At 32.3% G+C, this 144,179-nt stretch overlaps 10 protein-coding genes and 2 long non-coding RNA genes across 20 annotated transcripts in view; 5 read left to right on the top strand and 7 right to left on the bottom strand.

Moving 5' to 3' along the window:
* Nucleotides 1–7,251, top strand: part of LOC127248109 (subtilisin-like protease SBT5.3) — a 7,411-nt gene extending 160 nt beyond the window's left edge. The window contains exons 1-11 of the mRNA XM_051270292.1: nucleotides 1–40; nucleotides 230–342; nucleotides 429–526; nucleotides 598–762; nucleotides 3,550–3,658; nucleotides 3,835–4,372; nucleotides 5,073–5,170; nucleotides 5,256–5,501; nucleotides 5,567–5,681; nucleotides 5,766–5,979; nucleotides 6,571–7,251. The exon at nucleotides 1–40 is cut by the window's left edge and continues 160 nt beyond it. Of these exons, the coding sequence (XP_051126249.1) occupies nucleotides 1–40; nucleotides 230–342; nucleotides 429–526; nucleotides 598–762; nucleotides 3,550–3,658; nucleotides 3,835–4,372; nucleotides 5,073–5,170; nucleotides 5,256–5,501; nucleotides 5,567–5,681; nucleotides 5,766–5,979; nucleotides 6,571–7,118 (2,284 nt within the window). The 3' untranslated portion in view covers nucleotides 7,119–7,251. The remainder of the gene's footprint in view (nucleotides 41–229; nucleotides 343–428; nucleotides 527–597; nucleotides 763–3,549; nucleotides 3,659–3,834; nucleotides 4,373–5,072; nucleotides 5,171–5,255; nucleotides 5,502–5,566; nucleotides 5,682–5,765; nucleotides 5,980–6,570) is intronic.
* A 9,918-nt stretch (nucleotides 7,252–17,169) lies between these two features.
* LOC127248052 (glucose-1-phosphate adenylyltransferase small subunit, chloroplastic/amyloplastic-like) lies at nucleotides 17,170–21,207 on the top strand. The gene is made up of 9 exons (XM_051270196.1): nucleotides 17,170–17,584; nucleotides 18,309–18,605; nucleotides 18,786–19,055; nucleotides 19,148–19,327; nucleotides 19,430–19,533; nucleotides 19,655–19,766; nucleotides 19,978–20,076; nucleotides 20,557–20,676; nucleotides 20,783–21,207. The coding sequence occupies exons 1-9, from the start codon at nucleotides 17,318–17,320 to the stop codon at nucleotides 20,897–20,899; spliced, it is 1,566 nt and encodes a 521-aa protein (XP_051126153.1). The 5' UTR covers nucleotides 17,170–17,317; the 3' UTR covers nucleotides 20,900–21,207.
* Nucleotides 21,208–24,240: 3,033 nt separating this feature from the next.
* Nucleotides 24,241–29,761, bottom strand: LOC127248016 (vacuolar cation/proton exchanger 3-like). Of its 3 annotated transcripts, XM_051270142.1 has the most exons (13): nucleotides 29,397–29,761; nucleotides 29,058–29,171; nucleotides 28,374–28,631; nucleotides 28,224–28,291; nucleotides 28,039–28,067; nucleotides 27,089–27,285; nucleotides 26,735–26,947; nucleotides 26,213–26,350; nucleotides 25,856–25,972; nucleotides 25,726–25,779; nucleotides 25,293–25,409; nucleotides 24,604–24,700; nucleotides 24,241–24,476 (listed from the first exon to the last, which is right to left on the bottom strand). In XM_051270142.1, exons 3-13 carry the CDS (start codon nucleotides 28,629–28,631, stop codon nucleotides 24,451–24,453), a joined length of 1,314 nt encoding a protein of 437 aa, XP_051126099.1. In that variant the 5' UTR covers nucleotides 29,058–29,171; nucleotides 29,397–29,761; the 3' UTR covers nucleotides 24,241–24,450. The 3 variants fall into 3 exon arrangements, with proteins under 3 accessions (XP_051126099.1, XP_051126098.1, XP_051126097.1); XM_051270141.1 differs by lacking the exon at nucleotides 29,058–29,171 and having other exon boundaries at nucleotides 29,333–29,761; XM_051270140.1 differs by lacking the exon at nucleotides 29,058–29,171.
* A 5,379-nt stretch (nucleotides 29,762–35,140) lies between these two features.
* On the top strand, nucleotides 35,141–40,072 carry LOC127247119 (protein NRT1/ PTR FAMILY 2.3-like). Its single transcript, XM_051268835.1, has 4 exons — nucleotides 35,141–35,298; nucleotides 35,376–35,593; nucleotides 36,516–37,042; nucleotides 38,924–40,072. Exons 1-4 carry the CDS (start codon nucleotides 35,199–35,201, stop codon nucleotides 39,705–39,707), a joined length of 1,629 nt encoding a protein of 542 aa, XP_051124792.1. The 5' UTR covers nucleotides 35,141–35,198; the 3' UTR covers nucleotides 39,708–40,072.
* Nucleotides 40,073–68,520: 28,448 nt separating this feature from the next.
* LOC127247880 (uncharacterized) lies at nucleotides 68,521–70,105 on the bottom strand. Of its 2 annotated transcripts, XR_007837941.1 has the most exons (4): nucleotides 70,056–70,105; nucleotides 69,822–69,957; nucleotides 69,526–69,721; nucleotides 68,521–69,034 (listed from the first exon to the last, which is right to left on the bottom strand). It is a non-coding gene; the product is annotated as an uncharacterized LOC127247880 (long non-coding RNA). The 2 variants fall into 2 exon arrangements; XR_007837940.1 differs by having other exon boundaries at nucleotides 69,822–70,098.
* Nucleotides 70,106–74,705: 4,600 nt separating this feature from the next.
* LOC127248010 (uncharacterized) lies at nucleotides 74,706–77,768 on the bottom strand. The gene is made up of 4 exons (XM_051270134.1): nucleotides 77,640–77,768; nucleotides 77,374–77,455; nucleotides 77,108–77,217; nucleotides 74,706–75,639 (listed from the first exon to the last, which is right to left on the bottom strand). The coding sequence occupies exons 2-4, from the start codon at nucleotides 77,383–77,385 to the stop codon at nucleotides 74,886–74,888; spliced, it is 876 nt and encodes a 291-aa protein (XP_051126091.1). The 5' UTR covers nucleotides 77,386–77,455; nucleotides 77,640–77,768; the 3' UTR covers nucleotides 74,706–74,885.
* A 4,257-nt stretch (nucleotides 77,769–82,025) lies between these two features.
* On the bottom strand, nucleotides 82,026–89,185 carry LOC127247649 (probable disease resistance protein At4g27220). 3 transcript variants are annotated; one of them, XM_051269600.1, is made up of 5 exons: nucleotides 88,941–89,185; nucleotides 84,836–87,825; nucleotides 84,178–84,579; nucleotides 83,268–83,786; nucleotides 82,026–82,207 (listed from the first exon to the last, which is right to left on the bottom strand). In XM_051269600.1, exons 2-5 carry the CDS (start codon nucleotides 87,815–87,817, stop codon nucleotides 82,181–82,183), a joined length of 3,930 nt encoding a protein of 1,309 aa, XP_051125557.1. In that variant the 5' UTR covers nucleotides 87,818–87,825; nucleotides 88,941–89,185; the 3' UTR covers nucleotides 82,026–82,180. The 3 variants fall into 3 exon arrangements, with proteins under 3 accessions (XP_051125557.1, XP_051125559.1, XP_051125556.1); XM_051269602.1 differs by lacking the exon at nucleotides 83,268–83,786; XM_051269599.1 differs by lacking the exon at nucleotides 82,026–82,207 and having other exon boundaries at nucleotides 82,214–83,786.
* A 9,211-nt stretch (nucleotides 89,186–98,396) lies between these two features.
* Nucleotides 98,397–99,592, bottom strand: LOC127247946 (chlorophyll a-b binding protein 8, chloroplastic). The gene is made up of 3 exons (XM_051270040.1): nucleotides 99,388–99,592; nucleotides 99,234–99,295; nucleotides 98,397–99,154 (listed from the first exon to the last, which is right to left on the bottom strand). The coding sequence occupies exons 1-3, from the start codon at nucleotides 99,526–99,528 to the stop codon at nucleotides 98,536–98,538; spliced, it is 822 nt and encodes a 273-aa protein (XP_051125997.1). The 5' UTR covers nucleotides 99,529–99,592; the 3' UTR covers nucleotides 98,397–98,535.
* Nucleotides 99,593–105,698: 6,106 nt separating this feature from the next.
* Nucleotides 105,699–112,521, top strand: LOC127248096 (C2 domain-containing protein At1g53590-like). 3 transcript variants are annotated; one of them, XM_051270278.1, is made up of 12 exons: nucleotides 105,699–106,113; nucleotides 106,210–106,284; nucleotides 106,772–106,915; nucleotides 107,159–107,254; nucleotides 107,351–107,482; nucleotides 107,844–107,996; nucleotides 108,281–108,322; nucleotides 108,484–108,532; nucleotides 108,803–108,895; nucleotides 108,966–109,149; nucleotides 109,579–109,702; nucleotides 111,226–112,521. In XM_051270278.1, the coding sequence occupies exons 1-12, from the start codon at nucleotides 105,985–105,987 to the stop codon at nucleotides 112,240–112,242; spliced, it is 2,238 nt and encodes a 745-aa protein (XP_051126235.1). In that variant the 5' UTR covers nucleotides 105,699–105,984; the 3' UTR covers nucleotides 112,243–112,521. The 3 variants fall into 3 exon arrangements, with proteins under 3 accessions (XP_051126235.1, XP_051126237.1, XP_051126236.1); XM_051270280.1 differs by lacking the exons at nucleotides 105,699–106,113; nucleotides 106,210–106,284 and having other exon boundaries at nucleotides 106,780–106,984; XM_051270279.1 differs by lacking the exons at nucleotides 105,699–106,113; nucleotides 106,210–106,284 and having other exon boundaries at nucleotides 106,780–106,989.
* Nucleotides 112,497–127,244, bottom strand: LOC127248095 (putative callose synthase 8). Of its 2 annotated transcripts, XM_051270276.1 has the most exons (41): nucleotides 126,881–127,244; nucleotides 126,387–126,487; nucleotides 125,620–125,741; nucleotides 125,464–125,545; nucleotides 125,212–125,316; nucleotides 124,868–124,987; nucleotides 124,588–124,674; nucleotides 124,402–124,496; nucleotides 123,753–123,879; nucleotides 123,243–123,380; nucleotides 123,090–123,166; nucleotides 122,842–122,995; nucleotides 122,423–122,548; nucleotides 122,228–122,345; nucleotides 121,395–121,723; nucleotides 120,516–120,568; nucleotides 120,366–120,426; nucleotides 120,042–120,123; nucleotides 119,894–119,943; nucleotides 119,690–119,776; nucleotides 119,474–119,608; nucleotides 119,304–119,398; nucleotides 119,127–119,211; nucleotides 118,896–119,056; nucleotides 118,630–118,753; nucleotides 118,450–118,544; nucleotides 118,207–118,345; nucleotides 117,680–117,831; nucleotides 117,249–117,355; nucleotides 117,061–117,159; nucleotides 116,901–116,969; nucleotides 116,622–116,790; nucleotides 116,448–116,556; nucleotides 116,127–116,246; nucleotides 115,923–116,035; nucleotides 115,588–115,671; nucleotides 115,334–115,446; nucleotides 115,025–115,254; nucleotides 114,092–114,940; nucleotides 113,792–113,977; nucleotides 112,497–113,010 (listed from the first exon to the last, which is right to left on the bottom strand). In XM_051270276.1, the coding sequence occupies exons 1-41, from the start codon at nucleotides 127,134–127,136 to the stop codon at nucleotides 112,774–112,776; spliced, it is 5,841 nt and encodes a 1,946-aa protein (XP_051126233.1). In that variant the 5' UTR covers nucleotides 127,137–127,244; the 3' UTR covers nucleotides 112,497–112,773. The 2 variants fall into 2 exon arrangements, with proteins under 2 accessions (XP_051126233.1, XP_051126234.1); XM_051270277.1 differs by lacking the exons at nucleotides 124,868–124,987; nucleotides 125,212–125,316; nucleotides 125,464–125,545; ... (1 more) ...; nucleotides 126,387–126,487; nucleotides 126,881–127,244 and having other exon boundaries at nucleotides 124,402–124,489; nucleotides 124,588–124,671.
* Nucleotides 114,830–117,197, top strand: LOC127248098 (uncharacterized). Its single transcript, XR_007838017.1, has 5 exons — nucleotides 114,830–114,952; nucleotides 115,028–115,203; nucleotides 116,468–116,701; nucleotides 116,841–116,949; nucleotides 117,074–117,197. It is a non-coding gene; the product is annotated as an uncharacterized LOC127248098 (long non-coding RNA).
* Nucleotides 127,245–131,636: 4,392 nt separating the features above from the next.
* On the bottom strand, nucleotides 131,637–134,209 carry LOC127248008 (pentatricopeptide repeat-containing protein At1g53600, mitochondrial). The gene is made up of 2 exons (XM_051270132.1): nucleotides 134,082–134,209; nucleotides 131,637–134,001 (listed from the first exon to the last, which is right to left on the bottom strand). The coding sequence occupies exons 1-2, from the start codon at nucleotides 134,133–134,135 to the stop codon at nucleotides 131,800–131,802; spliced, it is 2,256 nt and encodes a 751-aa protein (XP_051126089.1). The 5' UTR covers nucleotides 134,136–134,209; the 3' UTR covers nucleotides 131,637–131,799.
* Between the last annotated feature and the right edge of the window lie 9,970 nt (nucleotides 134,210–144,179).

Below are 144,179 nucleotides of genomic sequence, written 5' to 3'. Positions count from 1 at the left end.
ATTATTGCTTAGTCCCACTCCCTCATTTGCTGCCAAAAAGGTAACCATTCAATTTAATTTAATTTAATTTAATTTAATTCTATAGTCTCCAATGATCAATCACTACACTACACTACATTACACACTGTACACTAACTTGCAATACATTCTTCTGATCCCTAATAACAATATATATATATAAGTATATTCTTGTTGCCTTTTCTAAATCTCTTCTTTCTTTCTTCAACAGTCTTTTGTGGTGTACTTAGGATCTCATTCCCATGGAGATCAAGCTCTGACCTCCATTGATTATGACAAAGTTGCAGACTCCCATTATCAGTTTCTTGGATCCTTCTTGGGAAGGTTATTTATATATATCTTTTTATTGTTCATTTTATTTTAAATGTATCACCAATTTGTGTTCTTGAGTAATTTAAATTTCTACACAGCTCTGAGAGAGCCAAAGATGCAATCTTCTATTCCTACACCAGACATATTAATGGGTTTGCTGCAATTCTTGAAGATGATGAAGCTGTTCAAATATCCAGTAAGTCATTCTTATTTATTTATTTAAATTTATTTATTTTCTTTTCTTTAATTATATATATATATTTTTAGGGCATCCCAAGGTTGTGTCTGTGTTCGAGAACCAGGGAAGAAAATTGCACACGACGAGGTCTTGGGATTTTCTGGGGCTGGAGAGGAATGGAGTAATCCATGGCAGCTCTCTGTGGAAGAAGTCCAGATTTGGGGAAGACACCATTATTGGGAATCTTGATACTGGTAAGCTTCTGGTTTCATCTTCTCAAATTAAATTAATGAAAACTCATCTTTAATTAATTAATTATAAATAAATAAGTAAATAAAATTGATGTTTGTGTCTGAATTGTTTGTGATGATCATCATTTGTGTGTGAAAGTTGCACCTCCATTATTGACATGTTGATGTGGGGATGCTTGTCTCTAGTGCTCTATCACATTAGGTCGTGACAAACAATTGAGCTAAAAATGGATACTTTTATATTACTATTATTATTATTATTATTATTATTATTATTCTTTCCCATGAAGCTAATTTGTCGGTTACAGAGTTTTAGGTATTATATAATTAACAAATAATTATAAATTAAAATTAAAATAACTAAATAATTTAATTAAAATAAAAATAATTATAAACTATGAATTTCAAAATATTGTATAATTATATTTTATTTTTTTTAAAAAAAAACACACGGATCTGAAAAAAATGGAGAAATTAAGTAGAACCAAAATGGATTATTATTATTATTATTATTATTATTATTATTATTATTATTATTATTATTATGCATTCCAATGAGGCATTGGGTGTGCAATAATAAAAATTAAAATTGAATTTAAAATTACGAATTAAATGGGAGCAGTATTTAATGTTTATAATAACAACAAATCTGAGGGTTGACCTTGTCATATTAAGGCTTGTTTTTAGTCTTGATTTGAATCTTCCTTTGTTTTATTGCTACACTTTTGAATATATTCCTTTCTGCTAATTTGTTTGCTTGTCTTTATTTTTGTTGATATGGTATTTTAGAAACTACTCCATCCGTCCCGGATATTTTGTCCTATGTTACTTTAGAGACGGAAATGAATCTATAAATTATAAATTTATTATTGTTATTATTTTGAAATAAATCTATAGATTATAGTATTAGAATTGTAAAAGAAAATTGATGTTAAGAAAAAATTGTAAGTGTTTCGGATATTGTGTAAGTTTTCAAATTAAAAATAATAACAAATATTGTATACAGAGCACACCTGTAGTATTTGATTACTCCAATATTAAAATATTTAGTATTTTAGTTTGAAATATTTAATTATATAAGATATGAGAATCGTATAAAATATACTCCATTTGTTCCGATGAAGTTGCCCACGTTAATGTAGATATAAGAATTTAAGTAAAATGTAATTAGTATGTAATTAAAAGTATATTACTAAAAATAATTATAGTATAATGTAAATAATTATAAATTAAGATTAAGATGACTATATAGTTTAATTAAAATTAAAAAATATTAATTATAAAATTTAAAATTTGATTAAAGTGTATTATCGTATTTCTAAAAAAAAAATAGATAAATTATATGAGATAAAAAAAAAAAAAGTGAAAAGAGTACACACTATAGTTTAATTTATTTGACTTTGGAAATAATAAAATAAATAAGATTTGTATTAATATTATTATTATTATTTATAACGTGGGAATTTAGACCCATTCCAAAGCATATACTTACGTTATAAAATAAAATTTTAGTTTATATAAATATGTATTTAATTTAATATTTTAATTCTAAAAGTACTAAAATATAATTTTTTAAAGAAAAAATATACCTTTATGTAATAGTGTTTTTTAGGTTTGTTCTTTCTAAAAAACAATTCATTACTATTATAATTTTTTTTAGGTTTATACTTTCTAAAATATGGCTTTGTTCTTTTTAGGTTCTTTTTTTCCATGATTTAAAAAAATAAATTAATACAATATATATTCATTATTTTTATATTTTCTACACAATTTTATATACTTTATATAATAAAAAATTATTTTCAACAATCTCACAAAATAAATACACTTCTTTTTTCAACTCACGCAAAAATCTTGATACATTTTGTTTTCATTATATATATATATATATATATATCTAAGAATATTTTATATATTATTTTCAATTAAAAAATAACCATGCCATGTGTGGTATTTATTTAAAGAAAAAGTAATAGAATTTTTTATTTTTTATTTTTTGAAGTTAGTAATTTTGGTTACTTAAGTTCTGTTTATAAGGTTTTAAATTTTTTTTAAAATAAGTAAAAAATTAAATGCTTAAGTAATATATTATTTTATAAGAGAATAAATATTTAGCATTGTTAAAAAAATTATTATTATTATTTCAACTTCGGACTTCAAATAAGTTCCAATCAAATTTAATGGTCTATAAATTAGGCCATAAAAGCAAGACCTCGTAGTCATGAGTTTACTTCACACAATTAATTCTATTTTTTACGGAACTAAGAAAAAAAAAACAATTATTATTTATCAATACACTAAGGGTTAGTTTCTTTATTCCAAAATTCCAAATTTTTTATTATATGATCTCTCTGCGTCCCTCGAAAAAAATATACTCCCTCCGTCTCATTGGAAAGGTAGTATTTGCTTTTTACAAGTAAATTTTTGAATATTGGATTGTAGTAAAAAGACAAAAATATATGATGTAATATAAAAGTAATGACATTTGTGTAATATAATGTAAGTTGAAAGGGTATTTATTATGTTAGATAGGTAGTACAATTATTAAATTAGAAAATGATAACTTGTTTTGAGACGGACGAAAATAGAAAATAGTAACCTTTCAATGAGACAAAAGAAGTATATTTTTTTATCTCACAAATATTTTATTAAATATTATTTTAATATCAAATTCAAACATTTTTTTTTTTTTTTTTTTCGATCCAAAAGAAACGCACCCTAAAATTTATCGTGTCCTTAATTTCCTTTTAATTAATTTGTGTATATATATTACATAATTAAATGAATCAGGCGTATGGCCGGAGTCAAAAAGCTTCAGTGACGAAGAAATGGGACCCGTCCCGACAAAATGGAAAGGCATTTGCCAAAACGACTTGGATCCTACCTTTCATTGCAACAAGTCAGTCTTACTTATTATTATTATTATTTATTTATTTTTAATTTATATATTGTATTAGTATTATATTAACATGCTATTCTATATAATAAGTTTATATTTCATTTACTTACTACTGAATTTTTATTAGTATTCTAACCGTCGTCGTATATCATGTATCTTAAAATGATTATGTTTAGGAAGCTTATCGGAGCTCGATACTTAAACAAGGGATACCGAGCCGTCGTCGGGGATCTAAATTCGACATCTTTCCACACGCCACGGGACACCGAAGGCCACGGGTCGCACACATTGTCGACGGCGGGTGGGAATTTTGTGCCCGGGGCAAATGTCTTTGGGTTTGGGAATGGAACGGCTAAAGGCGGATCCCCGAGATCCCGGGTGGCGGCCTACAAGGTGTGCTGGCCTCCCGTGAATGGTAACGAGTGTTTCGATGCCGACATATTGGCTGCCTTCGACTTAGCTATCCATGACGGCGTCGATGTCCTCTCGGTTTCTCTTGGAGGAGATTCCGCGCCGTTTTATAATGATAGCGTTGCCATCGGGTCGTTCCATGCCGTGAAGCATGGGATCGTAGTTGTTTGTTCCGCCGGGAACTCGGGACCGGGAGATGGTACCGTGTCGAATGTCGCGCCTTGGCAAATCACGGTCGGGGCGAGCACCATTGACCGGCAATTTCCGAGCATCGTTGTGTTGAGAAACAATGTTAACTTCAAGGTTAGTCGAATTCTATTCCCTTTTAACTAGCGGAAAAAAATTTGTAAATTTAGTTTTGTAGTTACGGCCAATTATATCGTTTTTCTCTTGTGTGTCTCTTTGGCTGTATTTTGAGAAAATACAGTCGTTTGAAACATATATGACAAAAATGATAATTGACTATAGATACATGACTAAATTTACAATTTTTTCGATATATTCGAGTTTTTCTAAGTGAAAACACTGAAAATACAACCGTTTGAAACATATATGATTAAAATAATAATTGACTATAGATACATAACTAAATTTACAATTTTTCTGATATATTCGAGTTTTCTTTAGTGAAAACACAAAAAATATAGTTGTTTGAAACATATATGACAAAAATGATAATTAACTATAGGTATATGACTAAATTTACAATTTTTTCGATATATTCAAGATTTTCTTAATGAAAACACCGAAAATACAACCATTTGAAACATATATGACAAAAATGATAATTAAGTAAAAATATATGACTAAATTTACAATTTTTCCGATTTATTTGAGTTTTCCTTAGTGGAAATGCTAAAAATACAGCCGTTTGAAACATATATGATTAAAATGTACATTACTAAATTTACAATTTTTCCAATATATTTGAGTTTTTCTTAGTGAAAACATCGAAAGTGTCGTGTTTGAATAGTTTTGAAAATGTGACGCCCTTTTTAAACAGGGTGAAAGCCTTAGCGTGAAAGTGTTGTCGAAAGGGAAGTTCTTCGGCTTGGTATCGGCTAGAGACGCCAAAGCCGCTAATGCATCAGCCGACGAAGCGTATGTTATATAATATATAAGCATCGCCGTACATTCTCTTCGTTCGGACAAGCTGTTGTCTTGATCTAACATTGTACGAATGCAGGGTACTTTGTAAGCCCGGAACTTTGGATCCTAAGAAAGTGAAGGGGAAGATCTTGGTGTGTCTTCGCGGGGACAATGCAAGAGTCGACAAAGGCGAGCAGGCTGTGCTAGCCGGAGCCGTAGGAATGGTCTTAGCCAACAACGAGGCATCCGGGAACGAAATCATCGCAGATCCTCACCTCCTCCCAGCGTCGCATATCAATTACACCGATGGAATCGCTATGTTTTCTTACATCAACTCGACGAGGTAATAACATAGTACATACAATCCTTGTTTGCGTATCGATTGATTGTCTTCTCATACACCGGCAGGAATCCAATGGGCTACATTACTCGACCGGAAACTCTCTTGGGCACAAAGCCGGCTCCATTCATGGCAGCATTCTCGTCGAAAGGGCCTAACAAAGTTACTCCAGAAATTCTCAAGGTCTTAAAATTATTCGACATTTATTACATTGCCTTGATCGATTTTCGGGTGTTTTCTCATCGAGATTATCTATTACAATTTCAGCCCGATATCACAGCGCCGGGAGTGAGCATTATTGCAGCGTACACAGAAGCGCAAGGCCCGACAAATCAAGACTTCGACCTACGCCGTGTCCACTTCAACTCGGTATCCGGCACGTCGATGTCTTGTCCACACGTCGCCGGTGTCGCCGCCCTCTTGAAAACCCTCCACCCGCATTGGAGCCCCGCGGCTATCAAGTCCGCGATCGTCACAACGGGTAAATAAATAGATTAAAAACAGTACTTTTAGCGTAATTTCTCATGTTATTATAACATCAACAATGTTCAGATACCTGATTCAAAATAACTAACATTGTAAATTTAGTTTATCCCATAGGTGGGCAAAAAACCGAACTGAACCGCTGAACCGAACTAAATCGAACCGAATTTTTGGTTAACCGAGCAAATTCGGTTCGAATGCAAATACTGCATATTTGATATTTATTCGGTTAACCGAACCGAATATATTTATATATTTAAATTATTATATTTTAAAATTTATATTAGTAATCATATTCAATTCAGTTTCGGTTCGCATATTTGAAATATGTGCAAATATTTTTATTTAATTAAAATTTTAATTATTTTTAATATATATTTTTTTAAATTTTAGTTCGGTTCGAATTATTTGCAAATATTTTCGGTTAACTGAAATTTTCGGTTCGGATACGGTTCGGGGTTTCGGGTATTTGTTCGGTTCAATTCGGATATCAAATACCTGCATATTGCAAATACCCGAACCATGCCCGCCCCTAGTTTTTCCCAAGTTATTACCACGAAAAAAATGTAATATTGTCAATATTTTGCAGCGAGGAAGCGCGACAACACGATGAAGCCGTTGACAAACGCATCCTACGCCAAAGCCACGCCGTTTAGCTACGGGGGAGGGCACGTGCAACCCAACCGTGCGATGGACCCAGGCCTCGTCTACGACTTAACGTTGATCGATTATTTGAGCTTCCTATGCAACCTCGGCTACAACGACACGCAAATCAAGCTTTTCACAAACGGGCCGTACTCGTGCCCGCACGAGCCCTTTAGTCTCGTCGACTTGAACTACCCGTCAATCACGGTCCCGGACCTCAATGGAACCGCAATCGTGACGAGACGGGTTAAAGACGTGGGATCGGCGCCGAGCACTTACAAGGCGCGTATCCGTAGCCCGCCCGGGATATCGGTTTCGATCGAGCCAAGCGAGCTCGAGTTTAAGGGTGTGGGAGAGGAGAAAGAGTTTAGGGTAAGTTTGAAGGCTAGACATGGCGGGAGAAAGGAAGAGTATGTGTTCGGAGAGTTGAGATGGTCTGATGGTAGACACTTCGTAAGAAGTCCAATTGTTGTGAAACAAATAGGGGGTTAAACACAGACTCAATGTTTTTGTTTTGGAATATTCTTACGAACTTTTGTGTTATTTGGACAACAGATTTGGTTCACTTCAAATTTGTGATGGAAATTGAATTAGTGACATCCAAATTTGAGTAACTGTCTTTTTTTTTATTTATTTAACTTTTTACCTTTTTTTTTTTTTTTTTTTTTTTTGTCATACATAAAAATGTCTAGTATTTTTATTTCAGTATATTCAATATAATTGATCTTTTTTTGAAAAATAATTATTAATTTTATCCTCTTTTATAGGATTTTGCCTCAATTTTACTATTTATCATAATTTTTCACCTAAAATTATCAAAGCCTATAAATGTGAAATCGTGGTCCAATTCTTTTTGTCCATCCCAACTAACCGTCTAAGATCAAATCTGAGCCGTTGGATAGAGAGTTTTGTTCTTAGCCAATTGATACTTACACCGCTGCTCCAGATTATTATCATCAAGTCATCCATATGGCGATTTTTCTCTGCTCTTCGTCTTCTTCCTCTCAATTCTTTGTGCGATCGATTGAGGATCTTGTGGTGGGATTTTCTACTCTATATTGTGGGCGAATTTTTACTATTGTAAGATTGAGATATTTGTGCGAAAATCTTCTTGTATTAGTGAGGATTGACTGTGCCAGTGATTGTGGTTAGAGTTTGGTGTGCAAGCTAAATCAATTAGTTGTGGTTGTTCTAGGCAGAGATCGAGTCTATGTTTCCTTTCCACGCACCGATATTTATTCTAGGGTTTGTGCCAAGGGGTTGATCCGAACTTCTCTTTGCGATTCTTGTGCTTATTTTTTGTTCAATTCAATACAATAGTTTTTAAATTTAATTGTATTGTTTCTTGTTAAAATCAGATTTTACTATACAAATACATAACATTACTATTCAAATCTCAAACTCAAGATCCAAACTCCAAACAAACACACACTAATTATATTTTAAATTTTATAATCTATAAGTTTTTAATATTAATTAAATTATTATGTTGTAAAGAATAGAATCATATTAGTACAAATATATAAATTTATTTCTATGTAATTAACATAAATTAATTATTATGTTGGGAAGAATTTTGTATCAGCTTCAAGAGGGTTTTGAAGCAATATTCCTCAAGTTCGAATGTGTATTAGTGAACTATTAACCAATAATTGGACCATCTATCTAAAATATGTGAATTTCGATCAAAAAGAAAATGGAACGAATTACACGAAAATCGTTACAAGAGTCTTAACACACAAAAAGTAAATGGATACCTTGTTATGGGACGAAGGGAGTATAATATTTTATATTATAAACCTATCTTACTTTAACAGTTGAAATTTACTATATAAAAATTATTGTATAAATATACATTTTGGGTAAACTCCCAATCGAATTTAATAGCATGCAAACTAAGTTCGACAAAGTAAGTTATATTAAGTGAATCATGTGTGGCATATAAGACCGGTAGACATCGAGATTTATTTATATACAATTTGTTCATTTTATGTTTTTGAACAAATAAATATATTTTTTATATTAAATAAGAAGAATCGCATAAAAAATATATAAAAAAATATTTTGTATTGAATTATTGATTTTTTTAAAGATGAATAGCATGTATATATATTCTATTAATATGAATATTTTTATAATATTTATAATATATCATACCACTAAAAATTAAATTGAGTGAACAAATTCATACTCATCGCCTAATTACCAATTTATTTTTACTTTTACCTCTATTTAATCTAATATTATTCCACTGTTTATTCTTTGATCCTACTAAATTCAAGAAGATTTTAAACTTTTACATCTCACTAATGTAGTACACTTAACTTTTTTTTAGTTAGATCTTACTTTTCTTTTAAAATATTTCCTCCGTCCCAAACATCGTCCAATATTTTCTTTTTGTTATGTTCCAAACACCTGCAATATTTTAAAATAGAAAATAATTAATTATACTTAATCTTTACCCCACACTTTATCTCATCCCATCACACAAATAATAATAATATATATATTTCTCTCTTCATCACGTCACCTAATTTCTAAATTATCCTACTTAATACTACCACCTAAAAACTCGTGTCCAAAACAAATGTTGCACCTTATTTAGTACGGAGGGAGTAGCTTATTCAATTTATTAAGGCATTATTTATTTATTTTTTAACACGTATAAAATTCTCACTTTAAATTTATTCGGCATAATTTGAAGCATTTAATTTGAGACATGAATTATCTATTTTTATAGTTTTGTTTTCAAAAAATAGTTTAGATGTGATATTGTATAAAATGAAATAATGTACCCCCTCCATCATGCAAATATGTGCTCATTTGACCGAGCACGAGTTTTAATAAAAGTGAGTAATAATGATTATTTTTTCCTTTTATAGTAAAAAAAAATACAAAAATGTAATAATTTTCTACTTAGAAAAGGAAACGAGAATATTTTTCAACGACAATCTAAAAAAAATGAACATAAATTTGAATGACGGAGGGAGTACACTTTTAGGCCACAATTGTTTTTAGCCCAAACATTCTTTAATGGCCATTTTCAGCCCAAAAGTTTTTTGGCCCAACTCATCACTTCTTTTGTAGACACCCTTTTTGCCATTATATAATTTTTAGGGCCAACATAGGTCCACATCACCCTTCTCTTTCTTATTGTAGTCACTCCTCATTCTTTATATCTTTTCTAATTTGATCAAATATAATCAATCAATTGGCCTCATTTATGCAATCAACTCAATTAATTCATGTTGGTATATTTAGAATGTAAAGGGGGCCAAAATGATCGGATTAATTACGATCATAATTACAATTTTAATTATCCATGTAATTTATTTTAATTTTAAATTTTATATTTAAAACGATTGTAATTTATTCTAATTTCAAATTTTTTGTTTGAAAATATAATAAATTTATCAATCAGATAAGATTTTATTCAAATAATTATGTCACTTAGGTCATATACCTGAGTTTGACTACACATTTGGTTTGCCTTGAGACAAGCAAAATAACCAAAATATTAATCAAACTCCATATATAATATTTATTTATTTCATCCAAATTAATTTAATTAGTTTGGTTCACCGATCCGTCGCATTTTCACTCGCCGATTAATCGATTGCGTAAATTTTGAATTTAATTTTAAACATTAAATTTCACCAATTAGATAAGCACTTATTCAACATTTCAGACATTACATTTTTATTTTTTTTAATGGTAATATAATTATAAAAATATAAAAATATTATTTTAGTAGAATAAAAATTACTTACATATGGATCCTTCTTTAATTTACCTAAAACGTGCTTAAAAAATAATAGTTGTGAATTCTCATGTCATATATATATATATAAAGGTATATTTTACTGATTATTAACTTTGATCGAAAGTTTAATTAAATAATACTCGAACAATAACGAATATAAATATTTACATTATAAAAAAAAAAATAAAATGAAATGAAACTTATAGGAATATCTTTACCATAAAGGGTGGTTGAATTAGTGTGACGGGTAAACTTATAATCACTAACACGAATTTTCTTGAACATTTGTATTTCATATATATACACATTAATATTGTTTTTAAGATTCTGTAGTTATTTTTTTATCTAATTTTTTTTTTTTGTATATTTACTTTTTATCTAATATTGATTGTTCTGCAACTTGGCCGTGTGCTCCAATCTTCCTACACGTGGATTATTGGCACATGGCATCGCTGCAAGAATGTACTACTATTCAAAGATATATATATATTGTTAAGCAATTGATTAGAACTTTTTTTTTTTTTTTTTTTTTGGAATTGATTTGAAAATATTTAATTAAATTTTATATTTCAATAATATTCAATAATTTAAAAAATATATATTTTTTCCGTCCTAATACTATAATCTTGTTTATCATTTTTGTCCGTTCGTCTTAAAACAATAGTCTCATTTTCATAAATAACTATATCGCCATAAAATTATCACTATATTTTAATTATTATTACACAATTGCTACTACTTTTTACACTAATATACTCACAAGGGCAAAAAAATTATTTATTCTTATTTTTTACCAACTACTAATATAATATCAATATTCCTTAAATATCATGCCCAACACAACAAGACTATACTTTTGAGATGGAAGAATTATTTCTTTTGAAAAACATAATTTAAAATTTTAAATAAAAATTTGAAAAAATGGATTGTTTGTCTAAGATTTTTTCTTCACGATTTCTAATATATATATATATTATCATTTTACAAAAATCAACGTTTAATATACTTATTTGTTTTAAAAGAATAGTCTCATTTTACTATTTTCATTTGTTCTAAAGTAATAGTTACATTTCTATTTTTTAACTAACTTTTTATCTTTTTTTTTACAAAATTATCCCCATATTTTTCACAATAATTATATAAAGTAGAGACATTTTAGTCTTTTAAAAATACTTTTACATTTACTATCAATATAATACTACTTCCTCCGTCCCATTGAAAGATTGTTATTTTTCATTTTCGTCTCTCTCAAAACAAGATTACCATTTCCTAATTTAGTAACTGTACTATCTATTTAACACAATAAATATATTTACAACTTGCACTGTATTACACAAATAAGGCCCTGTTTGGATTGACTTCTAGCAGAAGCTTTTGGCTTTTGCTTCTAAAAAAAGTGGTTTGCACCTGTTTGCATTGGCTTCTGTCCAAAAGCAGAAGCAGCTTTTGAAGCTGAAAAATGCTTTTTTCAGAAGCACATTGGGGTAGCTTTTGAAATAAGTTTAAGCATTTTTCAGTTAAAATTACTGTTTTATCCTTAATAAAAAAAATATAATAATAGAAAAATAAATAACATATATATTATATTTTAATATAAATTAAAAAATATAATTAATTTATTATTTTTAATTTATGTACTATATTTGAATTAAAATTTAAAATTTAAATATCGAATGTAAATAGGAGTATGTAAATTTTTAATTATACTTAAATTACTAAATATAATTTATAAAATTTTAAAATAAATTTATAAAATACAAATTATATAATATTTTACTGTAATTTTATATTTAATTGGTATATTATTCTTAAATTAAAATTTTAAAATATAAATAATCAAAATTTAAAAGTACATATTTATACTTTAATTTAAAATCTTTAAATATAATTTATAAAATTTAAATTAAATTATAAAAATATCATAGAAAAATACTAGTATTATATTAACTGCATGTCCTTTTAAGTAATTTTAACGTTTTAAAAGCACTTTCAATTATATAACGTTTTACGAAAAGCTGCTTTTATAATAATTTATCTAAATACAAAATCAAACTGCTTCTGCTTCTGCTTTTGGCTTCTGTTTATTTTTTAAGACAATCCAAACGGGCTCTAACATTACTTTTATATTACACAATATTAATAGGAATATTTTTGTCTTTTTCAATACAACCCATTATAATACTAATATTCAAAAATCTATGTAAAAAAACGTAAACGGCAACGTTGCATCGGGACAGAGAGAGTATTATTTCTTAATTCTCGTGTCCATCCCAAATGTCTCTACTGTTTCAAAAAAATATATATATACTCCCTCCGTCCACACACAAAGTATATATTTACTTTTGACGCGGTGTTTAAGGAATAATAGTATTTTAATTATAGAGGGTAGTTGAAAGTAGTGTAATGTCATTTTTGTCCTTATTTTTTGGTGTAAAAATAATGATGTGATGTAAAGTAAGGATATTTGTGAAAAAGTGAGGTATTTAATGAAATATTTACTTTGTAATTAGACGTCCCAAAAAAAAAATATGTATACTTTCTAGCTGGACGGGAGAGTATATTTTTTTATATTAATAACACAATTAATTATCTGAACTTCACATAAAATAAAAATAAAATAATTTTCAAATTAAAACATTAAACAAACAAGTGTTAAATAAGTACACCCGGAGTGTTTTGAGGGAAAAGTACAAGCATATGTGCACTGCGTAGGCCTACCAAATTTTGAGGAGTAACTTTTGTCGTTTTCTGCCAAATACACGCAATTATTATGCATGGCATGGGATGACGTGTCTTTATTTACATTACATATATAGATATAGATACACACACGTCCTTTTCTTTCATTTCCTGTTCTGTCCCTAAATTCATTTCTAGTTAAAAAACTAAAACCAAATCAACGGTCAGCATTCACTCCCCCCCGCAGATATATATATATATATTTTCACTTAAATTCTGCTGATGATCCATCACATGATATCAGCTTTTAGTCCGTTTTCGTTATTTTTTCTGATTGATGCGTGGAACCCGCAGTCGTTATTCGAAAATACGCATTGGGTAAATCCTCAATCGAACCTAATACCCTGCAAATCAGGCTCGACGGAAAAGTCACACTAGACGAACTATGTGTGGCAGGTAACCTGAGGCGTCGGGGTTTGAATATATGATCTCACTCACGGTCACAAATCCAACCCCTACAACACTAGGTCATTCCTTATGGGACTAGTCAAATTTCATTAGTGTGAGAGAGACAAGGGAAAAGTGGTCGTAGTTAGTTATATGTTTTTTTTTTTTTTTTTTCAAAATTAATTTAAATTTTTTCTTTATAATTAATAAAGGTAAAAAAAATCAATTTTGGTCAAAATATAATCAAAATTTATTAATTTTGGTCTCAATATAAAGAATTCATTAATTTTAATTGTATTATAAATAACTTCAATCAATATTGGTGCCACCGTTAAAAAACTAACAAAAATTGCTAACGTAGACGTAACGGACAATTGACTTGGAAAGTACATGGTCATGTACAATTATACACGACCATGTATATTTCAATATACAATTATAGACGACCATGTTATACACGGTCATATTTAATTCTACACGGCTATGTACTTTTCTGTTTTGGTCTAAAATTTTATATTTTTTGTTATATATTTTTTTAAAAAAAATATTTTGAATTTAGAATAATTGATATAATTAAAATGCGAAAAATCAACCATAATTATAATATAATTAAAATATATCAATTTAAATTCAAATATTATAAAAACTTATAAGATATGTTCTTTTTTGAAAAATTTTGTCTAATATTCTGCTATTCATCAAAATTTTTACTTTTATAAACATACAATTACACAATTTATTTAATTTTTTTATATATATTATAGTATTTAAATTTTATGATTTTTTATATATATTATAGTATTTAAATTTTATGTTACATTTCAATATAATTTCAACGTAGACATATATTATTGTATTGAAATATAAAAATAATTTATAATACTATAATATACAAAAATAAAAAAAAAATAATAGTGTAATTGAATATTTATAAGAGAATTTTTTTTTGGTAAATAATAGAATTTCAAAAACGAACATAGTCGATAAGTTTCTATTTGAACTAAAATTGTACATTTTAATTATATTAGAATTACTATTGTTTTTTTTTTAATTATTATTTTAACTATATTAATTATTCTATATTCAAAATATTTTTTAAAAATAAATATATAAAAATAAAATTTTAGACCAAAACAGAAAGGTACACGGCCGTGTAAAATTATACATGACCGTGTACTCTCCAGGTCAGCTGCCACGTCAATCCCGTTATGTTTACGTCAGTCATTTCCGTTAATTTTTTAACAATATGACTAAAATTGGTTGAAATTATTTATAATTAGACTAAATTGATGAGTTTTTTTTTTTTTTTTTTAATTGGGACCAAAATTGATTTTATCACTTAATAAAGTTACTATTAATTAATTTTTATTTTATTATTTAATTTTATTACATGAGAATCTGCAGCCGCTTTTCAGTGCGCTTTAGGTAAAGTTCCTTGAAATTAATAGCCTACAAACTAGACTCGACAAGACAAATCACGTTAGGCTAACCATGTGTAATAGACAAAATTTGAAGGCGTTGAGATTTGAAGTTATAAGTAATATTTTTCTTGTCTTAATTACAGTGTTTACATTATCATTATCATTGTCTTATATTTTATATTATTTTTTATTTTTGACAAAAATTTGCATACTTTAAACATAATTTAAAAATTTTAATCTAAATCTAATTATATTTATCTTCACATACACATTATCTACCCCACCCATCTCATTCTCTCTCATCCCTTTATCCCACCAATCCGTTTTCTTTTTCAAATCTACTCTCGTCCTTTCTTTTCATTCTAAACACCTCAATCCGTAGATAGTTTGGTCCGCCCAGTGCCCACTACAAAAAAATAGTATATTTGTAACGAAATTCTATCCTTAAATTTTACGTAGCTAATATAATTTAATCCATAAATATCATTAATAACGGAAAAAGTGGATTTAAGGACGAAAAAATCTCGTTACAAAATTAATATTTTCTTGTAGTGGCCGTCGACTTCTCTTTCGAGTCCATGGGTTCCAAACCTTAATCCGACCGTGAGACCTCGTTGCCTTACTTGGGACTATTACCCTTTCGTGGTCTCTAAATCGATTGAACACCACTTGTATTTTGAAATAATTTCAGCGACATTTTGATTTGTTCTTATTTTCGGGGAAGCATCTGGATGTGGCAAAGAAGACGACGGATGGGTGCCGAACACAGAGGAGCCCTTCAATTTGGGTTTGGATTTCGACATTGGTGCCCGGTTTCATGAAGTAGTGCCTGAAACTACTCAACATCCTCAATCTTAGCTGTAAAAGGACGATAGGCTTGAAGGCGGCATTGAATCAAATATCGGAAGTGCTGATGTTTGGTTTGTGCTTAGGTTTGTTCCTGACTCGTAGGTCGAGCACGATATTAATATGGAGGAAATTGCTTATCTATTTTGGCTGCCCCTATGAACACATCCCTTATGAGGAAGTTTGTGAGACGTTCATTGCGTTCTCTGTTAAATCATCAAATTCGGCTTTCTTTAATCCAAAAAGAGACACACCATCAACAAATCTTACGAATGAACAAGCCCGCACCACCAAAGATCAAAGCCTCAAATTTATCAAGAAAACATCGAAGTCAAAACCGATTATTAAATTTGCCCGTACTAAGATCAAAATCTTCCAAAGTCCAGCAAAGTTAATTTAAAAGACTAAATCCTTTTGAATCGTCCAATGAAGCCATCCAAATCCGATTTAGAAAACAAATCAACGCGAAAAGAAAATCAAAGAATTTAAATAAAGTATATGACCAGCTTTAAATTAAATATAAAAGTTATAAAATTAACATACTTTTTTCTTGTCTACAATCGTTCGGTTCACTCAGCATTTTTTAATAAAATAATTTCCATAAATATTATTAAAAAAAAATACATATATACACACAATAATATAATATTCCCTCTATTCGGCTCTAAGGGTTATATTTACCTTTTGCATCATTGTACTACGTTTTGATATAATAATTAATATTTAAAGATCAATACACAAAAAGTAAATGAGTCCCTTTGAATCGGACGAAGATAGTATACATAATCAACTTTTTAACATAAAATATTATTTTTTATATTTCCAACACAATTCCATATATTTAATACTCCCTTCGTCTCTTAATTATTTTAAAAAATTTCATGTAAAAAGTAAATGGATAAATTGATATAAATGGAGGGAGTATAAAAAGTAAACTTATTAAAAGAATACTAATGGAACAAACTGATACTCACTCCGTCCACAAACTAACGTCCAACTTTTCTATTTGGGACGTCCAATAACTATTGTCCTATTTTTTTTTTAAACACAAATTTTATATTTTTACTCTTTATTTATTTATTACTTTTAAACTCCGTACAATTAAGGATAAATTTGTCCATTTATAATTAAAAGACAATTACCTAAAAAAACTGTAAAAATATAATTTAGCATAATAGAAATGGGAGGGAGGGAGTATATTTTTATAAATAAAATAAAGTTTAAAGCATGTTAGTCACGTCACGTGTTTAAGGTCAAATTAGAGATATTGAATGAAGATTTATTTCCATTTTGCCCTCGTCAGTCACGTCACGTGTTGTAAGGTTAAATTAGGGATTTCACAAACCCTCTCTCATAGTATAATTTTTATTACTCTTATTATGCAAGGCTAAGCACCGTCTTCCATGGCGTTCGTTCTCTGTCCCTCTCTTTGCGGTTACTCTATAAATACGATCACACTGTCACTGTGATCCGCCATAGGTTTAGGCTCGTTCAAACCCTCCGACACTTCTTTCGCTGTTGTCCGTCTCTTCGTGATGGAAGCTGCCGGATTGTTCTTGAGCGTCGTCCCCAAACCAACTGCTGCCGACGACAATAAATCACACTGTGCGGCCGGTCTCGGTTCAACGTATAGGCGCCTGTCTTTCGCAGCATCTAATATAGGTAGGAATGGCGTCAGTTTCCCATTGTTGAGGCGTCGTTCTGGATTTGAATCTCAGAGGCAAAGGTCATTGATCGTGTCTCCGAAGGCCGTGTCCGATTCCCAGAATTCGCAGACTTGCCTCGATCCAGCAGCGGACAAGGTAGTTAATCCATTCTGTGATTATTCGCTTTTTAATTGTGAGTGTGCATAAAACTTACTGTCTTCGTTGATGTTCTCTTTTTTTTTTTGGCATGGACGGTTTTACATGGAAATTGTGAGAATGTAAAAATGAAAGTGAATCTTAGGGATCTGCGCATATTGTTTCATGTGTCATTTGAACATTTGTTTTAATTCAAAGTTATATCAGTGTTTTTCCATGGATCCGTAGTTTTCTCTCTCGATATGCAACAAATATTCAGAATACATCATGTTCAAACAAAGTTATACGATTAACTGTAACGCTCTACAATTGGCAGAACCAAAGCTTGCAGTGTTAATATTACCATTCATATCTGCAATATTAATATGTAATTGTTTGGTCACAGATTTAACAAAATTGGTGGGAAATGAATTAATGTTTATAACTTCGTTTTGAGGATCATTGATTAATTTTACAGAAAGAACGAGTCGTTTTGAGGATCATTGATTAATTTTACATAAAGAACGAGTCGTTTTGAGGATCATTGATTAATTTTACATAAAGAACGAGTGGGCTGCAATGGAAGATAATACTCATTTAGTTTGTTCATAGTAACAAACATTCTGTAAATTTCATCTTATATTCCCTTACTTATCAGAATCTGTGAAAGTCTGATACATTTGAGGACTATTCAGGTCTTATATATAATCTGGATCAATAATTCTCTTTCCTTGTTCTTGATCAGAGTGTCTTGGGAATTATTCTAGGAGGTGGAGCTGGTACTAGACTTTATCCTCTCACAAAGAAGAGGGCGAAGCCGGCAGTTCCTCTTGGAGCAAATTATCGGCTAATTGACATTCCTGTGAGCAATTGCTTGAACAGTAACATATCCAAAATCTATGTTCTCACCCAATTCAATTCTGCTTCCCTTAATCGCCACCTTTCAAGGGCATATGCAAGTAACATGGGCGGTTACAAGAATGAAGGCTTTGTTGAGGTTCTTGCAGCTCAACAGAGTCCAGAAAATCCAGATTGGTTCCAGGTACCTTTCATTAATCCAGTATTCTTGAAGTTTCCTCACCCATAAATGACAAAGTAGGTGTACAACAGTCCCCATGGCTAAAGCTCTTGTTCTGTTTTTGTTTAGCTTAAATATTTCTTTAGATTTTTTTTGCGTTTTGTTGATTATCTACCAATTGTTTATGTTTAATTTCATTTCCAGGGTACAGCAGATGCTGTAAGGCAATATATATGGCTGTTTGAAGAGCACAATGTTCTTGAGTTCCTCATTCTTGCTGGAGATCATTTGTACAGAATGGACTATGAGAAATTCATTCAGGCCCACAGAGAAACAGACGCTGACATAACCGTTGCTGCATTGCCTATGGATGAAAAACGTGCCTCAGCATTTGGACTAATGAAAATCGATGAAGAGGGACGGATTATTGAATTTGCAGAGAAACCAAACGGAGAACAGTTAAAAGCTATGCAGGTTGCTACGCTGTCTAGTAAATAATAGATTGAGAGCTCAAAGTTTGCTACAAAATTATCCATCTTTATTCGCCTAATGGCTTGGTTTCGCAGGTCGATACTACCATCTTGGGACTTGATGATACTAGAGCAAAGGAGATGCCATACATTGCAAGTATGGGAATATATGTTATCAGCAAAGATGTGATGATAAATCTTCTCCGAGACAAGTTTCCTGCGTCTAATGATTTCGGAAGTGAAGTTATTCCTGGAGCTACAGCCAGCGGACTAAGAGTATGTAACTCAAATATGTGTTTTCATCCTTCTTTACATCAAACACTACCACTTTTGATCATATTTAGACTAGTTGGGAGCTAATTTTTGTCTTCTATTTAGGTGCAAGCTTACTTGTTTGATGGCTACTGGGAAGACATTGGTACCATTGAAGCTTTCTACAATGCCAATCTAGGGATCACGAAAAAGCCTGTGCCAGATTTTACGTAAGAATTTCCTTTGCTTAATCTGCTTTTTTCTTTTCCATTATGATAGGTTGTGCGCCACTAATAATGTCTCTATTCATAGAACATTGAAATACCTTATGTTGCCACTTGCTTCTTGTAGCTTCTATGATCGATCTGCTCCAATCTACACCCAGCCGAGGTACCTACCTCCTTCTAAAATGCTGGATGCAGATGTCACAGATAGTGTCATTGGTGAGGGCTGTGTGATCAAGGCAAGTATATTTAATACCATTCAATGATATAATCAGCTAAGCCCAAAATGGCATTGCCAAAATATGATTTCTCGACTCAAGAATTCTTATGCTTGTGATTGGTTTGCAGTCTTGTGATATAGCTAGATAAAGTTGCCAATGTTGTTCGTTAATCCATACGTTATTTCTCATTATTCACATGATCCGTAGTAAGTCTTTCTTCCCGGCGCAGAACTGTAAAATCCATCACTGTGTAGTTGGACTTAGATCGTGTATATCAGAGGGTGCAATCATAGAGGATTCCTTATTGATGGGCGCAGATTATTACGAGGTCAGCACATATAAAACAGTCTCAAGCACTACATACTTTTATTAAACATAGCACTAATTTTTATCTAAGAGACCGTGTTTGATAAAAACATAGAGATCCGCTGTATTGATATACTTCTTCCATGTGCCGATAATTCATGAGCTGCTTTTGAATTATGTTAATATGATTCTTATCAGTCTCTCCATCGTGTGATTATGTAGGACTATGTCATATGTTGTTAACATAAACGATGTATTGTATTTATATTATATTAACATAAACGATGTGTTGTCTGTCGTTATTATCTTTCTATGGTGTGTTCTCTATTCTAGTGTTTATATTATATTAATATAAATTTATGTGCTGGCTGTCTGTATTTATACCGTGTGCTGTCAGCACACTGCTAAATTTTATATTTCAACACAACAACCGTGTCGTTACCTATCATCTAATCTTCTACATTCTCAAATAGTATTGCAATTACCATTTCTTGTGCTTCAGACCCATGCGGACAGGAGAAATATGATTGCTAAGGGAGGAATTCCCATCGGCATCGGTAAGAATGCTCATATCAAGAGAGCCATCATCGACAAAAATGCTCGAATAGGAGAGAATGTGAAGGTATGAACTGAGGAATCTGTTTGGCTCATAGCAAAACAACCAGTTTTTTTTTTTTTTCTTTCCTTTCTATCTCAATGCTAATATAAGTTTGTGAATTTTACGGCAGATCATTAACAGCGACAACATACAAGAAGCAGCAAGAGAGGCGGACGGATACTTCATCAAGGGCGGCATTGTCACCGTGATCAAGGACGCCGAGATCCCCAGTGGTACTGTGATCTAGACATTATTTATAGGATCATCAACAGGTATCTTTGAATATGGCTTCTATACTTTTGATTCGAAACTGAGTCGATAAATTATTTGCGAGGATAATTTTGATGTACGTGTTGATGGCCATAGCAATAGCAATAGCAATAGCAATAGCCCGGATAATAGAGATATATACAATGCCGAAATGTCGATGTTTTGAGAGGGCTGCTTATAAATTATGGAAGGAAGATCACTTTGATCAAACTAATCTTAGATTTACTGAAAGTAATTTGATTGAACTGCAAATTTTATTCATAATTTCACGAGGTTTTGTTCCAACTGTATATATATATATATTTTAAAATATTCAATAGTAATTGATGAAAGCATCACAATATATGAGCATGGTTGTTCTTCATTTTTGTATTATATGTAATATTTTTTAAATTTAATAAGTAAAGAATGTTCGAGTCCATTTCATGGATATTATTGTAAATTTCGAAAAATCCAAAGCTATATTATATATAATATTTTTAAACATATAGAAGGTACGAACATTCCGAGTCTATTCGAAAACTTTTCCTAAGAATCTCGACAAATTTGAAGCTATATTATATATAATATTTTTAAAATATATAAGACAAGAACATTATGAGCCTATTATGTGCCTTTGTTCTTATTTTATTTAACAAGTTCGGAAAATATCGCGACCAGATAAGTGGGTTGTGAAAAGGGCCTCGAAAATTTTGAACTTTATTATATATATTTTATGTTATTTAGTAAAAGATGATCGAAAGATTTAAACTCTAGTCAACTAATATGTAGATATTAAAATGAGCTTCAGAATATTCCGTGCCAATGTAAATTCCGAAGTTTTGTTATTTATAATATTTTCTTTAGTTGTAAAAGCTCGGAAGATTCCGAATCAATTTCTAGTGATTCTCGAAATATCCGAACCTTTCTTACATATTTTAATTTAATTAATTAAAAAAACTCAAAAGATTTCCTGGTCTCGAATATTTTGTACTTCCCAAATTTTAAATTCGAATGAGAATGGATGATGAGTCATTCCTACCATGGTGAAGCATGAATATATAGGATTATGTAGTGACGAGTTTGCTCCATTTGGCAGTTACTGTGGCAATTACCCCTGCTTCTTGTTATATATATATATATATTAGTTGTTATCCCTGGTCCAAAGAAGATAACGGTTACTTATTTTGAAATTATCCGCTTAACTCTAAAGTTTCTTCAAGTGGATTCCTGAAAATGAATATTGCATACGAGTAGTCTAATTAATCTGCTTAAATTTTATTCAAGTTTGGGAGTATCGTTTCATTTAGACACAAAAGTATGAAATAGAGTATCTTTTGGGATTTTTTCATATTGAAAAGACCTACTTCTGCAATACAATTTAAATATCAAGAAATATGTGATCAAAAATATCATACATACTGTTATGGACATATTAGGAAAAGTGGAGGACAATATCAATACAAGGAAGGACAAGTAACACCACTGTTACAGGTCCGAGCTTTCGATTTCAGCTAATGAAGATGATCCAAAAGAAAAAAAAAAAAAAAAAAAAAAAAAAGGGATAGCCTATGCATTTTCTATTCACATTCACGTTTGTTATGTCAATGGGTGAGCTCATTAAAGTTCCCAGATGATTATATTTCAAATCTAAGGCACCGGAATACAAGTACAACGGACAAAGATGAAAAACCATTATGCATATGTATTCATGCGGTGACTTATTTCCATTGCAAACACCTCGGTCTTGACTACACCGTCGTCGACCTCCAAACGGAACAGGTAAGTAGCGGCTTGACCTACATCCTGAGTTTCTATGAAGCTTCGTCTTTGAATGTTGTTGCCATTTGATCATATAATGGTTGCAGTTCTATATATATATTTTTTGTATTTAAATCCATAATAATGTTGTTTGTCATTCTTTTGCCGACATGCTGTTATAGGGAAGAAGCCAAATATTCATTTTTCTTCTTTCTAGGCCCACATGAATAATAAACATAATTATATCACTTTCAGATCCACGAAACTGCATAAAAAAATTTGGTTTAGCTGCTTCTCCCAGATTTCCTATTGTGTTGAAGAATTTTATTTTATTTTGTCCCATTTATGCTGAATTCAAGTAAAATACTATTGCAATATTAATTTTGTATATTTACTTTAATGGAAACCAGTGGAAATTTTTAAAGAACATTGTCATAGGAATGAAGTTATGGCCTTGTATATGCTATTAAAAAGTTAGACAAAGTAATAGTGTTTGCTAAAAAGTTACTGTATTAAAAGTCTACTCATTTATGTTCAATAATTTCAATGCCAATTTCCAACATGAAAGAATAATCAATATCCTTTACACCCACCTAAGAAAGAAAATTAGGAAGACAAGGAGCAGCCTCAACTAGGCCGTCAAGAACACCGATTCCGAAAAAATGTATATTTATCACGCCATGGACATTTCCATTTAAGTTTGCATCCATTTGAGATTGTATTTGTGTTTGAGAGTCACGTCTCTGACTTTGATTTAGTGGATGATTCCAACTACATCAGTTGGTTCAATTCTTATTTGAGAGGTGTGTCTCTGACTTTGATTTAGTGGATGATTCCAACTACATCAGTTGGTTCAATTCTCATTTGAGAGGTGTATATCTATATTTCATTTATGATACTTGTCTTGATTAAGAAATTTGTAGAATTCTCAACCAATTTAGATGATTTGTAATCTATTATAAATATGTACATGATTGAAATAAAAAATTCTAATTTTATATTCCAACAATAAAATAAACATATATATGAAGTTGCACCATTGGTCTCTCCTCCCAAATCCGAAAGACCATCACATTTAACTTTAATAAGTTTGCATATTTCTATTTTGGTCAAAGGTTTATATTTCCCTTTTTAGTAAATATAGATCCTATCACTAACTATTAATACATTTTCTTTTATACTTATTTACCATCTTACTCTCACTTTATAATACACTTATATCTAAAACTAAAGACAATTTAATTTTTATACCATTATATTTATCCACTACTATTGAAATACTAATATTTTTAATTTGCGTGTAAAGAATAAATGTAAACTTTAGAGTTAGACAAATGGAATATTATATTCTATATTGGCCTATAGAACTTGTATCGTTGGGATTCTAAGGACGAGGGCGGGGTATTCGAACAATATTTTGAGTGAAAAGGATTCCAACTTCTATCCCGGGTGTCGAGGAAAACCCGGAAGAAATTGAAGCCAAGATGGATCAAACCAGTGCTGTTTCGGGCATAATTGACAATAGGGATAGCATGGGGACTCAGATGAAACCAATGATATGAAATAAATGCAAATTCATATCATGAAAAAAGCAGCTATAGATTTTCCTCAAGTTTGTAAGATGGCATATATTCTGTTTCACTATGTATGTATGTATGTATGTATGTATATATATACACAAAATTCTTGATAATACAGTAAAAAATTTCTGCATCCAGTAAACCATACAGCATCAAACCTGAAACACATGAAGGTTCTCTCCATTGGCCTCCTGCATTCATATGATTTTTACGGCATGCCGGTTGGTTTGTCCTCTGCACAATAGTGTCGGCATTTTCAGCATCATAAGCAATTGTATACAATGACAAAATGAGTATGTGCGTGTATATATATATATATATTTCATAGTCTAAAAGGAACAACGTCAGGGAAGAGACTCACGGACAGATTCAGGGTCTACATGTACAAAGAAGCTGGCGGCGACTATAAGGTAGCATAGAAGAAGCATCAGTCCTTTGAAATAATTTGAGGTTCCCTCCTGCGTTCAAATACAAGCAGAGTTTAAGATAAGGCTGGCTGCATTTGGCCAAGTTTAATGTTGTTTTCCTGCAATAAATCGTAATTGATGAAAGAGATGCTATAGACAACCTTCTTTCATCATTGTTTCTCCGTAAAGGAAATAGATAGATGTTGACAATGACAGAGGCAAGGCTACATCGGAACATTAATATGGGAATGTATTCAAATTTTTATCATTTCACCTATTTACCACCAAACATTTAATTTATATACAAACATGTATTCACAATAATACATAGTTCTCTCTTGATAATGGATTATTACTCCATCTACGGTAATATACAGTCACTATAAAATAGAGAAAAGGAAATTCAGCATAAGCTAAAACCTTAAAAACTGCAGTATTGCACACAAGAGTCTTGAAAAAAAAAAATAATATATAGCAATGGTCAAAACAAAATCTCTGCTATTTGCAGAAAGACAATGCCCACCATGTCATCAAAAGAAAAGTGCATCAAGATGAAGCTCAGGCGCACAGGAAAAATATTAGTGCAAGGTTTAGAGCAATTCCACTGAAATGACCGAGAAACAGGACAAAGCTGTAAGCTTACCTGCAGCAAGAATGCCACTACAAGAACAGTCATAATGAGAGTTGCAGTCTCAAATAGTTGAAAGTTTAAGTCCATCGGACATCCCATGATCCATCCCATAACCACACACAGAGGAATCTACAGTTGTCAACAGCAGAGCATTTCAGTTTAATACTTACTTGGACAAGTGGAAGCATTAAAACAACACAAAAAAGTAGGTCTGGGTATGCTAAAGAAGTAGAAATGTGCACATTCAAAGACACGGGCATAGTCTGTGACTGAGTTGAAATGTACGACAAGCAACTATGACACAAGCTTAGTAGTAGTACTCAGATTAACCAAGCCTACAGTCAATAAATATAAGAATTATGCTCATTTGTGTATTATTTTGATTACTGTATTTATATCTTAATTTGGATATCAGTGGGTATTTTCTTAATACTTGAATACATACCACAAACATTGCTATTTGGGTCGATGAGCCTATTGCCACTCCAAGAGAAATGTCCTGCTCAACTAAGGAGAATGTGAGGATTGTAATCTTCACAAAAAACACAGCGAGGAAAAAATCTCAGAACACTTACAAGCTTGTCTTTCACCGCAAACATAACAGCACCTGCATGCTCTGCTGCATTCCCAACTATTGGGAGCAGAATGACACTTATAAATGCAACCGGAATATTCATTGCAACAGATGCTCCCTGAAAATAAAATAATAAATTATCATTCGCTAAAAGGAGGTGACACAAAATATTAGAAGTTTCAGAAAATAAAGCAGCATAAAAGTCATCTTCTAGCATGACATGCGCATACAAACACAACCTCCTCCCCCCACAAACAGACAGAAGAAAAGGTGTTACAACCGAAACAATAATACCAAAAGTGGCAATAATGAGACTACAGCCAAAGGTCATAAGATCACACTAATTGAGAGTAACTACCTCTATAGCATTAACCAAATATTCGGACAAAACTGATATCAAAGAGGTCAATATAAGTAACCAAATAACTGATTCCCATTTCGATGTCTCAGGTGTTTCATCATCATCATCTGAGCTCCCATTAGTTGAACTCTCCTCCTATAAATGCAAAGAGGGTTAGAAGAAATTAGCACCAGCAAATGAAGATAAAAGGAACAATTAACTGATTTGACTAGTAGCCGATCTTCTAATGCAAGCCAATTGTTAAAAATTATCGAATAATCCAATTGTACAAGACAGTAAAATTACCTACTTCTCAGGTTGAATTCATAAAAATTGTTCTGGCTTATTTAATGGGAACATGAAAGGTACAGAATATTCAGAAATTTAGTTTTAGCCTGATGAGTATACACGATTTACAACACCATAAATTAAGAAATTAAACGAAAAGCAACACCCTTTCGGAGAAGTCAGAGATGAAATATATACAAACTATATCTCAAAAATGAAAATTAGGATATTATCAATGACACAATGATTTACCTCATTTACAGGTGTGTAGAGATTATTTTGGGAAGTCAGCTGGAAAAAAATGTATGCTCCATATGCTACAAGCATAATGCAACTGCTAAACCTAGAAAGTGCCAATTCAGACTTGCCAAAATGCAGCTCAGTTCTCGTGAAGTGGAGAACAGTCGGAAACAAGAGACCCATTACCGCCATCAAGAGCAATCCTGAGTTCATTGCTGCGGTTGGCTGCCAAATAATAAGCAAAATGAATGAACCTTTAGTTGGTAATATCATATATCTATAGTATGACTATATCATAAGATCCCACCAATTATTTTCCTTTTCAATTGGAAGCAGCACATCGAGATAGCATAGTAATTGACTAACCTTATCAAACACTTGGTCCCTTCTACAATTAACAATTCCTCCTCCAAATAAAGCACATCCAAGAACCAACAACATATTTGAAAGAATGGATCCCAATAATGATTGCTGAACAACACGTATCATGCCACTTTTAAGTGCATGAACAGATATAATCAGCTCCGTTGCATTGCCAAATGTCGCATTTAGAAGACCCCCAACTGAAAATTTGAAAGTTCATCATAAAATGCTTTCATATTACGTTACTGAAACAAAAAGGAAAAACAATTGATTTTATTTAGTCCATCTAGCTTAAAGATATCCGAGAATGATATATATTTGACATAAACAAAAATAGTGTTAACAAAATAGATAGATTCAGTGGTGGATATATACATAAGTGATAAAGCATAAGTCAATGACAGACAATACCAAAACATTACTTCTACGTCTTAGAATTAGAGTAGAATTAGCCTAAAAATGCATAGGGTATGTACCCATATTAGGATAGAGACTTAGAATCAATGGATTAGGATACTAAATTCCAATATCAGATAGTTCAGAAAGTTAGCTTGACACACCACACAAACCCAACCCAAAGTGCATCAATTAGATCAATAGAGTGATATTTTTCCAACCAACTAGAAGAGAAAAGGGAGACAGTCGGAAGTAGCATTGAAACTACAAACAGAAGTAGCTAAAGTTTATTTATAATTATTTTTTAATCCTAAAGGAAATCAGTCAAGTGATCACAGTAAACCTTTTGAATGCATCATCAATTCTATGATTCACAATGAAAATATTAAGGCGTTATCACGGTCAGCAATAACATCTATGCTTATAAAAACAAATAGATTTAATAACAAGACATGAGACAAAAAAAAGAACATTTAATAAAGTTAAAGAATGCTTGCAATGTATGAATAAAGCATCTGGTAATCTGCAGGGTAAGTTTGGAGGAAATGGAGATAAACCTGTAGGTCCAGTATAGAAAGCAAGCTGCCTGCATCGAAAAGTAAGACATAGCAATATTAAACTGTAATCCATATAACAATAAAAGAACATATCCTCTTCATATTGATAAATATAAACAATAACAGGAAGCTAAAGTACAACTTTTGTATGCTAAAAGTATTAAGATGACAAGTAAAGAGCATACTCTGTAGCCCAGCCCAGACGTTCGGCCAAGGGAATGATGCCAAACAAACTTAGGAAAAAAACCCACCCCTGAATTTTTTAAAGAATTACATTAGTATATACATAATTATAATCTTAATTAGTAAACAGCCAAAATAAATTCATAACTCACATGTTGGTTTGTAAGCTTATCAAATAATATTGCCAAAGGACCACAAGGAACAAGCAAGTTCAACTTGTTGGAGATCAGAACAATTTTTACACTGCGTATTACGGTATCTAGTATGCATTTACAGCCATATTTATCAGGACCAATGAAAGATCTGGGAAGAGTTATCTCCAGAGAGGTGGTCTTGCTAGCAATTGCTTGAGAGCTGACTAGGTGCTGGTCTTCAAGCTCCAGTTCTGATTTTCCTGCCAACGAGCCCATCTGTTGAACAAATCGTTAATTTTTGTTTCCGAAACAGAAAAAGAAAAGAACCTGCGCTTAAAAGAAAAAGGCTTGAAGAATGAATCTGAATTGACAATCAGTAACCTAACACCGATTCAGCTGTAATATATTCCACATTTTCATGTCAGGATTTTGTTATGTACGACAACCAAGTAATATGACTAATCTCTGCTTCGCCGGTAAAATAACGAGCCATAGATCAGGAAATGCCTCTTCAACCTCAATAACATTTAAGATGAGAATTCAAATTTATCCGTATAAGTTTCGGAAAATTGCATATATAGGATTACAGATACTCAATTTAAACTCACTTCCACACAGTTTCAATTTAGGGATGGAATCTCTTTCAAAAGACCTTTTTAAAATTAGCCAATATATTCTACAAATCCATGATCATTTACTTACAAGAATTGAAAACAACAACCTCAAGCGGTGAATCTATAGTGCGCTAATCACTTCCAAGAATCCACTCCAACAACTGGTGTAGCAAACCCAAATATATGAACAGGTATAGATTTCCTAACACAGGAAAAGTTGCAGAATCGTAACCACCGAAAATGGGGATAATTCAAATCCGGAAACCAAGTTATGACAGAATCAAAACGCCTATTCCACAATAAATCTCGCAATACAAAATTAGAAACACCACTAAATTATACGAACAGTAAAAATCCACATACCCAACTAACATCCAAATACCATAATCGGGAACACAAGTGCCGAGAAACGGACGCAAGAACCTACCCGCTCTTGCTTGTCCGGCAAACTCCACAAGCTAAAAAGGGCTGATAGCAATGCCGGGCCAGAAAGAAAAGGATCGTTGGGAAGTCAGCATCTGCTGCCGAATTGACCACGGAGCAATCCGCATTTTCTTAACACTCTATATATTCAACGAAGTAAATTCTACAATTGGGGCGTCGATGGAACGATCGATTTCCGCGCGGCGGCGGCGTCGGTTATGTAATCTCTCGATCGAAGGGCGATTCGATTATGAGAAGGTCTGGCGAATGGATTCGACGATGATTCGGGACGCCGGGCGGCCACGACGACGTATGTAAATTTTTAGGATGATCCGAAACCCCTTACGGCAACCGCTCAAAAGTGAGAGAGAAGGTTTAATTTAAAGTCGTGTGTGCCTGCCTAAAATCGTATCTCCAAAGTCGGGTTTTCTAATTTCACAAGTAGTAGCAAACCTCGTGGAATATAAATTTAAATGTATGAATATACATATATATATATATATATATACTAGAACACGCTCTTGCGCGGTATACCGCGCGACTATTCTATAATGTAATGTAGTGAAACATTATTTATTTGAAATATAAACTGTAAAACAAAAATACAATCGAATTATTTTCGCTCAGGTCGGTTGGTCAAGTCGGTTGGTCTTCGGTCGGTTGGTCTGGTCGGTTGGTCAGGTGGGTTGGTTAGTTGTCGGATAGGCAGGTCGGAAGGTCCTCGGTCGGTTGGTTAGCGGTGGGATAGACAGGGCAGAAGGTCCTCGGTCGGTTGGTCTGGTCGGATGGTTAGCGGTCGGACAGATAGGTCTGATGGTCAGCAGGTCGGACAGACAGGTCTGATTGTCTGCGGTCGGATAAAGTAGGTCGGCTGGTCTGCGGTCGGATAAGCAAGTCAGCTGGTCCGCAGGCGGATAGATTGAGATAAGAAGGGTGACCCTGTATCTCTTTATGAGTTTTGAAATGTAAAAAATAGTAAAGATATTTCAACTTTGATAATTGTTACGCAAAAAAAAAAAATAATAATAATAATAAAAATAAGGATAGCAAGATCTTAAAGGAAGTTAGACACAAAGTCGAGTGGAAATGGAGAAAAATTTGCGCTCAGGTCGGTTGGTAAGGTCGGTTGGTCGGATGGTCAGGTGGGTTGGTTAGCAGTCGGATAGGCAGGTCGGAAGATCCTCGGTCGGTTGGTCTGGTCGGTTGGTTAGCGGAGGGATAGGCAGGTCGGAAGGTCCTCGGTCGGTTAGTCCTCGGTCGGATGGTTAGCGGTCGGACAGACAGGTCTGATGGTCTGCGGTCGGATAAAGTAGGTCGGCTGGTCTGCGGTCAGATAGGCAAGTCAGCTGGTCCGCAGGCGTATAGATTGAGATAAGAAGGATGACCCAGCATCTCTTTATGAGATTTGAAATGTCAAAAATAGCAAGGATATTTTAACTCTGATAATTGTTACGCACAAAAAATAATAATAATAAAAAAAATAAGGATAGCAGGATCTTAAAAGAAGTTAAACATGAAGTCGGGTGAAAAAGGAGAAAAATTTGTGCTTAAGTCGGTTGGTCGGATGGTCATGTGGGTTGGTTAGCGGTCGGATAGGCAGGTCGGAAGGTCCTCGGTCGGATGATCAAGTCTGTTGGTTAGCGGTGGGATAGGCAGGTCGGAAGGTCCTTGGTCGTTTGGTCCTCGGTCGAATGGTTAGCGGTCGGACAGACAGGTCTCATGGTCTGCGGTCGGATAAAGTAGGTCGGCTGGTCTGCGATAGGATAGGCAAGTCAGCTGGTCCGCAGGCGGATAGACTGAGATAAGAAGGGTGACCCTGCATCTCTTTATGAGTTTTGAAATGTCAAAAATAGCAAGGATATTTCAACTTTGATAATTGTTACGCACAAAAAATAATAATAATAAAAATAAAAATAAGGATAGCAGGATCTTAAAGGAAGTTAAACACGAAGTCGGGTGGAAAAGGAGAAAAATTTGCGCTCAGGTCGGAAGGTCCTCGGTCGGTTGGTATGGTCGGCTGGTCCTCGGTCAGATGGTTAGCGGTCGGACAGACAGGTCTGATGGTCAGCAGATCGGACAGACAGGTATGATGGTCTGCGGGCGGATAAAGTAGGTCGGCTGGTCTGCAGTCGAATAGACAAGTCAGCTGGTCCGCAGACGGATAGACTGAGATAAGAAGGGTGACCCTGCATGTCTTTATGAGTTTTGAAATGTCAAAAATAGCAAGAATATTTCAACTTTGATAATTGTTATACACAAAAAAATAGTAATAATAATAAAAATAAGGATAGTAGGATCTTAAAGGAAGTTAGACACGAAGTCGGGTGGAAAAGGAGAAAAATTTGCGCTCAGGTCGGTTGGTCAGGTCGGTTGGTCGGATGGTCAGGTAGGTTGGTTAGCGGTCGGATAAGCAGGTTGGAAGGTCCTCGGTCGGTTGGTCCTCAGTCGGATTATCAGGTCGGTTGGTTAGCGGTCGGATAGGCAAGTCGGAAGGTCCTCGGTCGGTTGATCTGGTCGGTTGGTCCTCGGTCGGATGGTTAGCGTTCGGACAAACGGTCTGATGGTCAGAAGGTCGGACAGACATTTTTGATGGTCTGCGGTCTGATAAAGTAGGTCGGCTGGTCTGCGGTCGCATAGGCAACTCAGCTGGTCCGCAGGCGGATAGACAAGTCGCTGGGTGGGTGCGGCCAAGGAGTCTTTTGGCCTACCGATTGGTCTCTGGATTGGTCGGTTGGGCTATTTGAGTTCTGGAACTGGTGGAGGCGTTTGGCGAGGCGGTTGATGTAACCGACCAGACGACGTTCCAAAACGTTGGGCGGTTGATGGCGGTTGCTGACGACGGTTCCAAAACGTCTTTTCAAGCCAGTACAAAGGTAGGTTAAGGGCTAAATTGTCATTTTCGAAATGAGGGGCAAGATAGACTTTTCAAGTGGCAGATCCGAACTCGTATTTATAAGATATAATATATACAGTTTTGATGTTATGTACTATGAAAATTTTTATTTTTAATATAAAAATAATATTATATTAAATACTATTAATTTTTATAAATAAATCAATAAAATCTATTATATATTATATAAATATTTATATATTACTCTCCCGTGTTGGTAAAATTAATTAATTTTAGTTGAATAGAAATTTAAAAAATAATACTATTTTAATATTAAAAAAAAGTAAGTAAAAAATAATGTGAAGTATTATAAAAAAATTTATAAATAAATTGATAAAAAAAATAATAAATAAATAAATAAATAATGATAAATTGTTTATTATTTGCTAAAATAAAAGTAATAAAATTACGAGAGGATACAATTATTTTTCTGTATAATAAAGCCAAAAGTTTTCTTTTAATACATCACACAATCACACTCTAGCAGGAATTTCACTCAACACATGAGTACCCACCTAGAATCGAACCTGACACCCAACTCATAAGCGAGAAATGTCCGAGAGATGTCGCTTTGGAGTTTTGAAATGAATTAATAAATAATAGTATTTCATTTACTTAACAAGTAAAAGGGGTTTATTATTTTTGCATTTTGACTTTGTGTATAAAATAAGAACCAGTACTAGGCCATCTGAGATTGATAGAGAATAGTTAGGTCCAATTCGAGTCTGGATCCAACAATGTGTATTCGAGTCGAGTCTCGAGTTTGGCTGGATCTGACCTATACTTAATCTATTGTCTTCTCTACTATGTATGCCATAACCACGTTTTATTGTTTGCGCCATTAGATACATTGGCCTTGCAATATTTAAAATTAACATATATACATACATATATATATATATATATATATGATTTTTGGCGTGCATTACCTTGGCTAGAAGGTGTTGATCTTGGTCGTGGATCCTCAACACTTATTTTGGCATCTAAGCAATAAGAAAGATGCCGACGTCCATGGGAGCTAATGATCTAAATTGTGAGGAACAAGTCCGTGGCCGAGGGCACAGGACTCTCTCGCCGTGATCGTATTATTAGTTGTAATGTGGTGTACGGGAAGTTAGAGGGACAACTTACCAAATGCTCAAACGCGACAACTATAACGATTGATCACTCGTTGCGAAAGCGATGTTCCAAGCGAGTGATACTAAATTTGACGATAAAATAAAAAATTAAAAAATTAAATCAACAAGCAACGTTTAAAGTGATACTCAATAAATATATATAGAGTGTGTTTGTTTGAAGGATTACGTAGGATTTTCACTATTTATATATACAAATTTTTTGCTCCAAATATATCAAATTAAAGTTACGATATTTGTGCAATATAGTGTAAGTTGAAATGATATTTATTATGTTAGGTAGGTAGTACAATTACTAAATTAAAAAATATAATTTTATTTTAAAATATACAAAAATAAAAATGACGACCTTTCAATGGGACGGAGAGAATATATATTTTTTTAAATATTGAATGGATCACAATAATCCGGAATAACTAGGGGACAAAAAATGATAGCAAGAACGTCCCCCACGCCACAATTGAAACAATGATGGAAGACAGACACAAACCCACCACGCCAATGCGCAGCGCATCTCTAATTATTTATAACAGAGAACGTCAGATAAATCAAGAATCATTTCATTTCATTTCATTTCGGGTGCGTTTGGTTATCTGTTAAGTCTTTGAATTGAAAGATTTATTTAATTAAGATTTTATTTTCCATTTAATATATATATATTTAATTATTTTAATAATTATATTTTAATAAAAATTATTTCAAAATATTTCTTTCATATTTTAGAAAAAAAATTATATATTAATGTCAAAATACTCTAATTTTTATTTAAATTACAAATATCAAACTACAAGTCAAACAACAAAAATGTCAAAAACTCTTGCAAATTTTCACTAATTAATTAAAATATTACTTCCTCCGTCCGGATAATTTGACCGGGTTACTGTAGACATGGGAATTTAGGAGAAGTATAACTAGTAAATAATTAAAAATATATTAGTGAAAATAATTATAGTATAATAAAAATAATTATAGATTAAAATTAAATAATTGATTAGCATAATTAAAATTAAAAAAATTAAAAATTAAATTTTTAAAAATAAGATTAAAGTGTATAATTATTTTTAGAAAAAAAAGTGACAAAATAAGTGAGACGGACAGAAATGAAAAGATGGACATGAGAAGTGAAACGGAGGGAGTATTATTTTTTAATGTACTATAAAATGTAAAAATTGCATTTGATTAGAAACGACGGAAGGAAGTTCATAATATAAATATTATTTTGTAAAAATTAAAATGGTACTCCCTCCATCCCAGGTACCATGTCCATGTTGCCATTTATGTGATCCCGCATACCATACTATGTCACTTTCCTTTTTTGGAAAATGATTACACACCTTAATTTCATTTTAAATTTTTTAATTTTATTTTTTAAATTTTAATTAAACTAATTAGTTATTTTAATCTTAATTTATAATTATTTATATTATAGGATAATTATTTTCACTAATACATTCTTAATTATCTACTAATTACACTCCTATTAAAATACCGTGTCTACTGTGTAGCAGACACGGTATCTTAGACGGAGGGAGTATACAATATAAATATTTATTACTAATTAATTATTTTATAAATAAATGTAAAATTTTAAATATATATAAAATTATTATATATTGAAGAAAGATATAAATAGATCGATTTTGAATACATAATATTTTTTTTTTAGAAAATGAATAGAATCCCTTTTTATCTTCCCAACTTTTTGCCTTTAAATTCCACAAACGAAACTCCATATCCACACCACTTGTCTGTTTTGATTGATTAATTAATCAATCATATGGCTCCCATTACAGGCACAGCCACCGCGCCGGAAAATAAATCCGCCTCCTCCACCACCAGTCACGGCGGCGGCTGGAGCACAGCTCCATTCATCTTAGGTCACTTTCTTCTTCATAATATATATATATATATATATCTCTCTAAAAGTATGATGTTGATAACTGGAAGGTTGCAGCAAGTGTGGTGGGGATGACAGTGGCCAGTGGAGGATGGCTAAACAACCTGATAGTTTTCTTGATCCAAGAATTCAACATAAAGAACATCGATGCTGCTCAGATCTCCAACTTCGTCAATGCCTGCACCAGCTTCTTCCCCGTCGCCGCCGCCATTATTGCCGACGCATTTCTTGGCTGCTTCTCTGTCATTTGGATTTCCTGCTTCGTCTCCTTCTTAGTAAGTTTTTTACCTAATATTTTTAAATAAAATATTAAATAATTTTAATGAATAATACCAAAATAAAATCGAAAAGTTAGGGACTGTCTGTATTTTTTTTTTTTTTTTGATGAGTTTGGAAAAAAAATTAGTTTGGATTTGGTATGTAAATAATGTTTGATGAAATATTTTGTGAAAGAAAAAAAAATATATTTTTTTAGAAAATGTAGAGTCTAAATAGTAGAATTTGAAAAAACTTTGCTAAAACATAGAATTTGTTATAGGGTTTGAATTGAGTTTAGAACAATAATTTTTTTAAAAAAAATTTTTAATAATGGTTTGATACTATAAATAGATATTGTTAAGAAGTTTTAAATATAAAATTAATTTTTAATATATATAAAAAAAATGAAAAATAACTATTTGGTTTGATATACAATATGTCTAAATTTTCTTTTATATGTGACAAAGTCTCCCATCATCACAAATTTGGTTATTTGGCTTTGGAAAATTAATTCGGATATTACTTTGACTTACAGACAAAATTTTAAAATTTGGTATTAGCTCAGAAAAGTATAAAAAAAAAAAAATCATTTCATTCAATAGCATTAGAAATTTTGAGACTATTTAAAGAGTCTCAGATTTTTCGAAGCAAAAGAAAGAAGGCTTGGAATATTTAAGGCCACATCCGAACAAGTCCAACGGTGAAGTGCGTGGGCATAGAACCCAAATTGTATCATACTTTTGGAGACCGATCATTTATTTCCAACTTTCCAAATCAGTTTTCAAAATATTTATATAAAAAAAAATGTCCAAAATAAGGTCGCCGGAGGAATTTTTTCGTAACTATGGCTTTGTCGCATATTATAATTTTTACTCAGCCTTAGACGACCGCCGTAAGATTACTCTGTGGGCGTTCAACCTCAACTAATTTTTCCAACAGGGGCTAATCCTCTTGGTGCTAACGGTAACTATATCCGGCTTAAGACCGCCGGATTGCAAATCAGAGTCGAGTTCTTGCGCCTGCCCATCAGGACTTCAGTACGCCGTGCTTTACACAGCATTGGCTCTAGTTTCCATTGGGGCAGGCGCAACACGGTTCACCCTAGGGACTATGGGTGCGAACCAGTTCGCCAGACCCGACCACCAGTCGACTTACTTCAATTGGTATTTCATCGCCTTATACGGCGCATTATTTGCATCTGCCACGGCCATTGTGTATGTCGAAGATAATGTCAGCTGGTTCGCCGGCTACGCCATTTGTGCTTCTGCTAATGTCATTGGATTGGTGTCATTTTTGGCCGGGAAAAGATATTACCGGCATGATCGGCCACATGGCAGCCCGTTTGCCAGCCTCGCCCGCGTGGTTGTGGCGACTTTCCGGAAAAGGAAATTGAATAGTTCTTCTAGTACTGTGGATTATTATTATGGCGAGAAAGGTGTGGAGAAAGCCGCGATAAGTAGCTTAAGGTAAGTTTCCTATTTTAGTTTTCCGAATATAGAGTAGATTATTATTTGTTCACTTAGTATTTTTGGTTGCACAATTTTTCATAAATATTAGTTACTCTATCATCCAAATTTATTTTTATTTTTATTTTTTAGTTGTCATCTAAATATATTTTAATTTTTCTTTTTAGTAAAAAATACAATTCTTTTTATTTCTTTTATTATAAAATTTTTTTCTTAAAATTCATGCCGGATCAAATAAGAATAAAATTCGATGACGTCGGAGGGAGTATTAAAATAATATAATATACATTAACACAATAAATATAACATATATTTTTTCCACTCACAAAAATTAAAAAATTCAAAATAAAATATTAATTTTCATATATTAATCACACAAATTTTCATACATATATTTATTTAAGTATCACTTACATTTTATTGTATAATTAGGTGTAATGTTAGTTAAAGTTTTGCATAAAACCCATAGAAATGTAGTTAATAATACATAAAGCATGCAATTAAATTAAGATAGAAAATTTATTCCATGCAATAACATAAAGCATGCAATTAAATAACTTATTCCTACCTCAATTTACTTCCATTTTTCTTTTTGGTTAATCCATTAAATTTATCTATTACTAATTTTAATAAAATAAAAGATTCGATATTTAACTATTATTCTTTATTATTTATTATAATTGTCGGCACCTTTATTACACAATCTTTTCATTATCTTTAATTACTAATTAAACTTTCAAAAATACTTCTAACTATTTTTTTTATTCTTTTTATTTTTTTCAATAAATTATTATTTTTTAAATTTCCGCACCAGTTCCAATATTATATTTAATAGTTATGTTTTTTATCTTTGAAAATATGATATTGAAAACTTAATTTTTATTTAAACAATCACATTTCACTCTTTTCAAAATATGATACTGATAATTAAATCATCCATTTGGTCTAATTTATTATTAAGTAAAATGAAATAAATGATGTATTAATATATTTTATATAAGGGAAAATGTGGATGCCATGAATCCCTCATCAACTTGGTCTGATAATATAAAAAATATATTTAAGTGGAATATCTTTTCCCAAAGATGATTTTAGTAAAGAGTATCTTTGATTTGAAGTTAAGTTAGAAATAATTTATTACAATTCACTTTGCAGAACTATATATAAAAAAGATTCTTGACTAAGCATCTATGCCATGTACAAAATGTGGATTAGAAATTCCCAATCAATATTAAAACGTAGTTGTATTTAAATATGTATTGAAAGTATTTTAATAATTTTGCATTATTTTAGTGAAAAATTCAATGAAAAGTAGTATTAGATATACCCCCTCTCTCCTGGTGAAGATGACCGATTTAATTAAGGACACCGAATTTTAGGTAATATAAATTAATAAGTTATTAATAATAAGTTATAATATTATTTTATTATTTTTTAAAGGAATAATGTTGTTGGTATTTTGAATATTTTTAAATAAATAATATACTTAAATATATAATACTTACATAAAATGAGTATTAATGACTTTTCTTTAAAAAATAAAAAATAAAAAATAATTCAACATGCCCTTGAAAACATTGGCAATATATTGTTCATTCTGCGTGGATGGATCCACGACACTTAAATGTAATATTTTGTATATAAAATAAATTCTTCATATATTATGTTAAATGAAAAGTATCCGTTATGAAATAGTTTAGAAAGATATTTATTTTTTATTTTTATTTTTTTTAATAGTTCCAAAAGTTACGTTTCAAAATATATCAAAACAGAGCCTAAATATTGAAATTGAATTAATTTTCAATTTGACATTTTGGGTTATAAATAAAATTATAATGTCATTTTTTTTTTAAAAAAAAAATAATATGTATTCTACTTTAGGTTACTGAACCGTGCTGCCATCATAACCGAAGGGGACATTGCCATGGATGGCTCCATAGCCAAGCCCTGGAAATTATGCACAATGCAGCAAGTGGAAGACCTCAAAACCCTAATCAGAATCCTGCCCTTATGGTCATCCAGCATCTTCCTTTCGACTCCCATCGGCATCCAGGTCAGCCTGACTGTTCTCCAAGCTTTAGCCACCGATCGCCACCTCGGGCCGGGCCGGCATTTTCAATTCCCAGCAGGGTCCATGATCATCTTCACATTCCTGGCGACAGTCGTATGCCTCGGCCTATTTGGGCATTGCCTTTGGCCGCTTTGGAAAAGGGTTACCGGAAAACAAGTGACATCTCTGCAGCAATTAGGCCTCGGCCATGCGCTAACCATCGGCAGCATGGCTGTGTCAGCTCTTGTTGAGTCTAAACGACGCCGAGCCCAATCCCCGATTTCAGTTCTTTGGCTTGTGCCACAAATGGCTATTGTGGGGAGTGGGGAGGCATGCCATTTTCCGGGACAAGTGAGATTTTATTACCAGGAGTTTCCGAGTAGTCTGAAGAGCATGTCGACGGCGATGATATCAATGCTCATTGGGATTGGGTTTTACTTGAGCACGGCGCTTGTCGATCTTGTCAGAAGGGCGACAGCTTGGCTGCCTGACGATATCGATGAGGGAAGAGTCGACAATGTGTATTGGATGCTAGTGGTGATTGGTGTCCTTAACTTTGGCTACTTTCTTGGGTGTTGTTGGTTTTTTAAGAACAAGAATGGTGATGATGAATGATGGATAGAATTAGCCTTTACATGGTTCAAATCAATTGTGTTTTCATAAAAAAAACATTGCTCAATTGTGTGATGAGTTGATTATATTGAATCTTGATCCACTTTAGGGCTAATGTATTGGAGATTGATTCATATTTGCACCCAACTGAAAATCTAATAATTTTATTTATTTATTGTGTATCTAATGAGTCATTAGTGGATGATGATAATTTTTGTTTTTATTGTGTGTTTTATGGTCATTAGTGGATAATTCTAGCCATGTTACTGGAATTGTACCACTACACAATATTGAAATGTAACTACAAAAAAAATTCGTAACAAAAAGGTATGAATTCATACCAAAAATATTTTTGCTTTCATTGCCTATATGGCATTAGTAAAAATCTTTGGTGACAAATATGACTTTCGTAATAAAAAATAAGTTATTTTTAATGAAAGTTTAAAAAAAAAATATAGGTACGAAAATTTAATTTCGTAGCTAAAACTATTTTGCTATAAAATTAAAATTTTTAGCAACAAAATATGTATGATTTTTTTTTGCCAACTGGTTTAGCTATGAAAAATAATTTTGGAGGTAAAACCTTTTTGTTAATTAGCAAAGCTTCTGTACAATGTTACCTCAAATGCAAAAAGAATTGTGGCAAGTTGAATAATATTAATAAATAATAAGTAGATGAAATTGAGACTCTATGCAATTACAAAGTCAGAAAATTAGAAAGAAGCTTAAAATGATACTTGGAAGTGACACTTGAATCTTTCAGCTTGTTGACTAGTTTCTTTCTTTTTTTTTTTTTTTTTTTTTTTTTTTTTTTTTTTTTTTTCAGTGCAGAAGATTTTTCGTGGAATTATCACCCATTCTTGTACTACTAACACACTTAACTTCAAAGTTTTTATTTATTTTTTTTACAAAAAAGTCAGCATGTATCAAATATATGTGAAGACTAAGCATATATATATATATATATGTATATTGAAGATTTGCATACTCACTCGGGACAAGATAGATCGACGACAATCTGGATGACTTCGGCTGCTGGTTCGCATTCCTTCACGTAAAACCCTTCATGGAAGCCTAGCCTATTGAAGGATTTAGAAGCTTTTCCGATGATATGGAAAGCCTTTCTAAGGTAGGAGAAAAGGATATGATGAGCCAGGTAATTAACTTTAGGGGTTATGCTGCCTTATATCCTCTAGGGTTTGATATTTATGGACAGATCAATATGTTGCTATGGTGCTTTTGAACATGTAAAACATACACAAGAGATTAATTATTAGTAATGAAGAACTAAAATAGAAATAAAAATCAAAGATCGGAGGCTTTCTTTTGAGCTCAGATCCGCACCATTAATTGGTAATCATGATCGAGAAAGAGGCCACTGGCTTCGGAAGTAGCCAATAGACGCCCAAACAGACCAAAAAAATTGATCATGAAATTAGTTTAAACCCTCTCCAATCCCAAACATCAAGGTTGCCAAAGTTTCACCAAAAGAATTTCACACAAAACACTCAAAAGAAACACACAAAAAGACCCATTTGACAAAAAATATGGTTGAAACTAACAAAAAAATCTCACCTGAATCACAAAGAACACCAAAATCAATGAGACGGGAAGAGAAAAATGATATCAAAAAAATGAGATACAAAAGTTGGCCAAAGAATTATTTAAAAACAAAATGAAGGACCACAAGTAAAACCCTAATAATCCAATGACTTAGATTCATCCAAGAGTTAAGTGGTCTAATGGGCTGGGCGATCCTTCAAGCCAATGCTATTGGGCTTGAAAGTATCTATGATCCTTGGCACAAATACAAACCATGGGCCGAAACTGAATAGCATGATTAACTAATTCAGCTATAAGGATATTGGTTTAGATTTATTTTTGCAATTGAAACCTCGTGTGTTTTTTAGTCCTAATATTTCTATGTCGTGGAAGCATGTCCGTAGTTTCTTTCCTTAATTAGTCTTCACAGTATGGTCTTGCATCTATACACTTATTGTTATAAAATTTTTGAACTCTAATTAGATGTTGGGACATTTTTTCAAATTAGGCCTCAATAAAAGCAAAAGGAAGCACACCAATAAAGAAGTAAAAAATAATATGCTATTCTTTAAATGAAAAAAATAAGTTTTACTGAATGCAATTTTTTAATTGTAATTTGCATAGTTAAAAATATTGTGATTGAAAGAGCAAACACTATATTCTATACTTGGGTTTTATTTTGATGCAATTTCCTCGCTATAAAAGGGGAGTTCTTTTGGGATTTTATTAAAAAATTCTCTTTATATGGATGTAATATGTAGTTTATCTATAGTGAACATTAAAAAGAAAGAATAGTGAAAGAATCTCATCAACCATTATACTAAAAGAAAATTATTATTATTTTATTACATTTTTCCGAAAAACCTTAGCTTTCTAAACTTCTCTGATTCTGGTCATTTGGTGTCTGGAAATGAAGCTCAAGTCACAACAATGAACTCAACGATCATTTCAAGTAATTATACACAACCTCATTTGTTGCCAGTAATTATAGACCCCATAATTCAGTGGCCTGAATTGGTTGATGGGCGAAGTAATTGCAAACCTTTGTCGATAGACGACTATCCAGATAACTTTGGCAGCTCAACAGATGCAACTAACCCCTAATGTAGGCACAACCAGTGAGGACTTCGGAAACATTTTCGATGAATTGGAAAATCTCTAACATAGGTGAAAAGGATCTTGATGATCCAGGTATGGTTTATTCACTCATTGGGGCTGTAGGATTTGGTGTTTATAGATGGTAATCAGTTCGAGAAAATTGCAAAAAATATCTTCCACATATACTAAATTATCACTTCTGTTCTTTATTTATCTCGCTGAAAAATATAAATTCTACACGTTTGCAAAAGTAGCAATTTCTATCCTCCAGCTGCACGTAAAATAGCTGTTGTGGAACATGATGCGCAGCTGGAGGATAGAAATTACAATTTTTACAATCGTATGTGATATATTTTGCAAGCGAAAAAAGCCTCTCTAAGTTAGGAGAAAAGCCGGATCTAAAGATCCAGGTAACTTTGGGAGTTATATTACATTTGGGGTTGAATCCTCTATTATTTGATATTTATGGGATGCAATAATGTTTTTTAACCTGTAAAACATACACAAAAGATGAATTATTAGTAATTAAGAACTAAAATAGAAATGAAAATTAAAGATCGAAGCCTTCCTTTTGAGCTCAAATCCGCACTATTAATATGTAATCAAACCAAGAAAAAGGCCACTGTCTCTGGCAGTAGCCAATAGACACCCAAATGGACCAAAAAAACCAACCATGAAATTTTCTTAAACCCTTATGAATTCCAAACATCAAGTTTGCCAAAGTTTCACCTATAGAATCTTACAAAACACTCAATAAAATATACAAAAAGATTCATTAGAAAAAAATTATGGTTGAAACTAACATAAAAATCTCACCCGAATTTCAAAAAACACTAAGAGGAACAAGAAGCGAAGAGAACAAGGGTACCACAAAAATGAGATACAAAAATTGGTCAAAGAGTTATTTATACACAAAATGAAGGGCAAAAAAACCCTAATAATCTAATGATTTCGATATGACCGAAGTTAAGTGGGCTCTAATGAGTTGGATGATCCTTCAAGCCAATGCTATTGGGCTTGAAAGTATCTATGATCCTCGGCACAATTGCAAACCATGGCCAAAACTGAATAAAATGATTAACTAATTCAGCTACAAGGATATTGATTTAGATTTCTCTTGCAATTGAAACATTGTGTGTTTTTTAGTCCTAATATTTCTATGTTGTGGAAGCATGTCGATAGATTCTATCCTTAATTACTCTTCATTATATGGTGTTGCATCCATACACTTATTGATATAAAATTTTTGAACTCTAATTAGATGTTGGGACTTTCTTTCAAATTAGTCCTCAGTAGAAGCATAAGGGATCACAACCCATGAAGAAGTCAAACAATAGTATGCTATTCTTTAAATGAAAAATAAATATGTTTTACTTAATGCAATATTTGTATGAGGAATTTTTTAATTATAATTTGCATTGTTATAAAATTGTGATTGAAAGAGCAAACACATAAACCCTTATATTCTCTAGTTGGGTTTTATTTTGATGCAATTTTCTCAATATAAAAGGGGAGCTCTTTTCGAACTTTCTTAAGAAATTCTCTTTATATGGATGTACTGTGTAGTTTATCTTTAGTGAACATTCAAAATACACAACAGTGAATGAATCTCACCAGGAATTATACAAAAAGAAGAATATTCTGATTTTATTACATTTTTTTTCGAAAACATTAACTTTCTACACTTCTCTGATTCTGGTCATTTGGTGTCTGGAAATGAAGCCGCAAGTCACAACAATGAACTCAGCCATCATTCCAAGTACAAACCATAATCAACAGGCTGCAGATACTTCTTTGGAGCATGCAAGTGATCATACACAACCTCATTTGTTGGCAGAGTTGCCAGCAATTATAGACCCAAATGGGTGAACGAGATACAAACCTTTGTCGGTGGACGAAAATCTGGATAACTTTGGCAGCTCAACAGCTCTAAGTACTCTAACTAAGACCACCTTTAATGCCAGTGACGACTTCGGTAATATTTTCGATGATTTGGAAAGCCTGTCCAACATAGGTGAAAAGGATCTTGATGATCCAGCTATCCTACATTCACTCTTTGGGGGTTTTATCCTGTAGGATTTGGTGTTTATAGATGGTAATCAGATCGAGAAAATTACAAAAAATATCCTCCACATATATCTAATTATCACTTTTGTCATTTATTTATTTCGTTAGCAAAAATAAATTCTACACGTTTGGAAAAGTCGCAATTCTATCATCCGGCTGTGCGTTGAACAACCATTGTGTAAACATGATGCACAGCCGGAAGACAAATTACGATTTTACAATCGTATAGAATATATTTTTCCAACAAAAAAAAGCCCCTCCGAGGTAAGAGAAAAGGCATATATGAAGATCCAGGTAACTTTGGGTGTTATACTTCCTTTGAGGGTTGAATCCTCTACGATTTGATATTTATAGAATGCTATAATGCTTTTTAACCTGTAAAACATACAAAAGAGATCGATTATTAGTAATTAAGAACTAAAAGAGAAATGAAAATTAAAGATCGAAGTTTTCATTTGAGCTCAGATCTGCACTATTAATTGGTAATCGAGACAGAGAAAAAGGCCATTGTCTCTGCCAGTAGCCAATAGACGCTCAAATGGACCAAAAAAAACCAATAATGAAATTATCTTAAACCTTTACGAATTCCAAACATCAAGTTTGCCAAATTTTACCAATATAATCTCAAAAAACACTAAATAAAACATACAAAAAGACTCATTAGAAAAAAAAAATATAGATGAAACTAACATAAAAAATCTCACCGGAATCTAAAAAAACACTAAGAGGAACAAGAAGCGGAGAAAACAAGGGTATCAAAACAATGAGATGCAAAAGTTGGCCACAGAGTTATTTAAACATGGAATGAAGTGCCACAAAACCCTAATAATCCATGGACTTCGATATAACCTAAGTTAAGTGGGCTTTAATGGGTTGGATGATCCTTTAAGCTAATACTATTGGGCTCGATAATATCTATGATCCTTAGCACAAATGCTAACTCCAGACGAAAACTGATTATCATGATTGACTAATTCAGCTGTAAGGCTATGGATTTAAATTTCTCTTGCAATCGAATTCTCATATGTTTGTTTGAGTCGTAATATATCTATGTTGTGGAAGCATGCTCATAGTTCCATTCCTTAATTAGTCGTCACTTATTATAGAAAAAGTTTGAACCGCTAATTAGATGTTGGGACTTGAAACATTTTTTGAGAATATGCCCCAATAAAAGCATAAGTGAACAAAACCAATCAAAATGTCAAATAATAGCATGCTATTCTTTTCATGCATTCTTATCACATAATTTTAACTATTTCTATTCGATTTTTGTTTTTTGCTTGATTTATTTTTTTACATTGCAGCTTTTAGGTAGTATAAATAATATATATATATATATATAGATATATATTTGATCTTACTTTTTACTGGTTATGCTTTTTTTTTTTTTAAAAAAAAAAATTATTTTTAGAGTGGTAAGAGAAAAAAAAAAAAGAAACAAAAACAAAATAGAACAATGTGAAGAAAGACTTATTTGATTTTTTTTTTATTTTTTATTAAATGTTCCAAATTAGAAATAATAGAAGAAGACTCAAAATGGAAGTATTACTTATTGAATCTTCTCCAAAATTTTTTAATTTAAAATATTTCAAAAAATTGCTCAAGCTTTTAAATATTTGTTTTCCTTATTTATATATCTAAATAATCTTACAGATAAAGATTTCCAAACAAAAAGGGTATGTTTGATTTTTATTAAATTTAAAGTCATTAGTGTTCCTACGTTGTTTTTTTTCTTTTTTTCAAATGAAACATCAAATGAAAAAATAATACTTAAATAAAAAATTCAAATAAAAAATCAAACTCCAACCCAAAAAAAAAAAAAAAAAAAACAAAAAAACAGTAACCATAAAATGGATTAAAAACTATCTAATCATAAGAACTTATTAGGGATAGAAGTAGTATAATACTTTATCCATTACATATACCTGTCCATATTGTCTTTAATAAAAATTACACACCTTAAATATTAATAAAAAATCCTAGGGTGTGTTTGTTTGGAAACTTGAATTTATAGTGGTACAATATCGTATAAATAACGTTGATCAGATGTTTTGAATGTAAAATTAATATTTTTATAATATAAAAAATAAAAAATATCTAATTTAATCTTTTTGAGGAAAAACCAACGCACCGGTGATATAAACATAGTAATACCTATTTATACCCACCCACCCATATTTTTAATGCCTACTACTAGTAACCACCGACTCATAGTTTTAATTCCTACGGCTATTAGAGCATTGTCACAATCACCTTGGTCGTTACCTTTATCACTCCATTTTCATTTTTTACTATAACAAAACTCATTACCTTTAACAACAAATACAGTTTTTAAAATTTATTACAATTCTAAAAAACAGGTTACCTTCAACAAATTAAAATTAAAAACAATTAAATTAAATTAAATATTATCCCAAAATTTTTGAAATTTCAAAATTTTAAATTATAAAGCTTACGTAAATTATATATATATATATTTAAAATTCATTAATCAATTCTCACACTTTATCTATCCTATTTTAAAATTATTTGTTGTTACCTTAGTGTATATATTATTTGGATACGATTTGAAAATAAAATTAATAATTCTTAAGTTATATTGTTATTATTACGATTCTTTTAATGTTATTTTTATTAATATATATATGTTGGATTTATTCTGAATATATTTAATTATTAAAATTTATATAGGTTAATATTTAAAAGTTTAAAATATTATTAAATGATAAAAATATATAGAAATATGTTTAGATAAATAAATTATTTATATATTGTTTATATATATTATTATATAATAAAAATATATAGAAATGAATAAATTATTTTGTATTTATAAAATAGTAAAAATAATGAGTCTAAGGTGATTTACTAGGGTGATAAATGGAATGATTTGAATATTAAAGTGAATATGATGTAGGTAAGAGAAATAATGAGATTGTGATAATGACTACAATAGGTGTTTTTATCAACCCACCACTATTTTTATTTCCTACTACTACCCACCTACTCGTATGTTTAATTCCTACCACTACTCACTGATTCACAGTCTCATAGTTTTAATTTCTACTGCTATTACCCACCCACCAATATTTTTATTTCCTACTACTATTACCCACCTACTCATAGATTTAATTCCTACTACTATCCATCGCCCACAAATATTTTTATTTCCTATTACTACTACCTACCTACTCATAGGTTTAATTCCTACTACTACCCACCAACCCACCCACAGTCTCATAGTTTTAATTCCTACTGCTATTACCCACCCACCAATATTTTTATTTGCTACTACTACTACCCACCTACTCATAGGTTTAATTCCTACTACTATACATCCACCCTCCCATAGTCTCATAGTTTTAATTCCTACTGCTATTACCTACCCACTAATATTTTTATTTCCTACTACTACTACCCACGTACTCATAGGTTTAATTCTTACTACTACCCACCCACCCACCCACATTCTCATAATTTTAATTCCTACTGCTATTACCCACCCACCAATATTTTTATTTCCTACTAATACTATTACCCACCTACTCATATGTTTAACTCCTACTACTACCCACCCACCCACAGTCTCATAGTTTTAATTCCTACTACTATTACTCACCCACTAATATTTTTATTTTCTACTACTATTACCCACCTACTCATAGGTTTAATTCCTACTACTACCCACCCATCCACCCACAGTCTCATAGTTTTAATTCCTACTGCTATTATCCATCCACCAATATTTTTATTTTTTACTACTACTACCCACCTACTCATAGGTGTAATTCCTACTATCACCCAAAACAGTATCTCATCATGATCTATCTTCTTTCTCTATCTGATTTAGAAAATCCTACCGTTGATTTTTTCCATGTTTTAGTACGCCGCAGTCGACCGTTGCTCTGACTATGAGGGATCGACACGCTATCCCACTGTAGTTTTTTGCTGTCTCCTAAGTATGAGTATTATCCAATGAGATACCCTAAATCGTCCCACAACGGCCCCATTTATGATCCTTACTCTAGCGACGGTCATTCGGTAATTTTCTTTGGTGTAAAGCTTAGTGCGTGCAAAGGCGAAAGTGGATGGATTCCGGACACAGGAGCACTTTGATCTAAGACTGGATCTTGACGTCGGTCCTCCTATTTTCGAAATCACGCATGCAACTGCTCCCCGTCCTCGAAGTTCGCTGGCAAAGGATGAGGGGCTGGAAGGTAGCATTGGAGTCCCTGCCGAAACTGGCAATCTTGGTTTGTACTTGGATTTGTCCCTGACTCAAAGAACGAGGACAAGCATGAGTACAACATGGAACCTGCCATTTACCTATTCCGATCGCCCTTACAAACATGACCCTTTAGAAGATATTGATGAGATCTAAACCACACTTTTCTCATATCTTATGGGTTGTCAGATTAAATTCTGAGTATATTGCAACTTTTGTCTGAATAAGTTCTTAGTGCTTGATTTTGGTGTCGATTGGCTTTGATTAAAATTACCGATATTTTCACATGCTCGTTAATGCCTTAATCCCTGTTATTGAACATCTAATTATCATTCTGTCTATTAATGACATAGTAAATAACTTGGACAATGAAATTATAATTATGTACATTTAATCCAAGATCTCACGTATTGACCATTCTTAATTTGTATATACCATAACTATTCCAATTACTATACTTAATATATACTACCTCTCACTTAATTTGTCCGCTCTTTCTATTTTTATCCATTCAATATAATTTATCATTTTTTTTAAAAAATATAAATATATAACTTTAATCACATTTTAAAATTTAAAATTTAAAATTTTTTTATTTTAATTAAACTATTTAGTCACTTTAATCTTAATCTATAATTATTTTTGTTAAATTATAACTATTTTCACTAGTATACTTTTTAATTATTTACTAATTATACAATACCTAAAAAACTCTGTGTCTAAGTTAAATGAAAAAAATTAATTGGGACGGAGGGAGTAATACTATTAACACATATACAAATGTGAAATTACTATATAATGTTGTGTTGGTGTGCATAACCATAGATTGTCGCGGATGCATATCAACTACTTATTATTAGCACAGCTCTAGCAATACTCCACTACAAAAAAATATCAATTTTGTAACGGAATTAGTGATGGAATTATGTTAGCTACCTGAACTTTAGGAACAGAATTCCGTTACAAATATACTATTTTTTTGTAGTGCTCGAACGACATACTATAAATGAGATTGCTTCCACCATTGTCACATATTTGATACAAACTGTTTTCGAGAAACAGCTAATGTAGAATCATATTTAATTAGTTGAATTTATTATTGCAGAAGCAACAGCTAGAGCAATTATGGGATTGATGTATGCTGAAGGACTAACCCTTGCCTACATCAAGAGTCATTTGCAGGTATCATTACAAACTTCTTTTATTTTTATACGACTTTGCATACATTTGAGACAACAATTTAAAGAATCTGTGCTAATTGATAAGAAATTTAACCATTTGATTGATATTTTTCAGAAATTCAGGCAAGGGAAGGTTGCCCAAAGATTGCTGAGAAATAGATTCCTACCTGCTGCCAATTACAGTATATCTTTCTTATTTATATAGCATGCATTGATTGCATTGACATGAGTTACTTTTTTATTTTTATTTTTATTTTGGTATCTTTAGGCCTTTGTGAAAAATGAGGATTCAGCAGCACCCTCTCAGATTTCTGACCATGTGGAGACATTCAATAGGAACTTGTAAGAAAAATTCACATTTTTGGTAATCATTCTTACTTCAATTTTGCATTGTTGTGTGACTAAGAAGATTTAGTACTCATACAAGGTTGGTTGACGAACGCCAAGCCAACTATTTTGAAGCTGATATCTACGAAAATTTGAATCAAGCAATTGAGGTAAGCTATTGTAAAAATGAATAACTTAGGTCTACTTGTGTAATTTTGATTTTTTTTTTTTAATATTTTTTTATCTTTTAGGAATAGTAAAACTTGAATAGAAAATGGATTTTTAATGTCGGGTATTTTGTTTAGTGCTTTAATTTAAGGTGTTCTTTTGATAAGAAGGATGAGAAATTGTGTCGATAATATAAAAATTAAATTTTATATTGATTTTTTGTAAGAGAATAGAGTATATATATATTATGTGAATGTGTGTGTACATTTTTTTTTTCAATTAGTATTTATGGGAATCGTATGAGCACAAAATTATTGGATGAAACAAATCCGATCATGTTTTTAATAAAAATAATTATTGAATGTAGTATTTGAATTAATATATATTAGATTTTAGATGTGATATTTAAATGAAAAAAATAAGTTTTACTGAATGCAATATTTGTATGAGGAATTTTTTTAATTGTAATTTGCATTGTTCAAAATATTATGATTGAAAGAGCAAAACACATAAACCCTTATATTCTCCGCTTGGATTTTATTTTGATGTTATTTTCTCAATATAAAAGGGGAGCTCTTTCGGAGTTTTCATAAGAAATTCTCTTTGTATGGATGCAATGTGTAGTTTATATTTATTGAACATTCAAAAAACATAATAGTGAATTAATCTCATCAGGCATTATACATAAAGAAAAATATTCTAATTTCATTACATTTTTTTCGGAAACCTTAAGGTCTGTTTATTTGTAAGATTTTGGTCCTAATTTTACTATTCAATTTTTTTTTTTCTCTAGAAATATCAAATTAAACACTCAATTTTTATTTATTTTATTACACTTAAATCTAATTTTACATTCAAAACATCACATCAATATATATTTATATCACATCAAATAACTACTTCAATTCAAAATCAAAACTCAAAACCAAAACCTCACAGGTAGCTTTCTGCACTTCTCTGATTCTGGTCATTTGGTGTCCGGGAATGAAGCGTCAAGTTACAACAACCTCAGCCGTCTATCAAACTACGGACCATAACAAGCAGGCTGCAGATACTTTTGTCGAGCCTACAAGTGATCAGACACAACATCATATGTTGCCAGAGTTGCCAGGCATTACAGACCCCATAATTCAGTGTCCTGAATTGCTTGATGGGCTTGATGGGAAGACGAGTGACAAACCTTTGTCGGTGGACGACAATCTGGATAACTTTGGCAGCTCGACAGCTCCAAGTACTCTAAGTAAAACCACCGCTGATGCCAGTGACGACTTTGGTAATATTTTCGATGATTTGGAAAGCCTGTCCAACATAGTGAAAAGGATCTTGATGATCCAGCTATCGTTCATTCACTCTTTGGGGGTTATATCCTGTAGGATTTGGTGTTTGGAGATTGTAATTAGTTCGAGAAAATTTCAAGTAATATCGTATATTCAATTATTACTTTTGTTCTTTATTTATCTCGCTTGAAAAAATAAATTCTATACGTTTACAAAAAAATCACAATTTTATCCTCCAATCACGCATGGAACAGCCATTTTGCGAACATCTTGCACGGCCAGAGGACAGAAATTGCAATTTTTACAATTGTATAGGATATATTTTACCTCTAAGGTAGGAGTAAAGCTGGATCTGAAGATCCAGGTTACTTTGGGGGTTATACTGCCTCTGGGGGTTGAATCCTCTACAATTTGATATTTATGAGATATTGTAATGTTTTTTAACCTGTAAAATATACACAAGAGATAAATTATACGAAGAACTAAAATAAAAATTAAAATTATAGATCGAAACCTTCCTTTTGAGCTCAGATCCGCACTATTAATTGATAACGAGACCGAGAAAAAGACTACTACCTCGACAGTAGCCAATAGACGCCCAAACGGATAAAAAAAAACCAACCATGAACTTAACTTAAACCTTTACCAATTCCAAACATCAAGTTTGCCAAAATTTCTCGGATGTAATCTATAAAAACACTCAATCAAACATACAAAAAGACTCATTAAAAAATGTTACGATTGAAACTAACATAAAAAATCTCACCGGAATCTGAAAGAACACAAAGAGGAACTAGAGGCGGAGAAAACAAGGGTACCACAAAATTGAGATACAAAAGTTGGGCAAAGAGTTATTTATACACAAAATGAAGTGCCACAAAACCCTAATAATCCAACCACTTCGATATAACCGAAGTTAAGTGGGCTTTGATGGGCTGGATGATCCTTTAAGCTAATACTATTGGACTTGATAATGTCTATGATCCTCAGCATAAATGCGAACCACGGACGAAAACTTATTAATATGATTGACTAATTCAGCTACAAGACTATTGATTTAGATTTCTCTTGTAATTGAAACCTCATGTGTTCCTTTGAATCGTATTGTTTCTATGTTGTGGAATCATGTTCATAACTTCATTCCTTAATTAGTTGTCATTGTATTGTGTTGTATTTGTACATTAATTATAGAAAAATTTTTGAACCGCTAATTAGATGTTGGTACTTGAGACCATTATAAAAAATAAGCTTCAATAAAAGCAGAAATGAACTAAACCAATTAAGATGTCAAATAATTGTATGGTATTCTTTTCATCCATTCTTATCACATATTTTTAACTATTTCTATTCGAGTTTTAATTTATTTTTTTGCTTGATTTATTTTTTTACACCGCGGCTTTGAGGTAGTATATGTTATATATATATATATATGCTCTTGCCTTTTACTTGTTATGCTTCATCTTCTTCTTCTTTTTTTTTTTTTATTTTTTTATTTTTTTTTTTATTTTTATTGTTTTTAGAGTGGTTAAGAAAAAAAAACAAATGTATAAATAAAGAATTGTTTGATTTTTTTATTTATTTAAATGTTCCAAATTAGAAATAAAAGAGATGAAATGAGAATTATTACTTATTTAAATCTTTTACAAAAAAATAAAAAAAACTTAAAATATTTCAAAAATTGATCAAGCTTTCCAATATTTGTTTTCCTTGCTTATATTTCTAAATTATCTTACACATATAATTTTCCAAACAAAAACGGTATGTTTGATTTTTAATTTAAATTAAAGTCAATATTATTTGGTTTCTACGATTTTTTTTTTTTATTATTATTTTGTCAAATGAAACATCACATTAAAATAATATTTAAATAAAAAAAACTCAAACCAAAACAAAAGTAACCATAAAATGGATTAAAAACTATCTAAACATAATAATTTAGGATAAAAGAAGTATAAAATTAGCTCTCAGATTTCTTTGAATTGAAGGAGCAATGAATTTTAGCGTCTGTGGTGCAAAAGTGCACCTCACAAGAGAAAAACCAAAATGGTCGAAGGCTGAACCACTATGCCTGGTTTGTTTGTTTGTTTTTTTATATATATTTTCAAAAGAAGTAGAGCACAAAAAAACTACACATTATTATATATTCTTACAATTGTAAAAAGAATTTTCAAAAAATGTGAGCTTCATCTATATTTTTGTATTTAAAATAAAAAATAATAATAATAATGGGCCAACTTTTTTTCCCTTTTTTTTTTTTTATTTTAAAAAGATTCAAAATTTACTAAGAAATTGACGCCTATGATCTTTCTTTTTTAACTAAAGCAAAACAAAAAAGTAGGTGCGATTTTTGGCCCGATTCACAAATCAGACTGAAAAGGAGAAAAGGTCGAGGCTGCCGTGGTCCGGAAACTCGCCGATCGATGTAACTTCTCTCAGCCATGAATTTCTCCACCACATATGGCTCCCGATAAGTCCGAGGAGGAGAAGCAGACAGAAAACCCTGGAGAAAAACATTGTCAAGGAAGATGAAACTGAAAGAATTAAAGGCAAGAAGGATCGCAGTGGTCACTGCTACACTTACTTTTTTGGCTGATTTTGAAAACATTTACAGGCTTTGGACGTTTTGTGGAGAAGAAACGGTGGAGATACACCAAAAACAAAAAAACAAAAGTTTGTAGAACTTTAAGCACAGTGATGGGAATTTAGGGGATTGCTGATATGTTCTTATTGTGAGGAGATTCTTTATTTATTTTTTTATTTATTTTTTCCCTGTGAATTCTTATAATTCTTCTATAAAATTTTCTGAGTCTTGTGAGACGGATCTTGCTCCTTCTGGCATGATCATTGGTGTGGCGAGAGGACTGTTGCGGCCATGAGAGGTGGTTGGCACCCCATTTATACGTGTGTACTTTTTCGAGCATTAACAAAGGGGACAGACTGTGTTTGTTTGGGGGTTTGAATTTTGAATTGGGATTTGAATAGTAAAAATTTTGAATTTGAATAGTTGTATGATGTGATACAAATAGGTGTTGATGTGATTGTAAATTTGATTTTTAGTATAATATAAAAAATGAAAAATAAGTGTTTAATTTGATGTTTTTGAAAAAAAAAATGAAATGAATTAGTAGAAATTAAATCCAATTCCCCAAACAAATAGACCCGAATGCGTGTGGGATAGGATTTGTAGAGCTGTGTCCAGCCTGTTTTTTATTTTTTATTTTTAAAATATTAAAATAATTTAATAAAATTTTATATAATTAGAGTAAAAATTGAATACAGAATAATAAAAACAAAACTTAAACTATTAAACTATACCCTTATATATATACTCCTCCGTCTCTTTTGAAAGGGTTTGAAGTTTTGAGTAAATTAAGAAATAATATTATTTTATTGATTAATGGAAGTGTATAGAAAATTTCAATATTTTTTCAATCTGATTTTTTTGTATAAAGTAATTATATGTATAACTGTAGAGTTGTAATTTACATAAAAATTAAAAATATTTTGTTATTAGTATATAATTAATATTACTAAAAAAAATGATACTTTTGAATGAGACGGACAAAAATAGTAAAAACGTTTTACGAATTAGGACGGAATGAATATTTATTTGTTAATATATTTATAAAATCATTTATTTCAAAATATTTAATTTATTAAATCGGGCCGGACCAAACGAGGCCTAAAGTTTTTTGAGCTTATTTCTTTAGGCTTAAGCACGAATTTTTGATGGATTCGGAGTGAATTTTCAAACAGTCCATAATTTTACTAGCTCTACGCCTAGGAGTTCCCTATTTAGGTGGAACCAGGGCTAGTCCTGGGCCCGGACGGGATGGGCGTCCGCCTAGGGCCCACGGTAAATAAGACTCAGTTATATATTTATGTTATATATTTATAAGTTTTACATATAAAATTTATTTGATATATGCAATTATAAAGTATAGTAATTAGGTGGTGTCTATTAACTACATTTACGGACAGGAACGGAGAACCAAAAAACTCTTTGCTCTGCTCCATGGACTCGAATTTGCGAGGGAATGTTGCATTTTGGCCGATTTGGATAGAAGAGAGGTCGACGGTGATCAAACTCTGAACTGTTCATGCTTCGAGAGTTGGTCTTTTGTTCGTGTTCGAAGGAGATTTATTTGATACATCACTTCATAACATACCGGGAATGGAATCGTGCCGCCGATTGGCTTGCCTCACAGGCTCGCGACATAGTAACTTCTTCACAGGCTCGTGACATAGTAACTTCTCAGACTCTTGATACGGCTGTTCTTACAGGTCACATCTGGGGGATTAATTATCTGTATCGACAACGATGAAACTACAATATTTTTAATAAACAGAGGAATTGATGCATGTGGACGATGCTACTGATTTTGACTTCAGTTTATTTCAAAAGCATGGAATTTTGCTGGTTTTTGTTGCATGTTTGTAATTATGTTTTCGTATTTTGGTTTAAAAGAATCTTTTTTTAAGGAAACTTATAGCAAATTGATTACATAACATAAAAATAATGAGTATATGTAGTATATTATTTATTTTAAAAAATGTGTAAGGTATAGAAATTTTTTTACAAAGAAAACAAATTAAACCCGTCTTTAACTTTGTTAGAATATGAAATTGAAATTATCTATTTCAATCATAAGAATAAGTACATATTTATAATAATATACAAATCGTCTAAATAAGACAAGAATCATACGAATATTTAAATAAGATAACTACCATTAATATAATATATTGCTTCTAAATATATTTTAACAACCCTCTTCAAACTCAAGATATGATGGAACAAACTTGAGTTTGATACAAGTGGCCAAAAAAGATATAACTGAGATCTTCCACGTTCGAATTTGAATTCGCCAAGATTGACTGAAAGTGGTGTAGCCGTCCGTTGGATCAGTGTTAGAAGCAAAACTCTAAACACCGTTAGAATTGGAAACACGTCTCGCTCGCTCACAACGGAACTAGAGCCGAAAACAGGATTCGCTCACTCTATAGAGCTAGAGTTGGAAACATGACTCGTTCGCTCACAACAGAGCTAGAGTCAGAAATAGGACTCCCTCGCTCTCAATAGAATTAGAGTGGAAAACATGACTCTCAACGTCGTTAGAGTCGAAAGTAGACTCTGTCAGAGACAGAGACGACATGAGAATAACAACATGATCGTGGATAGAAACAAATACATTAATAAAATATAAAAATATATACGGGATATAACGGGTCATGGAGGTATGCGGAGAGAATTTGGCTCTGATATCATATTAGAATATGAAACTGAAATTTTCTATTTCTATCATAAAAAATGTACATGATATACAAATTATCTAAATAAAACAAAAATCCTATTGATATCTTATTAACTATCATAAATATAATATATTATTTTTAAATATATTTTAATAAACTTGATAGTAAATTTAGTTGCTGGTTAGCATAGCCCGTGGCTAACCTGACAGTACTCTTGCTTCTATAAATGTGTTGCTTATATAAATGTCTTTTATTCTTATATATAAATTCCTTAATTAAATATATACACACATTTTACTCTTGCTTATATAAATGTCTTTTATTCTTATATATAAATTCCTTAATTAAATATATATATATATATATATACATTTTATCACAGAACATCTAATATATAATTGATTTTAAGTATTTTTATATCTATAATAATCTTTTAAATGAAAAATTAATATATTTCTATAAAAGAAAAAGAAAAAAACATTAGAGATGCATTAAAAAAAAAAAAAAAAAAAAAAAAAAAAAAAAAAAAAAAGAAGAAGAAGACACTCATGTAATCAAAGTCACAATATTTATAATTTAAATTCTATTGAATTAGATTTGAAAGTTGTGCATCTAATTATCCTTCCTTCTATTAATGATATAATAAATAACTTGCACAAAGTAATAATAATTATGTATATCTAATCCAAGATCTCACTTAGCTTATTGACCATTCTTTGTATATGGTAAACTCCTTGACTACTCAATATAGAAATTACTATAATGTTGTGTTTCTATGCATAACCTTATTTTTACACAATATAATAGATGGAAAATATTTAATTTTCTTATTAAATATTAATTTATTTTTCATAATATAATCTTCAAATATGTCACTCATAGAAAATATTCAATTTTAACATATGTTGATATATATATATATTATATTTATGGAAATGGTCCGACCCAATATCAATTGTATATATATATATGTTTATGTGACCCTAATTGTAATTTTTTGAGAAATAATATTATTTCGTTAATTCCAACATGGTATCAGAATTAAATTTTTTTTGGGTATCTCCATAACTCGTTATATCACGTATATATTTTTATATTTCATTAATATATTTGCTTCTATCCACGATCATGCTGTTATTTTCATGTTGTCTCCGTCTCTACTACTCCACTGACATAATCTACTTTCAACTTTAACGTTCGTTGAGAGTTCTGTTTTCGACTCTAACTCTGTTAAGAGCGAGGGAGTCATGTTTCTGACTTTAGCTCTATTGTGAGCGAGCGAGTCCTGTTTTCGACTCTAGCTCTATAGAGTGAGCGAGTTCTGTTTTCGACTCTAGTTCCATTGTGAGCGAGGGAGTCCTGTTTCCAACTCTAACGTTATTGAGAGTTCTGCTTCCGACTCTGATCCAGTGAACGGCTACACCACTTTCAGTCAAAATTGGAGAATTCAAATTCGTATATGGAAGATCTCGACTATATCTTATTCGATCACTTTTCATCATATCTTAAGTTTGAGAAGGGATGTTAAAATATATTTAGAAATAATATATTATATTTATGGTAATTATATTATTTAAGAAATTCGAGACAAGAGGCGATGAATAATCCCCTATATTGATATTGGTGGTTGTTCATGTCAGACTTACACGAACTATTTTTACCGAAAGGGAGATATAATTTATAATATTGGTATGACTATAATATTGACTCGCCAAATATTAAAATTATACATATGATGTATGTCCATATATATTATATTATCAGTTCATATATGGTATTGTGTGTTTGTTTGAAGGATTTTGGTGGATTTCCACTATTCATCCAATTTTTTCCCCCCAAAAACATCAAATTAAACACCTATTTTTCATTTTTTATATTATACTAAAAATTAATTTTACATTCAAAATATCACATCAAACCCTATTTATATCACATCATACAACTATTCAAATTCAAAATTTTTACTATTCAAATCCCAACTCAAAATCCAAACCCCCAAAGAAACACACCTTATACTATATATTTTTTATTTGTGTATCATATGTTGTTAGCAAAATTTTAAAATTTAGTATAATGACCACGGTCATATAACATCTATATATATGTATACATTAAAGAAATTAAATTATATTATTATTATTATTATTTAAATTGTTAGAAAAATCAAAATTTGTGAGCTTTCGTTTTCATCTCTTTAATAAAAATGCATATTAATAATTACATAATGCGGTATTTAAAACACGTTTAAGGCTCCCTGGATCCCGAACACCCAGGACATCCTGCAAGCTAAAATTGTAGTGTGCCCCACATACGTTTCTCAGATCCAGGACCATCCAAGATAATTAGTCCAACTGCAATAATACCAGCTGCAGAAAAATAAAACCCTAAAATGGCGAAGAAGGAGACAGAAGGCACTAACCATATTGTTCTGACACAGAGTCGACTCTCCCGATAAAATATCAAGAGACTGAACTCTCTTTTCCCCGACACTCCAGTTACAGATTTGCAGGTTCGGCTGCCCTTCCAAGTGAATTACGTAGATCCAGTTCCTTCAATCAGCTGCCCATGGAGACACAAGGTGAGAATTCGACGCCGGCCGGAGATTCCCGGCGCAGTCCCGTCGCCGGAGTGGAAGATCGTCGGGAGGCGAGTGGTGGTCAGATTCAACCAAATGTGGTTCCCGCCGGCGGAGGGGATCGTCAAGCTCCGACCCCACGGCTGCGGTGGACGGCGGAGCTTCACGAAGCGTTTGTTAGGGCGGTGGAGCAACTCGGCGGAGCAAGGAGTGAGTTCTGATCTCTACTGTCCTTTCTCTCTATCCTTAATTTACCTTCGAGTTAGGGTTTTCAATTCTTTTTTTTTTATATTTATTTATTTATTTCTTAACTGGTTTCTGCAAAACCTAATTAACTTGTTTCTTGATTTGATTTATTTGTTGGTGGTTTAGATTCTTGTTCTGATTAAATTCCGATGTTGACATGTTTCTTTCTTTGCTTTTATTTTTCATCATAGGAAACATGTTTCAGATTACCTCAGATGTGTAATTTATTGTTCTTTAGGTCATGATGGAGTAATGAAGAGTATTCATATAAATAAATAGTATTTTATTTCTTATTTTTTCAAATTAATATATAAAGGAAACACTTAAATGTGTTTTCTTATAAGAAATTGTATACATATTTTATAGGAAATGTATAATGAAAGAATTGAAATCAAGTTTCAAATAAATATTCAATAGTCTGATTTGATATACTGTGGTTTAGCTTCAGATTATCTCTAGCTTAATCCACTAATTAACTTTAATTTAATTTAAAAAGTAAGCTTCATATATATATATATACATATATATATATATTACAAAATTCAAGAAATAAAAGTACTTGGTATATAAATTTATCTTTTCTCATTAGTAATACAAAGTTAATAGTTATAATAGTGAGTGACATAATATTAAGAAAGCCAAAGAAAGAAATGAAAGGTTTATACTTTCTAATACAATGTGAGTATTTAATATTCTCATTTAAGTAATTAAACAATCATTCATACATACATATAGTGGGTGTGTTTATTTGATTTTCAAACTCAAATCAATAATATTAAGATAGAATACTTCCTAATAATATTATATTAATTTATTTTTTTACAACATATTATATTAAAATTCTATTCAATCAAAATTGAAATATTAAATTTATATTTAAATCAAAACCAAACAAACTCAATATATTTATGATAATATATGTATTATATATGTAATTCAATAATAATGGAACGATAAAAGTATAAATAAAGTGATAGGTAATTCAAACAATAGATAATACATTATAGGTTTATTGTACTTTCAACATTTGACAAAACTTTATCTTTCAAATTAAACAAAGTTCATTAGTTCATTCATGTTAAACATATTCAATAAATATTCAAAGTTTTTGAAATAGTATACAACTATTTTGATTATCAGTTCTAGTGATTATAGTAATGTTGGATACATTTTAAGATGCAAGAATCCTTTCGAAATAAATAAGTAACATGTTTGGAAAGTTCTGGAGGCCACAAGAGAACATGAGCATATACCGAAATAAGTTTTTCATCATATTTTGAAACATGTTTATATATATATATATATATATATGAGGTAAGAATCCATAGTTGCTATTGTTCGAGCATATACCCTTAGTAACTTTTGTGTTAAGGTTAACTCAATTGAGGTTTGTGGATGAGTAAATATAACAAGATTCGGAAATTTGGTAGACTTTTTATTCTTTCGAAAATATCTTAAGATACAAATATGTATTAACTATGGAGACCAAAATTTTGCTTTTCGTTCTTCAAACACAAAGTAAGTTAACATTCATTAAACTCTGATTATAAGAATTGAATGAATCGCGAATCTCTTGGTTAAGTTTATGTGTTAGTATTAGTAGAAGATTCACATCGATTAGAAACAAAACGAGCAATCCAGCTATTGCATTAATCTTTGTCTTCTGGTTTCCTTGTGTATATTTTTGATTATTTTTGTATACTTGTATGTCGTTTTGTAAGTTACCTTTTTTAAACTTCGTTTTGTTTTTTCACCGAATATTGGGATGAAAGAAGCATAGTTTTGTAACTTGCACAATAAAAGCTGCAATTTGTCCTATTGTAACTAGAAAAACTTTCCAAAATTTATTTGAAACTTTAATTCATTAGAAAGAATAACAATGACATGAAAATAACCGCGAAATATGAGGTCTAGTCAATTCAAAACCCTAAAATGATTGATCAACAGTGAGAGCCTTCTCATCCATTCTACCCATTCTTTCCAATTCATTTCTCTTAAACTTATTTCAGCTATATGAATTGCCTCTTTAGGATGACAATGGTGCGGGTTTGGGATGAATTTTACGGGATGTAGAACCCCTCATCCTAGAAAATCATAAGCTGCAGATCCCAAACCAAACCCATAATCCATCCTACTTGAAACCAATACAGAAAATCCTTCTAGTTTTATACTCTCTCCATCCCTCATAATTTATTCCTATTTTTTATTTTCGTCCGTGCCACATAATTTGTCCTTTCCTTTTTTAGAAAATTGATTATACACTTTAATCATATTTTAAAATTTTAATTTTAATTAATCTTAATCTATAATTATTTTTACTAATATACTTCTTAATTACTTACTAATTATACTTTACCTATTATAATAGGTTCATATTATTTAGGATGGAGGGAGTAAAAAACTACATAGATTTTATTTTATATTTTTATAATTATATAATAGTATAATATAATAAAAAATTCAAACATAGAACATCAAAAAATTTAAATTTCAAAGACATCAACCAGAGCATATGCAATGGTTAGGCATAACTTTGCCTCTATTAATTAGCTGATGGGGAAGTGACGTGGTTCTGTTTAGAATCTACACAAATGCAAAAAATAAAAAATCACACAATAGCTTATTCATAGTTAGATAATCTTTTATGACTTGAGAAATGCCTCATTCACACGAGGCCTAACCAAATCAACTATCATTATTTTGTCTCTATTCTCAAACCATTGACAAATGCCTCACTCACACAACTGCACATACTCTCACATTGGTAACATCGATGCTGCAATGATAAACAATGAAAAAAGTGAGTGAAAGATACAACATACTTAAAAATTGTTAGAAAATAAAAGTAAAAACCAATGGAGATTGTGGAAGTTTCGACTTCGAAACTTATACAATATACATAATCATAAAAATATATAACATTAATATTTAAGCAGATTTAGGACAGGGCCGGATTTCGTCAAGGACTTTTGATTAAATCCGTAAGCCACCTTTGGCCCATTTGTGTTTAATATTTAAGATATGTATGTATCAAATTATTAACATGAACATGCTCTATTAATATTGGGGCCGGGAGGGACCTCCAAGGAAAAGCTCACTTCAATCGTCATTCCTAGGCCTTTTTAAGGCGATATCCAATGAGAATAGTACTAGTTTGTATCAACTAGAAGGTAAGTACTGTTTTCTTACCGACTTCTTAATTTATATCTCAAGGTTTACAAGTTGAAAAACAAAAAAAGATGTTTGATCCCCGTTGTTATAAAAAATAAATACAATAGGAGTGTGCAACAATAAAAATAAAACAATACAATGAGTATTTCTAGGAAATAGAAAACCAAAATCTTGGAAAGTATGTTAAAACCTATAACAAGAATGTTAAGTAAGCACAAAATATGCATGATAAATCACGACTTGGAGAAACACACAAAAGTAGGGGTTGAAACTATCATAAACCCCGCGAACGAATTACTATATGTCTTAAAAAATGTTTTATCACTTAATGCACATGAGTTCTTTCTTATTTGTTTTAACATGCTCTTTCCCATATCTATAAAGTAAAAAAAATTTTGCAACTAAATCATAGAGTGCGTGTGGATGTTGCTATTGGTATTTCAATAATTAGCGTGTTATTAGTAACATTTTAAATTAATTAAATAAAACTTTAATGTAACGTAACTATATGTTTGGTATGATGTTTTAAATAAAATATATTTTTCACTAAATATAATTGAAAATACATATTTTTGGAAGGGCGGGGGGAGGGGAATAAATAGTGTGACGCTCGCTATTGCCTCACCCAAAAATTATATGTATAGGACATAAGGACATGTACAAGAATTACAAAAGTATTTGTCGTAGAATTAAATTTGTTGTGGGATAGATTCTAGTGAAACTTGTAAGTTTCCAATGAAATGGATGGATGGTGCAGCTCATTGGGAAGAAATGATATTGAGAATCCATAGATTGGCGCGGATGCATATCGACTACTTATTATTAGCACAGCTCTAGCAATACTCGAACGACACTATGATTGCTTCCACCATTCTCGCATATTTGATACAAACTTTTTTCGAAAAACAGGTAAATTAGAATCATATTTACTTAGTTGAATTCATTATTGCAGAAGCAACACCTAGAGCAATTATGGGATTGATGCATGCTGAAGGACTAACCATTGCCCATGTCAAGAGTCATTTGCAGGTTTCATTACAAACTTCTTTTATTTTTTTATGACTTTGTATACACTTGAGACAACATTTTAAAGAATCTGTGCTGATTGATATAGAAGAAATATAACCATTTCATTGATGTTTTTCAGAAATTCAGGCAAGGGAAGGTTGCCCGAAGATTGCTGAGAAATGGATTCCTACCTGCTGCCAATTACAGTATATGCTGCCATTAATTTTTTTCATATTTATATGGCATGCATTGATTACATTTACATGAGTTACATTTTTATTTTTATTTTGGTATCTTCAGGCCTTGTGAGAAATGAGGATTCAGCAGCACCTTCTCAGATTTCTGACCATGTAGAGACATTCAATTGGAACTTGTAAGAAAATTACACATTTTTGGTAATCATGCTTACTTCCGTTTTGCATTTTTGTGTGTACTAAGAAGATTTAGAACTCATACAAGGTTGCGAGATGAACACCAAGCCAACTCATCTGGAGCTGATATCCATGCAAATTTGAATCAAGCAATAGAGGTAAGCTATTTTCAAAATGAATAATTTAGTATACTTGTTTGTATTTTGATTTTGATAAAAAAATATTTTGAATTATTTTAGGAATAGTAAAAGTTGAATAGAAAATGGATTGTTGATATCATATTTGTTTGTTTAGTATTTTAGTTTGAAATGTTGTTTTCACGTGAAATCTGAGAATTTATGCTGATAATATAAAAATTAATATTTTTTGTTAAATTGTTAATTTTTTGTGAGAGAGTAGAGTTTATATTATTTGAATATGTATGTATATATTATTTCTTTTCTTTTATTTTAATATTCATGGGAATGGTATTAGCAAAAAATTATTGGCACAACAAACCTGATCAGGTTTCTATTAAAAATAACTATTGAATGTAGTGTTTTGAATATAAATTAGATTTTAGATGTGATATTTAAATGAAAAAATAAGTTTTATTCCTAATGTAATATTTGTATGAGGAATTTTTTAATTGAATTTTGCATTCTTCAAAATATTGTGATTGAAAGGGCAAACATATAAACCCTTATATTATGTACTTTTAGGTATTATTCTGATGCAATTTTCTAAATCTAAAAGGGAGCTCTTTTAGGATTTTCTCAAGAAATTCTTTTTATATGGATGTAATGTGTAATATATCTTTAGTGAACATTCAAAGCACAACAATGAATGGATCTCATCAGGCATTATACATAAAGAAAAATATTCTGACTTCATTACGTTTTTTCAAAAACCTTAGCTTTCTGCACTTCTCTGATTCTGATTATTTGGTGTACGGGAATGAAGCCTCAAGTTACAACAACCTCAGCCATCTATCAAACTACGGACTATAACAAGCAGGCTGCAGATACTTATTTGGAGCCTACAAGTGATCAAACACAACATCATATGTTGCCAGAGTTGCCAGGCATTACAGACCCCATAATTCAGCGGCCTGAATTAGTTGATGGGCTTGCTGGGAAAACGAGTTACAAACCTTTGTCGGTGGATGACAATTTGGATAACTTTGGCAGCTCAACAGCTCCAAGTACTGTAACTAAAACCACTGCTAATGCCAGTGACGACTTTGGCAATATTTTCGATGATCTGGAAAGCCTGTCAAACATAAGTGAAAAGGATTTTGATGATCCAGGTAAAGTTTATTCACTCTTTGGGGGTTATATCCGGTAGGATTTAGTGTTTATAGATGGTAATCAGATCTGTTTGTATGTTTAACTACATCGATCATCTTTCTTTCTTTTTTTTCTTTTTTCTCTTTCCTTTTTTTTATAACTACATTGATCATCTTAAGGCTGCTGGGGTTGGAAGTAGTAAATACTTGAATTGAAATTAGTTTTTGATTTAATATTTTAAATGAAATTAACTTTTGTGAGGTACATATATACTCCTTTTGTCAGCCAAATTTATTATGGTTTTTCTTTTTGTTCAGTCACCTAAATTTACTCCAGTACTAATTTAGATAAATTAAGCAAATAAACATTTAACTATTATTTATAACTATTTTTATTTTCTTTAATTTCTAACGAGATTTTCGAAAGGTCCCCCAACTAGTTTTTTCACTTTTATCACTTTTTCTATAGAATATTTATTGTTTGGGAGTTTGAATTTGGGGTTTAGTATTTGAATCGTAAAATTCTTAAGTTGAAATAGTTGTATAATGTAATATAAATTGGTGTTGTAATACTGATTTGTAGCATAATTTAAGAAATGAAAAAATATATTTGATTTGATATTTTTTTGGGAGAAAAATTTGATAAATAACTTTGGTGCAGGTTACTGAACTATGCTGCACTGATTGAAGTGGAGGTCGCCATTGCTGGTTCCAACGCCAAGCCCCTGAAAAATTGTCTGTTCAGCAAGTGGAGATCTCAAAACTATTCCGAATCCTTCCTCTATGGTCATCCAGAATCTTCTTATCAACTCTGATTGGCATCCAGGACAGCTTGATGGTTCTCCAGCCTTTAACCACAGATCACCATCTGCAGGTCATCTTCATTGCTCCACCAGCTCCATGGTGCTCAAAACATTTCTGGCCAGTCATATATATATATATGCCTCACACTATTTGGGGATTGTCTTTGAACAACTGTGGAAATATAGCTACTGGCAAGCATGTGCCATATCTGCGGCAATTAGGCATAGGTCATGTTCTCACCATCGCCAGCATGGCCGTGTTAGCCCTTGTTCAGTTTAAATGCCGCCGTTCAATCCTCAATTTTGGTTGGTGCTCCAAATTGCCATTGTGGGGACTGGGTAGGAATGCCATTTTAATTTCCTTGTCAATGATACGATGCTCATCAGGGTCTTGTTTAACTTGAGCTCTCAATTGGTGGATCTTGTCAGAAGTGTAATATAACGATGAGGGAAGAGTGGAGAATGTGTCTTGGATGCTATTGGTGATTGCTGTCCTCAACTTTTGCTGCTTTCATAGGTGTTGATGGCTTTAGAGGAAAAAGAATTATGTAGTTGGTGGTAATTGTAGCATCAAGAAGTTATCCTAGTTTCTGTTCCATATAGTTTGGTTGTTAGATCTTGCATGAGTATTTTCTTGCATGAGCATTTACTCTTGTTTTTTCCTTTATTTTTTTTAAAAAAATCACCCTTGTTTCATTTGTTCTTTGTTCTTGTTTTCTAACAAACGTGGTATCATAGCAGGTTCTTCGAGCTAATCTTTAGGTGTTTATCTAGTTCATCATTTCGTTGTGCAATGGTTACTAGTTCCAATTCTGTTAGCATGTCTCAACAACAAATACCCATCTCCGGGACGTTTTCGAAACTGTAGTTTCAGAGACGATCAATGATGAACCTACAAAAGGAAAAATCAGAAATGTAATGCAAATGCCCTCTTTTTTTTCGTTTCCATCCAACAAGTAGTGGATGAGTCCATCTTTTCATGAATTGCAGTATCCTCTAAAGTATATCAACCATGGACAATCTTGAAGACATAATTCCAAGGATCAAGAAAGGTAATTGCAATTAAACTTCAGTCACTTTGCAGAGACTCCGAAGCTTCAGGTATGAAGGGAAACGAATCTGTTCAAGATTAGTTAAGAAAGGTTTTAGTCATTATTAACCAAATGAAAGCATATGGCTAAAAACATACAGATGAAAAAGTTGTTGCGAAAATTCTCAGAAGTTTATGACTATAATTTGATTATGTTGTGGCGGGAATTGAGTAGTCTAAATATCTCTCCAAATTTTAGTTTTATGAACTCATGCGTTCTTTACAATCTCATCTCATGAAGCTTGAATCAATTTAAGGGGTCAAGTACTGATGACCCGAGACCTGACTCGAATAAATTAAATCCAAGATCCAAGCGGGATCCGATAATACCTGGATCCGACTTGACTAGCTTTATATCCCAAGAGACCCGAGGAATCAGACAGACCCACCACAATAATTTTACAATTCTTAATAATTTAACTCAAAATTAACTCATGACCAAATATTATAATAAATAAATAAATCAAATTAAAAATATTTTAAATATAATTATATTATTAAAAAATATTTTTACAACATTAGCATATGTTTTAATTTATTTCTAATCAAAATTATTTATATCATAAACTTAATCAATTGTTAAGCACATTTTGTTCCAATAATAAAATCAAAAACTTCCCATTCACAATAACAAACAATAACCAAACAAATGCTGAGAACCATCTATATTACAACTTACTCTCTTTCTATGGGATCAACAATATATATTATTAATTTTAAAATTAAATTTTGATAAAAAATATTTTTAATATATTTCATTTCCCTTTATAGAAGATATAATTATTATTAAAAATCATAAATATAAAAACCCTAAAATAAATATAAATAATAGAAACATATACTCCATTTTAAGAGTTGAAATGAATACTTTTCTTATTGGATTATTTTTAAAATATGTGTAAATGATAGCAAGGGGATTGTGTTTTGTTTGGATTTTTTGCTATTAATTAATTTATTTTTTCTACAAAAAAATATTGAATTAAATATTTAGTTTTTATTTTTTATAAAACATAAAAGATATTTGTTTAATGTTTTGATTGATTTATTTTAACGCCAGGTATAAGATGGTATGGCTATAATATAAAAGATAATATTGAATATTGAATATTATTTTTATGTGTAGAAAAAAAAAAAAGATGACAAACAAATTCTTATTTGTATTTTAAGTATCATAGTAAGACTTATTTATACAACATCAATCGTCTATAAAATAAAAACCAAACCCTAAAACAGATTTCTGTCATTGGTTGGAAAACCTCTAAACTACATTCATAACTTCGAGCACCCACTGAGATTATCCGGGTTCTGTCCAACTCAGTCACCACCTATAATTGCAAATAATTACCCTTTGAATCAAGGAGTACTCAGGCAGTCGATCGACAGGAGGAGGACGTCTTCCCCCCAGGGTAAGGTAGGGTAGGGTAGGGAATTCAGGCCAATCAGTCTCTTGATTTTGAGTTTTCAATGGTGGATCCCCTTGGAAGCATTTACACAGATGGAGTCCTTTCAATACGCCGCTGGCCCTTCCATGAACACACAAGGTCTGAGTTCGAAGCATGTCGAAGGAATAGAAGATCAGAAAGCGAGATTCAACCGAATTATGTGGTTCCTAGCTGAGAATTCCCTTTTTTCCAATCTTGTTGCAACCTTCCCCAAGCCTGAAGTGTTGGAAATTATTAGAATTAAAATCTAAGCCCAAAATTTTTGGTATTGAAATAATTGAATTGAGATAAGAAAATACGCGCAATCGAATTCAGATCTACAAATTAAGGGAAGATTTTGTGTTATTCAAGTCTACTAGGCAATGTCTCTTGAGAAACCGCTAGGGTTTAGGATGAGATATGAAAAGTATCGCAACCCTAAAGTACATATATTGTGTTTGTTTGGGGGTTTGGATTTTGAGTTGGGATTTGAATAGTAAAAATTTTGAATTTGAATAGTTGTATGATGTGATGATATAAATAAGTGTTGATGTGATGTTTTGAATGTAAAATTGATTTTTAGTATAATATAAAAAATGAAAAATAGGTGTTTGATTTGATATTTTTGGCGGCAAAAAATTGGATGAATAGTGCAATTCAATTCAATCCCCCAAACAAACTCGAGATTAGCAATTACAAAGTCATAAAATTAGGAGTTTGAACGATACCTCGGAGTGACTCTTGAATTTTTCAGATTGTTGCCTAGATTGTTCCAGTGCAGATTTTGGAAGCTTTTTTTGATGATGTGGAAATCCCTTGAAGGTATTTGGTATTTAGGGACTGAGGATCTTGTGCTTATAGACTGTAGGATTTGGTATTTATGGACTGGAATCAGATCAATATGCAACTATACTGCTTTTTAATCTGCAAAAAAAAAAAAAAAAATAACCAATGAAAAATTAGTAAAAAATTTCAAAAACAGCCATGAAAATTAAAGATCGAAACCTTTCTTTTGAGCTCAAACCTTCACCACTATTAATTGGTAGTCGAGACCAAGAAAAGGAAGCGCCAGCTACGGCACCAATAGATACCCAAATGAACTCAACGCACCAGCTATGAAATCAGCTTAAACCCGGACCAATACCGGTCATCAAGTTTGCCTAAATAACACCAATAAAACTTCACAAAACACACTTCAAGGAACACACAAAAGACTCTTCAAACAATAGACATGGTTGAAGTAAACAAGGAAAAGCACCTCAATCGTTAAAAGCACCAAGACGAACAAGAGATGGAGAGAAAACGGCGAGAATGAGATACAAAAAGTTGACAAAAGAGTTCTTTAAATACAAAATGAAGGATCACCATTAAAACCCTAATGATGAGAGCTAAGTGGGTTGTAATGGGCCAGGCCATCTTCGGACCAATGCTATTGGGCTTGATAGTATGTATGTGCTCGGCACAAATGTGAATAATGATCGAGTGCGCTTAATCTCTTTTTGATTTTTTATTTGAATTTTATTTTTATATTGTTATCCTTCAAACCGATGCTATTGAGCTTGATAGTATGTGTGCGCTCGGCGAAAATGCAAACAATCTCTTGAATTTTATTTGAAATTTTTTTACATTAATTATTATTCTTCGAACTAATGCTATATTGGGCATGATAGTAAACGTGCCCTTGGTAAAAATGCAAATCATGGGCAATAATCCAACGGGAAGAGTAATTGCTCCTAATCTCTTGTTGATTTTGTATTTAATTTATTTTTGCATAAATTGTTATCCTTGGGACAAATATACATATTACGTATATAGTTGTTATATGTAAATATGTTAAAAAATATAATTACGCTTTACAAAGCTAAATATTACAATTTATTGATATATAGAGATATAGTAAAAGGGTTCTGAAAATTAAGAAATAAAAGTATAAAAAAGCAATTTGAAATACTAAGAAAAAGAAAAAATTGCAATAAATATTTCAATTCACTAGCTTTTTTATTGCTACATGGACAAAATATATTTTACATGTGTCAACTTTTGTGAGTTTTGTCCTTAGTAGCACAATCTCACTTGCACCTATACTGGAAGGACACATGTCATGTGATCCAGGTACTATGCGAGCACATGCAATTGTATCCATTGTGAACTTGATGCAACCAGATACGAAAATCATAAACTAATGACACGTGTTAGATATATTTTGTAAGGTGACAATTAAAAAAAATTGATAATTATCTAATTCAGAGTCTAATTTTTTTTTTCATTTTTTTATTTTCTACATTTTTAAGATCAGTTGGCTTTTTTAAAATCAAAATAATACTTTAAATCAACGAAAGATAATTAATCAAAACCAAGACAAATCTGACAAATTCATATGAAGTTTATTTCACTCTCTAACTATAGATGTAAACTACTCACTAATTATGGTTAGAGAAACAAACAGAACAAAATTAAACATCATTTGAGATTTTATTGAATTGACGGGAAGCAACTCGAAATCTCTTTGGAACAATTTTTTTTTTCTTGCCTCGTCTCTTGTACGATCTCTCTTTTGGATGTGCACGGCTCAGCTCTATATAGTGAGATCTTTATTAAAAAATAATAATAATAAAAAAATAGAAGGCCTGTCTCCCACTTTTTTTAATATCTCAGAAATAATTTTTTATGCTTTATCCACTTCTAAAAGATTTTTCCATAACAATTTATTACCATAATTATTTAGAAAAATTACCTATAAGCACCACTAGTTTGAAAAGTCTACAATATTTTCCACATAATTTAAAAGTTGAATTAGATTTTCTTATATTCTTAAAAATATTGCACAAAATTTCTTTTCAAGGGATTTTTTTTTAATATTTTAAAAAGTACAGAAGACTATCATGTAATTATTTTAGGAAAATCTATAAACTATTTTCTAAAACATGAAAAAGACTCGTACAATTTATAAATCATGATGGAATATGATATAGATTTTTCAAATCACAAATAAATTATGGTGACAGATCACATGCTGAATTCGTGTGTGTTGAATGCTTATGAATCTAATATTTTAATTTACTCTATTAATTAATATAATTAGTTGAAGTAATTTTGTAGGCATCACCGCACATGCTGATAAATTATACTACCTCCCTCCAACTCTAAGGTCTCATTTGTTTTTTTATCCGTTGATTTTGAATATTAATTATTATATGAAAACGTAATCAAAATTAAGGGAAACAAAAAAATTATATAAATATAAGTAAATTTTTAATATTAAATATAATGATGCAAAAGATAAATGAGTCATTTATAACCGGACGGAGTGAGTATATAATTTATCAAATTATTTCCTTTCATAACAAATTTCTTTAATTTTTGTGCAGGAATTTTTGCGCGATCGGGTAAGGAGAGTATTGTTCACAGTTGCGATCGGGTAAGGAGAGTATTGTTCACAGTTTCTCAATGTTCTCTGTTTTTAATGATTATGTGCTTTACACACACACAAAAAAAAAAATAAAAAAAAAGACTTTAAATAGATTATAAGATAAATATTAAAATTTAAAAAATATATACAAATAAATCTTACTAAAGTGCGTCTACCAAATTCTAATATCTAAACGGTACTTGTCCTCAAGCATACTACCGAGCAATACAATTCGAGTACATACACATTCTCACAAATATCATGTTCATCGCTTGCCAAGCAAAACATCACCAAATTCGAATACACCAAAGTCACAAATAAGAAATACTTTCATCTTCAATTGTTTATGCTAATGGCCCTAACTGCACATTAAGACAAGAACTATAGGTTTGCTAAAAAACCAGACAAGCACCTAAACATTCTCACAAATATCATGTCCATCGCATGCCATGCAAAGCATCACCAAATTCGAATACACCAAACTCACAAATAAGAAATACTTTCACCCTCAATTGTTTACGCTAATAGCTAATAGCGCTAAATGCACATTAAGACAAGAACTATAGGTTTGCTAAAAAACCGGACAAGCACCTAAACATTCTCACAAATATCATGTCCATCGCATGCCATGCAAGCATCACACTACAAAAAAAATTAATATATTTGTAACAGAATTCCGTCCCTAAAGTTCACGTAGCTAACGTAATTCCATTCCTAATTCCGTCTCTAATATCATTAGTAACGAAAAAAGTAGATTTAGAGACAAAAAAATTTTGTTATAAAAATGATTTTTTCTTGCAATGTCACCAAATTCGAATACACCAAACTCACAAATAAGAAATACTCTCACCCTCAATTGTTTACACTAATAGCGCTAAATGCACATTAAGACAAGAACTATAGGTTTGCTAAAAAATCGGACAAGCACCTAAACATTCTCACAAATATCATGTCCATTGCATGCCACGCAAAGCATCACCAAATTCGAATGCACCAAACTCACAAATAAGAAATACTCTCACGATCAATTTTCTTGAATGTGAGACTTGTTTGGAGAGCTTGTTCCAAAGAACTATCACCTCCTCTTCTCAAAACCATGTGCTCATAGGTTTGGAGCGAACCTAGCAACTCATCAACCGTCATCTCCTCCACATTTTTGGACTCTTGACGAAATCATACCTCGGATGTAGTGACCTCAATATTTTTTGATTAATTTTGTCATATTCTAGTTCCTCTCCATTTCCTCGGATCTGATGTGCAATAGTTATAACACGAGAGAAGTAATTCGCAATACTTTACGTCTCACCATGATTCAATGCCTCAAACTGAGCCGTTAAGGACTGCAGTCGAATCTTCTTTACTTTATCAATTCTTTTATAAGCTTTCTTTAATCTATCCCATGCCTCATTCGATGTCTGGGCAGTGGATATCAACTCGAAATTTGCTTCATCAACACCTTGATAGATTGTGAACAAAGCCTTCTTCTCCCTTTTCTTCAACTCCTTCTGTCTCTCCACGTTAATTTCTCCATCTTCCGCTTCTCCATACACAAATTCAACCAAATCCCATACATCAAGAGATCCCAACAACGCCTCTATTTGTATACTCTACATTATGTAATTATCTTTCATCAATTTGGGCACGGGAAGGGAACTGTTGGACGCCATATCCGTCTCTGGGTTGTTTCTCACCGTTAAGCTCTGATACCACTTGTTCGATATTACAGAAGCAGGATAATCAAATAACTTAGCAAATACGGTATGAATTGCTTGGTTAGTGTTGTGTGTGCACTATATATTTGAAGAAAAAAAATATTACTCCCTCCGTTCCAAATAAGGTGCAACATTTGCTTTTGGCACGGGTTTTTAGGTGGGTAGTATTAAGTAGAATAATTTAAAAATTAGGTGATGTGATGGAGAGAGAAATATATATTTTATTTTTTTATTTGGATGATGTTAGGAGATAAAGTATAGGGTAGAGATCAAGTATAATTAATTATTTCCTATTTTGGAAATATTGCAGGGTGTTTGGGACATAGCAAAAAGAAAATGTTGCAGGGTGTTTGGGACGGAGGGAGTACTTATGTTATATCTATTAGGCCATCCCCAACCCATTACTTTATTTTTTGCGCAGCTATAATAAAAATGCAGTTGGTCTACAGTAATTTTATTCCAACCACATTATTTTATATAACCTTTCATATTTAGAAATTACATCCTAACTTTAATTTGTTTTTACATTATCACTAAAAAAACAAAATATTCCAAAAATATACAAAATACTCTACTTAAAAAATGAAGTTGAACTACAATGCCATTTTTTAAGTAACAATGTAGCTATTCCCATAAATTGGGAGGAAATGGGGTTGGGTTGGAGCCCCAACCCCTCCGTTTTTAGCCAACTCACTACATTTATGCAGTGGGTTGGAAATGGTCTTATAAAACTACGCAAATATATATAGATACAAGTAAAATTCTAGAGACAGCAAACAACAAGAAGTAAATGCAAACGCAGTTATATATCAAAGGGTTTGTTCTAACAATAACTTCAGTAAATAAACCGTCACTTAAAAACCAGTAAATGCTTGATAAAAAATACTGCGCTTTGTTTGAAATTTTTTTGAACAAGTTTAATTTTCATCACCTTCTACCGCATATCAGCTCAGCTTTTCAGTTCAGCTCAGTTCACAGACTCCTCATCCTCCTTGGCTAGCTGCAGCGACTCTCGACTATCCGCATCCGCATCCAAATCTGATGCGGATGCCATTCTCGCCGTCTGCCCCTTCGACTGTTGCATCACCGCCGCCGCTTCTATCCCAGACGATGATGAAGATTTCCTATCCCCATCCCCACCACCACTATCATTTCCTCCTGTTCCTATTGGATTGCTGTCGTAATATGCATCCCCCAACACAGCGCGGCCATTAGCGGTTGTCTCCATGCTCGGAACGTCAGAACACGACCTCCCAAGAAACAGCGATGAAAGCCACCGGGGATTATCCACGTCGTAGATGACTTGTCCCTCTGTTGCATCAATCGCAGGAATTATATTAGTCTCTCTACGAGCGCACTTGAAGGGTCTCGGCTGCAGCGACTCTCCACTATCCAAATCCGACTCAGATGCTGTTCTCGCAGTCCGCCCCACGGACTGTTGGATCGCCGGCGGGGCTGCTATGCCCGACAACATCGAGAAATCCCTATCCCCATCTCCACCACCACTGTCATTTCCTCCTGGTCCTCTTGTGGGTTGGCTGTCGTAATATGCATCCCCCAACACAACACGGCCAGGCGCCATTGCCTCCCTTACATCCGTGCTCGGAACGTCGGAACTCGACCTCCCAAGCAGCAGTGATGAAAGCCACCGAGGATTATTCACGTCGTAGATGACCCGTTCCCCGGGTGCATCAATCTCTGGAATTACATTCATCCTCTCCCTAAATTACATTCATAACAGGAACATGTCAGTGAAATGGCTCCAGTACTCATTAATTAATCTTCACATCTTCTGTACAATATTGCACACTGAATCCTTTGTCCAATTAACATTTCATATCCCCTATCCCCCAATATTTCATATCTCCTATCCCCAAACATATCGTGTGTATGTGCTAGGGAATAGAAGAATAGAGTTTATTTTTGTGACAAGGATCCGAGGGACAATATTGGCACAAATGCAGAAAGAATCATGGAAACTGAAAAATATTAATCGTGTGTTTGGCGCACGGTTGTTTCTAGAGCTTTATAATAGCTTATTGGGTAAAAAAATAATAACAATAGTTTTTTAAATGAAATATTATATTTTCTAGCTTTTTATTTTAAATTTTCTTATTTTTATTTATCTTGAAAAAATTTTATTAGTTTTTCACACATATTGTATGTTTTTTACATTATATATTTTCTTCTTTTAACTTATAAATTTATTTTTACAAATTAGAATAATTGAAATTATTATATGTAAATTATTATATTAATATTATAAATTTATATATTTTTTTTATCACATAAGGTTTTTAAATAAAAATGAATATAATTCAATAAAAATATTAATTAATTAAAAATGAATCTAATAAAAAATATATATAATTACTTATTTTTTACATTTATACTATTATTAATAATAAAAAAAAAAAAAACAATGTTAATAGATTTCAATAAAAACACATCTAGTTTGCAGGTACAAGCTATTTTACTATAATGCATTTGAAGGGTAGTGGTTTTGAATTCAAACGTTATAAAAAGTAACAATAAATAAATATATAAAAATACGTTATTTTTTCCATAAAATATTTAAAAATAATCAACTATTTTAATAAAATTTCTATAATTTTCAATAACTAATAATATAATATTATTTCTATATTTTTTTATCATTTTTATCCGTCTAATTTAATAAAATATTTATTTTTTATTTTAGTAAAAATAATAAAATTATAAATATATACATAAAGTCAAAAAAAAAGTTCAAATGTTTTTACATATTTTAACTAATTAATAAAATATTATTATTTTTATTATATTATAAAATTTTAAAAGACTTTGGAGTGGAAGGGAGAGTATTTTGTGCTAAAACATTGACTTTTATAGTTGAATAAAGCATGTATATATAATATATTTTTTATTGAGCTATTTACTTTATAGGTGAATAAAGTGTAAATATATATATATTTTGTGTTAAAATGTATATATTGTATTTTTATAATAGTTATAGAGAATATTGTCACCCAAAAATAGGTTAAGTGAACAACGCTTCCTTATTTGTTATTTTACATATAATCGGATGATATATTTATTTAGTCACACGGGTTAATCGAGTCGGCTAATAGCTATTGCCAATAAATACATGAGATTGAAATTCTATAGCAATTACAAAGTCATAAAATTAGAAAAAGTTTGTAATGATACCTGCCAGTGACTCCCGAATCTTTCAGCTGGTTGCTTTGGTTGTTGCCGTGCAGATTTTGGGAGGTTTTATCCATGATGGTGAAATCCTCTCGAAGGTAGGTGAAAAGGATCTGAAAATCCAGGTATTGTTGTTTAGGGATCGGAGGATTTGGCAGTTATATATCGTAGGATTTCGTATTTATGGACTGAAATTGGATCAATATGCAACTATGCTGCTTTCGAATCAGTAAAACAAACACAAGAGATGGAAAATTAGTGAAGAATACCAAAATAGCCATGAAAATTAAAGATCGAAGCCTTTCTTTTGATCTCAGGCCGGTCGTCAAGACCGAGAAAGGGGAGCGCCGGCTACGCCACCAATAGACACACAAATGGATCCAACAAATCGGCTATGAAATCAGCTCAAACCAAGACCAATACCAAACAAAGCTAGCCTAAATCACACCCACAAAACTTCACAAAATATAATTAAAGGAACACACAAAAGGACTCTTCAAACAATAGACATGGTTGAAGCCAAAAAAATCCTCACCTTAATCGCAAAAAGCACCAAGAGGAACAAGAGGTAGAGAGAAAAACGGCGAGAATGAGATCCAAAAGTTGACAAAAGAGAAGGATAACAATTGAAACCCTAGTTATGAGAGTTAAATGGGTTGTAATGGGCTAGGACATTTTTCGGACCAACCCTAATGGGCTTGATAGTATATGTGCGCTCGCACAAATGAATCATGGACAAAACCGAAAGAGGAAGATTAACTGTGTTCAATATGTTTTTAATTTTTTGTTTGAAAATTTTTTATATCATCTGTACTTTAACACTATTGGGCTTGATAATATGTGTGTTGTCGGCACAAATTCAAATAATGGGCAACAACCCAAGAGAAAGATTAACTGTGCTCAACATCTTCTTGATTTTTTATTTGAAAGTTTTTTCACATTAATTGTTACACAATGCTATTGAGCTTGATAGTATGTGTGCGCTCGACACAAATGCAAATCATGGACAACTTCTTGAGAGGAAGATTATCAATATCTTCTTGATTTTTTATTGGGATTTTTTTACATCAATTGTTATTCAATGCTATTGTGCTTGATAGTATTTGTGCACTAATGCGAATCATAAGAAACAATCCAAGAGGAAGATCAATGCACAATCTCTTCTTGATTTTTTATTTGAAATATTTTAACATCAATTGTTGTCCAATGTTATTTGGCTTATAGTTGATGTGCGTTCGGCATCTAAATCATGATTAACATTCCAAGAGGAAGATTAAACATGCTCAATCTCTGCTTGATTTCTTATTTTTAAAAAATTTCTACATCAATTGTTATCATTCCGACCAACGTTATTGGGCTTGATAGTATGTGTGCACGAATGAAAATAATGGACAACAACCCAAGAGGAACATATGAAAGCGTTCAATCTTTTCTTGATTTTTATATGAAATTCTTTGACTTCAATTGTTATCCTTCATACCAATGCCATTGGGATTGATAGTACGTGTGCGCTCAGCACAAATGCAAATCATGAGCAAAAAGCCAAGAGCAAGATTAACTTAGTTCAATCTTCTCTTGATCTTTCATTTTTTAAATCTTCCATTTGAAACAAGCTCCCTTATCCTTTTCTCGCTCATATGTCTGAGACGAGAATGCCATAAATTTGTGTCATTATTTATGGCCACAGAACTGATTCCGTCTTGCATGGTTTTCGTCATGTAGAGAGTTCCATCTCTTCTCCCTTAGGCCACCACAATGGATCCTTGAGTTACCTTCCACGACTTAGTTTCAAAAACTATCGAGTAACCTACCTCATCCAATTGTCCCACAGAAATCAGATTCCTTTTTAGACCTGTGACATGTCTCACGTCATTCAGTCTCCACTCCCCATCATTCGGTGATTCAATTCAAACCATCCCTTTACCTACAATTTTTAGTGTCTCATCATCTGCAAGATAAACAATACCAAAATTACCTGCGGTATTAGGATTTCATGATTCCCGAATCACTGCATGAGTGGAATGACGCTGCTGAGACCAAAATCCATGACTCTATTGGACTGCTGACGCTCAGAATCAGCGCATTGGATATCTCATCCGCTGCGTTTGTCGAACCCTGATCCTTCTCTGGCGCCCTTCCACTTTCGAGTAACCTACCTCACCCAATTGTCTCACGGAAATTAGATTCTCTTTTAGACCCGGGACATGTCTCACGTCATTCAGTCTCCACTCCCCACCATTCGGTGTTTCGATTCGAACCATCCCTTTACCTACAATTTTTAGTGTTTCATCACATCTGCAAGATAAACAACATCAAAATTACCTGTGGTATAGGATTCCATGATTCCCGAATCACTGTATAAGTGGAATGACGCTCTTGAGACCAAAATCTATGACTCAATTGGACTGCTGACACTCAGAATCAACGCATTGGATATCTCTTCCGCTGCGTTTGCTGAAGCCTAATCCTTCTCCGGCACCCTACACTATCGTTTCAAGTGTCATTTGCAGTTCTAACATACCACCTGACTTGCATCTTCCTTGTCCTTGTTCTCCGGCTTCAACTTTGACCACTCTTGATCTTCACCATTTCCTTTGCTTCAGATCTAAATTCAGTCGAGACATTCTCCCAAAGGGTTAATCGAACCACACTCATCGTCTTCCTGTCAATCTTCTTTTACTCAACTTCATCCATCTTGAACAAACCTAAAGTTCACTTAATATGGGAGCACATCGGATATCGCCTTCGTTGCGTTTGCCGAAACCCTTATCCTTCTCTGTCTACCTTGCACCGCCTATCACAAAAGGTACACGCTGCCTGACCTACAAAAACTGTCGGGACCGACCCAACACCGCCAGGAGACTTTCGACACAAGGCACCTCCATAGGTCACAAAGGATTTCCACAGCCACAATCAATATCCAATGTCTCTCAATCCACCTTACCAATGAACCAGGCTCTGATACCACTTGTTACAAAAATTTCATGAAATTAAGAAAAGACAAACAAGGACACAATAACATAAGAATTTGATAACCCAGTTCGATAACAATGATCTACGTCTAGAGGCGCTGCCAAGCCAGGAATTTTACTATAAAGTTTACAGGCACATGTTAAAGTGAGAAAACATGGATATTTATAGGCTAAGCTTATGCCAATAATATCCAAATCATATTTCTAATATCTAGAATATAATTTATAAATCATATTTAAATTATATCCTTAGATTTTAGAATATAATCAGGCTTCATATCCCAATAAAGTAACAAAGTAACTAGAAATCTTAAACAGCATATTTGACAACTATTTACATAACCAATACCCAATAATAATCCCTCACCAATGCCCAGTTAGGGCAGACTTCGGAGCCTTTTTTCGATGATGTGGAAAGCCTCTCCAAAATTGATGAAAAGAATCTTGACAATTCAAGTATATTGTATGCCCCCTTTAGAGGTTATATTGTGTAATATTCAACGTGTATTGGAATCGTATCAATTTGTAATTATAATGTTTTTGAACTTGTAAGAAAAATACTTCGAAAGCCTTCCTGTTGCGCTCATACTCTCGTAGGGATGTCAGCGGAGCGGGTTCGGGATGGGTTTTGCAGGCCTCGAGACCCGCCCCGCTAGAAAATATTATGACCCAAGACCCGCCCCGCCCTGCTTCAACTCGGACCGAAAACTCGTTCCGCCTCGAACCCTCCGGGTTCAGAGCCAACCCGACATACACGTTTTTTTTAAAAAAAAAAAAAGAATAAAATATATATTTTTTAAATAATTTAATACTAAAAAAAGTACGCATCAAAGTACCAAAAAATTATAGTTCTAAAAATTAGAATAATAAAATATTGACAATAGTCGACAGTGATGGTGGTCAGCAATAGTCCCGATTATAATAAGAATGATAGAAGAAACAAATGCGAAGACAAATTTGATTTAAAATTAAAATTCTATTTTATGTTTAAATTTTTTAAATAAATAACATAATTTATATTATATAAAAATATAAATAAATTATAATAATTATTAAAATATCCGGGTTCATGTCCGGGTCCAAAGAGGGACGAGTTCTTAGTAAAACTTATAACCCGCACTGAACACGACCGGATCTAAAACTCAAAATTCATAACCTGCCCCGAACCAAATTTTTTAGACCCAAACTCATCCCAGTAAGACTGAGTCCGGGGTGGATCCGAGGTTAACCCGACCCATTTGACATCCCTATACTCTCGGCACCATTAAACACCAAAACTAACCTTAAAAACCAACAATGAATTAATTTAAACCCCAACCAATAGGAAACATTAAATTTTCTGATTCACTGTTAGAATCTCTCCAAAGATTCAAAAAAACACAGGACTGGTTGGACAAAAACATGGCTGAAGCCCCTAAAAAAACAACTCATCAGAATTGCACAGAACAAACAAGAGATTAGAGGCAGGGTGACAAAAGTTATCACAAAGGGAAGGAATCTGCAGCATCGGGTCGTTGCATTTTGGATTTTTTCAACTTTTGGTAGCTATTGTTGATTTAAGGTTAGATTTTTTTGATCTTTAATTACAGAATCTGTTCAGATTTGGGTGAAGAGGAAGGAACTGACTTGCTTCATCGCGGATTCTGCAAACAAAATAAGCTTTGTCGGAACGGAAGAACAAATGTTTTAGTATATTCTCAAAGCATTTTTTGTTTTTGACTCTTCTCCCTCTATCTTATTTAATTTACCATCAACACCGTGAAAAGTTCAGAAAATATAATGTATATCATAAGGAGTATTCGAGTTGGTATAAGATAATTGGTGACTTTGAAATCACTGATTCAAACCCCATCGATCAAGAGCTAAGGTTTATTTAGTTTACTATCAACACTATCAAAGGTTAAGAAAAATATTATGAACATAAGAAAAATCTCGAAAAGAGCCAGACCTTAATCTACAAATTTTAGATAGCCATGGATTTCTCACTGAGTTTTACAAGGTTTGAGAGGAGCAAACAAAATATGCTTTGAGAATATAAATAAACATTTGTTTGTATGTACTTAAAAATATTACACTTGACATATTTTCCAGCTTTCGCTCCAGGTTATGTCGTAGCCAATGAAGTTGATGCCTGAAAAAAAGAAGAAGGAGCGGGATTAATGTGGATAAGTAATTTCACAATGGGACACGACCATGGTTCGCCGTCGTGGATCGTTGTCGCGGATCGGCTTTCATCGTTCCAGATACGTCGCGGCATATCGGCGCGGTGTATCGTTCAAATATCGGTCAACATTATTTTTATATAAAATTTTTTATTTTAAAAAATGATAATATACACAATTAAATATATTAAAACATAAATATAATTAATTTTAAAATTATATATATAATTTGATCTAAAAAATAATTTTACAATTAGTTATAAGTTATTCTAAAATATCAATTTTAATGAAAATCAATTTGGATAAATTAAGTAAAAATTAAAGACAAATCAAAACAATTAAATTTAAAAATTAAATAAACAAAATAATTAAAATAATCTAATACTAATTCCGATCCAAAGTAAACAAATTAATTTTATACTTATATTTACAAAAATTAAGTTAAATGGACTTAAATAATTATTTAGGTTATTTTCCAAAATATTTTCAATTAATTATTCGCTACTCGTTCTTCTTCCCAACCTACACTATCCTCTTCCCCAACCGACAACACTGCTCGATCTTCCTCTCCAATCCTCTTCTTCTTCAGCAACCTTCTTTATTCACAACGCAGCCGCACCTTCCACTACTTCTTCATCTTACCGAACAATATCTTCCCTAAATTTATCCCTAAACTCACATCTTCTCCTTTCCAAGTTTCAAATTCCAAATATGAAATTGAAGTACTTCACAATTTCTACGTATTAAATTGAAGTAACGGAAGGAGAATGATTGACAAAAACATCTCCAAAATAAAAAAAATTGAGTGATTTCATGAAGATTTGGAAGAAAATCGGATTTTTTTTTCGTACCGGAACGGTCCTGCCCGTTCCGGTTCCGGATCGGCCGAGTCGGACCCGAATCGGCCGATCCGGCGAACCATGGACACGACAACGATTGTAATAACCAAAAAAATGCATATCAAAGAAGTCTTTGACAGTGTTGTCTTGCAAGAAATAGGTAAGAATGTTGATGGTTATCGAGGCACACCTTTTGCTTTGTCGACACAATGTGTTGGCGTAGGAAGTTATTCAAATCATCGATTCCACTCAATTCATTTCGGAGAAAACGTGTGTCGTCCACTGTAAGTGTAGCCAACATCGGTGTCCTTAGAGATCCTCGTGCCAAAGTCTCCATCCTCGGGCACTTGTCAATGGTTATGCTCTCCAACAATGGGAAGAAAAGAGCACATCTCCATTGGCAAAATATTTCCAATGAGGGAAGAGACAAAAGAGCTAACACTTTCAAACTTGGGAATAGTTTCGAAGTTTCGCCCTGGTCTTCTTGAACAACTTGTTCCATTTTGTTGCAACTTATAATGGTTAGTGTTGTGAGGTTTTTAAGATTCTCTACCATTGATGATGGAAATAAACTTGTAATATTGTGGCAACCAACTATCTGTAATTCCTCCAATGTTGTAAAGAAACATGGTTGAATTTGTTTACACCATTTTTGGATGAGCTTGTCATGACCATCAATCTCTAAGGTTTTCAATCTCCCAAATATTACCTAAAAACACGAACAATTTGGTAGTAAATATTGATGTATTCCTTTATGGTTTGGGTTTGGATTTGAAGTTTCAAAATACTATAAAAATTTGTAAATTTGTCCATAACTCTCTTATAGTTTCAAAATTCAGCATAAATACTCTCTATACTTTAAAAATTGTATAGCGTCTCCTTATACTTTAAAAAGATGTACGCATTAAACCCTGTTATGCAAAAAAAATATAGATAAGAAATTATTTTCTCATCACACAGAAAAAAGGTAAAAAGGGGTTTAATGAAAAGTACAAGGGGCGTAATGCAATTTTTAAAGTGAAGATAAATTTACGTTAGTTTCTATGAGAGTTATAGGCAATTTTGAAAAAAATAATTTGAATTGAAATAGTGTTACATACCTCATTGTTGCCAAGTACATCGTCATCGTTGTCGGGAGATTTTTGTTTTCTTTTATGAGAGAATTCCAGGCGAATATCCAATGTATGTAGGACGGGGAACTCGATCCTTTGGATTCCTTTTCCGAGACTTGTAAGATTCGACACATCTAAACGGATTACCTGCAGTTTTGGGAATGTAACAATACTTTTTCTTGCAATCTCTTCATCATCTTCTTCTATAGCCTCACACTTATCGATTTCATCTGTTTTTTTCTCCACTTCAATCAATTGTTCCATGCCCGAGCAGAAACTTACGGATATAGTTTCAAGTTCCGCGACACTTTTGCTTATTGAAGATGAAAATAAACTTCGAATGTTGTCCCAACATCTTAGTTCTAACCTTTCCAACCTTCCAAATTCAACCTTTCAAAACATAGACATATATAGAACCATAAGAGTTTTGGAAGTTCCGGAGTTTAAAAAGAAAATTGAATAATAAAAAATTGGACATTTGATGTGATATTTTGAATGAAATAAGTATTTGACGTGAAACATAAAATAAAGTTATTTTTTGATAAATAGTGTCAAAATTTCAAAAAATGCTCATATAAATAGAATTGTAATGCACTTATGAACACATTAGCTTATAGATGTAAAGAACAAAGGCATCAATGCATACCTTTACGTCGAAAAAGTGATTTAGAGATCGATAATCACGCGCGCGCTCCACCTCCCTATTCTCCGTATTTGCTTCGAGACGATAGAAGTCATCTAACTTCAAAACAGGGATAATAGGCGGCGACGTATCCAAGAAGTCGATTGTCAAGTCCTCCAACACTGGAAAGTCAAGGCTTTCAAGTCCTTGGCCGAAACTCCTCAAACTCGGCATAGATTCTATAGTCAGCTTCTTCAATTTCTCGAATTTAAGGTTACTTCTTCCTTCATGAAAAAACAACTCTTTCATATTTCCGCACCGTCTAATATCAAGATGTTCGAGCTCTAGGACAGCATCCATCCCGATTTCCATCGAGAGGGGATTCCGTAGCTCGTTACATTCCCAAATAGCGACCTCAGAAAGGCGAGGGAAAACAACCTTCTGATTTGGAGTCAAACGCGATAATGATGGCAAATTCTCGAGAAATATCATTTTAAGGTTGTCGAAAGAAAGCGCTTCATCAGATATCCGGCTGGCGCAGAGCTCTTTAATGTTCGGAAGATTGCCGAGCAGCAAGAATTCCAATTCGCCGAAAACGCGACTCTGTTCTGTGTTCACCAATGCCTCAATTCCTCTGCAGTTCCTAACTTCCAAACTCTTGATTGTCCCTTGAACTTGTGAGAGATCGAAGTTTTTCGATCCTTCGCCGTCTATGTACAGCCCCTCGGCGCTTGTCGCAAGCCTTTCGATCCAACTGGAGATTCGAATATCTTCGGGTAATCGAGACAAGGCCAAGCCTTTTGTTAGAGTGTCAAACCAATTTGGAGCATCGACGTTCCCACAGATTATTTTGTAGTTTTCGACACTTCTTGGAAGCTCGATCTCTTCCTCGAGCAGGCGAAGATCCTTCACTCGAATCTCCAATCGCGCTAAGTTGTGTAATGACTGAAGCTCCATGAGGGTCGCATTTTTTCTTTCGGTTTCATTTCTCTTCGATGATTCCCATCCGTCGAAGCTTTGTAGCATCCTCAACTCCTCCAATGCAACCAAGTTCGATAAAACTCCCGGCGCCACGGTTTTCAAGCCTTTGCAGTTCGAAAAATCTAACAGCTTGAGGTGCTCTAATTTTCGAATGTCGAGAGGTATCTCGCTGATATTTACACACCAAATGCAGCTCAGAATTTCAAGACTCGGTAACTTACCTATGATCGATATGTCTTTCAGCGCGCAATTGTATAGTCGCAACGTTCGAAGCTTTTTCAGCAGCGCCATTCCTCGCGGCAGCGAATCGAATGAAACTTCTTTCAAAGACAATACGCGCAGCTCTTCGCTCCTCTCCAAAAACGATAGATCGCTTATCTCCAAACTCTTCGCTCGTCTCATTGCCATACGTTCGTCCAATGGGATCAAAAACTTCACGCCTCGATGCTCCATCAAGAAATCGAGCATTTCCGAATGTTTTTGTACGATCAAGATGTTAAGGTTCGGGAAATTGCATCCTCTTCGTTCGTCAAGAAACTCTATCTTCGTATCCGTAAACTCCAATATCCATTCGCTTCTTCGAGCATCACCTACCAACTTCTTCTCGCGCGCAATAGATCTAACGACGCTGCGAACAAGATCGTGAATTTTCACTGAATCGCCGTGATCTCCATCACACAGCAAGCATCTACTCTTAAGCTTATCAATTTTTACAGCAACTTCATCTCTTGCCTCGCTTAAATTGGAAACTCCCTCCGGCCACAAGCGCAACCCTGTGGCGTATAAGGTTAGCTCGTCGACGCTAATGTTGAAATCTTTCGGAAACTGGCTGCAAAGCAGCAACAGAGACTCGGCATCTTCATCGTGCAACAGCTCGAAACATAGTTTCAACGGGCCGTAAACTTCTTGCAGATGCTCCGAGTCGCTGAACTTCGGATCCGAACTTATTAGTCCTTTCAACGCGTTCTTCCAATGATGTTTTTCTTTATCTTTCAAAGCTTCCCCGAGGCTTACAATGCCTAGCGGCAATCCCTCGCATTCCTTCGCTATTTCCTTCGCTATAGACTTCAAATTCGACTTATCGACACAACTTCCAGCCGTGTCGCGAAACAGAGACCACGCCTCATCTTCCGATAACGGATCCACCGCGAAGATATTCGCTTCCATTCGACTCAAAACTTCCTTGTTTTCAGAAGTTACCAAAATCTTGCAGTTTTTTAAATCGCTCGTTCCTAATCCGATCAGCGCCTCGAAATCGATCACTCTCTGAACATCGTCGAGAATTATTAGGCTCCGGTTTTCGCCTATTCTCCGGCGCAGATCAATCGCCATAGCTTGCGACGACTTATTTTCATTTATACTCAATCCTAAGTACTGACTGAGCTCGAGCTGGACCGTCTCGACTTTCTTATCGCCGACAACGACCATCACATTATCATCGAACAATGCGCGCTTCTCGTATCGAACTTTTGCGACCAAAGTAGTCTTCCCGACACCGCTCATGCCGCATATCCCGATCAAATGAACACTCCCACTCTCTAGAGCTCTAACAACGCCATCTTCGACGACTTTCCGAGATTTGAACATAGGTATCGGTTTCGGAGGATTAAGAGTCTTCGATATTGGCGGCGCAGGTGTAGATATATCGCGCAACTTCTCCTTTTCGAGAAAAATTCTTATTTGTTCACTTGATTTTTCGGCTTTTCGACTTAATGAACAGCGCGATCGCATAGAGAAGCAGCCATTTCCTACTTCCGAAACCTTGTCCTGAATTTCTTTGGCATTTTTTAGGTGCTCCTCGGCTTTTCCAAACCAGTGGTCGACTGTCGGAAGAATGTCGTTCGTAGTTCCGATCTTGACTGCTCGAACTTTCTCCTTTAACTCGACTTTCGCAGTTGTTAAAGCTTCGACTTCACTGTTTAGGACATCGATGTAGCTTTCATAGTTCGTAGCATATTTCGTTTGCTCTTTGATCAACTCGAAGAGTTTGTCCAAAAGGGGCTTTATAACTTCGCCTATCTCCATATTTTTGCCTATTAGAATCAACAAATATATTACAAAAAGTCGAAACCATACTGAGTTGATCAGTTAGCACATACAGACAACAGCAGCACGTGATAATACAATATATAATAATGCAACATATACCACAAAATACTCCTTTCGTTCCAAAAAGAAGTATTCATTCGCTTTTTGCAAGTATTTTTAGAAATATTAGTATTATATTAGGATATAATAGGAATAAAGTAAAAATGACTAAAATAACCTTGTTAGTACGTGTGATATAAAGTTAATGGCATTTGTGTAATATATTGGAAGTTGTAAGGGTATTTGTAATGTTAGGTAGATAGTACAGTTACTGAAAAATGAAATAGATATTTTGCTATAGGATGGAATAAAATGAAAAAATGAATACTTTGTTATGGGACGAAAGAAGTATTATTTTCAGCATAATAAATGTATATATAGTACGCCATAATATATAAATTTTACATCACATAATTGATACTTCTAAATAACACTATATTAGATATGTTTATTTGATCAAATCAGATAGTACTAAACCTAATTGCACCCTACTACAAAAGCATATTACTACAATGACCAAATAGTTGCGGCTTTTACCACAAATTTAGATTTTTTTAAAAAAAATAATTATTTTAAAATATTACTATCAAATACTTGATTTTTTATTATTTTCAAAAATTTTAGAATTTAAAAACTTACAAAAATTATATCTAAAGGAAAACTTTCAATAACAAAATACATATATTTTTCGAATATATACTCATTGCAGCTAAAATATTTTGAATGTGTGGCCGTCTCGGTAACAAAAAGATGGATTCATAAAGCTAATCTCTAATGTAATATGATTTTTATTTCCTTTGATTTTTCACGATTTTTTATAAAAATATATTTTTTTACTAAACATCGTATCCAACCAATTATTTAATTAAATAAATAACCAAAAAATAAAAAATCACAAAGTAAATACACCCTCGACCTTCATCTTCATCTACTACTAATAATTTTATCTTAAATTCTTTCACCGTATCATTGCGAAACAAAAGCATATATGTAGCCAATGTAATAATGAATTTTCAAGAATCTATAGCGAAATTTGTTGTAGAAACTATGAAAAAATAACCTGTAATCGATCCACCCAAATCGTAGCTTTGCCACGGACAGCCTAGACGAATAACTGGCCAAAAGCTACGGCAACGTGCAATCAAATCCTTAATATAGCCGCGAAAATCTTACATAAAAAAAAAAAATAACCATCTTTTAATGAAATAAGTTGCTGTAATATATAGCAAATTAAAGAAACTATGAAGACTCTAATGTTGAGTAGAGTGAGAGATGGATAGATACAGAAAGTTTATAAATTCCATGGCTGTGAAACTCTCTCTGAATTTCATGTAATTTGATCCAAAGATTTTTTTCAGAAGATGATAAAATGGTGGGGCATATATTGATTAATCACTGTCTGAAATCTTGGCTGCATTCATTAATGCCTGCTGTGGAATAAATAAACAAATGGATGCTTGTGGAATTATATATGACTTTTAGGATCAAATGAATTGCTCGATCGATTCTTTAGACAATCATCGATCTGAAACCACTCGTTCTGTGTTCATGAGATATTATCCATCCGCGATATTTTGTTAAGGTTCGGCCTTGTCCATACACGTTGCATTTTGTATGATTTTGTTATGTTACAAAACACAAAAAGACATAATTTGATAACTCAGTACGATTAGAATGATCTACGGGTAATAATATTTTCATTATAAAAAGTAAAGGCAAAATCCTAATGTATGCAACCCAAAAATTATACCTACTGACCAAAAAAATTTACGCCCTATGCTCGAATTTGGACTTCACAACATATCAATTTGGATTGATGATTTAAATGCAATTTTATGTTTTCTTGTAATACAAATTTCCTGTGATTCAATTTATGTTTTTTTTTTTAAAAAAAAAATTTACAGTTTTTTGTGTGGTCATATACAAGACAAAATAATTTTAGAATTCATTATTATAGTTGAATTCACCATTGTTTAAAGTCTACGGAATATTAGGCCACTCATGTAATAATCACAGCCGTTCCTCATTTACTAAGTCCGGGTAAAAACAACTTAAGCGAAGGTGTTTGGTAAATAATTTTTTGAAGAGCTTTTAACTTATTAAACAGCTAGCTATTTGATCAGTCAAAAAGTTAATTTAGGTGTTTGGTAAATTAGTTTTTGGAATAGTTTTTTGACCCAAAAAAACTAATTTTTGAAAAGCTAACTTATTCAGCGTTTTGAAATAGCTGTAAAAAAAATTTTATTCCTTATATGCCCTTAAAAATTTATTATGCATTTTACACAAATAAATATATTTTGATTATTTATTAATTATATTAGAATATTTTATTACATTATAGTTTTACTTTTATAAGTTTAAAATAATTAATTTTTATATAAAAATTATTTTAATTGTAAAATATATAAATTTATTAAAATCAACATAAAATAAAAAATATAAATATTAATAATTTATTTTTATATTAAAATTACATTATATAGCTTTTATACTAAAAATAAATTAAATTTATTGAAAATTATAAATATAATGAACTAATCGATAACTAACATAATAAATATATACACGTAAAGTTTATTATTTTATATCTTACATCATTTTCAATAGGAAAAACTATTTATATATTTTAATAAAAATATATTATTTTTTAAATCTAACTATAATAAAAATAAATACTTTTATAACACTTTTACAATTTTAAATAACTAATAACAAAAAATTTTAAACATTCTAAACTCAAAAGAACATAATTGAATATATTAGAAACAAAAATAAAATAGAAATGTCCTCAATTGTTATTTTACGTATAAACAGCTAATATCAAACAGTTGTTTTACCAGACATTTTAATACAAACAGCTAATCGAATCAGCTAGTCAAACTAGCTAATTGAATCAGCTAACAGCTATCAGCTAATTGCCAAACACGCCCTAAATATTTTTTATATTAAAATATATGAAATACTACTTTATTTTAGACTTTATAATAACTAGCGGGAAGGCACCAACGAAAAAAAATTATTAGTTATTTCAAAATATATTATTATAGCTAAACTACCTGCATTTATCTTTGAAAAGAAAACATTATAAAAATAAGAGCGACGAAAACTTTCGATATTTAAAAGATAACCTTTCGGATTTCAACTTGTCTGTGTAGAAAAAACACAACAAAATAAACAAATTAGAAAATAACAAAGAAAAATCTAAAAAGTATAAAAAAAGGTATGTCAAAAAGAAAATAGAATCAATAAAAATATATATATATAGCAAACAAATAAAAAAAATTATTAGAAAAATAGAATGCAAAACAACAATAACGAATTCCGTTGAAATTGACGGAAATCTTCTCCGACTGCAATGAATATAACATCGTGAAAAGAAAATATTAGGCAACATAAATAAGTCAACAATAGAAATAAGAGCGATAGAATCCTCCAACAAACAACTTTCGATGTTTAGAAAGCTTTATTTTCGAATCTCAACTTTATGGTTGCGCAGAAAAAATACAACAAAATAAACAATTTAGAAAATACAAAAAAATCTAAAAAGTATAAAAAAATATATCATCAATAAAGAATAGTACCAAAGCAATTTTAGAAAAGAGAGAAGATGAAAAAGAAATAGAAAGACAAACAAAAATTCTAATTTATCACTCCAACAAAAAAAAATAACAATGACTCATTCGAAAAACAACTATCCCAACTTTTAGAAGACATCTCTTCAGATCTCAACTATCCCAACTTTTTATCTGCTATCTTGTTTTTTTTCACCATATATTTTTTACGATAGTGATCCTGTAAATGTAAAAAATCGTAATTAAAAAAAAAAAAATTCTTCAACTTGTCTTTTCTTCTTCTTCTCTATAAATAAAGAAAAATATAAAAAAAATAAAAAAATAATTTTCCTCTACCAACATTGAAAATCATCCCCACTATTTAAGAAAACTATCATTCACATTTTGAGCTCTTTTATATATATATATATATATATGATAAGATCAAATGTTTATTATATTATTTATATGATGTTACATAAAATTTTAATAATTTAATTTTAAAAGTTTAAATTTAGCAAAATATTATGTCACTATTACTAAAAGAGTATTAAAAAATAATTAATAATTACATAAAAAAAAAATTATTTAGTAAATCAAAAATTTTAAATTGATTATTTTAAATTATTTGAAATGTATTTACTGTAGTTATATATATATATTAATATGTGATTTACTTATTTAATGTAATATTATCATGTATAATGATTGTTTATTTTGGTTGTAAATTGAAATTAATTTGAAATGAGGCCTTTATTTAATTTTTTATTTAAATGATATTTTTTTTTATAATTTTTTCTATATTTCATTAACTTAATGACAGTTTTTGGAGAGCCTCTCCCGGGAGGGGGCAATTTAAATAAATAATAATGACATAATTATATACTAATTTGGGGGGACAAATTGTATATAAACATATAAAAATTAATATTTTTAATACTAAAAAAATTATAAAAAAATTTGACTTGGGATCAATTGATCCCTCAAACCCTAGTGTAGTTCTGTCCCTGCTGGCGAAGGTGATTATATATTATATATTATGAAAAAAAATAGTATAGTCTTTTTAGAAGCATAGAGAGTCAATAGTAAAAAATTGTCCAAACACACCCATTTGGTTCGTTCTATCTTTATTTTTTGTTTGAAATAATTTTGTAAGTTGTTTGTATGTATATATATATATATGTAAATAATTAATAAAAGGTTGCCAAAAAAAATTTATTTTTGTTTAAATAATATAGCAAAAAATTATTTAAATTTTAAAACAACAACAACAACAATAATAATAATAATAAATTTTTTAGTGTCCTGAGGAACGTGAATATAGGCATGAATAATCTTATCGATCAAATCCTAATGCCTATAAAAGTTGCTATTACTTTGACATTATTTATCAGTAATTTAAAAAAAATATCACATCAAATATATATGTTTACTATTTTTAAATCTTTAAAAACTAATCCAAAACTTCAATAATTTTTGTCTAAATTATAAATAACAGGCTTAGTTGAATGTAAGTAATACTACTATTGGGTTTTAACCCAAAATTTTATATTTATTGGGAGGACAATAGATAGAATGAAGTCCAATAGAGTTGGCCCGGTCTATTAAAGCCTACTTATTTTTAGGATGAGAATCGTTCATTTATTTTGCATTTAAATAACTCTTTTGCCGACATTTTGTATCTCATTGGCACAAAATCCCTTTCTTCTCCGGCTTTTGTCCCTCTTGTATTTTCGATAAATTTATTGAGGCTTTTTTAGTGGTTTCAACTCTATTGTTTGTGCATTTAGGTCCTTTTGTGTGTTTTCTTTTGAGTGTTTGGTGAGGTTCTACAATGAAATTTTGGCAAGTTTGAAGTTTTTGAGGAAATATCATTTTTTGTCTCGTTCAATATTATAATTATCAATTTTGGTCTCATTTAAAAAATATTATCAATTCTGGTCTCACTCAAATGAAAATTTATCAAGTTTAGTCCCAAAATAGTTGACTGAGACTCAACACGGCCGTGTTTTGCTTGAACACGGCCGTGTTGGATGACTCAGAAGGTGATTGGGCGTCCCAGGCAGCCAACACGGCCGTGTTGAAACCCCTGCACTTCTGAACACGGCCGATTCCTGTCCGTGTTCCTAACACAGCCATATCTCTGCCCATGTTCATGCTCATGTTCTCAACACAGCCGTATTCTAGGCCATGTTTCTGCCCATGTTCCTGCTCATGTTCTCAACACAGCCGTATTCTAGGCCATGTTTCTGCCCATGTTCTCAACACAGTCATGTTCTAGGCCATGTTAACGACAATATTTTCAATATAATCATATTGTAGGTCATATATATTATTATTTTCACTTTTTGGTTAAAATTATTTGATATATATTTATAATTCAACAAAAATATTTTTTACAATTATTTCATAATATAAAAAATAATCAATTTTTAATATTTTAAAAATATATAAAAATAATAATATATTAATATATATATATTTTTTCAATAATCATGCTATATATATTTTTAAAAATTTATAGTAAAAATTTTAAAATATTATTTTAATTATTTCTATAAATTATAAATTAAATTTATTATTCAAAATAATATTTTAAAATAATACTCTCTCCGGATCACTGTAAACATGAGAATTTAGGATAAGTATAACTAGTAAGATAATTAAGAATGTATTAGTGAAAATAATTATCATATAATATAAATAATTATAAATTAAGACTAAGATTAAGAAAATTCATTAGTTTAATTAAAATTAAAAAAATTAAATTAAAAAATAGTGTGTAATTATTTTCCAAAAAAGAAAAGTGACATGAATGTGGCACGGACATAAATGGCAATGTGGACATGATAAGTGGGACATATGGAGTATTACTAAAAATATATACTAATATAATATTATTTTTATATATTTTTAAAATATTAAAATTTGATTATTTTTTATATTATTAAAATAATTGTAAAAAATATTTTTGTTAAATTATAAATATATATATATCAAATAATTTTAACCAAAAAGTAAAAATAATAATAAATATAATATACAATATGATTATATTGAAAACATGGCCGTGAACATGGCCTACAACATAGTTGTGTTGAGAACATGGTAGGAACATGGCCTAGAACATGGCTGTGTTGAGAATATGGGAACATGGGCAGGAATATGGTTGTGTTCAGAATACGGGAAGGAACACGGCCGTGTTCAGAAGTGCAAGGGTCTCAACACGGCCGTGTTGGCTATCTGGGACGCCCAGTCACCTTCCGAGTCATCCAACAAGGTTCAGTCCCAGTCAACCAATTTGGGACTAAAATTGATAAATTTTCATTTGAGTGGGACCAAAATTGATAATTTTTTTTTAATGGGACCAAAATTGATAATTATAATATTGAATGGACCAACAATAATTTTTACTGGAAGTTTTTTATTGGTTAGGGTTTATGTTGATTCAAAGTTGGTAATTTGGGTCCATTTTGGCTTCGGTTGTCGGTTGCCGGTGATGGTGCTCCCTTTCTCAGTCTTCATTATCAATTAATATGCCATTTGAACCCAAAAGAAGGTTTCGATCTTTAATTTCTTTGTTTGCTTTTGCGCTATTTACTAATACTTTGTTTAAGTTTTTGCCTTGCAAGTCCATAAACATTACAGTTACAAGCTAATTTGATTTCAATCTATAAATGTTACATGGATCATCTAGATCTTTTTCACCTATGTTGGAGAGGTTTTCCACATCATCGAAAAAGCTTGCCTTCTTGAAGGGTTTTTTGTTTTCCACATCATCGAAAAAGCTTGCCTTCTTGAAGGGTTTTCTTTGGAGTAATGGTATTGGTTTTGCAGCCAAGCTCCTTCAATTAGTCGTCAAGTGATATACTATCTAAAGGTTTGTAGTTCCTTTTCCCATAAGCCAATTCAAGCCACAAAATCTTGAAATGAGTAATTTCTAAGAACTGCAGTAACAAAAGATATTGTGTATGAGTATTTGCAACCTCCACACGTAGGTTATTGTATGTACTTGGAATGATGGCTAAGTTCATTCCTGTGACATAAGGCTTGAGGCTTCATTCCTGACACCAAATGGCTAGATTTAGTTAAGTCTAAAAAGATTGAGGTTTTAAAAAAATGTAATTAAATCAGTTAAGGAATATATACATTGTTGTGTGTCTTTTGAATGTTCCTCAAAGAAAAGTTGCACATTACTTCATTATAAAGAGGGCTTCTTAATAAACTCTCCTCACATAGAATTAATTTTGCAATTTATATTTTGGTGAACATTCAAGAAAGAATAAGAATAAATGAATCTCATCGAGCATCATTCCTATAAGCATAGAATCTCCTGCCCTTTGTACCAAGCCTTTGTCCCTCTCACATTGTGTATATATTAAACGCGTGTGTGGGGCATGAAGGGGTGGGGAAGGGAAGGGGCAAGGTATCAAGTGTCATTCTAATGGTATACAATAATAATCTATAGGTTGGAGACACTTTATCAACATTTTTTTATGAACTATCCGAGGCTGCAAATGATCATACATAATCTCTTTTGTTGTTAGAATGCTTAAAAATTATCAATTGCACGATGTAGTGGCCTGAATTGGTTGTTGGACAAAGAAACTAAAAACCGTTAAGCGCATATCAGTTACCGACTATCTGGATGACCTCAACTACATAATTGATATTGTTGCTCTAATCAAAACCCTTCATCTAGGCCTGGCTAAGGTAGACTTTAGAAGCTTTTTTGATAATGTGGAAAACCTCTCCAAGGTAGGTGAAAATGATCTTAATGATTCAAGAGAATTTTATGTTGCCTTTGGGGGTTATATTTTGTAGTATTCAATATATATGGATTGAAATTGTATTAATTTGTAACTATAAAGTTTTTGGATTTGTAAAACAAACACTATGGAGGAAGAACAACAAAAAAAAAAAATTTAAAAAAATCAACATTAAAGCCTTTCTTTTATGCTAAAACTCTCGGCATTATTAATTGGTAACGGTGACTTTGTTTAGGGAGCACCGGCTCCAGAAACGGCCATCAAACACCAAAACAAATCCTAAAATGTAAATGTTGAATCAACTTAACCCCAACCAAGAAAAATATCAAAGTTACTAAAATTTTATCGATGGAATCTCACCAAATATGCAAAGAAACACACAAAATGACTCATTGGACAAAAGACATGGTTGAAGCCCATGGAAAAAACCTTATTAGAATTGCACATAAAGTATGAGTTATGAGAGGTAGAGTGGCAAAAGTTACACCATAAATGGGATATAAAGGTTACAGATGAATATATTCATCGATTAAAATTAATGATGGCAACATTACTATCTACACAACCCTACTATCACTTTGAATAACGAAATTATTGTCATTCTTGCCAATCTTGACAACTTTTGAAGATTTTAAATTCATCTTTTTGTTTATGTTAAACTATGAGTTTCACTCATAGTCATTACTCTTTAATGTTATATGTGTTTTTAGGCTCGGCTCAATTGTTATTGAAATAGAATTGACCCATTGAGGATACAATATAAAATGTTCATTAGCATGTTTACCATACCTATCATCACTCTGATTTCACACACGATTCACGCCCTAGTAGTCACTTTGACTGTCTTGGACCACCAGCATTCTTACATGACCTCCTTCGGTCTTCGCACTAGAGTTTCTTTTACCATGCTTTCTTTTTCAATCCCTCACTATTTATTTTCTACTTTCTTCCACTTTTAATCTCTTACAGGTTATTGTTCTCAGTTGGTTGATTGTTGTTAGTGATACTTGTATCTGGTAGACAAGGTTAAGGATGAGCAATGCTATAAAGGCATCTGATACAACTATTTTGAGTTCTAAATTGGGGTATTGTTCCCTTAATTATGCCTATTGCTATATTTGTGGTGTTAACTTGGTTGTCCTAACATTTTGTGTAACGTTGTTCTTGCTCAAGGATGACTCATTTGTTGTTTGATTTATTATTATTATTATTCTTTTGGAAATGAGATGAAAACACTTCAATTTTGTCACCTTCTATACCTTTGATTGTTCAATAAACTTGAATCGCATGTAGGTATACTTTACTCGAACTTTCTATTCTTTTTATATCTTTGGTTTATAATATCTAACATCGTATCAGAGTTTGTTTCGATCTCTTCTTTGTAGATCTATATTGGAGTTGTTTTCTTCCGTTGCTCTAGTTATTTTTTTTCTTTTTTTTTTGTTGCTTGTGCTCCTTTAATTGTTTTGATGCTACTAACCAGCATGTAACAGGCTACTTCAACAATATAAAAACTTAGTATTCCACAGTAAAAAAATTTTATGTATGGAAACACTTGATGAAAACTTGAGGTAATAACCATGGTACTAACGTGTATGATATTTTAATAGAAATAACTATAGAAATAACTAATTGTGTGCAAGACAGAAATAGCGTTGACACAAAGTACTGAAGTTGAAGTGAAGTATGAGTATGATGTTGTAATATCCAAATTGGAGTTAGAGAGGTATTATACATTTAGCCCTTGAGCGTCGATCGAGCTAGAACTTTGACTTACACTTTTATATATGTTTGATGTATTCTCTCTGTAATTAATACTTAAAAATACTAGTGAAAATATTTGATTTGACCGTCCCTAGAGGTAGATTATATTAATCGAACTGAATGAATGAATAAACCTTATGTTCTTGTATATTCTTGATTGTTCTTGATTTCTTAGTTTCTGTAACAAAAGTATAATAAATGTGTCTACTTTTGGTTCTCGAGACATAGGTAGTAGATAAACAATTTATTGCATTATGTTTTCTTTTCTTAATCTAATTTACTTACGTTCAATATGTAATCGTCTCGTCTAACTCAACCAGGATAATTTTCTTGAGGATCGAGTAATAATTTTAAGCCACCAATTTGGTTTATATAATATCTACATTCTTCAACGTAGTCGAACACTAAGTACAAACACATCAATGGAGGCTCTAAAGCAGTAAACTATGCACGATATGGATTATGGAGGATCGAAGTCACCAATTTGATACAAGATCGACGACAAGAAGAAGGATTAGATCGAGTCGCACACCCCCGGAGTTCATACATACATACATATACAGATCTTAATTTACCATGGGAATTTGAGGTTTGTAAAGATATTGTTGTTGAATGGATCAGCCAAATGATCCAGAAGATTCTGCCAGGGGCCGACGCCGGTGACCGGCGCCTGAATAAACAGGCCGAGCATTGCCAGCATAGCCAGCCTGCCATTCTTCACCTCCTTCACCTTATAATCCATCAATGACTTCTCGTCCTTCCCAAATCCCAGCGGGTTGAAGAACGGCCCGCCCGGGTATATCGGGTTACCCGACCCGCCAAGCCCCTTCTCCAGCCCTAGAAAGTACTGCTTCCCCATAGAACCCGGGTTGGCCCAGTCCTGGTACCGCCGGTGCTCCGCAAACCCGACCAGACCCAACTCGAATACGAACAGGGTATACGGGTCGGCCCAGTATTGGTACGACCCCGCCGGCGGGAACACTCCCGTCTTGAACCACGGCAGCGCCGTCTCCGGCGGAATCAGCCCCGCCTGGCCGAGGATTTCCGGCGCCAGACACCCGATTATCCCCACCATCGCCGTACGCCCGTTGAAGATCTCGCCGTAGGTTAGCCACCGCGGCTGGAACCACATTCCGGCGCCCTCCGGATCCGACAGCCCCAGCGGGTCGAATCCATAGTCGCCGGGAAGGCTGAAGAAGAAACACCACATTACAATATACCAAATTTACTTAAGTAGTGACAAAATATATAGATATATGTTCTAATTACCTTCCATCCAAATACGACAGACTTTGCTTCGACGCAAACCACAGCTGCCTGTTGGCTCCTTGCTGAAAATCATCGATCACCATAAAATTACACATCAATTTCATATATATATATATATATATATGTATGAGAGTGTGTGTGTGTGTGAGAGTACCTTGACGGGAGGAGTGGACTCGGCCTTGACGACAAAGGAGGCCTTCCGGGTGGAGCGGAGGGGGCGTCCGGCGAGGGTCTGCCGGACGGCGTCGGCTGAGGAGCAGATAGAGGAGGAAGAGACGAGGGCCTGGGCTGCCATAATTTTGGGATTCTGGAAATGGAGAATTTAGTTAATCAAGAGGGGGTGCAAAAATAAGGGGCGAAGAATGATTAATTGTGGTGCAGAAGAAGTGGGGATGGAAGAAGAGATAAAGTTGGGATCCTACTGTCAAATAGAACTCTTCCATGTCGGATATCGTCTTTTCTTTCATAGATAATACTTAGATATTTTATTCTGCCTGCTGTTTTTAACCACAATATTGATTTCGTTTCTGGCCTTCTCAAAAAAACATATTACTTAATAAATAAATCATTGTATTTTTGTGTCACACACACATGTATGTGTATAATAACTTAAACCAAGAGAATTGATTTTCCTATATGATAGAGTTGCACAGCCTCCATGTAGTTTATTTGTTCATTTATGTGTTTTGAGGTTTTTCTCATAAATCCATTTTGATGTCGAGCTTCAAGGTTCTAGGATGGTAAAGTGGATTTGGTGCCATTAGACATTGGTGGTAGTGGTGGTGGTGGTGGACTCTCCCTCGTTACCTGCAGAAGTGTCTTGTGTCGAACGTCTCCTAGTAGTGTTTGGTCGATCCCGACAGATATGGTTGATGAGACAACGAGTTTCTTTGTATTAGGCGGTGCAACGAGACAGAGAAGGCCCATAAGTTGGTCCTTAGTTTGAGGGGAGGTTTGGTGGGTCCAAACTCAAATTCTACATTGGAAGATGCGAAGAAAAATTCACACACGTTCCACGTAAACTCCACTAGTATGAGATCTTTTGGAGAAAATCCAAAAACAAATCCGTACGGGCTCAATTCAAAACAGACAATATCATATGAGTTGGTCTTGTCTCAACATCAAACCTGCAAACTAAGTACTACTAAATAAGTTACACTAAGTGAACCATGTGTGGCAGGTGGATCCGAAGAAAGGATTTTTTTACTTAGATTTGATATTGTATTTTAAACTTGAATTATGATTTAAACAGTAGTTTGAATTTGATATTTTAGGAAAAAAATAATATATTTTTATAAAAAATCATCAATCTTACTTAGTTAAAAAAATTGAAACTAGATTACAAATAAAGATAAATTAATTATTTTATTTTTCAAATACGTTCTGATCTAATTTTTTATAATTACATTAATTGTAACTCACAAATATAGATTGATGTCAAACTAGTTAAGAAAATTAATTCTTGATTTTGCAATCGACAATTTTGTTATTAAATCATTTTAACCTATGATCATTTTCATTTATAATAAATGTTACCATGATCCTTACATCATCCTTGGTTATCAATCTTGTTATTGAATCCTTTTAACCACATTCTCTCCTCCTAGTCCCAACTAGAGCTGTTAAACGACGTTCGGCTTGATTCGACTCAGTTAAAGCTCGTTCACGAACGTTAATGAGTCGAGGCGAACAACATAAACAAACTCGTTTGATTAACTATCGAGCCCGAGCTTTATTCGCGAACGTTCGTTTAAATAATATATTTATTATAAATATTATATATACATATAAAATTATAATTTATAAATAAATAAATATTAATTTAAAATATATAAATAAAATAATTTGAAATTTTTTTTATAATTTATATATAAATTTTAAAAAATAAGACAAACGAGCTCGAACGAGCTTAATAGAGCCTAAACGAGCCGAACACGAACACGAGCTCAAACAATAAAAATTCTTAACGAGTCGAGCTCGAACACTACGAGTCGAGCTCGAACACTACGAACGAACTCGAAAGCTCAACGAACGAACACGAGCCTTGTTCGCAAACGTTAACGAACACTTAAAATTTAGCTCGGCTCGGCTCGACTCGGATCGTTAACCGCTCTAGTCCCAACAACCTTTAATCTATGTAAATTATGAATTTTAAATTAATTACACTTTGTCTATATGAGAAATATTTTTTCAATTTTGTACAACAGCAACTAGAGTTCTTTCAAAGTGCAATTATTTCAAAAAGTTTTTTTTTTTTACATATATTTTAAAATTATTTTTCTACTATTTGCCAACAATACATATTTGAAAAGATGTTATATTTGAAATTTAACTTTTATTTAAAATAATACATCAAAATTATATCTTTTACACAAAACCTTCACATCTCACATCAAATGTTTATATATTATTTAATATTTTAACATTCTCAATATTCACCGAAACTTCAAAATATTTCTAAAAATTATTTAAGCGCAGCCTAAATAAGTATATACTTTAGAATAAATAAATAAACTCAGACCAAAGAAGAAAATTCGTTGTATTAAAATAGGATACTAAAATCCTCTAAAAATTCATATAAACACGCTTCAATTATCAATCAATCAATCTATGAATACCATAAATTCAACAAGAATCAACATATGGAAACAACAAACCCCCGAAAGTTCTGCTATTTATATATATATATATATATTTTTGCTCGAACTAAAAACTTTAGATCGAAAATCTCACTATTGGATTGAAAAAATAACGGATCATGAATATTTTCTAAAACTTTTAACTTGATCTGATAGTTAACGAAGCTAATTTTGCTATTTTTTTCCAAGGCTATGCAATTTTGAACTGAAATTTTATTTTTAATTTTTTTGAGTTTTATTTTTCTCCAATTGTAATCGCTTTAACTTTAATATAGATTAAAGTAGTTTACAAAATTTGAGTTTATTCTTTGGTTTCTAACTTAACGATAGAGTACTCGGCTTTTAAGTGCGACTAGAATCTTTTACACATTTTGATGAAGTTAAAAATTTGTCCATACCATCGACACTAACTCTTCGATAGATCTCTATATAATATCTCCATTATATTAAAATTTAAGTTATAGAATGTTCTAGAGTTATAAAAATATAAATAGACATCAAACAATATTTCAAAATAGAAAAGAGACTAGTACAAAATTTTATAAAATCATAAAAAAAAAAACTATATATAATATAATTTCCACCTAATAATGGCTATAATATATTTTAGGGAAAAAATTATTTTTGGTCCAAATATAACCAAAATTCATCAATTTTGATCATAATATAAAAATTTTATTAATTTTGGTCTCAATATAACCAAAACTCATTATTTTTGGTCTCAATAAATTTTTTTTTTTTATAAATTTTAGTCTCAATATAACCAAAATTCACCATTTTTTGTCCCAATATAATCAAACTTTATCTTTTTTGGTCACAATCATTTTTATTACACGAATTCAAGCGTCGTTCCGCGAAGCGAAAACGGGATTCATCCCGACGGCGATAAAATCATGCAAGGTGTCCGAAAATCCGGGATGTCGATCCTTGCCAACGCCGGAATCATCGATGCTCTAATGGTCGCAACACAAAGACGACGGAATCCGACGAACTGTCGACCAAAGCTCTGCTGCGGTGGCGGCGGCGTTATCTTTGGCCTGCCTCATGGTCTCGCCACCGCCTATCGGAAGAGCTCTGGTCGCCATGATCTTGGCCACGTTGTATTGTGAAATGTCGTAGTTCGTGACTGCCCCGACTCCCCGAAACTTGATGGCTGCTATATCATAAGCTTCAGCTGCCTCCTCATATGTGTCTGTCAATAAATATGTATATATGAAGAACTAGCGGAACCAGCAGTAAAAATTCACAGAGGTAAAATATCGATGTTTTTTATCGATTCAATGTTTTTTTATTTTATTTATAGTCTACGTTAGTATTTTTCATCGATTTGTTGGTAGTGATATCAAAAAAAGATAAGGTTTACTTATATTGGGACTACAATTGATTAAAAAAAAAATTATATCTGAACAAAAAATGATGAATTTTGGTTATATTGAGATAAAAAATGATGAGTTTTGGTTATATTAGGACCAAAATTGATAAAATTTTTATATTCCGACCAAAATTCATCAATTTTGGTTATAGTGGGACCAAAAATAATTTTTTTCCTATATTTTAACATCATTATTAAAGTATCCATTAAAAAAATAGCAATACTAACAATGAGAAAAGCAATAAAATTTCGATGGATTGGAGACAAAACTCAAGCTAGAAAGTGATATCATTCATCGGCCGACATTCATATGGGGCCAGAATTTGTTGCAAACCATTTTTATATTTTATTAAAGTTTATTAATTAACTTTTTTCATTTTTTATTAACATTTATTACGTATTATGGTGCAATTATTTTAAATAATTTGATTTTAATAATATTTTACTATTTTATCTTATTTTTTATTTACATTTATAAAATATGATTAAAATATGATTAAAATACTCCGAGTTTGGAATAGATATGTAATATTAAGGGTTTGTTTGATTTTTATTTGACTTTGAATTTAAATAGTATTATTATATTATTTTCTATTTTATTTATTTATATATATGCCATATTTTTGGATGAAAATATTGTTATATGTGAATTTCTTTAATAAAAAAATAAGTGTTAAATAATGAAATTTTTGAAAAATTGAATAATTAAAAGAAATATTTCCTTCGTCCCAATACAATAGTTTTGTTTACCATTTTTGTACGTCTTAAAACAATAGTCTTATTTACATAAATAACCATATCACCATCAAATTACCCCTACTTTTTCATTTTATTACACAATTACCACTATTTTTTACACTAATACACTCACAGGGGCAAAAAAAATCTTTTATCTATACTTTTTACCAACTACCAATATAATATCAATATTCCTTAAATCTCGTGCAAAATCCAATTAAAACTATAATTTTGGGATGGAGAGAGTATATGAAGTAAATCTCGGTTATAAGATTTTAAATAACAAAAAAAACTAAAAATATATATATATATATTCAATATATTATTTTTTAACCAAAACATAGTAGATGAATACCTTAAAACAGCCAAACACACCTCAGAAATTTGTTTGTTTTCAAAAGTAGTCCATTAATTTAAGTTTGAGACTTTTAAATGATGAAGTAGATGTTCAAATTATTCAAAAGAAATTAAATATGTTTGAAAATGTACTATATTCTTAAATAAAGTGAGCATTAAAATTATTAAAAGTTTGAGACAACTTGATAAAAATTTTGGCAAGAAGAAACTTTAAAGCAATTGGTTGAACTTGAAAATATATTATAATTCTGGTGCGTTTCTTTAGGGAAGTTTGAAAAAATTTAAATTTGGGTTTGATTTTTATTTTTATTTTAATTTTAAGATGAATTTAAATTTTGATATTTCTTTTATGGTTAAGTTTGGTTGGATTTGAAGAGTTTTAATGTGTATTAATTTGATTGTTATAATATATTAATATAAATATATATTAATTTGTATAATTTAATTATAAATTTATATTATATTTATATATTTTTAAATTTCTATTCATTTGTATTATAAAATTTTTTTATAAAATAATATATATATATTATATATTTAATTAAATTATAATTATTATAAATTATTTTTATATTTATAATTAAAAAAAGACATAAAAGACAGAGCGTCCCCCGAATTCCTCCGACCCAATTTTGGGCTGAATTAATATTGCACAGTCATTCAATCCATAACAGAGCCGGAGAAACACACTCTTAGTCTTTGTAAAAAAAAATAAAATATATATAAGTAAGACCAGATCAGTCTTTGTAAAAAAAAAATAAAATATATATAAGTAAGACCAGATCAAATATTGGAATATATTTTAATTTATATAATTATATTATTTAATAAACTAAATTAATGTAATTAATATTTTAAGTATTTAGCACAAGTGCTGAATTTCAGATCTGTATATAAGAATAGAGATAAATTTAGGGTTTGTCTGTTCGAAGGATTTTGATGGATTTATAGTATTCATACAATTCTTTTAAAAAAATATTAAATTAAACATATATTTTTTATTTTTTTATATTATATATAAAATTAATTTAAATTTAAAATATCACATCAATCCATATTTATATCATATTATACAATTATTTCAATTCAAATTTTTTACTATTCATATCTCAATTCAAAATCCAAACCCTAAATAAAACCCCAAACAAACACACGCTTACAACGTTATCCGTACCCATTAATCAATTTAAACGGCACTCTTCTGAACCTACGATATGGCGTCTCGATTGTTGCAAACATTTCAAATGTAGCCTTGACACGTGGCGACACCTGTACACGGGCTAACCGTACCGGTTCAACCGGACGGTCGAGTTCGACCGGCAGAAAAGGATTGCTATAAAGTACAACCGCTTCTCCTTCAAATGGCCTGTACCTATCGGAATATTACATCACTGCCACTCCCCTCTGTACGGCCTCGCCGCGCCGACTGGCCGCCTGTCGTCTGCGAGAAATCGAGTGAAAAAATTCTTTTCTGCTCACGTTTGTATCTCTGTGTTGGTTGTTTGTTTGTTTGAAATCGTGATGAATGGGGCTATGATGCTGCGCGATGGACCAGAATTTGATGCGAGTGATTTGGGTGGTTTTATGGCAGTTATTTGATCCGTGAGTAGTTTTCGGTGGAAGTTTCGTGATTTTGTTTGCGGAGATGGGTAGCATAACTGACGCGACGATTCTGCATCATGTGTCCATCGTCTTGATTTCGCTGTGGCTTCTCAATTCATATGATTGTTGTCACCCTGTTGCTTATTTTGTCTCGCTCATATATCTTTATCTCGTAAGTTTTTCGTTGTTTTGCTGTTTGTCTTTTCGAAGATCCATTTGGCGAATGATTATTGCGAGGGATTTTAGTGATTATTTGCGCAAATTGAAGGTTCATGAAGGGTATGTTCTGAGACTGAGAAAGAAACTACAGTTCGAAGAAAAGAGAGATGCCAATCAGAAACGGGTAAATGATAAGTCTATTCAACTTACATTTGAAGAAAAGTTCCACTTTCCTCTTTCTTGAAAAAAAATAAAAAATAAAAATAGAAATGAAAATTCTGGTATCGATATCCCTTTTTGTTAAGCCTATTTTTACTGCGAAGAGGTATCAAGAAAGGTAACGAAAGAGAAATATATATATATATATTTATCATGTGTTGTCTTTGGCATTCATAGCATCAATAAATTGATATTCCTGAGATTTTGAAATCAGTAGGCAAGTAAATGACATGTTTAGGGTTGGTTGAAAGTTTCATTTATACAAACATGTCATTGGCTGCGTTTTAGCCCTGGATTTTGCTCCTCTTATTACTTGTTCTGTTCAACTGATCTTATATGAGTTTCTTTTTTCTTTATTAGTTTCTATATTTCTCTTAATGGAGAGGTTAAGTTTCTTAATTCATTTGATGAAGTGCCTTCAATTATCTTCATACCTTGTGTATTTTTTGAAGGTGCTTTTGGATTCTGAAACCGTTAGATGGTTGAACCATGCTGTTGAGAAGATGTGGCTTGTGTGCATGGAAGAGATAGTTTCTCAGAAGATACTTCTTCCTGTTGCCCCATGGTTCCTGAAAAAATATAAACCTTGGACGGCGGTATGAGCTGAAACCATCCCCTTCATTCTGGGTGGTGGCTTGGCTTGTTCCCATTGACCATACTGACTCGTGTTGTATGCTATACTTTTTTTATACTGACAAGCAGCGGCTTTCGTATATATATATATATATTCTATTTAAAATTCGAAGGCAATCTCATTGTGGTTAACTGACTTCCTGTACATATGGTGGCATATCTTATTTCTGGTTTTTGAAGAGAAATATTTTTCCCTCTATTTTCAGAAAGATATTGAGATTCAGCATTTTTATCTGGGAAGATCCCCTCCTATGATTACTGAAATTAGGGTTCTTCAGAACTCCAGTAGTGATGATCACTTGGTAAGCCGTGGCATAGTGGTGTTATGGAGCATAAATTGGATTCTGCAATACTTGTTCATAGACTAGAATAGCGTGATAATATTTGTATATTGCCAGGTTCTGGAAATAGGAATGAATTTTCGGACAGCTGATGATATGAGTGCAATACTGGGTGTGAAATTGAGGAAAAGACTGGGTTTTGGAATGTGGGCAAAGTTGCATTTGCTGGGCATGCATATTGAGGGGAAGGTAAGTTAGAGAAACTTGATGCTTCACTGCAACCTTTAATTTAGTTCGTTTCTTTAACCTGTTTGTTTTCTGAAGTATATAAATTGTTTCTTTAACAATGCAACCTTTGAATCCGCATATTTGCATTAACCTCTATTATTTCTTCAAGTATAGTAAAGTCAAAATTTCTTTTTGCTCAAACATGTGAAAAGTGTACATTGGAATATCATCTCAAAACCATATTTTCTCTAACTGCAAAAGTTATCTGTATGCTCTTTGAGGCTATTATGAAATGATATAATGTTAGTTATATTTGTTAATTAAATTAATGTTACTCTGTATTGAATGCATCAGTAATAGTTATGCAAAATCTTCTTCGCAGGTGTTAGTTGGAGTAAAATTTCTTCGTGAGTGGCCTTTCATTGGTCGCCTGCGTGTCTGCTTTGCTGCGCCGCCATATTTTCAAATGACGGTTAAGCCAATGTTCTCTCATGGCCTTGATGTAACAGAAGTTCCCGGGATATCTGGCTGGATAGTAAGTACATAAACCTATGACCATTCCAAATACTATTTTCTTTAGCTCAGTTCAAATAATATAAAGTATTTTGTTAAATAAACTCAAGTGTTCATGGATCAAAAGTCAGTTCAGTCAATAATCAAGTTAAATATTGTGCTTAAAGCTTGGTTGAAAACTGAGGAAGGAGCTTAATATGAGAACATATGGAAATTGGTTTTTCAAAAGTTTGTGTGTGAACTATTTCCATTAGAGACCATTTATTTGACCTTAATTGTATCTGACATATTTTGTTCATTTTTTAGGATAATCTCCTGGCCCTTGTTTTTGAACAAACTCTGGTAGAGGTGAGATGGATTTCAATTTTCCTTTATCCACTGCTAGGGAAATATCATCAAGCATTTTATAGAAACCATATAGTTGAATCCCCAACGTTACAATATCTTCTTCGGTTTTCACATGTTTCAACAAGATGTTGATTAGTAACTAATATCTGTAACTTTCCCAGCCTAATATGTTGGTGGTTGATGTTGAAAAGTTTGTCTCACCCCAGCCAGGTATTCTGAATATTGATATCTTCTTGCATGTGTTTTACTCCATTTATGCTAATTTTAAATGAGCTTCAGTCATTGACCTATTTCTCATTTTGATCTTTGAAATTTGACTCATGCCTCGGTGATTTTTACATCATTTTTATAACTAGTCATCCATGATGGAACATCCATCCTCATGAATGATAATCGAGGTCTTAGGAGTGATATTGTATCATTTATGTTCTAATTCTTCCAATAATTTTGTTCAGTTAACCTTACTGCGTATATTCTCAGAAAATTGGTTCTCTATTGATGCAAAGGAAGCTGTTGCCAATGTTATTGTGGAAGTTATTGAAGGTGCTGAAATGAAGCCATCTGACTTGAATGGTAAGTTTTGAAAGTATTATTTTGTGAATGGTTACAGTATGCTGTATTAAACTGAATGGTGGTCTATCAGGGTTGGCTGACCCATATGTAAAGGGACAACTCGGGCCTTTCCGATTTGAAACTAAAATTCAGAAGAAAACTTTGGCACCAAAATGGCTTGAGGAATTCAAGATCCCTATCTGCTCATGGGATGCACTCAACATTCTTGTCCTTGACGTTCGTGATAAGGACCATGTATTTGATGATATGATGGGGTAATTTTTTCCGGAGTTCTTGATTATGTTTGTCGTTTCTTCCTTTAAAGCTTTGCCTTTGGAAGACATATTTTCCTTTGATTTTATTTGATATACTATTCAACGATTGAGATTCCTCGTATATTATTTTACTGTCTTGCTGATACATGGATATATATTGAGAAGTGTGTGTTAGCTTTGTTTGGTTTTAAAACTTTTTTCTACTCTGCAATTTTTCTTTGAACTGCCTTTGATTTATATCCTGCAAAAATCTCTCTTTTTTGGAATTTTCAACTCTATATCTTTAATATTGCTGTGATAATTTGTTGTATTGACTGCCATTGACTAGATTTTTTTCCCCACTTGTATGATCCTGATAGCATATTTGCATTTATTAGATTTATTCAAAGTTTAGCTTTCTTTTTCTGACATTTTGTGCAAGTTATGCAGAAAATGTTGTGTAAGCATCAATGAGCTTAAGGATGGACGAAGGCATGACATGTGGCTGCCTCTCCAGAACATTAAAATGGGAAGATTGCATGTTGCAGTAACTGTATCTGAAGCTAATGGAAAGGTATCCTTGTAAATCTAGTGATTTGATCGATTTATACTTCATTTTATATCCAACAATGCATTTATTGGTCTTTGCTAGAGTTTTTATATCTTAGTCGTTGGATTTGGAACCCTATGTAAATTAAATGTGTTTAGGTTTTGATGTTACACTTTCTTGTGTCCCTTAAGCAAAATCAATGACATTTAAGAATCTTTGCATAATTTTTTTCTCATTTGTTTGAAGTTTTACTTTTTGAATAATGAAAATAATCTGAATTTTTAGTTTGTACTCAAATTTACACTATCTGCCTTTGTAGTTTACAAATTTTTACTTGTAAAGATGTTGTTAACATGCCTGTGCATTGCCAACTTGTCCACACACAATCCAATGCATTTTACTTGATACGACAAACATGTAATGTGTCAAGTCAGTTGAATATATTCACTTTTATTTCTTGAAATTAATAGATTTTTTTTTTTTTTTTTTTTTCAGTTGGTTCAGTTGAGCCTGGCACTTATTAAAGTTGGGTAAAAGGAATTATAAAAATTAAGTCTGAGAATAGATTAGGTATTTTGTGTTGTGCATGTCTAGTGACAAATATTGAATAAGATTTTTCCTGATTAAATCATTCGGGATATGGTTGAAATTTTAGAATGCTATGCTTGGGGAGTTCTTTTGAAAAACCTAGGATGCGTAGGAAAAAGTTTTGACGAAGAATATTTCAGGCTATTGGCAAATTTTGTATCATATATGGCAAGCTGCATGATGTTAATCTCCATCCAATCGGCACATGCGTGCTTGAGAAATAAGTAAAATTTTTGTATTTATGTATCTATTATGTGGTAAGTATATAATATGCACGATTTCTTGTATATTCATCCTTAACTAGGCTGTGATTATCGATTGTCCAAAAGAAGATAGGTGGTTAAATAATGATTTCAATTTGCCCTTATAATGGTAAGAAGACAGAGTACACTCGGAAGCATGCCAAGGGCATAGGTGTAAAAGTGAAACTGAGGCTACGTCGTGGAAAGGCAAAATTTGAGAAAGGACTAGCAACCCTTATTGTGAGTGCTAAAATTGAAGGGGTTTTTACATGTAGCAATAGAATGACACCTGAAAACCTGAGAATGGTTTTGTCATCAACTTTCTGCCTGTGAACAGCTTTTGTGATAGCATTGCAGCTACGCTGCAAGGAGTTTTAAAGATATTTTAAATGACAACCTGAGATTGGTGGCTATGCAGTGAACCTTGTGAGAAGAAATCATAAGGATAGTCTTATATTACTTTTCTTTTTTTGACCGGTGTCTTATATTAGTTTTCTTGTTATTTATAGTGGTGGTATGCACTATTCGAAGTTTTTCAGTGTATTGAATTCTAAAACTGGTGGATGTGGTTATTTACTAAATGCTTATATAACCTGTTTCTTTGGGATAAGTCCAAAATCCGAAGACATTTCTATCGTCGATAGGTTTACTAGCTGCTGGATATCGTCAACTATCTTTTACATTCTCTTGTGCTAAAATCATTTAATGTTGAAACAGGCCACGGAACCTTTGTCAAGTGCACGAGGCTCCAATGCCAATCATAAACGAGTTTCTTTTGAGGCTGATCCGACACCAACATACTCTGAAGCTGAGTCTAAGAAAGAGTCGGACTATCTTTCCCAGAAAGCCTCCTCACCAAGAATGCCAGAGCAGTCCCCAGAAGTTGAAGATAAATTTGAGCCAGTCAACATTGAAGGGCAAGAGGACACTGGAATTTGGATTCAACATCCAGGTAGTGATGTAGGGCAAGTTTGGGAACCAAGGGAGGGTAAAAGCAGGAGCCGGGATTCGTCTCATAACCTTAGCCCACACGTTAAGGGCGACATTGGTGAAGATGATGATAGCAGCAGCAGTAGCAGTGATGAAAATGCAGAATCTCTGAAGCAGAAATCAAAGAAGCAAATGCGGCGAGGGCTGAAAAAGATCGGTTCAATGTTCCACAAGGACAAGGGTCCGGGGGTTGAGGACAAAACATCACCCTCCGAACAATTTCCCCAGGACACTATTAGAGAAACAGAGCTGCCAAAAGATTACGACTTTGACAAAAATGTGTCAGAAAACCCACATGGGAATGTGAAGCACAGGGCCAAGAACATGCTGAAACAAGCTGGGAAATCAGCGCGGGAGTTGAAGTCTGTTCTCTCCCGGAAACGAACAAAGAAGCACAATGCGCAGTCGAGATCATTTCCCACTGGTAGATACACGCGTCCCGGGCCCAATGCTTCTGATGATGATGACGACAATTCATCGTCTTGTACGGACACGGAGCTTGCCGAAGCTGCTTTGCCTGGTTCTGGCGCGGCAACCGCTGTTGTTGCGCCGGCATCGGTACCGGTTTTGCATAATAATGATTCTTTGAAGTTGAAGGATGATGTGATAGGTAAAGCAGAGGTGGTGGTATCTGGAAACAGTTCAGGTAAGGAAAATGTACTTGGAGAAATAGCACAAGCAGCAGAAGCAGCAATGGTGGCTAGTGAATATGATGATGCCATTGCCAAGTCTGGTAATTTGTGAAAATGAATGATATAAGCATAAAGATGGGTAATTCCTCCAATCTTGAAAGTGGATACAAATTACAAGGTACACATATATATATATATATATATTTTATACATACATGCATGCTTGTTTATAGTTTATACAGTATGTCTATGTCTAGTTCTACATATATGTATATTAGGTGGGTAGTTAATGGTGGTTTTGCTATCCATCAAAGTTTGGGATGGAATAGCAATACTTTAAGAATAGTTCTTCTGCAAGTTATGATCTTTGGATGGATATATGTAGCAATGAATTTGTTTCTTCTTTTTTTTATTCTTTTGGTTGGTTTGAGAATATTTAATTTAGTTTTGTAATATTATTTTGTATTTAAAATAATATTCCCGTGGGGCTCTAAGAAAATTAATTAAATTCAAATAAACCTGTAGACTTTGTGATTGTTTTATACAACATGAACCAATAAGTTGAATTTTCTAACATACACATAAATACATACATACATATATATATATACACTGTTATGCAAGTAAAGCCATGGAATTGGAATCAGGAGGTCCTGCGCTTGAGCTTTCCAGGAAGAATTCTCTGAATCTGCAACCTTCGACTGAATGCTTCGTTGAAAAGGACCCTGGTTTGGAAGGCTGAGATTATGGGCAGCCAAGCTAACACAGCTATGGGTGCAAACAGAACTACTGCCATCCCATAATCATACGCCCGCGCAAACACCTTCGCGAAATGCCACAGCCCCGTCCCCCCGATCAACGGCCTCAACGCCTGCGCCACCTGCTCCCATCCCATCCCATCACATTACATGAACAATGCAGTGTTAATCAATAGGATTTTAGTGGGCAACAGTCTTTAACTTCGCTAGAATTAGGACTCACTAATTCATGCAATTTGTATCCAACATTCTTTCGTCACAAAATTGTCATAACTCTCTTGTAATTTTGAAACTCAGCGTTAATCCCCCGTTTACTTTAAAAATTGCATAGAATCTCTTATACTTTCAAGACCGTTGCATGAAATCCCTATGTGGTTATTGAGTTTGAAACTCAATGTAAATCTCCAATTTACTTAAAAAAAATTTCATTAACGCCCCTTATACTTTAAAAATATTGTATAAAACCCCTCTGCCGTGCAAAATATATATATAGAAAATCATCTTTCCTATCACATAACGGATGTGTAAATCTCCAATTTATTTAAAAAAAATTTCATTAAGGCCCCTTATACTTTAAAAATATTGTATAAAACCCCTCTGCCGTGCAAAATATATATATAGGAAATCATCTTTCCTATCACATAACGGATGGAGTGAGGTTTCATGCAACATTTTTTAAAGTACAAGAAAATTTTAAGCAGAATTTTGAAACACATAGGAGCTACAAGCAATTTTACTCTTTTTTATTTTATTTTATTTTATTTTATTATTATTATTTTTTTTCAAATGAACATTTTTAAGGCATAGCTCCCTCGCAACGAACATTACTGTTCTTCTAAATCTCACGAAAGGTTTACCATTCGATTACCATTAATTTTATGTGTAGGCGGAATTAGGACTCACCAAAATCATGCCCCAACCAGTGGGGAGAAATGCAAGACAGCAGACGATGAGATCCTTGAGGGACAGACGACAGATGAGCGACAGGGTTATGATCGTGGCGACAACGCCTAGGAAAAGAAAGGCTTTGAAGAGTCTGAATGCCAGATGATGAGTAGTGCTGAGATATTGCCGGCCGAGGTTCATTACCTGCGAAATTCAATCAAATATCCTTAGCTTTCGATCATTTTCAGCGAGCTACAATCTACTGAAAAAAGAAAAAGGGAAAAAAAATTCATCTTGAAAGAGAGCTGAGGAAGTTACCTTGAGCAGAAGGAAGATGACGACTATAACAATCCATGAGAGCACGTAGACGACAAAGTTCTTGTTCTGGCCAGATATGTCGAGGTGATAAACCAACCCGTATTGATACATAAAGAATCTTAGCGACAAAAGCAGCTCTATCAGTCGGGAAGTGATCCCCGAGTGAAGAAGATGCGCCTGCTCCTCGATCCACCACGACTCCCAGCTTTTATCTTGCTGAATCCCGATCCCACCCTGCTGCTTGATCCATTTGTTCCAATCTTTCCAGTCATCGACGATCCGGCCCCAGTCGAACACAGATGGATTGAAAAGAAATGGCGCGAACAGCCAAGTCATCGACATGAACCAGATTGCATAAGTTATCAGTACATACGCCATGCTGCTCTGGTAAGATCGTCGGAAAAGATCATAAACAATCAGCAGAAGTGTGAGCTCGAAACCTTTCACAAAGTGACTCCTCGAATACAGCCTGTAGTTTTCAGTAAAACTGGAATGGAACACGACAACTTTACGCCCTGTCGGCCTGTACTTAGCTCCGCCGTGAAGAATTGTTCGTCCGTAGTAATGAGCTTTTGTGCCGTACGAGAATGTAAAGAATACCGCGGCTAGCTGAAGCTGCATTAGAACAAAGTCTTTGATGGCGTTAAGGAATCCTTTCTCGAGGCCTATTTCTATGACCATCGGCAAACCAGTTAAGAGGCCGAGCTGGATGAATGATTGTGAGGCTAATGCTGTTTCCAAAGATCGAATGTTTTTCACTCGGGCCTCTAAAAGAAGCGCTCGTTGAAGTCCACTGAGAACCAGGTAGAGTTGTCCGTAGAGGAATACATATACTCCGATAACAGATATCTAGAAAGTCAGGTAATAAATTAAATAACACTCACCGTGATTTCGACATAAAGGATATTGTTGATAAGTGAAAGGAAAACTTACCAGGCTGTTGAAGTAGAAGCCAACAGTAGTGAAGTAACAAGAAAGCATTCGAAAGAAGTCGAATCGGCGTCCGAGGCGATAGATATCGCGGCTAAGTGTTTGCTCACTGTTGCCATTTGCCACTTTGGCTTCGAATTTGGAGATTTGGTTCAATCCGACGTCGCGGCCTTTGCCAACTTGTATGTACTCGTGATACGTAATATATCCTCGCCGCAATGTAGTATTGTAGCCTGCATAATACCGTTGCATTTTTTAAATAACAAGACTTGTATTAGTTAAGCAACAGCATGATTTTGATTTCATTACAACCTGCAAACACATCTTCGCTTAAATTGATTGTCTTCGATGCCTTGCTTATTCCACCTCGAGTCAAATGAAATATCCTGTCGAACAAATCTGGATGCCCATAATGGAATCTAACTCTGTATCATAGATCAAATTAGTACAAACTATGACATAAACAAGAATGCAATTTGCAGTGAGAGAATAGCAGTAAGGGGTGAAGTTCATTTGTAGAAAATGTTTCTCTTATGTCGACAGTGGTGAATATATCGATGTTTTACCTGAGTGGATTTGCTAGGAGTCTTTGCCCAATTGTCACAAAGCTGGTTTCTTGATAGGACATGAACTTCGCCAAAGATGAAACGCTGGATTGTTTTGAAATATAATTAGTGACACATGTAACAGTATCTACTTTATTTTCGATGATATCTGTTAATTATTCTACTGTAATAAACATTTTGATTCAACTCTGCTTGCCAAGAAGAGTATAACAATATTAACTGATTACTTATGGTTTAACAATTCAGCATGGTATGATATTAGGAGTCGAATTATTTAGAACTTCGAAAATTAGAAATCTTCCATACAAAGATCCTAAGATAAGATCTAATCTAACCTTCCTGTAAAGACATGCTCTCTTATTCCAAGAATAGAAGGACGATTCCTTTGAGCTTGTAGAAATTCTTGCAACAAATTTCTCATTTTGAGAGCCTCTTCGAGATAATTATCCTGTAAAAACAAATTAAACATTACATGGATATAGATTTAATGCCATTGAAAACTTGACCAACAAATTAGAGAACTATAAATCTGACAGTACTTGATTCATATCGATTGCTTGAAGTGCTTCGCCACGCGTGAAAATTATTGCATGATTTTGGTTTTCTGGTTTTCCTTCTCCAATATTAGGTGGTCCGGGGAGCTTTATGCGGTATATTTCCTACAACAAACAAAGTTTTTGTCGGCATCATGGATCCGAAAGGGAAATTATTATTACTCTTTGCTAACCCATGCTTCATGATCCTAGATAATATATTTTTTCTGTTGTTGATTGTCGTATGCATCTAAATGCTGGTCCGGTTAAAAATTGATGGATTATACATAACGAAACTCTTAATAGTCATTTAGACTTAACAGTCACCTGATCAAAATCATTGACAGCTTTGACCAGAACAGAGGAATATACTGGCCGAGTACCATTCTCCAAATCTTCCTTCTCCTCGACATAAGCAACACGCAAAGCCGGATACCTATAGATACATATATTCAATTTCCTATTCAAGATGTTCAATAGATCTTTCAGCTTCGAAGTTACCTTATCATTAACTGAAGTATGTCTGTTGCCTGAGGATCTCCGGAAGCCTTTTGGGATCCATACATTTGACATGAAACAATGTGAGTGAATTTCATGTCTACCAAGGCATCAAGCTGCGCTGACAAAGTATCATTTGGCCTTTCAATGGCGTCATAATTTTGAAGAATATCTGCAGGATATGTCATAAAATTGACTTAAAAATTTCTTGTTCAAACGCAGATTCTTCAAGCATTATAGTGACTTGATGGAAGTAAGACTTAAGAGGCAAAAGGAACAAACCGTCGTCCTCAGCCATGTCCAGAAAAGCTTGCAATTTTAATGCCTTCCGGTAATACATCATACCCCTTACTGTTTTGTAAACGAGAACAATGTTAGTTATGAAAGAGTAGATCATTCCTGAATTCAGTTCATGACAAAATAATGAAATTTTGGAACTCGCCTGTCCTGCTTAGTGTTTGTCCCCGGAAAGAAGCCCAATCTCTCAGATCTTCCTCATCAATTTCATTTCCCAGGCGCTCAAGAAAATTTTCCCACTCGTCTGCCAGATAAAAGAATATTGTTGAGCACAAGAATCGGATGTTACTTTGTGGTATAGAAACAACCATTTTCCTTTTTCTAGTAAATAACCTGGAAAGATCTTTTCCATATAATAGCTTATGGGAACTGCTTCTTTGCTGAAATAAAGTTCTGCCTTTGAGAACTTGACTTCTTCCATGAAATGTGGAGTCAATATACTGTAAAATGAAGAGAATCGATGACGTCACAACAACAGATGTCATCTGATATAAGTCTAACAACCAACCACTATCTGTTAGTACTGAATGGATGCTTAAATATCAAGGTTGAAGGCCTAAAAGCTTTGGCAGGTGTGTATTTATAATTTGTGAAGAAAAAAAGAAGCATCACATTTCGAAATGGTAGGTTAATAGAACTAATATCATAGGGATACAAATGGGCTTTTATAGAGATTCAAGAATATAAATTATATGGAATATACATGGACTCTAAAGGCCGCAAGAACATTGAAGAAATAATTAGTAGGAAATGCGGAAAAGCACCTGAATGACAGCATACTTCGCACTTTTGGAGCTCTAGGCATGTTCATAAAGAGAGATGTGGCAAAGAATGAAATTCGTCTACGAGCCTCCAGATTTGAGGGCATATACATAGCTTTATCTTTGACGGAAAGTAGTAGATGAAACCTCTTAATCTGCCATCCAAGTTTGACACCATGCTCAGTCAATACTCTTTATATGAATCACCAAACATGTTTGCTTCCTTTAGAAATGGAACCATTCATCCCTTTTGCCAGCATACAAACGAAATATGTAACACTAAAGTAAATTACCAAATTGGTTGAGTATTCAGGTAAGAATAGACTTCAATTTTTTATTTTTTATTTTTTTATTTTTTTATTTTAATTTCAGAAAGATGAGACTGATCTGAGTATGGAAGGAGTAAAATTAGGAACAGTGTTCTGTAGTCGTTGAAGAGATGAATATGACAGTAAGTTGAAGATTTCCTTGTTTCATAAACAAACTATCAACTGAAAATGTAGAAACATTATATTAGTGTCTAGTGATACCTTCTCCATGAGAGGGCCACGATCAGGCAACGGGAAATGAATGGCATGCTTTGAGGAAAATAATTCTGGCTCAAAATAGCCAAAGAAATCTGTATTTTCTTCCTCCAGTTGTAGGCAAGTGTTGAGTGAATCCAGTGATCTTATGTGTCAATTAATGAACTTTATATGTCAATAAATGAAGAGAAAGCCAAATTGAAGTAAATAAACAAATAAATGAGATATAAAATATAAAAAATAGCAAACCTGGAACCATTTATGAACATATCATTGGTTACAAGCTCAAAGATATCTTGAAGAGTCTTCACAACTTGATGATGATGATCTTCATTACCCTCAACCTTAATTAAAGCAAAATGTGAGTATAAAACTACGACGCAGTGTGTTCTTTTACATTTCAGTAAAATGTTTGCCTTTAGAAATTACCAGAAGCTCAACCAGTTCAATACATTTAGCATGTAAAACTGGTAATTGACTCATCCGTACATCCTTCAGGAGTGATGAGTTTCGAATGCTCTCTTCAAGTTCCTCCACTATGCCGAATATAACTCTGGATGACAAATTGGAAAAAAAGATAGGAAATATGTGGCAACTTGAACACAAAGTAGACAAATATTGAATATATATATATATATTATATACATATAAATATATAAGGATAATTCAAAAGAAAGTGTTCAATGGCACCCTACCTTCTCTCTACATCACCGACCACAAGAATATCCAATATGTACTTAAATGATTCATAGCATTCAGCCACAGCCAAGTACATGTAGTTATCTTTTCTAATCTTTCTCAGGAGACTGCCGTATTTTCCACGAAAATCTTGTGCTATGCTAAGAGCTGTTGATAACTGTAACAGAAAAACAACTTTTACAAATATTATTGAAGTAGCAAGAGAAAATTGAGTTTAAGAGGTCTACCTTATTTGCTAAGAGAAAAACAGGCCAATAGACTCGGCCAGACACTAATTCAGACGATATGGGCATTATCATCAAATCCACTTCCCTGTTTCGATATTGTGTGCTCATTATAAACTTTATCTTCCCTTCAAACAATTCAATTGAAAAAAAAAAAATCCCTGGGAAGGCATTTGTAACCTGTTGCTTATCAGGTCCTCGTCCCGAAAGCTACTTATGATTTGATTCCACACAATGGCGAACTTTAAAACTCCACCTTTCTTGCTCTCTAAAGCCTGAAATAAGTTATAATGGGTCACCATCTCTTAATTATAAGCACTCAACAAAGTTAGAATATTAGGACAATGTACCTTCAGAAAGTTTGGCTGACAAAGCCACAATTTGATACCATCTTTATTATCTTTTGTTGGGGGTGGAATAAGCGAGCGATTGAACGCCGCGGGTAGCGTTTCAAATTTACTTCTCAACATTCCCAGTGTACGAATCTGTTTGAACCAAAGGCATTCAATTTCTTATTCAAGTTCTTAGTGAAAAAATAAATAAATAATGTATCATGCAAGACTGACTTCACCAAGATGATGCAAAATTCCATAAAGTCCTCCAAAGACAGAACAGTAAACAGAATACCATATTTGAGCATCCATGAAATATACCTGAAAAATTAAGTACATAAGATAATCTCTCTCAATCATATAATATAAAGATACTGGATAAAAAGTGGTGGTATGTGTTTCCATAAACTCGAACGTGTTACATCTGTCGACACTTACAATGATAATGGGCGACCAAATGGCTGCAATGGCACCACCGTTGTTCTTGACTAGACATTATAAAATAACACCAATAGAAATATGTAAGTCAACTCATGCATTTTTACTTTATAGTTTAATAAGCACTAAAAGATCAAACAGGGGTTACCCTTTGGGAAAAGCTCATGCCAATCATAGTTTTTTACCCCAATCGCCATGATTTGTCTTGTGGGTGAAATAAGTGGTTTAATCTGTAATTCCAAACAGGGTCCATTGAAAACTTCATTAGCCTACTTTCTACCATACCAATCATAAGACTGAGTCACTCAACTCAAAATTAAATTAAAAAAAAAAGGTGAGACTTCAATAAAATTTGCTTGCCAAATGAGTCTAATTATTACCATCCTTTTTGGGCCAACTGCATATCTAAGGCATATACAGCGCAAGTGCTTCTTACCTAGTACAAGCACCAAGAAGAACTGATAATACTCACCTCAAATGTATAGCTGAATGAAAATTTGCTTAGCAATAACAACACCCAAAATAATGTGTACCTAAAGCAAAAAAAGTTTCCCCCATAAGAAAAAAATCACTATTAATAATATAGACCAGTAAATGACTATAGTAAAGATTAGGGGAATACTTCAGGAGAGAAACTTGGCTCTCTTGCATTCCTCTTCCAATGTATAACCTAGGCTACAAAAACGGGAAGATTTTTCAATATTTTATCAACATCAACATTATATGTCAAAACTAGAAGTTTCATAAATAGAAAAATGAAAAACTTAAGAAATATCATAATTATTATTAGTTAGGGGATTTTGACAAGCATCACACGGAAGCAGATGGAATAATGAATATATTTAAAGTACTAAACATACATTCCAGAAAGAAAATAGAAGAAATTGATAATAAAAACAACTTTACATGGTAATATATTTGATCATGTACATAAGTATAATACCTTAGAGCTTCATAACTCTATGCATACAAAATCTGAACCATGTGAGGTTTATATATATACCACGTGCTTTCTTTTACATGTCATTTTACTAAATGAAGAGTGTTTCAAATACAAGCTTTATGCCTATAAGCACATAAATGCATTAATAAATTACGACTGTCTACCAAAGAAAGATAGCAATGAAAAAAAAAAAAAAAACTTCCATTCAGCTTTGAGACCAAATTACAGATTGGCTGAAATGTATAAATATTCATATATCACGAGGAATATTTATAGAGAATACATATGACCTATTATAAAAATAGAAAAGTTTATATGGCAAGCATATCCATATCAAATAATATCTAAATAAAATAAGGAAAACAAAATATGTTGTAGAAGCTAAGTGGTTTTTTATCTTGTTATGAATTTTCACTTACTAAGTCGCATTAAGTGTGAAAATATCAAAAATGACATTTATAATGAAATAGGGCAGAGTGAGTATAATTAAAACACATTATAAAACTAGTCCAGTACGCATACAGGTGAAAAGAATTCAGATTAACTCTCAACTTTTACCTGTGTCCACAAAGACATGACTTTAAATAATCGAATGTTAGATGTCTCAATATAGTTCCCCGCTGCAGGCACAAAAAAGAGGACCATATTGACTCCATTGCTGATCAAGTAAAATGAAACTGCTACCATGTAAGAAGAATAGCACCACTGTCCAAGCCAACTTTGATCTTGTGTAGAATAACAGGTGTATTTTCTTCGAGAACTAGAGTAAAATATAGGAAGAAGAATTGTCCATATCATTGCCCACACTAGCTTCAGCAAGTTTTTCAGACGATGAGTCGAGTCCATAGTTTCTCGGGCTTTCCAAGTGAAGATAATATCAAGAAATGCTGCAAATAGATGTTGCTTTCATTGTTAAGGTATAAATATTAATCACAAGTTTTAATTATGGATGTAAATGCTGCTAATGCTACAGGATAGCAAATTTTTGCTAATGAATTAATGAGAGCTATAGACTGTATTAATGTTGCAGAAATATACATAAGTACATAACTTTGTGAATGATTGATTTAACTGTCTAAAGAAATAAGATATATTAACCTTCGAGGTAATGTATAAAGTTATTAGCAAACTTTCTACCGAAAGATTTACTGCAGCACCTGTAGACTAGACTGTATACAGTTAATTAATCGTAGCACGCCCACTATCGAAGTGTGCATTGATCAAAATCAGGAGTATAGATCTATAATATCCCAAACTTTCGCATGCTCTTAAGCACAAGTTAAGACTTGAAATTAAGTACATGCTAGGTGCAGCAAAATGGGGGAAGCAATGAACTGAAACAGGTATCTCAGATAAAAATACTTTTGGTAACACATAAATTAATAGCAAACCTTGGATAAATTTAAGAACAGCTGCAGTGATGAAGACGCTCATAACATCCTCAAGTATTGTTGCCTCAAAAACTTGGAGAGGAGATTCCAGATCATGAAATGCCATAATTATCATTGCCTAACAAATATTTAGCATTAGGGGCCCTGCTATACAGTGCCTTTAACAAAGCATGACTGGTAGATCCATATATTTACCTGAAGGGATAAAATAAGGAAGCTCCACATTCTGTCAAAGCTTCTGAATATCTGCCAAAATGAACGAACCTCTGCAAAATTTGTTTTCCCTAACCACCTCCGCTTCCGTGGTTTCTCTACCTGGGGCTGAATATTACAATGAAGATACATGTATAGGGGCCAAAATTAATTGAAACAATAACATGATCTGAATCTAAATTAGTTAAGCTGCCCATAAATACCACAAATAAAAAGGATTGGTTACAGATCACAGTTATATAACAAACGCAAATTTTAATGTAACTTGTTATTTAATATGGAGTGTATAGAAGAAACTCATTGTATCGAAGCTAATGTCACCGGGCGTTTCTGACATATATGACAGCTAATAATACATAAGCCAACATGATACTTCATTTTATTTAGAGGTGTTAACTTACTTCCATTTCTTCAACTTCATCATCATCATGTTTGTCTTCTTGAGTTCTTTCTGGTGTTTGGGCATTTTCCTTTTTGTCATCTTCTGGAGGGTGGTCGAGAAAGAAATCATGATTACTGCGCATGGGCCATCCTATCTCAAAGCAAAGTGGAGACCTGAAATTTCATGAGTGAGAAAATTTAAAACCATCACCACTGATGAATCAGAAATAAAATCAATATAAGCCCTTATCTGGAACTCATATCTTACCAGAAAAATTCATTCAAGTCATCATAGTTTCTCCATGTCGAATGATTAGCAGTTCCATTTCTGTTTTTCTTGGCTTCCTTTAGTAAAGTGAAAGTAGAATTAGACAGACTTCAAATTAAGCACACAAGTCAACCAGTCGAAGATTCACACTACCTTACTTATAACCTCATATATTGGGGATACTACATTGTTTAGGAAAGCCTCATGCGCTCCTCCATATGCTGGCATGACTCTTTCTCCAGTTGTCAAACTCACAGCACCACTTAGCATTGCATGCAATTCACTGGCCATCTTAGGGGGGAAAAAACAAAAAAAGAAACAAAAAGGAAAAAAACAGTACAAATGAAATTAAGTTTAAGAAACATCTTGCTGAAGGTGTAATATTACAAAAATCTCACTGCTTACAATCAACTTATAATAGTATATTATATACAATCATTTTAACTTCTTTTTTTTTTTTTCCCCTCATTCAACTAGTTGAGATTTTAATAAGATCAGATGCTACTATAGCTAATCAAGATATCGCTAGTAAAATTGTTGAAGTGCATAAAAATTGAGTAGTACACTTAGATGCCACAAGCAGGTTGTCTACACTGTCTCTTTTTCCTTAACTTCATAATATGACCTATATAGAACAGTGAATGGCAGAATATTGGAGCTTACATGGTGAAATATATAGCAGAGACATTCCGGCATAAACCTTAAGTTCGCAGCTTCTCCCCAGATTAGGAGATAAAGTGCTATGTATAGAAGCTTGTACTGCTGTGCTTCCTGTTTTAAATACGGCAACCTGGATAAGAAATTTTGTATTTATTAACAATGAATAGTAAAACACACATGAATACTCTTTATCTTATCAGCCAGAGAAGACTCCAATATCCTTGCTTTTCTCAGAGCATTATATATATATATATATATACTTTCCATTAACTAAGACCGGTAGCATGGATCCATGCAGATTCAAGTTTTGTAATCAATTCACTTCCTGGAAATTTCTCCTTTGAAGAAGCTACATGAAGGTTGTTTCTAGTACATACCCAGCCCCAGAAGATTAAGCAAAGTTCTTTGTTACCATTCATATCAAGTGGAATTGTAATGAACTTCATTTTATTTATCTATACCATCAACGATCACGTCATGTTTCGCTTTTGTTTAAGCTTAATCTACCCCCTCTCAGGTATGTTTGATTAAAGAATGTAATGTAGTCCTTGATGAGATGCGAATTAATAGAAAAGGTGAAAAAATATTTGCGCAAATAAAGAGTAACAAGAGCAGCTCATACAGTAGAATCCCCTATTGTGTATATGCTCACCGAATGCTGCTTTTCCTTTCTAGAAACTTGCACCATTGTGAATAGTTTTTGAAGAACTTCTTCATCAGTTCATCCACAGCTCCATCACCTAAAATCTGATATATTATCCAAAAGTGAAGAAACTTCTGGGTGGGGATGTGCAGCGACAAAGAAGGAACTTCTAAATATAATTATTATTGCATATACCTTCGGAGCTTGTTTATGAGTCTGGCGAATATGAGAATTGGCCAGTAGAAGAATCAGATGCTCCCTCTGGTTCGAAACATTTCCTTCCTAGTAAAAGAAGAATTTTTAAATTTGGTTCATGTCAATTGGAGATACCAAGATTCTACAGTTTTCAAATCATATGTCACATTGTTGGTACATTATGAACTAAATGAACTTAAATAGCACACAAGTTCATGAAAGAAGTTTAGATGCATGAAAAACAAAATCGGAATAAAACACATAGGAAGCAAAAGGGTACCTGAAATCCAAAGCAAAACTGAAGCCAATTGAATAAATCCATATTTGACGTACGTGGTTTAAAATCTTCCAAAAAAGGCAAACCTCGAACATTGCGGACAGCAGCAATTGCAGATTTGATCTGTAGAGTTTCTACATGTTATCGTAGTTATTTCATTAACAACACCTCTCCGCAACTTTATTTATAATTGTAACATTCACTCAAATGAACTAGAAAAATACAAGTCCGGCCAAACATGATAGCATACAGAAACTGCAGCCATCCATCTCAAGGTAAATGAAAGTTTTTTCTACTACATAAAATTTTTTTATAAATAAGATGCTGTTAAATAGAGAGCATCAAACCTCAGGAAGTTGCATTATCGCTTGATGAACACCACCTTGATCAAGAGGAAGAATGTTATAAGGCACAAAGAATTCAGATCTTGAGCTGTCATCCTCAGCAAAGGCCTATTCAAAATGTCAGACATCATACATTGTGTGTTAAACGGGACAGTCAAATCAGAAGGGAACAATGGCATTCGATCATAAATAATAAAGAAACGAATGTTATAATAACATAATCAAATGGAAAAGGGAAATGAAGCAATAGGAAACCTGGGAACCTGCTGCAGAAGTAACTGTTTTTAGCACTTCAAGTATGACTGACGCAATGACACTTGCTTTGGTCAATTTTGATCTGAGAGAAGAATTAAATATCAACAGATGTGATATGAAAACAGATTATGATTTTTTTATCTCCCCCATTATTACCGAGTTTCCAAAGTGTATTCTCCACCATGTTTAATGATATAATCTTTGTACTCCCAATATACACGGCGCAATTCTCGTAAGTCGCTCTTTTCCTTCCTCTTCCTAATTGTGATTTCTTCATCCTAAGTATCAAAAGGTACAATAAAATTGAGTTAGAGAGCTATAATTTGATAGATGTTGAAACATTTGGCCATTAGAATCTTATATTGTCACTTGTACCTTTTACAAAGCTGTTGTATTTTACAACACAGAAGATATTTCCATTAAAACCAAACATCATCTTAAAATTATTGATGACGTTTGGGACACTGGAACAGTTGAACAGAGCATTTTTATTTTTTTCAGGATAAGGGACGGCGTTTTACAGAAGCTAAATTAATGATAATAGCAAGACCATTGTGAATTGGAAAGAAATCATTTCAAGTTGAATTGACAGGAAGGTGAGTTTACAGTTGCACACCAAATCATCAAGAGAGGTTCATATATATGCTTGATTTTCTTCTGATCAGAAATAAGAAAAATTATTCGCTATCAAGGCTGTGTGATCAACTTCATATTGCCCTTTAGTCAGACAAAAGATTAAAGAAAACATCAGGATAACAATCTTGACTCTCATGCGCATATTCAGAAGGTTGCTGCAATTTGTCATTGTCGGTAAAGACATGCCAAAACTACAAGGACCTCTGGCAAATTTAAGGAAGAGAAACAAAAGAAGCCATTAGTACTAGCTATTTTCATTACCCTTTCATCTCCAGTTCAGAACATACCTGCTCAAGCCGCTGAAGAAGAGAAGTTTTGAATTGTCGAACCCCACGACCACTTGAGTTTCTGTCCAAGTTATGAGCTACTTCGAAAGCATGAAAACGACCTGATCAAAGAACTTGATTAGTAATAGAACACCAATTTTTCATTAGCTTATCATTAGATCGATTTTCGATAAATGCTTTTTATACTTGTTAGATTATAGTACTATGAATCTTTTTTTAAACGTTACTACCTAATTCCATAAATCACAATTATCTTCGACACATCACACAATTTTTCAGTTAAAAGTGAAGAAATTTCCAAATAACAAAACAACAATTTAACCTCCAACTATTCATTTACTAAACAAGAACTCATCCAAACTGCACTGTAAACATTTTAAAAGCTAAACAACATCAAATTCATCTAAATTAAGCATTTGGAAATTGTAAAATCTCTGTCCACAACAAAAACTCCATTCCTTCGAAACCCAAAACAGTATAGCAAAGAAACTCACAGAGATAAGCAACCCGGGGCTCATCGGCTTCTATCTGATTGGCGACACGAAGAAACCTCTGAATCTCAGACACCAAAGTGACAGGCAGCTTCTCACTATCAAAGGGCTCCGGCGTATGGTCCCGGCCGGAGGTAATCGATCTCGTGAAGGGCCTGGCATGATCAGTGGTGGTATAAGGCCGTCTCCTCCTGCTGGTGCTGGTGCTGGCTCTATTTGGGTCGTCAATGGGGGGATCGGCCACAACAATTTCGGACATTGTGTGGAGAACTGTAGTGCAGAGAAGAGCAGGAAGTGCATGGGGGAAAAGTGTCGATATATATTGAGGAATCTTTGGTGTATATGCATGATTTGCTGGATTAATTTTTGTTGGCTTTTGTGGCTTTTTGTGCTGCTGCTTTTTGATGATGGGGTGCAATCTTTTTAGCTTTTGCTTTTGGATGAAATCAAGAAACTGGGGAAGAGAAAGAAGGGGAGTGAAGAGGCTATTGACGAGGAAAGTTTGGAGTGAATTTGTGTAGAAGCACAGCAGTTTCATTGGCAGGCGGGAATTAGAAATTGTTTTTTTTTTTTTTTTTTTTTCACAAAAGAAAAACAGAAAAGGAAAGGGACTCAGAAAGCAAAAGAGTGGATAAAACCTACGCAGGTCCCAGGACTTCGTGGTCCTGGAATGTCATATGCCCGAATTCCGATTGGCTTTTCGGAGTCGAGTCAAGGCTATTGTTCACCGAGTTAAGGCATTGACCTTACTTCATTTTAAACAAGTTTTCTTGCTTTTGGTTTTTTATTAATCTTATGTCCACTTCCAAATTATATATATTTTTATTTTGGAACGTCAAAATATAAAGTAAATATTTTATTAAATATTTTATTTTTTTCTACAAATATCTCTTTTTTTTTTTCTATAAATACTCTTACTATACATTACATCATAGTCACAAATCCAACCCCTGTACCACCAGACTATTCCTCACGGGACTAAATATTACTCCATTCGTCCACAAACTAATGTCCTATTTTCTTATTTGAGACGTCGACAACTATTGTCCTATTTCATTTTTTAAACACAAAATTTACATGTTTACCCTTAATTCATTTATTACTTTTAATCTCTACCATACACTTAAGGGTAAATTTTTCCATTCATAACAAAAAGACAATCACCTAATAAATCGTATAAATATACTTTAGGATAATAGAAATTTGACGAAGGAAGTGGATTATTTTCCTTCGGCTAGAACGTAGTCGGCCTTAGCTGGTGAATCACATCATTCTATTTGTCTATTTTTTTTTTTTTATTGTATTCGTCAAAATATATTGCATTTGTATTTATGTTAATATAGAACCAAAAATATAATTTATGATTGATATATTCATACAACTCAAATATATATATCATAATTAAAATATATATGTATATATATAATTTATGATTGATATATTCATACAACACAAATATATACTTTTATTTAATATTTTATGTATTATTTTTACTTAATATTTTTATTTGCTACTAGGTATAAATTTTTCGCATTGAGCATGGTGACGCTTGAAGTCACTCATCCTAACTTTTTTATCAATCAATCTAACATAATTTATTTTATAATATTAATTCAATCATAATAGGCAGTGGATTTTAGGGAAATTTTCAATTTTTTTTTTTTATTATTAATAAAATTCCTCCTTAAATATTAAATCAAATAGATAAATGTTTACTTTTTTTTATTTTTTATATATACTAAAAATTAATTTAAAAATTAAAATAAATATCAAAATTATTTACATCACATTAAATAAATATTTAAATTAAAAGATATATTATTCAAAATTTAAATCTAAAATTCAAACCTCCAAACATATCTATTAGATATTCATTTTATTGTCTTTATTATATTTTTTCTCACAATTTTTCTTTTTTAATTTCTAACTGAATTTTTAAAAATATTTTTAATTATTCTCTTACTTTTATTATTTTTTTAATAAAATATATAATACCGTATTAAAGGAAAATTTAAACAAACAAATAAATTGCAGAAAGGTATATTAATCAGTTAATAATGTGAGTGGGATCTATACTATACACAATAATATATATTATTTATTTATTTATATAAAGCTGCTTTTAACTGATTTTGGACATGAATTTTAATATGATATATATTTTGTATTACTTTTTATTGTAAAAATTATAAAAAAGTATATATTTTTTAATAATAATTAAAAAAATATTTTTAGGTGACATAAAAAAAATAAAAATAAACACAAATTTAAGTAAGGAATGCAGTAATATATAATTGATTTCTTAAAATAGTGTGTTTAAATATTTTAAAAATTATATTTAACTAAAAAAATTTATATAATATAAATATAATTTTGTAAAGATAACAAGGGTGTGTTTGTTTATGATTTTTAATGTTACATATTTTTTTAATAGTGAAAATAGAACATGTTAGATACATCCTACTTGATAGTCTTATTTGTTTGGTTATAGTTTGAAAATAATTTTATATAAAATATTATTTTAATTTTTTATTTAAATAATATTTTGATATAATATTTAATGTAAAAAATAATATATTTTTATTAAAAATTATAAGAAGTAAATAGTAGTATTTTTAAATTGAAATCACAGCTAACAATGTAGACTAAATATTTGTTCATTTGTGTGAACATGTATATATATTTTTTTACACAAAATAATAATTGAATATAATAGTTTAAATACAATTATAAATAAAGAATATATTTTTGAGAAAAATAACTAAATTAAATACTAATAGTAATACTCCTTTCGTTCCAATCATATTCTTTATCATTTTTATCTACTTTACTAAAAAATATCTATTTTCAGAAATTAAGAAAATTAATATTCCCTCGTTCTCAGCTACTGTGTAATTAGTAAATAATTAAAAATTGTATCAATAAAAATAATTATAAATTAAGATTAAACTGAGTATATATTTTAATTTAAATAAAAAAATTATAAACTATGAATCTTAAAATATTACTTCCTCTGTTATTTAAATCTATATTCACTTTTCTTTTTGGATTGTCATTGAAAAATATTCCCGTTTTCTTTTTAAGTAAAAAATTATTACATTTTTGTACTTTTTTTTACTATAAAAGGAAAAAATAACAATTATTACTCACTTTTATTAAAACTCATGTCCGGTCAAATGAGCACACATTTGCACCACGAATAGAGGATTAAAGTGTATAATTATTTTAGGTTGAAATGTTAAATAAAAATTGGGGTTTATTAGATAGTGTTAAGATTGTGAAAAGCAAGGAAGGGTCCACCCAAAATTGTAGTTTCTTACCCTCTAAGATTGGTGACTTTTTTGGTTTTCTTCATACATGAATTTTTAAGCTTGTTGAACTTTTGTTTTCAATTTTGATTTTGTACTGTTTATAAAAATTTCTTTCATTAAAATATATTTTATTCAAAATGAATAAAATATTTTTATTTTTAAAATACTATATAAATATTATATATATATATAATATTAAATATCTTTTTATATACTCAAATAATTTCAGAATATATCTAATATTTCAATTTGGGAAATGTCTCTAATTTATTACTTAGTATATTCAAATAAGAAATAAATATTATAGGTGAATTTATTTACTTACAAAAATAAAAGTTTACTATAATATTATGAGTAAAATTTTAATATTTTACATAAAATATATATAAATAAATTATGTTTTCAAAATATATATTTTATCATCACTTATTTAAAAAAAAAAACAACAAATTTGAAAATATTCCTCCGTCCTAAACAAGGTGCAATATTTGCTTTTGACACGAGTTTTTTTTAGGTGGATAGTATTAAATAGGATAATTTAAAAATTAGGTAATGTGATATAGAAAGAAATGTATATTTTATTTTTTTTATTTTAATGATGTGAGGAGATAAAGTGTGAGACAAATATTTACTATAATTAATTATTTTCTATTTTGAAAATATTGTAAGATGTTTGGACATACAAAAAAAATAAAATTATATAATATTTGAGACGAACGAGGACTTTTGTAAGTACAAAAGAAATATACAGTTGTTTTTAATGTAATATGAAATAAATATTTTATTAACATTAAAAACTTGCCAAGGTTTAAAAAATATGTTTATAGATTATCAAAGCAAATGGATATTAAATTACAAACATAAGTAACTACTGTAAAATTTCACTATATAAGAGATATTAATTAGAATCGACACATAAAATATATTCCCTCCATTCCGAATTTAAGTATCCATTTATTTTTTACATGTAGTTTTAGAAATATTAGTATCATATTATGATATAGTAGGAATAAAATGGAAATGACTAAAATAACCTTAATATGTGTGATACAAAGGTAATCACATTTGTGTAATATATTGTAAGTTATAAGGGTATTTGTAATGTTAGTAGAAAGTACAGTTAGTAAAAAAAAAAGAAATAGATACTTTGTTATGAGACGGACTAAAATGGAAAAAGAGATACTTTGTTATGAGACGGAGGAGTATTACTTCCGTCCGATTTTATACTTTTGCGTATAAAAAAAATATTATATAAATATAAAAATATTTTTAATATTAAATATAATAACGAAAGAAAATATATATTATCTTTGAAGACGAATAGAGGTAGTATATCAAACAGACAATATATGAATAAAAATATTTGATGTATTCTTTTTTAAATTTATACAAGCTATCGTAGACATCGACGTAAATTATTCAGATCAAACTATCATTTTTCTTGCGTGCATTTTATTTTGATTTTCACAAATTTGAACACCGAGAGCCCGTTCATATAATTCATTTCGAGTCGTATTCGCATTGGCCAATCGAAAAATTTGAAATAAAAAAAGAAAAAAAATCTAAACTCGGACGTACATCTATACGCACATCATTCAATCTTCTTGCTTCTTAAGGGGACAACAAGTCCACATCAGTGCACGCCAAACCCGACAACATCTCGTGCATAACAATCGACATAGTATTCTTAATCTCTTCAAACTTCATAACAGATTTATCTCCAGAAAGGAACACTTCAACCTTATCCCTTACAGTAATCCAACTGCAACCAGGGCTCTTCTTAACACCTTTAAACCTCTTCGACAATCTGACTTCCTCTTCACCCCTTCGATTCCCGACGAAACTATAAATATCCGACAACGCCACGTACGCAGCCGCATTGTCCGGTTCGATTTCTAATATCCGCCGAGTCGCAACCTCGGCAAGATCGGGATGCACGTAGCTGCGGCACGCCCCGAGAAGAGCACCCCACACACCAATATGAGGCTCGACGGGCATCGACGCGATCAATTTCGACGCTTCGTCGACTAACCCAGCTCGACCCAAAAGATCGACCATGCACGCGTAATGATCGAGCGTAGGCTCGATTTTAAAGAACGATTTCATCGAATTAAAGAACTTCTTACCCTCGTTGACGAGCCCGGCATGGGTGCAAGCGGATAGAACGCCGAGAAACGTGACTTCGTTGGGCTCGTGTCCTTCTACGATCAATCGCCGAAACACGTTGAGCGCTTCTCCACCGTATCCGTTGTGGGCGAAACCCGAAACCATCGAATTGAAAGTGACGACGTTCGGCGTGGCGACAGATTGGAATATCCGGTAGGCGTCGTGTACACTTCCGCACTTTGCGTACATTGAGATAAGCGAATTTTGAATCGATAGATCGATTTCGACGCCCGTTTTCGATGAAAAGGAATGGATTTGTAGGCCAAGGCTCAAGATCGACAAATTACCCGAAGCGCTAAGTACGGTACTCAACGTAAGGGGGTTAGGTTTGATCGTATTCCGTAGCATACGAACAAACCAATGAATAGCGTCTTCGTATTCTCCGTTGCTCGCGAATCCGGATATAAGAGCTGTCCAAGAAACATCGTCCCATTCCGGCATCTTACTTAACAGCCAAACACCTTTTTCGGTGAAACCACGATTCGAGAATCCGGCGATTAACGTTGTCCACGAGACTAAATCTTTCGAATCCGCCTTCTCGAAAAGTTCGTACGCCTCTTCGAGCCTTCCAGCTTGAACATAACCGTAAATCAATGAATTCCACGACACGACATCTTTCGAACTCATCGAATCAAACATAATTCTCGCCTCGTTCGCACGACCAAACCGGGAATACATTGCTACGATAGAATTTCCTAAAAATACATCGAACTCCAATCCCGATCGCGAAACCAATCCGTGTACTTGACACCCTTCTTTATACCTTCCGATTTTTCCGCACGACTCCAAAAGCACGGTCGCAATAGTAGGTTCGATTCTCACTTTAGTTTCCTCTCTCATTTGCGAGAACAATCGAAAACCTTCTTCAAAATGTCCGGATTTCAAATAACCATCGATCATCGAACACCATGTGAATTGATTTGCACACTCTTTAATCGAATCGAATAACTTTCTAGCCTCGTCCAATCTCCCAATTTTACAGTATCCGTCCACCATCGAGCTCCAAGAAACGACGTTCTTCTCCACCATGCCCGCGAATATCCTAACGCCTTCCTCAACTTTCCCGAATTTGAAATATCCATTCATCAGAACATTCGAGCAATACGGATCCCGCCATTTCAATGGCGTTTCTGCATACAATCTCTCAGCTTCATCAAACCTTCCGGCATTTACGAATCCCATCACCATTGTTGTATACGATATTGCGTTTCGAGCCGGCATTTCGACAAACAACCTTAAAGCCTCTTCAGCACCACTCACTCTGTCCTTGCTCTTTATGTAAGCTGTAATCATGGCGTTCCATGCTTCCACAGTCCGTTGCGGCATTTCGTCGAACAACTTCCGGGCATTGGCTATCTCCCCATTGTTCGCGTAGGCCGTCAGCATTGCTGTGTAAGAAACGATAGTCTTCTCCGGCATACGCTGGAATAGCAACTCGGCTTGCCTGGTGTTCCCGCTTCGGCCATGGCTCGTTATCTGCTTGTTGCAGTAAATCACAAACTTGCTGACTTTGGCAGAGATGGCTTGACTTGCTGTGCTTGAATAAGGTTTCAGTGTTCTTGCGATCGAATTTTTGGAAGTACTGAAGCAGAGAACTATCCTTTGACAGATTAGAAAATTCTTGGCTACGAGCATGGCGCAAAGTAGCTGCAAAAGAATGATCAAATACGCACAACAGAATATTGCTTCGAGCAGGGTGGATCATTTTTTATATGCTTTCATCAAACCTTTTTTTGGTTGCAGAAGAAAATAGTTGAAGAAGAAGCTCGGAATTTAGACATTGGTTGTACGCGCCTCACACCATCGCTATCGCCATCGCCATAGCTCAATCTGGTTGATTTATAATTTTGACATTTTCACCCATTTCCCAAACATGTTGAATATACAAAAATTTCTATTGAATCGTGATTTTTTTAAAACAAACAAATAAATAAATACAGTTATTTATATCATTGAACTCTTAGATAATTATTTTAAAATATTATATATTTTGGTGTATATCTTTGGATAAATTTATATTAAGAACGAATTCGAATTTTTAATTTAAAATTAATTGGTGATTGATAATAATCTTGAAAATTCAAATAGAATCAATACGTAATATTGACATCATGACTTTTGTATCAATTGATTTTAAGTTGAAAATCCAGATCATATTTTAACAATTTAACAATGTATGAATTTAGGAGAAATGAGAGTAGAAAATGGAACGACAGATAAAATAATTCAGTAGAAAATAATAATTAATTGTCTTGTTTGATATAATAATAATTCAGTTAAAAAATATAAAAATGCAAATATTTGGATGAATTGATCAAAAATATATGATTAATTGAGTAATAAAGAATTTTAACTAATGAGAGTCCATAAAAAAATATTTTTCGTTCTAATAATATATTAGATATGATATTTGGTAAGATCAAATTTTAATATAATTTTTTAGAAAATAGTAAAAAAATTAAATATTTGAATATAAATTAAATGTAATATTTTATAAGATTGAAATAATATAATTTAATAAATATAAAAATTAAATAATACAAAATAATAAAAAAATAAAATATACTACATCAATATATGAATATCTACCTTTCTCTCTATGTGACAGAGAAATAAATTCATAGAATGGAAAATAATTTCTTTCTCAATTCCTTGTTATCTTGTTCAATCAAATAAGGCAAATGAGATAATTTTTATTTTAAATAAAAATTCAGTTAAGAAATATAAACAAATACAAATATTTGGATGAATCGATATATAATAAATAATTAATCAGGTCAGAAAGAATTTTGATAAGTGAGAATATATGAAAGAAATATTTTTGGTAATTTTTTTGTTTAAATAATAAATTAGATATGTAAAATTAAATTTTAATTAATTAAAAAAATATTAAAAAATAAATACTTAAATATAATATTTTGTAAAATTAAAATAATACTTCCTCCATCCAATGACAATATTTTCATTTGACTTTTGTACGTGTATTAAGGAAAATTAGTATTTTATAGATACATAGTGTTAAAAGTAATGTAACCTATTTTATTTTTAAAAAAATGTGAAAAAATAAAAAGTATGAGTATTTTGATATTTAGTTTATAGTTACTTTTTATAAAAAATGAAGTGAGAATTGGACATACTAAAATGAAAAAAAAAAAATTAATAGTGGACGGAGGGAGTATAATTTAAAAAAAATATATAAAAATTAAGAGAGATATATATATATTTTTTATAACGTAAGAATTCATAACCGCTACCCGAAAGTGCACACTGGATAAACCCCGGTCGAACATAATACCTTGCAAACCAGGTCGTTATTATTGTTATTACTTGCAGAGTTGCAGTCTCGGCAATAATTAATGAAGTCAACGTTATTTTATTTTATTTTTTTTTTAATAAGATTTCTAGATAGATAGGGGATATTATTATGATTCTTATTACTACCTCTGTCCCACACACCGTGTCTGCTATACCGTAGATACGGTATTTTAGGAGGGGTGTAATTAGTAGATAATTAAAAATATATTAGCGAAAATAATTATCCGATAATATAAATAATTATAAATTAAGATTAAGATAACTAATTAGTTTAATTAAAATTAAAAAAAATAAAATTAAAAAGTTTAAAATGAGATTAAAGTGTGTAATCATTTTCTAAAAAAAAAAATAACATGATATGTGAGACGAATAAAAACGACAATATGGACATGATATGTGGGACGGAGGGAGTATTATATTGCTTGGAACTTGCAAGGCATTGCATTGTAGTTTGTTCAACTGAACAAGAAAGCAATGAGTAGCTAACACTAAAAGCTCAATGTGTACATTGAAAATTAATTGATGATACTATTCCATTCAATTGTATCAATGATTGATTTAATAAAATAAACATAATTAATATTTTTTACAATGAATTAAAAATATTATTGTTAAAATTATTCACTAAACTAATATTTTAGGCTTTGGTCGGGCAATTTTTCATTGATATATTGTGAATTCCAAACTAGAACAAATAGATTTTATTAATTCAGTTGATGTGTTTTGAAGTTCAAGTTAGAATTTGGGAAGAACTATGCCTTCCGTCCCTCAAAAGTTAAACTTTGATCGCCTGTTAGGATTTTTGACCTATATTTATAAATATATATATGTATGTATTTAATTTATTTTTTCTGTATTTAAAAAATTCATTCAAACTTAATTGTTCTGTTAGGTAGTGCAATAGATTTCAAATCTACAAAAATCACAACTTTCATTTTCATAAATCCACCCATATTATTAACATTTTAAACATTCCCTTAACATTAACACTTCAAATATTTTTTACAACCAAAAAATAGATTTAAATTACGAAATATTCCAAATTGGGGATATTTCAAATTCATTTATCTACAATTTCATTATAATCAATCCAAATCTATCAAATCAAATCAAACAAAACCCAAACGAATTCACCAAATCAGGAGCAAAATTTTCAAATGTTAAGACATGCATATATTACAATATAGTTTCTTGAACAAGTTCACCCCACTTGTAATATAATCGACCCTCAAAAGTCATACAAATTTATAATACTTTAGAAGTCAATGTCAACCCCAAAATTTCGATCTCTTTTCCTCGATCACAATTACAAAATTTTAGCCTAAACCCTAACAAATCATCATATATATAAAGAAGCCAATATATCATTTTATTCATTAGGACATTAATTCATATTCATACATACATATGAATTAGGATGAAAGCTTATGCAATAGTACTCATAGTATGTGGTTCTGTGGCTGCAGCAGCCATTCTCCTATGCTGTCTTTGTCGAAATGGTAAGAAAAAGAAGCAAGCCGCGACAGCCACCGCCTATCGCCCTAACCACGACGTCGAGAGAGGTAATAAACCTAAAAGCAGCCTAGCAAAGGATGGTGGTATGGTGGTCTTAGGAGCAGGAGCTGCTGTTGCCGCCACTGTCGCTGCCGGTGCAGTCATTGGTGGTGGAGGGGGTGACTCCGGTGGTGGAGATGGTGGAGGCGGCGACTCCGGTGGTGGAGATGGTGGCGGCGGTTGCGGTGGTTGTGGTGGTTGTGGAGGTTGCGGAGGCTAATATTGATTAACATAAACACATTCCTTTGATTTGTGCAGTTGGATAATTTCTTGCAATGCATAAAAATAAATGTCTTTTTGACCAAGTAATTAAGTTTGTGTGTATGCTAAACTATTGCATTTGGTTTTCTTGTGTACAATTTGGTGGGATCTTTGTCAATATGTCTATCAATGTCTTTTACTCCCTTCCTCCTTCCAGATATTTTGGGCTTATTGTAATTAAAAAATTGTATTAGTAAAAATAATTATAAATTAAGATTAAGATAAATAAATAATTTAATTAAAATTGAAAAAATTATAAAAATTAAAATATAATTAAAGTGCATAATTATATTTTTTTTAAAAAAAGGACAAGTTATATGAGACGGACGAAAATAGAAAATCTGGACAAATTATGGAGGACGGAGGGAGTAATATTTAAAATTGCTTTATTGCTTTCTTTTGGGTGGGTATAGGAAAATTGATTTAAGTTTGGTATTAAAATACTACTCTTTTCGTCTAAAATACGGTGCAATATTTGTTTTGGGCACAAGAATTTAGGTGGTTGGTATTAAATATGATAATTTGATAATTAAATGATATGATCAGGGAGAAAAGTGAATATTTATTTGAGTGATGTACTGAGTGTGTTTACTTGTGAGATTTGTTTTTCCGTTTTACTATTCAAACTTTTTTTCCCTAAAATATATCAAATTAAACACCTATTTTTTTATTTATTATATTACACTAAAATTAAATTTTACATTCAAAATATTACATCAATAGATATTTATATCACATCAGACAACTATTTCAATTCAAAATTTTACTATCAAAACCAAAACCAAAAACAAAAATCTCACAAGTAAATATACATATTAAATATATTTAATTTTTCATATTTTAAAAATATTGCATAATATTTGGTACATACCAAAAATAAAATGTTGCAAAGTGTTTGAGATGAAGAGAGTAATATTTAATTAAATGTTTTATAAAAAATATATATATTTTTTTTTATGAAATTCAAAAGTTTAAATAATAAAATTTGGATTATTAACATTGACCATGCATATATGTGTAGAGAGAGAGGAGATGTGTTTGTTTGGATGTTCGGATTTTGAGTTGAGATTTGAATAATAAAAATTTTGAATTGTAATAGTTGTATGATGTGATATAAACCGGTGTTGATGTGATGTTTTAAATGTAAAATTAATTTATATAATAATACAAAAAATAAAAAATAGGTGTTTGATTTGATATTTTTTTAGAATTTTTTTTTAAATAAATAGTGATTTTTTTACAAAATCCTTCGAACAATCAAACCCTAATAAATAGATAGAGAGGGAGAAACTTAGAAGAGTGTAATTGGTTAAGTCAAAATCTTAGTTTGTTAGGAGCGGGGTAGTTATATTTAAGGAGGTTGTTCCTGTGCTCAAATAAAAATAATTGGACAATATAAGAATTATAATTCAATAATACTGGATATACAGTCGATATAATATAAATATATATAACATATAAATTCACAATAAATAACAATTTTTTATAGAATACATATTATTAAACACAACAAATGAAATATATAAAATAGCACACCCATAAAATGTAAATCTACACCTCATAACTTCAGTTAACATAATATATGTTATATCAATTGAAATCATACTATGTGTTGTCTATCTATTTTGTATGTGCTGATTAAAGCTAATCAATCATATATTTAAATTATCTAGATATATTTCATCTATTTCGACTCAATTTACTCGTTTTTATCATTTTTATTCGTCCAATTCAAAAGTATCAATTTTAAATTATAATAAAAATAACTATATAAAGTTTGATGTCCAATTGCAATGTCATATAAGCATTCTCATAGAAATTACCATGGAGAAAGACATTGTTAGAGAGACTTACGAATAACCGCAATTGCGATTAAACGACAAATAGAGGTAAGACACGCCACCGGAGCAAATGTCTTTTCAAAATCAATGCCATATTCACGTGAGTAGCATTTCGCAACTAAACGAGTTTTGTAACACTTAGCTGACCCATGGACTTAGTTTTAATCTTGAAAATCCATTAGCCAATAGATATTTTACTTGTAGGTAAATCCACTAAGTTTTATATATGAGTCTTCTCTAAAACTTGCAATTTTTTAGACATAGTTTATTGTCACAACGGATTAGAATTTTATTCATGAAATGACCTGGGTTCAAACAAAGATAGAATACATAAAAAATAATGATAATCATACAAATGAGTAGGTGGATGACTTACATAATATGATTGACGAGGTATGACAGGTTGAGGCATTGCAGTCGGATTAGCATTTGGAGACGAGATTGGAGGCGGATCAGAAGTCTCAATTGGAACAGAATCCAGAAGTGAAGAGAAGATCATAAGATCAAAATTAGGGAATAAGGAAGAGAAAGTCGTAAGATCATAATTAGAGAACAAAGGAAGACATGATAACAGGAATGAATGTGAACAAAAATCAGAAATGATATGAAATTTAGACATGGTTAAAAGATCAAATTCTGAAACCTATAACTTTTATGCTTCACTCCATAACCGAAAAGACAATATAGACGCGCATGAAGTTCAAATTTAAAACGTTCATAGAGAAGAATAAAGACAAAACTGAATATAATTGGGTGGTTAACTATATAGACGTTCAAAAGTAACATTATGAGGATAGATGAACGGAAGTAAGGGCAACTTTTCCCAAAAACCTATCAGGACAAAAGGCAGACAAAAGAGACGCGCATACAATATTTAGAATATGATGATATTTGAGCTCAACGCGATCATTTTGTTAAGAGATGTATAAACAAAAAAAACACTAAAGCACTCTATTTTGACAAAAAAAAAAAAAAGTTTAATAAAATAAAATATTTATACTCAAGCTCATTATCATTATAGAAGTCAAAATATGAAAACTGTGTTTTGAACCTATTGAAATGTACATAGAAATTTGCCCAAAATTGTTAAAAAATATGTTCATTAATATTATTTTTATAAATTTTATTTTTGTAACAATAATTTCTTTCGTCGGAATTTTCAAATTTTTATTATTTAGGTTTGATAATTTTTATTTTTTAATATATATATATATTTTATAAAATATCTAATCAGGTATTATTTTAATATTAAATTGAATGAACTTTTTCCAACCCACACGCAAACCTTCCTCTGCCTAATAAGTCATTCACTTAATGCTAGAAAATGAATGGCTACGCCCGAAGTTTCGACCTCTTTTCCTTGACCACATTTATGAAATTTATGCATACTATTAAACATTAATTAAAAAAATATGGTCCATATAATTTTCCTATGCATACAAAGAAATAAAGCCAATATATATATATCGATTGCTCATAAGTTAATTATTCATTAATCGCAACACAAATGATTAAGATGATGGAAGTATTTGCAATAGCACTCATCGTCTTCGGTTGCTTCCTTGCAACATCCATTCTCCTTGCTTGTCTTTTCGGAAATAATAATAACACAGGGGGCGGTGGTGGTGGTGGAGGTGGAAGGGGTGGTGGTGATGGAGGGGACGGTGATGATGGTGGAGATGGTGGTTATGGTGGCTGTGGAGGTGGCGGCGGCGGTGATGGTGGTGGCGGTGGCGGCGGCGGCGGCGGTGATGGCGGTGGCGGTGGAGGTGGCGGCGGTGGCGGTGGTGGTGGCGGCGGAGCATGCTAGAATAATGTAGCACAACCACATCCGTTTCTGCAGTTTAGTATACTCTAAAAATACATCACTTTCCCTAATTAGTTTTTCTGCTTCCAAACGTTTAGTTCGGACCGCATCGTCTGTCTCAGACAAAATCCTGTTCTGCTGTTTCATCACACATTGTGTATATACATACATACATGTATATATATATACTATGTATGTGGAGATAGGAAAATATGACTTATTTTTGAAACAGATCCCATGGGCGTTTAGTTAGACAAAAGATTTTTTAAAATTAAAATTCAAAAAGAATAAAAAATTAGCATTTAACGTGATATTTTGCAATATAGATATAGATATGTAGTGATTTTTTTTTTTTTTTGTAAGATTGAATAATGTCAAAATCTCCGAAATTGCAGTATAGTCAGAGTCTTGACAATTCCCTTTAACTCATTTATCCTTCAAAAATTGCGAAAAAGTTATGTTATGTTAAGGAGAAGAAAGTTTGGCAGGTAGACCTACTTCTATTTCAATGTATAATCAATAGAGGTGTGTGCCTATGTCTAGGGGCGGTCCCGAGACATCGGGTCTAACTCTTACACTATCGGATCATTTATCTTTTATACAAGAGTTCACTACCAGAATATTTTAATTTGGTCTTGAAAAATTGATTTCAAATTTTAACTATTTCTAAACTTATTATTATTATTTTTATAAATTCGGACATTCCATCGGGTACACCCTCAAGGAGTAAAGCTCGTGCCTATTGAAAAGTTTGAGACTATTTAAAATAACTTTATTCTAAAACAATTTCGGAAGCCAAATTTATTTTGTGTGGTAGTGGTTGGTTTATTATATTCAAGCATAAATCTGATGCTCAAAATGTAAGTAAATGCAAGTGTTAAGTAACATTTAGATATAAGGAAAAAGAACATATATTGATTTCGCAATATTTCGATAGATAAGATAATTTTGTTTTGGATAAACTTTTTTTTTCTTTTAATTCTGCAACTAGATTCTTTATCATTTTAATCCGATAAATTGTTTTAAAAATATTTCTGTAGATAGAATGTTTTTTTGCACATTTAGTCCTACGGCGTCAAAGATGTCTGCGTGGCATGCCAGAGGACAAGTGCGACCGGGCAGATACGTTAATTTTTTTTTATTTTTTTTTTATTTCGGAAGCAGTGCAAATGACAACGAGTTCTGCTGGTACGAACTGAAGCTAAAATTAAGTTGCCTCGGAGTCTTTTTCTTAATTCCGAGGCAATTTTTCGAGACTTTTTACATAAATTCTGGTAGTGGCAAATCTAATATCATAAATTCATACAAAGTTATTTCTTACACTCCTAACTATAAAAGTAAATTACTAGCTAATCATAGAAGAAAGAACAAAAATAATAAAATTAAACATCGCCCGAGATGGATCGGATTGACGGTGAAGAACTGGAAATTACTTTGGAAGAATTTTTTTCCATCTTGGCACTTTAAATTGATTTCCAGATTCAATCCGGCATTCATCATTGTTAGCATATTTTTTATATATTGTCATTTGAGGCCTACATATATGTGCATTTGAAACTTTCATTTTTGGTAAATATATAATTTTTATTTTTCGCAAATATTCAAACATGGTGTTAGAGTCTATTTTTCTTCTGGGATAGATATAACTACTAATCTTCATTGCTTTCGCCCCCAACGCCGGCGTGTCCCTCCGGCAACCGCTGCGTCCGGCGGTTTCCGGCCACCATCTCTTGCTTCGATCCCCGATATCGTAGTATGGTCGGTTTTGCCATCTGACTTGAATTTATTTTTCGAATGTTACTAGGTTGGCTTGCCTAGTTTGATTTTCTGCACGATTCTTTTATGCACTATACTATTCTTGATTTTCTCGCTTTATAGTATGACTCTTAATATGGATCTTGTAGACACTTCCAAGATTACTGTTATTCTCTCTGGTGATAATTATGATTTGTGGGCTGAATCCATGAAAAGTTTCTTGATTGGTAAAAGATTATGACGCTATATTACTGGTGACTTTTTTGCACCGGTTGCTCATGTTGTCACTTCTACGACACCCCTCAACAATAAGGATCTCACGGACTATCGGAATGCCTTGGATGAGTGGGATAGTAAGAACCACGTTATTCTTAGTTGGATTCATAATACCTCTTCCAAGTCCATTCAGATTCAACTTTGCCGCATGGACACTGCCAAAAAAGCTTGGATTATTTGCAGCATCGATATCAGGCCATTGGAGGCATGCATTATTATCAGCTTATAGGGTCCTTGAATGCACTGACACATGACTCGCGCCAAGATATGAATGAGTTCCTCTCTACTATACAATCTATGTGGAATCGCATTGATGAGATAGACATACAGATTGAGCATTTCAATTGATTCAACTCTTGATGAAGCTTGGTCCAGAATATGAGTCTGTGCGTGCTTCCTTACTTCATCGTCATCCCTTGCCTTCCTTGGAGACAACGGTGAAGGAGATTTTGTTTGAGGACACCCGCCTCAAGATGCTCAAGGCTCCTACCCTTGATTCAACCTTGGAAGTTCCCTCTTTTACTCCTCATCGCAGAGATAATCGCAAGGATGCCCGACCACCTTAGTATGATAATCGCAGTTGCCCGAATGCTGATCATCTTTATATCTATTGCCCTAAGGTTGAGTGTCACTACTGTCATAAAAAAGGTCACATCCGTTTGCATTGTCCAAAGAATTCCAAGGCTGGTTAGTCCTCTTCCTGTTCTTCCTCTGCCATTGCTGCTGCCGCTAGCGTATCACAGTCGCCTCAACCGCCTCCCACTCTCGAGGACCTACGCCACATGCTCACTCAGGTTTTATCAATTCATCCTTCATTAGCCTCGACATCAGATAATAACACATGATATATTGATTTTGCCTGTTGTAATCACATGACACCTGACCCTCGCATTTTACATTCTTCCCAACCCGTCACCTCATCCCCTCCTATACTTACCGCTGATGGCACCTCAATGCTCATTATCCATACTGGCCATATATTGTCCCCCCACCTCGATGATGTTTATGTTATTCCC

The sequence above is a fragment of the Andrographis paniculata genome, unplaced genomic scaffold, assembly GCF_009805555.1.
Source record: "Andrographis paniculata isolate CXL003 unplaced genomic scaffold, ASM980555v1 Contig32END, whole genome shotgun sequence".
NCBI classification, from domain to species: Eukaryota; Viridiplantae; Streptophyta; class Magnoliopsida; order Lamiales; family Acanthaceae; genus Andrographis; species Andrographis paniculata.
The sequence above is the reverse complement of the archived record's forward strand: the minus strand, read 5'-3'. Positions and strand labels throughout refer to the sequence as shown.

Bases quoted from the DNA above. Each gene is read 5' to 3' on its own strand.
- LOC127248052 (XM_051270196.1), top strand. From the start codon at position 17,318: ATGGAAGCTGCCGGATTGTTCTTGAGCGTCGTCCCCAAACCAACTGCT. The intron at 17,585-18,308 runs GTAGTTAATCCA...GTTCTTGATCAG, and splicing joins TCGATCCAGCAGCGGACAAG to AGTGTCTTGGGAATTATTCT. The intron at 19,534-19,654 runs GTAAGAATTTCC...TGCTTCTTGTAG, and splicing joins AAGCCTGTGCCAGATTTTAC to CTTCTATGATCGATCTGCTC.
- LOC127247649 (XM_051269599.1), bottom strand. From the start codon at position 87,817: ATGGAGATAGGCGAAGTTATAAAGCCCCTTTTGGACAAACTCTTCGAG. The intron at 84,580-84,835 runs GTATGCATTGAT...ATGTTTTGAAAG, and splicing joins ATCACTTTTTCGACGTAAAG to GTTGAATTTGGAAGGTTGGA. The intron at 83,787-84,177 runs GTATGTAACACT...TCGTGTTTTTAG, and splicing joins ATGTACTTGGCAACAATGAG to GTAATATTTGGGAGATTGAA.
- LOC127248095 (XM_051270276.1), bottom strand. From the start codon at position 127,136: ATGTCCGAAATTGTTGTGGCCGATCCCCCCATTGACGACCCAAATAGA. The intron at 123,880-124,401 runs GTGAGCATATAC...TTTCTTATCCAG, and splicing joins GAAAGGAAAAGCAGCATTCG to GTTGCCGTATTTAAAACAGG. The intron at 119,609-119,689 runs GTCAGTCTTGCA...TGGTTCAAACAG, and splicing joins TTTTGCATCATCTTGGTGAA to ATTCGTACACTGGGAATGTT.
- LOC127247119 (XM_051268835.1), top strand. From the start codon at position 35,199: ATGGCTCCCATTACAGGCACAGCCACCGCGCCGGAAAATAAATCCGCC. The intron at 35,299-35,375 runs GTCACTTTCTTC...GGAAGGTTGCAG, and splicing joins CACAGCTCCATTCATCTTAG to CAAGTGTGGTGGGGATGACA. The intron at 37,043-38,923 runs GTAAGTTTCCTA...ATTCTACTTTAG, and splicing joins GCCGCGATAAGTAGCTTAAG to GTTACTGAACCGTGCTGCCA.
- LOC127248016 (XM_051270141.1), bottom strand. From the start codon at position 28,631: ATGGGCTCGTTGGCAGGAAAATCAGAACTGGAGCTTGAAGACCAGCAC. The intron at 28,292-28,373 runs GTGAGTTATGAA...TAAAAAATTCAG, and splicing joins ATAAGCTTACAAACCAACAT to GGGTGGGTTTTTTTCCTAAG. The intron at 26,948-27,088 runs GTTAGTCAATTA...ATTATTTGGCAG, and splicing joins GGGACCAAGTGTTTGATAAG to CCAACCGCAGCAATGAACTC.
- LOC127247946 (XM_051270040.1), bottom strand. From the start codon at position 99,528: ATGGCAGCCCAGGCCCTCGTCTCTTCCTCCTCTATCTGCTCCTCAGCC. The intron at 99,296-99,387 runs GTACTCTCACAC...GATGATTTTCAG, and splicing joins AGTCCACTCCTCCCGTCAAG to CAAGGAGCCAACAGGCAGCT. The intron at 99,155-99,233 runs GTAATTAGAACA...TTTCTTCTTCAG, and splicing joins CTGTCGTATTTGGATGGAAG to CCTTCCCGGCGACTATGGAT.
- LOC127248008 (XM_051270132.1), bottom strand. From the start codon at position 134,135: ATGTCTAAATTCCGAGCTTCTTCTTCAACTATTTTCTTCTGCAACCAA. The intron at 134,002-134,081 runs GTTTGATGAAAG...ATTCTTTTGCAG, and splicing joins TCTTCTGCAACCAAAAAAAG to CTACTTTGCGCCATGCTCGT.
- LOC127248010 (XM_051270134.1), bottom strand. The intron at 75,640-77,107 runs GTATCATTACAA...AATGTAATTTAG, and splicing joins GATTCGGGAGTCACTGGCAG to GGAGAGGATGAATGTAATTC.
- LOC127248096 (XM_051270278.1), top strand. From the start codon at position 105,985: ATGGGTAGCATAACTGACGCGACGATTCTGCATCATGTGTCCATCGTC. The intron at 108,323-108,483 runs GTGAGATGGATT...TAACTTTCCCAG, and splicing joins TTGAACAAACTCTGGTAGAG to CCTAATATGTTGGTGGTTGA. The intron at 109,150-109,578 runs GTAATTTTTTCC...CAAGTTATGCAG, and splicing joins GTATTTGATGATATGATGGG to AAAATGTTGTGTAAGCATCA.